The sequence below is a fragment of the Bemisia tabaci genome, chromosome 9, assembly GCF_918797505.1.
Source record: "Bemisia tabaci chromosome 9, PGI_BMITA_v3".
In the NCBI taxonomy this organism is placed as follows: domain Eukaryota; kingdom Metazoa; phylum Arthropoda; class Insecta; order Hemiptera; family Aleyrodidae; genus Bemisia; species Bemisia tabaci.
Window position 1 is genome coordinate 13,726,387 of NC_092801.1, and position 136,088 is coordinate 13,862,474.

Consider the following 136,088-nt stretch of genomic DNA (forward strand, 5'->3'; position numbering starts at 1 on the left):
GAAATGAATCTTTTTTAAGCCCACTAAGGTATCTCTATTTCATGGTTAATTCAACATTTTTCTTTCTAATTTTGCCCGACTAATGGTGAGAATTTTACCTTAGAGCTGAAAATATTTGAAGTTTTCATAAACAATCACTGCACACCAACAAAGAATGATGACCCATACCAGAGGTGAAAAGTATTAATTCAGTTCATAGTTAACGCAAGTTATGACGCTGAATCCCCTTTGAAGCTGTTTGCCCCTCCTGCCCTCAGCAGCGCGCACCCAACACAGTTGCCCGCTAATTTAAATTTTCGGTAATTTGGCGCCTTCATTTTCTTAACATCGGAATTTGACAATGAACTAGTCCTTCAATGAATTCCGAACAGGGAATAACCTATAAATTTGTAGCTTGTTATTGTTTTGGTTTCGCTTTGCTCAAATATCGGCATTTGCATTTTGCGATCTGGAACTGTTTTCTCTTCTCTTTCGTGTTGTGTTTTATTCGCATTCGAACGTCATATATTCCAGGAGGTTAAATTTTTAAGGCCTATCCTCCTTTCAATATCTACATGCTGATCGTTTCTCCGCCGAATCTGAGTGGATGAGTTCTATGATGGCATTGCGGTATCCTCTCTGACACAATGCAAGAGGCTGTGAATTTACCCTCTATCTCTCAGTAAAAAAGTGCCCCATGACTCTAACTAATTTCATCGAGGAAGATCGTTTCACTATGTAATATCAAACCCTCATCTGTAGCGTCCACCAGAGAAGGTAATCGCCGAGCGGAATCAACGTTTCTGCAGTGCTGTGTGTGTTATTGGTAAGTTTGCCAAATATTGGTCTCGGTCGTATAGCACGATTTTTAAAATGCCAACGAGCATTTGAGGGATCACTTTGAGTGATTTATTCCAGCTTACTTGAAGCTTAGTTAGTTGACAGCTTAGTTGAAAGAAGTGAAGGGAAAAAGTATAGTTAATCAAATCGATCAAATTCAGGTATGTTGCTAAGCAGAAGGGGTATACCAAGATCTAACTATTAATTCCTGAAGTCTTAGATCCCTGAGCCTACACTTTTATCAGATTCGTGGTCAAAGTTGAAACTCATCATTTTGGTTCTCTTTTATCACGTTACCCAGAACTGGGGAAAGAAAAGAAGAGACAATCGACGGTGTAAGTCGGCAATCACATAACTCGGTTTGCAACGTTGCAGACTTCCTGTCATACTTTATTTTTTAGACGGACAACTACTCAATGGCAATTCTTTAATATTGCCATGATTTTTCTTCTCTGTGCGGAGAAAATTCTGCAAAAACTTCATGGAATGATGTCAATTTGTTCTCCTTTAAAAAAATACCACAGAGGCGGAGATTTTCAGACGCCGCTAACGAGTTATGTGATTGCCGACTTACACTGGCGAAATGTCACATCCAAAAATTGCACCATTCAAGAGATATTTTCATGCTAACCAATTGGCCAACAGATGATTGATGCATCCAGACTGATGTGACTTCTGTCTCTTCTTTTTCTTTTCCCAGTTCTAGTGAAAGAATCCGCTCTAATCTGTGAAGCTTTTAAGCATTCAAAAAAAATCCTTATTTGCTGTACTGATAAAAGTCTGTAGTTTTACCTCTTTTTAGGTATATAAGTTGAAAGATAACTCTAGCTGTTCAGTTGCTAATGTTGTTAATGTCATTCTATGATTTCAGTGATTTCCCAGTGGAACTTCAACAAAGTTTGCTTACTTACCAGGCATTCTGCATTGTATATTTTTTATTCGTTCGGGCATTGTTTTATTTTCCCTCCAGATACTTTAATAATATTTTCTGATTTGATGGTATTCGTCAAATAAACTCCAATTCAAAATCATTTAGTGTTCTAAAATATGAGAATTTGAAAGTGGTCATTACAATCAGATGATTTTTTCATGAAATCATGCCACCTTGGTGGTGTCATATTTGCGGAAGCTTCACTTATGTAACTATTCGGAGACTCTAGAATTCTTGTGATAAACAATTGATTTTGGTTCCAGACAAGTCACAATGAGCACGGACGTTCGGGACATTTTGGAACTGGAGAAGGCTGCACCAGAAATCACAAAAGAATCAATATTAGGGCCGCAAGATGCAAAGAAGAAAAAATTCTCGCATGTCTTAACACCCAGGTCTTCTCGCAGGCCGGAGGGAATGGCCAGAGAAGTCTTCGCTCTTTTGTACAATGATAACAAAGATGCGCCTCCTCTATTACCCACTGACACAGGTCAGGGTTACAAGCAGACAAAAGCAAAGCTTGGAATGCGGAAAGTACGTCCCTGGGAATGGACGCCCTTCACAAATCCGGCTAGAACTGATGGAGCAGTTTTTCATCATTGGCGGCGAGTGGCTGATGAAGGCAAAGAATACCCGTTTGCAAAATTTAATAAGGTATTGAAAATAGTTGAACCTTCTATATTAGTTTGTCCATTGAATATCCAATTTACATTTGGATTGCATTTTGCAAAAAGGAACCAGAAGCATTGCAATGTTGCTGAGATTGTGCAACTTCATCCTTTGCAATAAAAATATTGAAATCTTGAAAAAGTATGAAATTTACACGGTAATTTTGTCTTCAATTTACAGTTTTTAGGGAGTAAAAAAGAAACTGTTTATAGATAATCCGATTGTTCTTTCAAGACAAAAGAGGTCGCACAATCTTAGCAACATTGCAATGCTCCTGGCTCCTTTTTGCAAAATGCAATCCATTTGTCCATGAGACCTGAAAGCTCCACTAAACTGGTTAGATTTGGGTGCCCAGTTGAACTGAAAACACAAAAGAATAGTTCCACTGCTCTCATTGAAATCAATATGGGCTAGTGGTACATACAATGATAATTGCAACTGGAAAGGTAAAGTAAATAAATGTTGCCTTTCTCAAGACCTTTCTGTATCTCTTTTATCCCATTTAATTTTGTCGATCATACCACTTTATTTAAGTTCAGGAAAAATTTGATTCGTAAATAGGTTAAAGTCAGACAGAAAATTAAATCCATGAATAAATGTATGCTTTTTTATCCTCACAAGGTATAGCTTTAGAATTGCCTGGTTTGGCCTTTTTGAAAGCTGATTAAAAAAAGATTGACCTGGAAAAGTCATTAACTAATCCCCCCTCCTAGAACCGTCTGTAATGACAGTTTGCCATTCCATGAATAACACTATTAACATTATTTATTTAATAACTTATGTGGAAAATAAAGTGGCTGAGTTCAAGTATGATTCTTGAGAACTCCTCCCTAACTCTTCATTTGATATTCATCTCATCATTATCTCAATTAAACATTTTCAAGAGTCAGTTCACCCCTCTTTTTTACTTCTGCGCTCCCCTTGTTTTTGTTTAGTGGCAAAGAGCTTCATTTGTCAACTGAAAAATTATGATGGATTTTATCTGTTTTTTTCTTTTTTTGTTTTTTTTTTTTTTTAGAAAGTTCCAATTCCTACATACACTGATGCTGAGTATGCACAGCATCTTCAGTCAGACTGGTGGACGAAAGCAGAAACAGATCACCTATTCAGTCTATGCCGACAGTTTGATCTCAGATTTATAGTAATACAAGATAGATACGACGAGAAAAAGTTCCAAAAACGTTCAGTCGAAGATTTAAAGGAACGTTATTATTCTATTTGCTCAATTTTACACAAGGTAAGTTCGTATTAGTACGCATAAAACAGTTATTCTCTTCTTGGTAAGGATCTCGAAGCACACTCTAATATAGTTGTAAACTTTCGCTGCAATGGTAACATCATCCTTTTGTAGTATTAGTGTCACAGTTTTATCAACAATACTGCTCCAATCATATTGCTACAATTATCTAAACTATTGTGGTAGTTTGGTGTTCGGATAATGGAAAATGAAAAATATTCATGATTTAAATCAATATCCAGCTCCAGCATTTAGCTTCAAGACGCATGAATTTTGCGAGGCTCAGTTATATGTGCTCTTAGTCTATGATCCGTCAATAATACTCCTGCTGAAATGTGACATTTGCGGGAACATACAAGTTGGATATGAAGGGGCGCATATGAGGATCTGTTCATAAAATATGTAATGGTGGGGGGGGGGGGGATGACGCCAGTGACCCATAGATGCACAAAAGAATCAAATTCATGTTGTAAAGGAAAGGCCAAGAATCTTTTAAATAATTTCAACCCCTTGTGTTTGTTTTCTGCTGTTAGATAAAAAAAATTCCATGTGAGCTACAGCAAGTATCTAAAACCTCCGAATTCTCAGTTCAGGGTCCAAAGCTAGAAAAAAGATAATGATATATGTATACCTTACTAAAATATTTTCTCCCTTTTGAAAAGTTTGCCGAATTAGAATTTCAGAGCAAGTCTTGTTTCATAGTTTCAGTCTTTTTTTTAAAACAAATTTTATTTAAAAATAACGTAATTACTACAAAAAGATGTCTTGCATCTATCTACATGAATTAAATTACAGTAAATGAAATTAAATAATGACAAAAAGTAAGGTTAGAATAATAATACTATTATTTTTTAAAAGAACTGAAATTACAATTTAAATTCTTTGTTTTTTTTTTTTTAAAAAGTTAAATAAATAAATTTATTAGTCCAATAAATTTCAGTCTGATTTTAGATTTTATTTTTGGAATGTTCATTTTTTAGGTGAGAAAACTTCCAGGTGCAGAACCTAAAGCTTTCGACGCCGACCATGAAAAGAGACGCAAAGAACAATTAGCACGATTATACAACCGCACACCTGAGCAGGTACTTTATTTGAAGTCTTGTTAGCTCTCCTCCTTCTGTTTCTGCTCTTTATGTACCTTTAATCGTAAGATCTTTGTCAGATAGACTTACATACTTGGTATTTTATGGATTCTTTCGACAAAAACGCAGATTTATAGCCAGAATGAAGCAAGGTCCTAGATTCACAATTGATTTTTTAATCCAAATCCGAAAATGAAGTCCTTATTTTCCCACCTTACAATAATTTTCTGTAAAATCCAAGATTCTCAGAACGACCTAAGTTTTCTTTCTATCAGCCCTTGATTTTTCTTAAAATCAAATTTTCCAAAAAACACCTTTTCAGCTTACAAAACGTATGTTTTTTTTTAATCGATTTTCAAAGACCTTGGAAGGTGATTTTTAAAAAATCGAAGCCATTTTTAGACTCAGCACTAATATCTGTTGAAATGCGCCTTTAAGATCGCACCCTTGTTTTGAAACGAAATTTTTTTATGTTCATTGAAAATTTTTCAAAACGACCTCCTGAAAATTCTTTTGACACTTATTATTTCTCGCCTATATTATTTGTATCTGGTCATTTTGCCCATGTTAAGTTCGTCTTATGTGTGTCTTCAAAGTAAATGACAATTCCTTCTTTTGTTAGGTGGAGGAAGAAATGACATTGATGACCGAATATCGTAAAATTGAAGCTCGTAAACGCGAGAGAGATAAGAAGACACAGGACTTGCAGAAGCTTATCACCGCAGCGGACAACCAGAGTGATGGCACAAAGTCAGAGAAGAAAACGGTGGCCAGGAAGAAATTTACGCAAGTACGTCCCAAAATTGATACGAGCGTCATCGAAACGGCAGGCATCAAATTCCCTGATTGCAAGAGCAGTGGGGTTTCTGTCAGGTCGCAGCGCATGAAACTTCCAGCCAGTGTGGGTCAAAAGAAGATGAAGGCCATTGAACAGATGTTGCAGGAACTCGGCATAGGTAATGTATTCTTCACAGTTTATTTTTTCATTCATATTCTCAGGGTTGCCGGCAGCATAGGCGGTTCTAGACCTCAGTTCTTGCGGGTGCCAAGAGACTTACGACCATTTTGTTGGCACGTGAATGGAGTGCCTGGGGGGGGGGGGATTTTGGAAATTGAATCTCTCATGGACGCTATTTTGACATATTTTTAACTCAAATATCGTATTGTAAATATTGAGGAGAAAAATTTCATGGTTTTTATCGGGGTTTTCGATGTTTTCCCTCTATTATTTCGATTGTTAGGAAATGAATCAAAACTGTTTTTAAGTTAATTTCTCGTGCAGCATAAAATTTTTTTACAACAAGTGGAAATAGTCAACAATTTAATTCAATTAAATTTAATTTTGACTTTAAAATTGCAACAAAAAAATAACTAATTTCATGAACACTTCCTTTACTTTTAGCTCTCTGTTATTGCCTAATGGCATTTGTTAAATAAAAATGCATTTTTGCACTTTTGGCGTCACCTCCAATGCTGCTTGTGGGCTCACGTAAACCCACATAGAACTGCTCATGGCCGGCAGTCTGGAAAACTGGGGAAATCAGGGATTTTTCAATGACAAGAGAAGTCGAGGAATTTTTAACCTATCTACTGACCACTAAAACATGTTGCTGATTCTCCAATTTTTTACCCCCTCTGGTCATTTTTAAGGCTTGTCATCTTTAAAACAGCTTTTGAATGCCTTTTTCCATGATCTGATTTTTAAATAAGGAAATTTTAACCAACGTACAGCAAAATTCAGCGTATTCAAAAGAAAAATCTGAGTGGAAATTTTTTTTGAAAGTTAGGGAAAGTCAGAAAAAAGCAAAATTATAGGAATTTGAAGATGAAGACATTATGACAATTCTGTATCCTATTTCTTGCCAGCAACAGCGGAAATTATGCAAATTTGAGACTATAACATTTAAGTCTCTAGTCAGGGACAGCCACCATTCAGATTCCATTGATAGATCAGTCTGTCACAAAAGAAATGAAGAGTTTTTTTGCACTTTTTTTTTCACTTGATTAGAGGTGCCCAATATCAAAAGAAAAGAAAAATGGGCAAGTAACCAAGGTCAAATTACTCGCCGAACAGTTTAGTCGTTTTCCATGGCTGATTTGACCTAAATTGACAATGGTTTTTTTTTTTTTTTTTTGGTAAGCGGGAATAGAATTACGTTTTTGTAAGGTAAACTAGAAATACTCAATTTTGGAAGTTTTTAATACGTTCCATGTTTTCAGCATGAAATTTTGACATGAATAATAGTCGTTCAGAGGTCTAACCCTTGCTCTGTTTTTTGGTCCATCGTTTATAAGTGGATGGGAGGCTGAAATCAAAATTTTTTCTTATTTCAAGTATTGTCAGAGTTTTCTTTTCTATACTCTACTCAATTTCTTCTTCCTTTTTTTTTGATCTCGCAGAAGAAAACCCAATGCCTACAGAAGAGATTTGCCAACACTTCAATGAACTTCGCAGTGATATGGTTCTCCTTTACGAATTGAAAATGGTCCTCCAAACGTGCGAGTACGAATTACAAAGTTTGCGTCATCAGTATGAGTCTATGTCTGGAGGTGAGTTGTTTTTTTAAATTTTAAATTTCTGTTGTTAGTAATTTCTAATTTCTTTGGACGAGGATCACTGAATTTCTGTTCAGATGTACCTATCCACTTGTTCAATTCTGAGGAGTTAACAGTGCAAGTTTAGCTCCAATTAATATTTTGGTGTCTCTGAGTCTTCTGTCTTAGCCGATAGTCAAATGACAACTCAGTGTCTTTTTGTTAAAACTTTCATGTCTTTCCTTATCAATTAATAAGCAGATATGCTCCAATTATTTGACAGTTTGTGGTGAGGGCTGCATCAGATATCGAAAAAGTCAGACAATCGAAACCACCAAAAAAAAAAAAAAAACAAAAAATGCCATCAGGCCCTGTTCATAACCATAAAGTACAAGTGTGGCCAAATTTTCAAATCTATGTTAAACATAACCATTTGATCGAAAAAAAAACCACTTATCAATTCAGTCTTTGCCCAGAAAACCGAATTTAGCGCTGTCTGTCAACTTATTTTGACCGCAACTCAATTTCGACTGTGTTGGAGAGCTGAGACTTCATATAATCGGTTGGATAATTAAGACATCACTGTACTATAGGGATTCACCAAAATTCTAACTTCTATGGTGCACACACTATGGATACAAGTTGAGTAGTAATTCGAGTTTTTGATGGAAAACTCTCCAGTATCTCAAAAAATAGGTTAGGAGCAGTCTACTAGGTTTCAAGGGTTTAGTAAATGCTCAGTCGATCTCTTGATCTCAGGATTGCGGGAAATGTAGGGAAAATCTTGGGTTGTGAGGCAATTTTAAAGAATGATTTTTTATTTCTACTTGCTTAATATGTTTAAAGAAAGATACAAATCGCTCATTTTATGATGGAATCAGGAGATAAAACTCGCCGGTTCAAAATTCTCGCTAATACGAATTTTTCTCCAGTCCTCGGAATTTCAAACTATGGAGAGTCGGAGTACATTTTGCAATCAGAAGCTACAATTTCTGGCTCAGTCTAGAAACAACGTATGTACCATTAGTTACCCTATGCACGTCAAAGTTTAATGGATGAGACAGAAATCGTAGTTCTTACTTGAAAACTGCAGTCCCAATTTATACTCATTTCAATGGAAAATTCCTTTTGTGAAAGGAAAACTGAATCAGTCCATAAGGAGCTGATGTATGTTCTCCCAGGACTCTTCGCAATGGGTTTGCCCAATGGAATTTCACTATCAAGCTGTAACACTCTGAAAATTTGTGCTATCAAAACAAAATCGATTTTAAGATTTTATTTTTTGTTTTGTTACAGATTCCAAAGAGCCAAAACCAGCAGCATCAACTCAATAAACTATCTAAAGTCCAATTAAATATTGTTCGTAATCTAGGTCTTAACTTGCATGTAAAGTGTAATTATGTTGCATTAAATATTTTAGTACGATTTGTATATACTCTTGATTTTTTCCTCATTCTTTTGAGATGGATGAGCTAATAATTTCTTAATCGAATACAAATCTACTGTGTTCTTTTCAAGAAATACACTCCTCATCAATTTTGAAAACATTAGCACCTCAAATTTATTATAAAATGTTTAGAATATTTCCTTGATAAGTAATGAAGATAGTCTTTCACTCATGAATGCGTATGAAATCGGTTGATGAATGTTTAGATCACAATCTAGAGGTCCAATCATTGAAAAAGGTCTTTACTGATGATTCATTCTCAAAAAATGAGACAAGGACAAAAGAAATGGCTGACTTTTTACATTTTTTCGCTTTAAACGTTCGTTTTTTTTGGAAAGAGCAAATTTTAAGGCTGAGATCACGACTGCTGCGTAGAACTTTCTGCACTCCTGGTGCCTTATCAGAATTAAATAAATAAAAGCCGTCTCAAATCATAACATCACTTTATTTACAAGAATATAAAACAAATTACTGTTATATAAAATAAAATATATCACCACAAAAAGAACTAAAGCCTACACCATAATGCAATGGTCAGGAGAAGCCAATGATGATCAATGAAATTAAAAAAAGAGAATAAAGTACTGAAAACGAATGGCTTTCGGTGAAAATTTTCTGCTCATTGATGCCAAGTCTCAAAATTTCTATGGTGGTGGGAAATAACCTTTCCCTCAGTCATGGTCTCATGGTTAGACAAGTCCTCCAGCTATGAAGCCAAAGAGTATGAAGCTTTTGTTTTTATTATAAAATTGATAATGCTTCCGTTTCTCGGTTCCTGCAAAAAAATGTGGACTGAAGAACAAAAGGTGGGAATCCTTTCATAATTGCTGTACTTGAAATCGCTATCTTTCAGCCTATGTACCACCAGCGCCATCTATGCTTTGACGCTGTTGCTACACATCTCAATATTGTCTCAATTCTTCGGTTGAAAATTTTTTCTATACTTTCATGCAAATTCCAAGGATTAACCTTGATGAAGAAAGGAAAATTGAGTTGAATTTCAAGTGATTCTGTTAATTACATAGGCTGTCCCAAAACAACTGGCACTAAGGCTGTCATTCGGGAACTACAATAGATATCGACATGCGGTTTGCGGGAGGTGATAGCTCATACTCTTAGCTCTTAAACGAGCCTAAGTTGAGCTAGTTTGGTTAAAAACTCAACGAGTTACATCAATTTTCCCGAGACGTGTAAGAAATACCCCTACGAGATTTTTCGGTAATTTTTCATTCCTTAACTTTGCCTCCGCAAGCTGTGCAATTGGTTCAGACGTTATGAATCAAGTTTCCACTTCTCTGGATGAAAGTTTGAACTTGTCAGCAAGTGTTTCCATCACAGCCGAGAAGTTTTTTTCTGTTTGCAAAGTCAGTTTAGTGAAATTGTCCGGCCTGATAACGCGTTTTTTTGTGTTTCGTCATGAGTTCACCCGCGGAGTTGAAGCAAGAGCAACGATACGCAATTCGATATTGCGTTCGTCGTGAATTATCTGCTTCTGAAACTGTGAATGAAATGACAGTGGCTCAGAAGTGTTTCAGAAGCAGATAATTCACGACGAACGCAATATCGAATTGCGTATCGTTGCTCTTGCTTCAACTCCGCGGGTGAACTCATGACGAAACACAAAAAAACGCGTTATCAGGCCGGACAATTTCACTAAACTGACTTTGCAAACAGAAAAAAACTTCTCGGCTGTGATGGAAACACTTGCTGACAAGTTCAAACTTTCATCCAGAGAAGTGGAAACTTGATTCATAACGTCTGAACCAATTGCACAGCTTGCGGAGGCAAAGTTAAGGAATGAAAAATTACCGAAAAATTCCGTAGGGGTATTTCTTACACGTCTCGGGAAAATTGATGTAACTCGTTGAGTTTTTAACCAAACTAGCTCAACTTAGGCTCGTTTAAGAGCTAAGAGTATGAGCTATCACCTCCCGCAAACCGCATGTCGATATCTATTGTAATTCCTGAATGACAGCCTTAGTGCCAGTTGTTTTGGGACAGCCTATGTAGTTTTTCTGTAAAAATTGGACGAGTTTGGCAACACAGTTCCTCAGCACAAACAGTGTTTGTGATGCATTGGCCGGAAGGTAACAACAATAATGTTTATGAAAAATAAGCCCTGATTGGAAGTTCAACTGATCAATCAGATTCTGTTGTAGACAGACAGATCGATTATTTTCATTATCATAGTAATGGTATTTATTTGTCTACTTTGTATTATTTTAAAAAATCCTGACATTTTTTTCAATATTTCACTGCTTTTTCCTCATATTATTTGTCCAATTGTTCGCAAAAAATTGGTAATGAAAAACATTTAAAAAAAACATTTTAATATGTACTTTAAAAAACCAAAAAAAATTCAGTTGAAGAAATCTGTAAGACCACACATGGAAGTGAGCTTCGCTCGTTTTATTGTTTTATTTTTCTGCAGACCAGTTGTCCTCTTTCAAATATACGGGGTAAACACTCCTAGCAATCTTATAAGAGCTGTGAAAGCCTGTGAAACCATAAATTCAGCTGCCATCTGACCAAAATTTGACTAAATCCACCTCTATGTCTACAGAATCTTTTTTATGGAACTTGTATGAAGCTGGTAGGTCAAAACGTAACTCTGCCACAGCTTTCACTTTGACACCCCATTCCTCTGCCTTCTTCACTATGAACTTCCGCGTTGAGCGCTTGTGCAGTGAAAAGACATTGTTTGCTAAACTTAGGCCTACTTGTACGAATTTCATGTCGATACCTTTGTTGCGAGTTCCAAACGGAGGATTCATAACAACGGTATCAAATACTTTCTCCCACCTATCTACGTTAAGCTTTGAAACATCACAGTGCACTAGATCGTAATTTGTTATTTCAAAGTCTTTAAAGTTCGCCTGGCATATTTCTAAAGCGTCATTATCGATGTCAAATCCAACAGTGTATTGAGCGCCGAGTAAATGTGCTCCAATACTTAAGCTGCCACACCCGCAACCCAGATCTGCAACGATCTTATTCTCGATTTGCCCAAAGTAAGATTGGATTGCGTGTAATGTGCATGCTGCTAAGTGCGGAGTGGTTAGGTACTGTTCAAGCTCAATTTTAGGTGCATTAAAGCCCTCGACGTCTTCCAAATACTCCTCAAGTTTTTTTAACTTCAAAGAGGCCATAGTTTTGTTAAAATGTGCTGGATCTGACTAAGGTGTTAAAATTGGATCTCGAATACGAGGAGAGAAATGTCCGATTGTTATTTATTTTCAAATCGAGGGATGACAGGCAGAATGAGATTTCCAAAAGAAGAGTCTTGCTTGATGTAGTAACCAAAAGATGTTTGAAGTGCTAAATTGTGAGCTAACGTTGCTGCGTTTGGAACATGGGCTTCAGAGGATCCAAATACCTGGAACATCAAGAGAAAAACTCAAATCAGTCTTGGTACGAACTTATTTAATTTGATTAAAAAAAAAGGTAAAAATTGATTCTTAAAAATCTGGACAGAGTCAAAAATCATCATTAGCTTAATTTTTCATTCCATTTGATGAGTTCACCGAAGAAATTGGCAGAGAAATAACTGTAATACTCAAGAGCTCTGTCACACATCAAAAGATGTCTGTATTGGGCATAGATATGATGGTGTAATTTATTTTCCTGACTTCAAAAAATCCATACACTTTTTTAAAGGAAAAAAAAATCACATTCAAATTTTAGTTTATTTTGAGATGAGAATAACCTAGTGGAGATTTTATGAGGAGACATGCAAGAATAAGAAGGACAATCTCTGCAACGCTTTGTAATATTGATGAACAAGATGTTACGGAAAAATTCTTCAGCAAACTTCCAGGAAAGCTCAATGCAGGACTAAGATTGATTATGTTGAAAAATGATTATGGGAAAATTTTACCCCCATTCTCAATGCAAAAATGGCGGGAATAGGAGGGTAAAAAATTCAAGATTCAGCGTATCTCTTTGAGGGAAAATTGTGCTTGTGTGTGAGCTTTTCCCCTCAGTAATGAGATATCAGCTTTAAGCTAAAATTTTTACGCACGTTGGCTAAAAAACTCCAATATCCAGTCCGCGTTTACCGCGATCAGATTGTGTAAAACTGCCTTGCCAGGCATACATGGAGCTGTGTGGACAATCGCTCACTAGATGGCGCAAGTTTACTTGCTGCCAGGGTACGCTTGCCCAAGTCTTGGGCTGGTTTTCATGATCTCTCGAGCTTGGTAGCAGAAAATTCAGGAGGCTGCACTGTACTGAGGATTGGCCCAACAAGGTGCGTCTGCAGTTGCCTTCCTGAATGGACGTAACTAGTGTTGCTCCGATCAGTGTATCTCTTTGAGGAGAAATTGTGCTTGTGTGTGAGCTTTTTCCCTCTGTAAAGAGATATCAGCTTTAGGCTGAGCTTTTTACACACATTGGCTAAAAGATTCCGACATTCCGTCCTACGACCCATGCGTTTACCGCAATCAGTTTGTGTGAAAAATTCATGAGGAAAAATCTAAAAGATTTTGGTCTCATGCAAAAGAAGATGTAAAAAGTAGTTCATTGATCCCAAGATTGACCAGAATTCAGGTGAAAATCGGCGAAGTTATGGTAGTTTGAACATTGCTTAAATGACAATTACCTAACGTTTTTAATAATGTTTTATTCTCCTCAAATTGTGCTACCAGAAATTTTCTAATACCCTTTTTCTAACAAACATCACTCGGCAACATCAAATGCATCTTGACAAAGCTGTCCGCTCTACGTATGACTTGAGACATAACCATAATGAGAATGCAAAGATCTCTGAATGAATAGGTAAGGCAGGAATGCCTGGTGAATTTTCTACTGGGAATGTTGTTATTGGTGTGTGCAGGTGCAGGTGTCTTGTTAAAAAATCCCTGACTAGTTTCCTGGAAATTCTGATGTAACTTACACAATTATTTTGAGATCCAATTGTATTAAGGCCAGGATTAACGCCCTGTTTCAGCAGCATTTGCTTTTTGACTTGCAAGTCCTCTATCAGCTTACGATTCGCGATCTCTGAAAAAATGTAAAGCAAATTTAATATGCTTAAATCAATGGAGAGCTGGAATTCTCGAAAAGATTTGTCATAGTTAACACAGTAGTATGGAATAGAATGACTGAGGTATTTGAATCTGAAATATTACTTCATAGAGGTGTCGCCAGCTAAGTTGACAGTTGTTTACTTTCGGCTTGCAAGCGCAAACGACAAATTTCCGCCTCTGCACAAAGCGGCGTTTGCTATTAGCCACCTTGAGGACATCTGTCTCATAATCGTATCATAAAAAACTACTAATCAGTTGTGATTCGCGACTTTCATGTAGTTGTGATTCCTGTGTGGCTAAAAATTAAAGTGTCACAAGGTTTGCAAGTATTAGGTAAAAAACTTATCTAAGCTTTTTTTCTTGCTTCAACGAGAGTTTGATGTTTTCATGCTTACCTCTGGCATTTTGAGAGGAAAATGCCATTTTCTTAGTCATGCATTCAAATTTCATGAAGCTGTCATAAGAGAAAAGAAACCAATGAGGTATGCAATGTCGCGACAGTGATCAGGAATCAACTTCGAGGCAATTCTACCTGTGCGCACCACAACAAATTCTTAGGAAAGAAAGTATAAAACAGCAAGATCACATTCGAATGAGGATAAAAATAATCTAAATTATCTTCTAAATTCTCAACGACGGAGCCTTTACTTATGCTCAATCAAATGTATGTTTTTCCTGTTTGATTATTTGTTGACACTTTTTAAAAGCTAACCTCAAAACAATCTCAAAAACATTCTGAAGAGCCTGCGTGGCCTGCGCCCCTGCGCTCTGGCGGTCTAATTGTCTAGTTCTAAAAACAACCTGTAACAACACTATAACAACAGCCTCTCTTTGCTTGCAAGTTGCAACTTGCTTGGTGTAATCAACAACTTTTGAACTTATTTCCGTGTAACACGACATGTGCGTATTGTGCGTGAAGAAACAAGTGCTTCAAATAATCAAGAGGAGAATTTTTTTTTCAGGATCCCAACATCATACGGTTGATTCCTCTTATTCTACTCTTGCTCCCTCACTACTTGGAGTTGTCTTGCCTCGTCTTGTTTATGAAGATTTGCAATAGGTAGCCGAGCTTCTGATATTCATCATTCTTCCGCTGAACCCTGAGCAACTCCTCGTGAAATGGTAACTGCCACTCATATCATTTTTGTAACAGTTTTTAGCGCTAGGATCATTGCAGAGTGACCATTCACTCACTTGTGCAGTATCAGCTGCCTATTTTAATAAGATGCGCAATTGAAAGAAACGGCCTCGCTGAAAGTTAATCGTCTAGGCTCTACTCCACTAGTTGGCTTAGCTATTACTGTGAGGTATGAAGGTCTATGATCTCTCCAGTCTCATACCCAGATCACCCAGTTGCTTCTCTAACGGACAGCTATGTGCGAAGTGTGAAAGATGACGACGGGAAGCATGACCCAAGTAGCATTTTGCAACGAAAAAATTGCAATTTAAATGAAATAAAATTTCCAGATGATTTCAACTTTCTTGCAAGAAAATTGCAATTATTTTACAACATCTGACCCCCTCATTGTAAAAAAGTTGCAATTTTTTTTTTGCAAAGAAATTTCAATATTGACGACCTTTAAATTTCAACCCCTAAATTTTCCGGGGAAATTATAATAATTCGAACCCATGCTTACCTAATGTCCTACGACGTTTAGCAGCATAAAATACCGGACGCCCTTGAGTGGGCTTGAACCCGACCCGCGAATGCCATAGCGGAGCACTCTTCCACTGAGCTACAGGGAGCTGATGATGAGCAGGGTTGAAATCACGCCTGTTAAGGCTGTTATCGCATGCATTGCGTCAGTGCGTGGCTCAACATTCATCATAGATTTGATTAACGCCGTTTTTCTCAGGCTTCTTTCTTTTGCCTATTATTTATTTTTTTTCGTGTTATTTATTTTTTTCATATTTTTTTTGTCTGATTTTTTTTTCGATATCACGTAATAGGTACTCACACTAAATTTACACCGGTGTAAATTACACCACATACTAACTTGAGAACTTAAAAATATTTTCAAAAAATATTTTTAAAATATTTTCAAAACTTTCTTAAGGAATATTTTTAATATGCATGTTTACAGGCAATATTTTTGAATTATTTTAAAAATATTTTTTGTAAACATTTTCAAAATATTCCTTTAAAATGTTTTAAAAATATTTTGAAAATATCTTAATTACAATATTGCCATGAAAATATTTTGATAAAGGTGACAATATTTTCAAAATATGTTGGGCTATATGGGTTAGGTGAGACATTTAAGTCGAAAAAACTTTAAAACAACTAGAGAATTGGATGCCAGGCACATGGCGTGAATTTGTTACAACATGATTGCACCGAAATTGCAGTCTTTATAGTGCCTTGAAAAAGAAGGTTAGGCAACAAGCATAATCTACATTTCTTGCAAACTTATTGCAATAAAATTGCAACTTTTTAAGCGCCTTCAAATGAACGTATAGGCAACAAGCAAAAATTGCAATCAACTCACAATCCATTGCAATGAAATTGCAATCCATGCTACTTGGGGAGAAACGGAAATAATTATGACTAATAATTTAGCTAAATTTCAGGAATTCTACTCGATTTACTACGAAGTAAGAAGGTGGAGATATGGTGCTGGGTCCACACCATTTCTCGGGGAAACCAAAGCCAAGAAGTTTCAAAAATTATAATTAGAGTCAAAAATAAAACTTTTTAACTCTAATGAGTACCAGTTCAAAACTGAAAGGGGGGGGGAGAGAATGTTCAGCTCAGGCAGTTTGCATTGGAATATCAAGTCGGAGTCATGGCGAGAGATCTATACCGGTTTGGGTCTTTTTAGACCTCATCAGCAGAACACACACTCGTCAGTGAACCCAACTTAACATGCCTCAAAATCCAAGACGGCATCAAAACACTGTCATGGATATGACCTTGATGCGGGCTGTCCTTGTGGTGCAGGCCCCCAGGTGCATGCTGCATGCGCCTATATTATAAATCCAGCTCTGAATATAGGATGGCCGGGGCGTCCCACTTTGAGGGTCACTTCCGAATTTTGATGATGATACCCTCTAAATAGGTGACCCCACTTATAAAAATAAGATTTCACTGAAGAAAAAAATTCCAACAATTTTTTTCAGGGTTGCGCACGGCCAGCCCCGCCCCCCACCCTCAGCCTTGGGCTAAATTCTACATTTTGTCCATTTTGACGATTTTTTTTTACAACATTAGTATCGAGCTTGAGCTTCAAAAATCTATCAGTAAGAGCATATGTTAGGGTACTTTAAAGAAAAATTATTGTACACGTCATGCATTTCCGTTTTTTTACATAAACCCTTAAAATCGGCTAGAAACGCAAGACTTTCAAGATTTTGTATATTTGTCTTATGACGATTTTTTCAGCTGACAAAGTTAAATTAAACAAGAAACGTACCATTAATTGCATCCTGATACTCATTTTGACCAAAATTCATACTTCCTTTAATGTTTTTCAGTGAAATCTTATTTTTATAAGTGGGGTCAAGTATTTAGAGGGTACCATCATCAAAATTCGGATGTGACCATCAAAGTGGGATACCCTAATTTGCCGCCTCTGTAAATGATTGTCAGTTACATACTTCCTGTTGAATAAGTGCCACTCTGAAAGACTGGTAGTTGTAGTACCATCCAGTTTCGCAACTATTTTGCTTTAATCTCCGTATAGTTAGGATATCAGAATGTGCCAAAGTGCTTTTACTTAGAATTATGATTTCTGAACGGCGCACTTCAAAGTAAAACAATTCCAGTTGTGTTTAATATTTTTCTGGCATTTTTGAGACAAAACGTTTGAATTTTTTTTACAGTGTCAGGTTATCACAGATGGTCACATTAGCATACCAACTCAACACTGAATCAGCATCCCTTTTATTTGTGATCTATACCAGTCCAGTCACTCTCTAGGTCTCCTGCAAATTTCTCTTCTTCATTCATCTCTGCCACAGCATTGATGTTGGGAGTCTTAATAACAGGTAAATTCCGCCTGTCTTTTTCAATTGAATCCTTTTGGAAAAGTCTTAATTGATTAAGATTTAATTAATTAATAAAAATTGGACACAGCACAAAATGAAGCCCCACAGCGCATGTTTTCACATCAAAATGTAATGCAGAACATGTTGGATGTATTGAAAACTTCCAAAATTAACTCCTAAAGTAAGAATTAACATTCATAGTTTACATAATAAATGATAAATTCAAACTTTCCATCCCCCAAAAAAACGATAATCAATGTAGGTCGAATCAATCATTAAAAATTACCTTTGCAGTAAGTAAATAACTAGAGCTTGAAATCATAATCATTTTCTTCCTCTTCAGATACGAGACATCTTTAATTTTGTCAAACGAAAGTCAGTTCACAGGGAATTCTTCCGTAAAACATATGGAAGTTAGTGTAGTACTCACTTTAACTTGAGCCAACTCTGGTTGTTTTTGTGAATGACAAGTGTGAATTATTGTGTGTACCTACACTGAAAAAAATGGATTGCTGATTTAACAATTCAGTTGTTAAAAAAATGACTGCAATGTTTTAAATGTACATTTTACAATATTGGAGAGCTACTTTAACCACGGGGATGGTTAAAAGTAGCATATTTTGTTGCTATAGTAGCATTTTTTTGTTGTAAAATCTACATCGAAACATTGCAGTCACTTCCTTTAAGAACAAAATTGTTAAATCCGCAATTTAATTTTTTCAGTGTAGGAACAGTTATGGTTTATGAGTTTGCTTTTGTAAGTCTTAGTGTATTCATTTTATTCTACGTACAGTTTGGATAAAGAAACAAATATTGTGTTGCATATTTTGTACCCTGTTTAATGGTTTCTTATATAGGCCTATCAGTCATTTTCAGTTTAATGAATTGCTGAAATTAAGATAAAAAACTATGCCTTAGTAGCTGTTCATTTTAGAGATTCAATGACAGAGAGAAAACCACGGAGGATTATCTGATTTTTATTTCAGATTTCCTACAAATACATGGATCCATTGTCATTCAACTGCATCCAGTAGAATGAAAGTAAGCAAAATTCTCCCTGCTCACAACAAAAACAAACAAAGGAACGGAAAAACAACGACAAAATTTAACTGACACAACTCTGAATGTCAACATTCGAAAACTCAAATTTAACAAGTAAACGAAAAGCCTGAGTTTTTTATTGTCAATTTAGAAGTTTTGTTAGTTTCTGTAAATGTTGTCTTTCTTTTGGTGAGGAGGTGTGTCAGTAGTCAGTTTTGTATGATGCTCTTGTAACAATTTCCCTAAGTTTATACACTATTTGGACTACATTTTGCAATTTGGAACTATAGATTCTGGCCTAGTTTAAAAACAATGTATGTGCCATTAGTTTCCCCATGCACATAAGTGTTTTTTTCAGACGAGCCAGAATTTATAGGTCCAAATTGCAAAATGCAGTCCATTTCTCCTTTTTAGTTGGCACATCATTGAGGTTGTTATATTTGGACGTAGTACAACAGTAACGCGCTAAGTCTCATTTCGGAAGAAAAAATGGGTTAAGAGTAGTTTTGAATTCAATTAGTCATCAATTATCTCCCATTAAAAATTCAAAGCTCAGAAGAAATATTTTGAAGATGAAAATAGTCATCCTTTGTCTTTCAAATTCAGTTTAATGAAGGGATAAAACTAGGTACAAACTCATTCTTATGGCACATTATTCCTTTTTGTTTATTTTAGATTTCAGATTTTGTTGTTTCAATTTCCTGAGCTTTGCGCAGCATAACCATGTTCTTATCGGTTTCTATTATGCAGAGAAGAACGTAGTAACAGTTTTCTGATCATCACTGCTGCTGTAGGACTCATGGTTTTCAGCCTATAAGAGTGAGTATCTCTAGCCATAAAACTCTCAACGCCAAAATTCAAAGATTGTAGAATTGAATACCTAATGCATGAACTCTAATCCACCTCCTGAAGTCAGAACCAGTTTTTTTTTTGTTTCCATTTTTACTTTTTATATTTTTTTTGTGTACAGAAGACTTTTTTCCCCCTAAAGTCAAGAATTTTGAAATTTTAACTCTATAGTGAACATAATTCAATTCAGTGCTATTTGAAATCATGAAGAATATTTCTGTAACCAAGACGGTATGTTCAAAAATTTTCATCTCATGGAGGTTATTCACAGAAGTCAAACCGCCAAATTTTGACAAAGCCCCATTTTAAACCCAAAAATAGGTAATTATTCTAATGATTGTAACAAACTTAGTTATCGATGAAATATTTTCAAAGAGATTTCGTCAGCTTAGAATATCGTTTGATGTTAAAGCTATGTTTTACAAGCCAAATTTTCTTATTTGAACTTATTTCCTTGATATCTTTAGGGTCTTGAGCATACGCACAGTAACAAGGTGCTTCAAATCTTTGTTAAAGTGATAACCCGGATAAGTACTTTCAGGAACTGCCAATCACAGTAATCAGTAGTGCTTGCAATGAATCATTTGCAGAAATTAAAATGAGATTTCTGGATATGTCGTTGGAGTGTCTCCTAAATTATAGTTTTTCAGCTGCAGACTCACTAAAATTTGCCAAGTACGTACTTGTATTAGGAAGCTGATAGTTTTTGAAACAACTTTAGGTGATTTAAATCAGGTGAAAGGATCATGGATGCCCGAAACGAGAAACTCCTAGCACTTTTTCATACTCGCAAAAAAAAATTTGTTGCTCAGTACAAACAATTTTTTAGATCTTTTTCAAAAGCGAAAAGTTTTTACTTTTATGTTTTAACAGAATTAATAAGCGCAGTCTCTGTAAATAAAACAGATGCTTTTGAAAGGCTCTGTGATGTAATAGAATTTGTGAGCATCAACAATGATGCAACGCAAGCATATCTTAAAGACCCAGAAAATCCCTTAAGTGGCACTAATTTAGTAATTCTAGCTTGTAAATATAACAAACCAGAAATTTTGAAACTCTTGTTTGGACAGTGCCTGAAAGTTCTGAATATATTGGATGGGATGGAAGTTCCTCAACTAGATTACGCAGAGAAAGAGGGTCACAGTGCCTTGTATTATGCTATTAGTTCAAATAACATTATTCTCCTGACTGTTCTTTTTGAGCAATCTTCGAGCACAGTTCCCAGTTTCAACTCTAGAAAGTTTGATGAGGTTTTCTCCAGAGCTTACAGAGAATTAAAATTAAAGAGGGTCCCTCTATCTCGTGAAATGGAATCATATGTTGAAAATAAGTTGTTGGATCTGCGGTTTTTTTCTGAAAATTCAGTGCAAGTTGAGCATACTGAAAATTACTTGAGTAATATCATAAAGCGAATTGAATTAGTGGTTGAAAATATTTTTTCATTGAATGAGGAATATTCTGAAGCAAATGTGGATGATAAATTTATACTTATCGCAAAATTTATTGCACGTAACATTTATGTACTGAAGCGGCAACTGAAATCAACTTATAGGAAATTACCGTGGGAGGAAATTGAATTTTGCTTGATCTGTTTTGTATCCTGTCAAGAGAAAAAACAAGAACTCAACATTCTTTATAGTCTCACCTTAAATAAAAGCAAAATATTAAAATACCTCAAAAGTTTTGCTCTAAAATTAAAAGATGAAAAATTTACTGAGGATCATATCGACATCTGCAAACTTGCCGTTCTTCCTAACTTAAAGCGTTATCAAGTGATCCAAGAAATCATTCAAAACAGTCCTGAATTTGAAAGCTTATATGATGATTACAAGAAAGTGCGGAATATCACCTCTTTAAGGAAAATAAGTTTCTTTGTAACACTAGCAGTGTCTGCTAATCCTGAAGAGAGAGAAGCTGAGCTATTAATTGCTAGAGCTTTGCAAGTTATGGGCGAATATTTTAAAAATACTTTGGAATCCCCCAAGTTATCCGACACAGTGAGTGAGCTTTTGTTATCATCACTATCAAGGAACACAAGAAAAATTATCATAGATTTACGAAATGCATTGTCGCATTCATATTCTCTAGCAAAGCGAACTAAGATTGAAAAAAAAGGTGACAGAGATTTTTTTGCTGGAATCCAGAAGGATTTAAAAATTATATTACATCAAGTCAATGATTTTCTTATTCATAATCAGGCTGAATGTTTTGAGTTATTCTTAAGGAAAGTTTCTGTTGCTAAATGCAAAGATGATTTGCAAGAAGTTATAGAGACATTAAGTTGGGAAAATTTCAATCAAATGATTCCTCAAAATCCTGAAATCTTAAAACTCAAAAAACTTGAGGAACTGATGGAAGGATTACGCAGTTATGCAACGGATCTAACTAGTTTTGAAAAAGGATTGTTCAAAGAAATAGAAGAGTATTTGGCACCTTTAAGTACTCAATCAGAAGCTATATTCTCTGGTCATTTAATGAGATTCAATGCAGTAATTAGCACAATCATTATTCTAAAGCATGAGAAAGTTGATTCACAACTTTTCAACAAGTTAAAGTTGGGTGCCTTAACATTTTTAAACAACGTCGATTTAAGAATAAAACCAAACATTTTGAAAGCAGCCATCGATAGGTCATTGGCAATTTTCAGGAGTGTTAAACCAAGGGTGAAGATTGAAGAATTTGAAAAAATTCATATGTTAGAGTTGAAATTATTTCATCTTGCAGAGATTGCTATCGATGATGTTGAATGGATCAAAAAACTTAGAGAAGAACTGATCAAAAAAGATGTTTTGTATTCGACTGCTACTGAAAAAGTGACTGCAGATGCAATAAAATTTGAATACAGTGATAGACTTACGTCAAAGATCAAGGAACTACGAAGCATTTTAAAGAGAAGTGGTTTGGACGGGAAGATAGTTAAGAACTTTTCTCAGAAGCAACTACTGCTACTTCCTGTGATAGAGATGCTTGTCTTGGATATAATGTCAATTTTAGTCAGTGCGAAAAAGTGTTTGGAGAAGAACACCTTTCTCATGGATGAAAATGTCCCTCTACTGATTGGAAAATGCTTACGTGATCATTTAGCACATAATAATGCCACAGTTGATTTGATTTTGGATGACCCAGATCTGTCTGTTGTCCTCAATGCGAAGAAACTCGCTAGTATTGAAAATTTGATTAATTGTACAAGTAAAGTTGGTAAATTTATGGTAGAAAATCCCTTCACACTAAGAGACAAGCACAATCAAGAGCTGAATATCATTACGAATCAAGAAAAAATGTTCTCTGCTCTCGTCAAAGGAAATACAGAATTATTTGAAAATTGTCTCAAAGAAGGATCAGATATCCGTTCAAGGAGTAATAATCTTTCAACAGCAGTGCATTTTGCCTGTAAAGGCTCAAATCTTGAGGTTTTACAATCTCTTTTAAAACAGAACTTGAGCCCAAACACGAGAAATATTGATGGCCAAACTGCTCTTCACATGGCAGCACAGCACGGAAATCATAATGTCGTGCTTTTCTTGTTAAAAGAAGTCAAATTAAAAGTTGATGACATCGATAACTTTGGAAGAACGCCATTGCACCTAGCTGCCAAAAATGGTCACTTAGATTGTGTCAAAGTTTTATTGAGGAATAATGCCAGTACTTTAGTTGAAGATGGCCAGAGGTTCTCTCCATTACTTCAAGCAGTCAGAAATAAGCATTTAGCAGTAGTCAAAATTCTGATGGAAACAAAGAGAAACGTTAGTATCAACTCATCTTCTTCTGATGGTTATACCTTGTTACACTATGCTGCAGGAGGTGGATCTCTTGATTTGGTTAACTTTTTGCTGCTTAATAATGCCAATGTTAATGCTCAACATGATTATGGTGAGGCCCCATTGCACTTAGCGGCAAGTAATGGTCATTTGAATGTGACCAAGGCTTTGATTCAAAAAGGAGCTGATGTGAACTGTAGAACCATCCAAGGTTTTACTCCTTTACACAGTGCAGTAATATCCGGGCATGAGACAATAGTGAGGGTTTTGTTGCAACATGGTGCAAATCCAAACATATGTGTATTTGATGAAGCAAAGGCTTACACACCTCTACATTTTGCAGCGGAACAAAACTGTAATGGAATCCTTTGTGCATTACTAGAGTATAAAGCTAATGCTGATATTCCTACTTTGACCGGTGAAACTCCATTATCTATTGCCGCAAAATTTGCTTCCCTAAAAATCGTTTCAACTCTCCTCAAACACGGCGTTGACATCCAAGCTTCAACTAAAGTTAATCCCTTGCATTATGCATCTGCTAGAAGCCATATTAAAGTCACTGAATTGTTAATAAAAAGTGGAATTGATGTAAATTCCAAAGATGCCAGTGGAAGAACACCATTACATACTGCTGCACATTTCGGTGATGTAGACATAGTCAGACTTTTAATAAAACACAAAGCTATGGTAAATACTCAGTGTGTCAGTGGTTTTACCCCATTACATCTAGCTGTGGTGTCTGGAAATATTGCTATCATTGATGTTTTAATAAGAAATGGAGCTGACGTTAACATTAAGAATAGCGATGGAACCACAGCAATTCATTTTGCAGCGTTGAATGGATGCCAGGAAGCAGGCAGTATTCTAATTAGTAATAATGCTGACATAAACATAAAAACAAACAATAATACTGCACCTTTGCAGACTGCTATTAAGGTAGGGCACCTAAACATAGTAAAGCTTTTTTTTAATGTGAGCAATGCCAATAAGGCGGAATATTTTAATGAATTAGGAGCCTTACACCTTGCCGCTGAAGTGGGCAACAAAGAAATAACAGAATTTTTAATAGCAATCGGGGCAAGTGTTAATTTGAAATTTCGCAGCCATGGACCATTAATCCATGCCGTGAAATGTAATTGTGTGGAAATTGTGGAGTTACTTCTTGACCATGGGGCCAATGTCAATGAAAATAATGGTGAACCCTTGTACCTTGCAATCGACTATGGTTTCAAAGATGTCTTTGAGATTCTTTTGAAAAATGGGGCCCAACCTGATAGGAAAATAAGTGGGGATGCCACCTTGCTACATTTTGCTGCAAATAAAGGAGATGCAAGAATGGTGATTGCGTTAATTAATAGAGGAGCTAAAATTAATGCTTTAGATGCAAGAGGTGAAACGCCATTATTAATAGCATCCATGAGAGGTCACGTAGAAGTTGTTAAGGCTTTAATCATAGAAAAGGCCGATACAAATATTTCTAGTGATGTTGGTACTCCATTACATGTAGCTATAACTTGTGGCCACCTAAAAGTCGTCGAAATTCTGTTGAAGAATGGGGCTAAAACTAACCTCAAAGATCCTAGGAATAGAACTCCATTAGAACTAGCTATTATTGGATGTAATTCACAGATAGCTCAAATGCTACTCAAACTACCGGAAGGAAATGAAATAGATGTTAATGTTAGAGTTGACCATGGGAGAACATTATTGCATCATGCTGCTTTGCAAGGTAATTTAGAACTAGTGAAGCTCCTGACGGATCATGGATTTGATGTGAATGCTGTGGATGACTCAGGTGCAAAACCTATTCACTGTGGAGCAACTGCAAATAAAAAAGAAACCGTTGAGTTTTTTTTGAACAAGGGACTAAGCATGCATGAAATTGATGCCTTTCGACGGACTCCATTACACTATGCTGCTGCAAAAGGTAGCATAGAAGTCACGAATCATCTCATTACTCGAGGAGCAAACATTAATTCTGAAGATGTTGATGATTTAAAACCTATACATGTTGCAGCTGCTAACAATCATAAAGAAATTATAAAAATCCTTTTAAGGAATGGATCATCTTATTGTGCTATGGATAAGTTTAAAAAGAAACCTCTTGAGTACTCTTTAAATGAAGAAGTCAAAGGTTTGCTGTTATCTACCGAGAAATTATTTGATTGCTTAAAACAAAATAATCTTTCAGAACTTGCAACTTTGGTTAAGGCAGGGGCTTGCGTCGATTTGATACATCCCCAATTTGGAACTCCTTTACACTATGCTGTTTGGAAAGGTTATGACAAAATTGTCGAGTGTCTTTTGGAAAATCATGCCAATCCAAATACAGTCACGGAAAAAGGTTTTACCCCCCTGCACTATGCTGCTAAGTACTCTCGCTCACAGTCGGTTATCAGTTTACTGCACAAGGGTGCAATGTATAACTTTGCTTCCAATAGTGAAAAATTGCCTCTGCATTTTGCCAAAGATGTTAAAATTATGTGGCTTTTAAAAATGATCGACCACGCCTTCAGAAGCGTGAAAAATGGTAATGTTCAATTTTTGTGTGATATCAAGAAAGTAACCGATAAGGAAATTGTGAAAGCGATAATGCAAGCATGTAATGAAGAAAACCGCACTCTAATAGTGGTTGCCATTCACCATAAATTTCCTTTGGTAAAACAGTTGAAAGAGGTATTTCAATTTTCTGGGTCCATCGAAGCTGTCAGGCAGTTGATTCATTCCAAAAATGAGAGCGCTCGCAGTGAAAGTATGTTAGAAAACCTTTATGAAAATAGGAGAGATATTTTAGGAGAGGACAGCCCAGGCACTTGGGATGTGCAGGTACTGATGGCTGAACTGAAGTGCACACAAGGGCACTATCAAGAGGCTATGAACATTCTGAATAATGTCAACAAAAAGCAAATAGAAATGCTAGGCAACAATAGTGATGATACTCTGCTGTCAAGGAGAATGATAGCATTAGTATTGTCTAAATCAGGAGATTTCGAAAAATCATACACAATTTTTCAGGAAATTTATCTCGCTAGGAAAAGAATCTCAGGACCGAATCATTTTGACACCTTAGATGCTTTATTCGATGTGACTGCAACTTTGGGTAATTTAGGGAAGTGTGAGGAAGCTTTCAGAAATTTTCAGACAATATTTGAATTTAGAAAAAAACTTGTGGGCGAAAACCACGAGGCTACTTTATTCGCAAGAAGTAATATGGCAGCTACTTTAGCAAACCTAAAAAAATTCGAAGAGGCATTAGAAATTTTTAAAGAAGTTCATGCGAAAAGAAAAATCGTTCTTGGCATTCATCATCGTGAGACTGTGAGTACCCTGCAAAACATTGCACAAATGTACCTTTCTCTAAAGAAATATCGCAACGCCTTAAATGCTCTCGAAGAGGTCTTCAATATTCAAAAAGATAAGTTAGGGCCTAATCATTATGATACCTTATATTCTCAAGCTGCTATCGCTGAAACTTTATCTTTACAAAACAAGTTCCATTCCTCTCTGAAAATCTCAAAAGAGGTACTAGAGCGGAGTAAGGCTCTTTATGGACTCGATCACCCGCTTGTAATCAAAGTATCAACAAAAATTAAGGAAACCAATCTGCGGTTGAGGATGGAAGGCATAAATATTACAGAGCAGAAAAATATATACATTGCAGCCTCTGAAGGAGACTTGAGGACTGTCGAGAGACTTCTGTACACCGGAGTAGGTGTCAACGATAAAGATGCTGAAGGCAGATCACCTTTACATTATGCAATTAATAATGGACATTTTACCGTTGTAAAATTTCTACTAGAAAACGAAGCTGATCCGACTCTTACTACTAACAAAGGCAATTCTCCGTTGCACACTGCTGTAGCAAAAGGTGATAAAACAGTCGTTGAAATTTTATTTCAGTATGTCCCCGAAAATAAATTAAATCATTTCATCAATCTCAAAACAACCGCTAGTGGTAATTCAGCTTTACATATTGCGACCAGAAATGGTAATTTGGATGTTGTTAAATCTTTATTGAATCATGGTGCAAAGTACAGCATTAAAAATCAAGAAAATAAAACACCCCTTGATGTATCTACAAATCGGACTATTTCCGCACTTTTAGAAGAAATCGAGGGTTTGTTTGAGGATGCCGTGAAAGGCACCACCGAAATCGTCGGAAAATTGAAAGCAATGAATGCAGATGACTTTAAGGTAGTGACAAATGCTCGTAATCATTCAGGGCATACACTCTTTCAATTAGCGTTCCAGGCAGCAAAAAAACATGAATATATTGTGAGTCAATTTTTGGGGATGTATTGTTCCAATGCGTCATCTAAGTAGTCTTATCTAGTACAGAATTTCAACATTCTCAAGGACAAATGTGTTTTTAGCTCTTATTTTTTTTTAAAAAAAAAGTCAAGAAACAAAAACATTCCTATTAGCCATTACAAATTAAAAAATTTCTATTTGCCGTGACATCTCGTATTTTGAAGGTGGTAGTCATAATTTTTTTATTGTTGCAAAAATGAATAAGCTCAGTTGTGCTGTTCATCATGTTTCCCCTTTTTTATCAATTATTTTTAAGTACCTGCCTTTTACATGTCTATGTGTGTATTGAATGTTATTGCATGGAAAGACATGAATTATATTTTTGTTATCCTATCATTTATGTCACTATCTTGTTACGTTTATGTGTTGCGGGATGAATCAAAGGACACAACTAGTACCTGAAAAAATGGGGCAGGAGAAGGGTGGCACAAAAGAAATGAAAAACATAAAGGATTGAAAATTTCAATGAAATATTTCTTGAAATTTCACCAAGCCACGAAAAATATGAAAACTATTAATGACCAAAGTGCAAAACCTCATATCTTCATCACTGTTTCAAAATTTTTGCTACTCTTTTATATATATATAAAGTCGCTTTACAACGCACTCTGGCGTTCTACGACACCCAAACGCCACATATGCCTGTCTTCCCAGAGGTTATCGGGCAACTGACACCGCAACATCTCTTCGTCAACGCCCTGCCGCCAACCCTTTACGGGACGTCCCCGTCGCCTCTTCCCAGGTGGTACCCAATCCAAAACTTGTCTGGGCAACCTCTCCTCCGACATTCTTTGCACATGTCCATACCAGCATAACTGCCTGGACATGACGTCGTGCACGATATCTTTATCAACCTTCATCACCTGGCGAATTCTCTCATTACGGACACGGTCCCGTCTCGAAATGCCGGCAGATCGCCGCCAAAAATCCATTTCAGTTGCCCTCAACATTTCTTGCGTTCTTTTCGTCAAAGGCCACAATTCACTACCATACCATAGAGCACGATACTTTTAACGATGGCGTCATATATCCGGTGCTTGTTTGCCTTTGAGATGCTCTGATCCCAGAGCACCCCGTTCAGCATCGCGATGGCTCTCTTATTACTACTCTTTTATTTTTTCCAAAAGAAACAAGAAAAATCAAGGAAGTTTTTGAGAACTTACGTTAATTAGTTTTCTGAAGAAGACATAAAGTATGACAGGAAGTCTACAACATCGCAAACAGAGATATCTGGTTTCGCTATGGACATGGATATGAAATATATTTTCAGTGGCTCGGTATGTAACTTGCCTTAAAAATCACCAACAAGCTAACACCATAATTTTTTGCATTATTAATTTCATAAAGTATTTTTCATTATCTTTCCAAAATTTCTGAAATTTCATAAAATATTACACATGAAATTTAAAAATCTCATTTCTCTTAAAAAATTGCAACTCTGGAGGAATGCTCCTTCAGTAACTTCCAAGCTATGAAAAGTTGCTGATCATACCAAAATAGAACATCCACAAACCATGGATCCTCATTCTCAGATCAGTTTTTCGGTTAAGTATTTTTAAGAAGTGTCCCCCCCCCCCCCAAAAAAAAAACCAGCATATGTGTTTCTCTGATTTTTCTATCAATTTCCTCTGATATCTTTTTACCTCATTAATCGTTTGATAGAAAAAAAACCAAGATCACAAATGATATTGAACTGAGAATGACTGATGTAATATCTTAAACTAATTAAGGGGAATGTAAACTAATTTTCTCATCAAGTATTTTTCATTTATTATCTTCAGTTTTCGGTCCATATATGTACCATCTCATTGTGCCTAATAAACGAATTTAAATTGTGGCAAGTTTGTTTTATTTTAGTTTCCCACGCAGATTTTTCTGTGTCTCTGCCTTTTACCGTAAATCCTGTTAGAATCCAACTGAGATTGTCCTAGCAGGATGGAAGCGCTTGGTTACTTAACATCAAAAATTCATTACTAGCAATTAGATGAGGGATTGCACTGATAACTGAGTTAAATCGTACGATTTTTAAAACTCTTAAATTCCTCTACCTGTTATTTTCAGACATATCAGTGGCTAAAGTGCGATACCCTCATATCGCCATCTGCAAAATTGCAAATTTCCCGGGCATATTTTACTTTATTTTCTTTATTTTTTTTATTTGTTTTGCGTGTGTGTGAGGGTGAGGGAGGGTGTGTGTGTGGAAAATTGGTCATTTTAATCTCTTGAAAACTTCTTTGATTTTAACTCTCTATCAGGAGGATATTCCTTCAAAATTTTTAATCTTTATAGTTGACTAGTTTCTCTTCAGAAAAATAAAATAGCGGAGATTTTGAAACTCCGCTATGAAGAGACGTGGTTTTGCCTTTTAGCCATTGATAGGTTTCATACGACCGAAAATATGGATGTATGTTATAGGATTGTAATTAATTATCTGAATTGTCAGTTATGAATGAGAACAATAAAAATGCGAGGTGTCTTTGAATATGAGATCCACAACAAGTGGAACCATAGACATGAAAAGTTCTCAACAGTGCCTAATTTTTTCAATTACTCACACTGAATTGCCCCAAAAAATCGACATTTTTTAAAATAGGAGGGGAAAAAGTGCTGGTCCAGCACTAACATAGGATGTTTCTGTCCGTTTGGAAAATGAAGAAAGCCAGGGAAAGTCCGGGACTTTACGGCAACCCAGAAAAATCCGGAATTTAATAGGAAAAGTAAGAGAATTTAGCAGCAAGCACCACGTCAGCTTAGCGGTATAATTAAAAGAAAAAAAATCTTTGTGAAAGTTTAGTTCAAAGGTCAGGGAATTCGGAAATTTTGAAATCAGGGGAAAATCAAGAAAGTCTGTGAATTACAATATTACAAAATTAAGGAAACCTTGTCAAAGCTGTTCCAAAGAAATTTGTGGAGAAAGGAAAGGGGTTGTCCGGCAACATCCATTTGAAACAGCAAGAAAAAGTTTGCTTCTCTTGAATTGCTTCCTGACTCAGATCACAGGATCAAATTGAGCGCAGAGTGTCGTGAAACTCCCCCCCCCCCCCCCCCAAAAATGAGTTAAATTCTTCATTTTGAGAAATTTCCAGATTTTCATCAGTTACCATCTGTTTTTATTCATTATAGTAATTTAAAAAATTACATGAGAAAATTCTCAGAAAAGTGTGGGGGTAGAATATTTCGGATCTTTTAAATGTTGCAATATTTCTGTTACATGGAACTCTCAAATACGAAATTCAAGACAAGATAAAAATTAAAGGAAGATTTAAAAAAATCAGCTTTTAGATTGCTCAAGTTCTTTACATGACTAAATATTGAGTTCGAAAAAAGTAAATCGATGTAAATATATTTGCATTGGGAATGAAAAGGAAAAACCACGTCTGACCAGGGACCAAACTCACCATCGCCTTATTGTCAAGTAAGTGTTGTTTCATCGTCTGCGTTGCAGTCAACACGGCATTTCTAATGTAGGTATACTCAATGTTCATAGCATGGAATTGCATGATTAACGATCCAAGGGGACTTTCAGACAAATTTTTTTCGGTGGGGGAGGAGGGGGGTGGTTGGGAGGCCCAATAACGGAAACTGAAAAGCACGTGTCAATCAGCTACTTTTGAACTATTTTTCGTCACTAACAGCATCGAAATTGAAGGCAATCACTCCTGAGCCTAGCCATATGAGTGATTGTTCAGCACTTTTTGAGGAATGGAGAAGGAAATAAATTAGATCAGCACAAAATATGCTCCCAGGTTTTTCTTTCCTCTTTTCTTTTTTATTTTGCTTCAATAGCAGGTATAAAATGCTATCAAGACAACTTCGATCCTCAACTTTACTAAGGACACTGATTAGAAATAACCAATTAGGGTTACAAGCAAAGATAATGACCAACTTTTGAAAAGAGTCGCAAGCGACTAGCTCTGTGGCTGAGGTTGAAATTAGAATTTTCCTTGTGTGCATGTTCTGCTTATCTAGTTTCTTCTATTGCTCTCAACATTTTCCTCTCATATTAGGTTGATATTGCCTCTAGGACTCTTTGAAAGTTTGAAAATGTCTAAAGCAAAAGTTTTTTTTTTTTTTTTGCTCATCGTAAAAACCCTTTTCATTTAGTCAATTTTATCCGTTGGGAAAATGTTCAGCTCTTGAGTACAACAAAGTCAAGCTGTATCTATCTAGCTTTTCAAAATTATAACAAAAAACATATGAATGGAGAATTTGCACATACAAATTTTATTGCCTCATCTGAGAGTGCTTAATGAGTTGATTTCGTAGTATTTTTCATAATTTTTTTTCGAACACGGGGAATTGTAGAAAAATTGATTATAAAAGAGATAATTTGCCGCCTGGTGACGTCATCTGGCGGAATTTTCCATTTAAACACATGTATTTCAGCAGATTAGGTTATTTTGTCATATTTTTTCCAATAATTGTCCAATTTAGAAATCAAAGATTTCCTCGTTTTCAGTTTTCCCAGAAGTATCATTTTAAACATGAAATTCAGAAAATTTCAGACACCTGCAAATTTTCTATTGTTCATTTATCTCAATTATCACACAGTTCTTACCTAAACAAATTTTTTGGAGTTCAATTTTAGACGCTCTTATCTTCAACAATCTCTGTTTCTTATGTTTCAGGATCCAAAAATCAGAAAACATGGACCCAACACCGTCACATATTGATGAAAATCCTGCAATGGGTCCTACATGCGCAGAAGCCATAGCAAACTTGGAGGCAATCATGAACTCAGCTCAAGACTGCTTACGAAAACTTCAATCCGTCTCCTCTGAAACCCCAACAACTGAAGAATCTCCATCAAAGAAGCAGACATCCTCCAATGAAAGTGTTTCAACTGAATGTGACTCCGGTTTTGGAAGCACTGTTTCAACTTCGAATCTGGGAGAAAATCTCCCAGATTCAAATCAGGAAATGGAAATTTGCGATCAGGAAGCCTTTCTCAAACCTGAAAGAAACACAAATTCTTCCGAGGCCACTGATAATCTTGAACCCTCCTCCACTTCTTTTCCTCATGATGTACCCATGCACTCAACAAATATTCAATGGAATAAAAGTGCTGGAAAGCTAGATGATCCAACCCAACTTATTGCATCTTCAACTCAGACTCCTATAGAGGAAGCTATCTCAAACTACGTAGAAAGACGTTTTGTCCTTGTGGGTTCACCAATGGATAGAAGTTATGAGGTTCGACCGTACCTCAAACTGAGGAAAAACTTAGCCCATCCACGAAAAACATATCTACTCTCTCAATGTTCTCCTGGTAAATTTTCCCCTCAAAAAAACAGTCCTTCAAGACGCACAAGTATTTTGCAGCCGTTATCGGCATCACCCTCCACAGCTGATTATTTTGATCGAAAACACTCTGATTGTTCCTCGTCTCCGCGGAGGTTTGCAAGTGATCTTCCCACTTTATTGAAAACGCCGTTTTCAAGTGATCTGTTCAGTAAAAAGTCTGGGCTTGTTGACAATCTCAAGGAAAAGCAGATAGAAGACAGCAGAGATGCAAGTGCATCTAAGAAAGTTAACCCGGGACCTGTTCCATTTGATAAACGAAAACGGAAACGAAAAACTCCGTTTATCTATTTGAAGAAGTTCACCAAGCCCAAAAAAAACAGCTCAGTCGGAGATATGCTAAGCCCTCCTGAAGAGTACGAGGTAGAATATATTGAGTCCCACAAAATTCTCGAGAATAACGAGTGCATGTTTTTTGTCAAGTGGATCGGATGGGACGCAAGCGATAATACCTGGGAGCCAATCACTAATCTACTCAATTGCCAAGAAAAGCTAGTCGGCTATTTCGAACAACTGCTCAGATCTAATGAGCACAAACAAATATCGCTTCTCCGAAAAAACGCCAACCTAAGAGAATTGAGACAAACCTTATCCCGAACATCCGAAGAAGAACTCAACCAATTGCTATCAACTTACCGCTCTTCACAGGGCATCAAATTGCCTGTCCCAAACAGAGATTTCATAGATAAGGCACTCCTTCTTTTTACCAAACAGCTACCAAAAGAAATGCTAGAACCAATGAAGAAGCGACTTCGCCACGAATTGCTTCTGGAGAAACTCTGTGCCCACCGCAAAGCTCAGCTAGTTTCCCTGCAAGAGTGGGAACTTGAAATCAATTTTCTTGCTCAGAACTCGGCCTTGATCACAGTAGAGAATAATGTAGACTTGGAAGGGCCCCCTCCCAACTTCAACTACATCAACCATTATTTACCCGGTGCTGGGGTTATTATACCCAATGATCCTCCCTTTGGCTGTGATTGTCCTGGCGGATGCACAGTGAGTTCGCAGCTGTGTTGTGGAAAAGAATCCGGCTTTGCTTATGACCAACACGGAAGAATCAAGGTGCCAAGAGGTACTCCTATCTATGAGTGCAATAACCGCTGTACGTGCCCTGTCAAGTGCCGAAACCGTGTTATCCAGCGTGGCCAGCACTACCGTTTGTGCATCTTCAAAACCTCCAACGGTTGTGGCTGGGGCGTTAAAGCCTTAGACGACATCAAAAAGGGTTCTTTCATCACAAAATACGTAGGTGAAGTTGTTACTGCAGAAGAGGCGGCTGTCCGCTCGAACACTGATTCGAAATTCTATCTATTCGATTTAGATTTCAATTGCCCTGATAACTCTCCCTGTCCTTTCACAGTAGATGCCTCAGTCTATGGGAATATTTCCCATTTCATCAATCACTCTTGTGATCCAAATTTAGCAATTTATGCCTCGTGGATCAATTGTTTGGATCCTAATCTTCCGTTGCTAGTATTGTTTGCCATCAAAGATATTCGGAAAGGCGAAGAGCTGTGCTTTTCATATTCCCAGACTGACACATCCAGGAGGAGGAAAGGAGAAGTTAAATGTAGGTGCAATACTGCCAATTGTCGGAAGTACGTATTTTAAATGTTAGCAAAATCTCAGAAGAAATCTTTTTGGGTCTTATTTATAATTTTGCAGAAGAGTGTCATTGAAGAGGCGCTGAAGTTTTTTTAATTTTATATTTTGTCTGCTCATTCAATGTTTTCCTATGTTCTAGAATTCATTCGTAATTTTTACTGCAGGTTTTTTTTATTTTTATTTTAAACGGATCCGTACAAAATTTTATTCCAGTTGCAATACTGCCAACTATGGTTACATATTTTAAATGTCAGGAAAATTTCAGAATGACTCTTTTCGAGTCTTATTTGTAAACTGGTCTTGGAGAAAAGGTACATTAGAGAGGAGCTAAAATTCTCATTGTATATTTTTTCTCTTGGCTGCTCATGTTTTCGACCTACTAAAATTTATGTGTAACTTTTACTGCAGGTTTTAATATTTTTAAATCTACCTTTTAAACAAATCCACACTAAATTACACAGAAAAATTAGTTTGAAAAACTCCAACTCCTCAAAATGCGAAGGAGGTATGATTAAAAATCATACAAGTTGTTCGGAATTTATGAAAATTCGTGAGTTGCCAGCTTACTTGTTAGATATTTTCTCACTCCGGAAGTGCCTTTTCAAACATTTTCAGTGCTTTTGCTGATAATGTGTTCATCATGACGACTCCACCAAGTTCTGACCCGGATATTCAAAATTGCTTGTTCCATAGAACTAATCTTTAAGGTGTTTGCCAGTAAGCAAAACGATGACCAAAGTGCGAAACCACATATCCCTTTGTGACGTTACAGACTTCTCGTGATACTTTATTTTCTGTGAGAAAAAAAAAAAAAAAAAAAAAAAAAAAAAGACAAGAAGGCAACATAATTTCTTAAAAACTTCATCAATTTTTCTCTACTATTGGCAGAATATTATGTATAGATTTCAATCTATATAGTTAGCTTGTTTCTCTTCAAAAAAATAAAATCTTAGAGAAAATTTTGAAACACCGTAATGGAGATACGTCGTTTTGCATTTCGGCCATTGAAACGTAATGGACCATCAGACTTGGAACAAAATTAAGTACCAAAATTGTTAAAATTTTACGCAAAATACAGTGGATGCATTAGTGCTTTACAAAATCTCATTGTAGTGCTTTTTGTGCATTTAACTCACACTGCTCATAAAAAAAAAACCTAAGTATACTCAAGTCAAATCGAAGAATAAACTGATCTCGGTATTGTTAACAGTGGAAGAATATTTTATTGTGCCAATTTTTTTTTTAAACGAGATTAGAGATGCCTTCCATTAGAGGTAAAAGAAAATGTCTGGGAAAGCAAGCTCCTGTCATTAGCCCAATATGTATAGGTTGTTTTCAATGGCTGATCTGACAAAAGTTTAGCTACCATAGTTTTTTCCAAAAGGCAAGTTTGAATATTCATCCGTTCATGATGTAAACCGCAAATGTTATTTCCTCTATTTTAAGGTTCTTTTGGAAGTTTTTGATTTAGTTAACTTGTTTTAGAGGAACTTTTGATAAGGCAATATGTTTTTAAGAGGTTAAATTCTTACCCCATCTTGTAGTTAAATGGTGCGATAATTGTCAGCCAAGTTAAAAAGTATCAAGATCTAGGGGAAAAAATTAGTAAAAGATCCAACTTTTGAGAATTTTTCGTCTTTATTGTTATGCGTATCAAAATAACTGGTAAATATTTAACCAATAACCGGTTAATTGTGTAGCACCAAGATTTTTATTTCGTGCTTTTTTATTTTTTTTCCTAATGTTAGGGTCACATTACCACACGACATTCTTTTAGAACAAGTTTCTATTTTAGTTTTTTACTCCCTTGCCGAAATGATTGAATTAATTTCAATAAATTCATTTAATCTGACCTAGAGCCAGTATTCACTGATGTAGATTATTTAGACCATCGTTTGGGGAAATTATTTGAAATTCTCATCTGTCTTGTTCAAAGCACAAAATTGCCAATTGTAAAAAAGATTGTGAAAGTTAAGTAGTGACAAAATTCTGAATTGAAGAGCACATAACTCAACCTTCGTTAGCTTTTTTGTGAAAATGTTTGCTCCCATCAATCGCCCAAGCGATTCATCTCTTGTTTTGAAACGTTACGAAGGTAAGGGAACGTAAGGATCTTCTTAATGATCTGTATTTTACTTGTTCTAAATATGTGCTCACATTGAAATTAACTGTTGTACGATGTACTTAAAAATGGTCCTGTTAATCAGTTTGACAAAAAGCAAGATCTGTTGATTAGAAGTCTCAGTGGTCAGTTCCTTTTAGTCATTCCATGTAAAAATTTATCATAAATTGTGTATATCTTGTTTAAAATACTAAATGTGTTTTAAATTTTTAATGAAATAAATTGTTTTCTAGTAAAATATAGTTAGTATGAAGTATTATTTTACTGTAAATAACAAATCAATTGAAAATCAAGTGTCTATAAACACAAGTCAGTGAATTGAACACTGAATCAGATAATCTGAAACCTATGTAAGGGGCTTGGAGGACTAGACGCATCAGTGCAGTTTTTTCTACTTCGAGAAATACGTGTTTTAAGTGTCATAATTACATGGATCCCTCTGGCAGGAAGAAGGTTCAAACTGACTTTTTGATGCTTAAAAATTGGAGTTCGGGAGCGAATTTTTCACAGAATATGCATTAAGACTAGTTTTATTTGAAGTCATTAATACCTTAATTTTTTCAAAAACTGCACTTATGCACCTTGTCCTCCAAGCCCCTTATGTGGATTACATTTTTCAAATTACTATTTCTGGCCCATTTAGAAACAACACACATGCTATTGGTTTCTGCATAGAAACATCTGCATTGCAGATATGTGCTTTTATGGAAGAGCCAGAGAAAGTGGTTCCTTATTGCAAAATGTAATCCATAAGTAGTTCATAAACTATTTTATATTAATCAGTGAAACTGATACTTGAAGAAAAATGATTATAATAATAAAAAAAACAACAGAGAAACGATTAGTACTTGGCGAGTGATTCCCAAAACAGCTATTTGACTTTACAGTGGTTATTCCTGGCGGCGAACATGATGAAATTATAAAATGTATGCAATTAAAGGAAAAAAATTCCTAAGTCTTTAATTGAAAAAATGGTTCTGAACATTTTGCCCTCGCCATATTTGGATCGCGTTTAGCAAAAAGGAACCAGCGCGATTACAGTGTTGTAAAAATGTTGCTTCTCCATAATCATCTAAAAAATTTCCCAGAACAGTAAATTTTTTTTGGTTCCCACCAAATTCTTGGCAATTTTAAAGAAAAATAACTGTGTACATTTTAATACTGTACATATATTGAGTATTTGTAAGAGAAAAGAAGAAGTTGCACAATTTTAAAAACACTGTAATCGCGCTGGTTCCTTTTTGCTGTATGCGATCCATCTAATGATTGAGAAAACTCAATGCCATGAACGGACACCATAGACAGGAGGTGAGGACAGTGAAATGAGAGCAAGGAGGCGGTATTCGAAATGGAAAGATTTAAATAATATATAATGATAAATAAAAAAACAAAATTAAATTTGAAACAAATTAATTTAATTTAAAATCAGCAAAAAAGGTACCAAACCAACATTACCTTGGAATAATTCTGAGATAAAGTGAATTACTCAAGTGAATAAATAAAATAAAGTCACAAGAACTACCTTAGGAGGGTTCAAAGAGGCTAAATTGATACCTATACTCAAATGGTGGGTTGGGTCAGGAAACTTAGTGATTGAATGACAGTGTAAAAAGTAGAACTTGAGCATTAAAAATTGGCTTAGTATGAAAAAAAGAAACAAAAACTTATTCCACCTTAAAGTAAGGAAGAAATAGTTGTTCTCCATACACGAGAGATGATGTGATGGAAGTTGACCTTCGGCAATTTAACCTACAGTCATGTGGAGTAGCATCTGTAAAGAATAAAAACAGAGAACACTTAGGGTATAAAAAGGACTACAAATGAGTTTTGTAAAAAGGACTGGAAGTAAACCTTATGAAAAGGACTGTAAACATTACTAAAATGGGTCAGATGTGCTGGTTACAGAATCATGTTTTGACGCTCGCTTTTTGTAGATTAGCTAAAGATAGTAAGATCTGTCCAAACAGCAACTTTCTACGTTCAATATTAACCGAGATATTGGAAAATTCCGTTTAAGACGTCATCCACCGCAGCAGTGACACCCTTGGCTGGTTTCTTCTACCTTGCTTTCATCAGATAGTGATACACACATTTACACTTGTTAATCAATGTGAAACTCCGACAGCAAGGTGGAAGAAACCTAGGGTGTCACCACTGCGGCGGATGACGGCAAGAACCAAACTTTTCGAAGTGCGATGTCTCAGGTAATATTGAGCGTAGAAAGTTGCTGTTAGGACAGATCTTACTATTTTCAGCAAAAAATAAGCATTAAAACACGATTCTGAGACCAGCATGACTGACCCATTCATATCTTGTCTGGTGGCCCATTTCAATCTGAGTTTCTCGTTTAGTCAGGGTGTCTACAAGTCCAGAATTTCCAGAAAGTCCGGAAATAGCACTGATTTTTTAAGGGCGGTCCGGAAGTACTGAAAAAGTGCGGAAATTCCGCAAGAAGGTCCGGAATATTCGTCATTTTTGTCGCAATTTAAGAGAGAAATTCAAATTTTTGAAATTTTTCTTTTTTCTTCAAATGCAGGTACTGAAAAATTACTGCATTGTTCGGTTAATGAGGAACTGAATTTCTTGGGAATGTATTGAAAAAGTACCGTAAAAGTACTGATTTTTGGCCGGTCTGTTTTGGTAGACACCCTAGTAGAGTAGATAAGTACTTAGTAGACTAGGATGCAAGAAAAATTTAATGGCATTATTTCAAATTTTAATGGTCTCCAGACTATCTTTGTTGATGGATCATTCACTTTTTCATGCAATATCTTTTCCTGACCGCACAGTTGATATGAAACTAAGTATTTGTGACTGGCATTTACCCATTCTTTAAGTTTCTTCTTTTCGGTGGACTGCAATATCAGGTAATGGTTCCAATCTATCTCCATACTTTTGTTTTAGTTCATTTTCCAAGGAGGCCCAGGGGTTCCCAAACATGGATCGATAAGATTCTGAGTCTTCCCAATCTTCGGAGTCATAGTTCTGTAAGAGAGTAAGAAAAATATTCACACTTATCGCCTTGGATTTCAAAAATTTGCTGAAGATAAAGAACTAGAAGAGAAGAGGATTGCACAGATGAAGAGGGTAAGAACCTGGTGTTACACTTTATTGTTTTCATTAGGAACACAAAGAAATTGTTTCTTGGACGAAGGAAGATAGCTCCATTCCAAAGTTGTAAGATTGACTCAAAGAGAGCAATATTTTGCAGGAGTATACCTGTTCGATTTTTGTCCAAAATTTGTCAGCTCTTTCCATGAGATCACAAGGAAAATCAATGAAGTTTTCAGTTCGAATTGCCTAAGATTCTCTGGGTAAAAATGCTATTTGGGAGAGGAAATCTAGAAACACTGATTGGCGGTTACATTCCACTGGGTGGAAACGACAAATACAGCATTTCCTAGGTTAATGTTCTTCCGTCTTTGTCGACAAAAATATTTTCCTCTTCGGGAAAAAGCAGTTTCAGTTACTTGAAGTCGGCCTGCCCATTGAATGATTTTTAGTCTCGATGGTCAAAGAGTTCTTAGAGTGCGCTTATTTTAACTCAAAAAGTTCAAAGGGAAGATTGCGCTATGGTCAAAAGGGAAGTTCCCAAACATTTGATTGGGGTATTTACTGAATATTATGGTTCTTTCTCAATCATGAGTTTGCCTTGATTCTGATTTTTTCACAAGTGGGATGTTGGACTTGATTTGGACGAATACAGTACTTATTTTTTGGTCAATTATTCTATTTATTAGTTTATATTTTGCATCAGCACCCTGGTCTAAAAAATAGGTGCACTGACCAAGATATGTGCAGCTATGATATTTCTAAACAGAGGACTAAGACATAAAAAAATTGCGTGGACACAATGGTAATGAAACCCATCTTCAGTAAAATAATTAGGAGATAGGAGTTATTAAGTGTTGATACATGGTGCATTCCTGCACATCTGAGGAGTTATTGTAAAAATTGATGCCAGGGACATGTTTTGGTAGCATTTGTTAAATTAAGGAGGTCGTAACTTGTAAATTGACAAATCTATCCTCATCAAGTCTGATGATTAACTACCACTTGACACCATCATCAACTTGTTGAGAGGAAATAAGTTATCTCACAGTCATTTACAAAAAGAGATGGACAACATTTTCTAGGAGGGAATACCTGGCGATTTTGTCTCTGACGTAACTCTTACCTGTGAAGATGGGGTGTAGTTCTGGGAGCTGTTGAAACTGCTATTCATGCTACTAAAACTGCTATTACGACTAGAGTTGAAACTAGTGTTAGGAGAACTAAAACTGTTTCGGCTTCGATTCGATCTGAACTTCCCCCGGTTCATATATGGAGTTTTGTTAAAGTGCCTGAAGGAATGATTTCGGTTATCAGCTGGACTAGAGCTACTGAACGATATGAAATCTGAACTATCAGCATTTGTTTTACGAGGTGTGTAAGGTGATAAATTATTTCCAGGTGATCTCATTCGTGGATTAAAATGAAAAGATTGAGGTAGGTTCCTTAAGCTAGAGGTATCGTTGGGTTTGGGCGAGTTATTGTCACTCATGATGCTGCTGTGAACAAAGAGAATTAAGGATGACTTATGAACTGTCACAGTCACTGATACATGTTGCTCAAAATTCACAAACTTCCACAAAAATACACTTTTTTTAATAATTAGAAGGCGTAAAGGAGAGAGAGAACTGGGGCTGTAAATAAATGGTTAAAAAATGAGGTTATGAGAACATAAACAAATCAAGGAACAAAACAAAAAGCGCAAAAACATGAGGACAACCACTGATAATTGCACCAAAAAATTTTAATAAGTTCATTCAATTTTTTCGGGTAATTATGTAGAATTTTTCTGAAATAATATAATTTTTCGAATAACACCTGTGAAAATACTGATCACCAATCATGAAAAAATCATAAATTTGATACTAATTAGAATCTGCCACGAGCGAAGCAGGGAAGTTTTGTTTTGAAACGCTACACAACATGCAAAGGTTCCTTGAAGAACTCTCATTGGCTATTATAATTCTTTGCAGCCAATCAGAGACTTCATCTCGATCCTTTTGCCTTGATAAAAAATGTAAACAAAAAAGTACAGTGCAATCTACATTTTTTATCGTTGAAATTTAAGTTTCCGTTCATTAATTTGGGCTCATATCGTTTAAAATTGTCGAAAGCTCCCGTAAGAATCCCACCTCCATAATTTGTGAATATCTGTGGTTGTTCCAGTCATCTTGATGCCGGGCGCGCCTGTCAAATTCTGAGAACCCCTTGCGCCATTCAGCTCGGTCTCCGTGCATTCCACCATCGGCCTGTGATCGCGGCATGTTTACGGGAGAAGTTAGTTACATAACCAGCGAAGCTCCGAGTGCATCTCCTGCAGTGGTTTCGAGGACGGTGATTCGAAGGAACGGCGAATTATATCGTGAATGATAGTTAAAATGTGTTAGCTTAATGTGTTATTCTTGTGGTTTCCGTGTGATACGTGTTTTTTAATTGTTAATCGCAACGTCCGAAATGGGTTTAAAAGAAGAACAGAAACCGCTCCTGGTGAACCAAGGCACCAAAAATTCTCAAACCTACAGCAGCACCAATTACTCTGTAAGTAGCGATATTTATCTTATTAGAATAAAGTCAGTCTTGCGGAAGAGTGACCATATAATCCTTCAGGACATCCTCATGATATCACCTGCTGGATATCCACACTATTCGCCTCATTTCCAGGAACCTTATCCCTTGGTCCTGCTGAGGCTGTTATGTAACCATTTCGTGGAGCTTTATCATTTTGGTCTCGATTTCTTTCTGCCCAAGTGATAAAACGATAATGCAGTGAATGCTCGTTTCACCTTAATTATTAAGTTTCAGCAGTCGATGCTGAATGAATTTAATTATTTTGTGCTGTCCTAATTTAGGGCATTATGCTTGCATGCTATCCACCTCTTTTACCACATGGCACACTGCATTTGCTGGTTCACACCTTGACCTCATGTCTTCATTGTCAAGAGATTCATCCTCTCATCGTGCCCTCCTAATTTTACTACTTTAATCTTTTGTCTCCTCTTCAATGTATATTCAATGAGATTTTGATGCATTTCTCTGACTGAATTCCTTGGGAATATGGTATGCCAATTATGCCATGGGTACAATGGCAGTTTCTTCCAGTGATGTGTGGATATATTATGTAATGAGATAATTTCTAAAAATATTGATTTTTTCTCCAAATTTGTATACCTGTCCATATGTGTAAGAATTTTTGGTACTGAAGTTCTGAAGAGATGTACTACTCTCATAAATCAGTGAGTTGACTTCAACAACAATGATAGTGAACTCTTTGGTTTAACTTCATGGAGCACCCACCTTGCTAAGTTAATCAAGTTTTTGATAACTTAAGAAAATTGTCTATGGCTTTTAGAATGATACTTAATAAGCACCTAAATACAGAGTGACTCGGGTTGAGTGCCCAGATTTCTAGAGTCAATTTTGGAAATAAGACTTTTTGTAGTGCAACATTTTTTTTTGTGCTTCCCAAGAGTGGCACAATCTGGAGAGTTTGAAGGAATAAATCAGCAGCTCGAAGTATTTTATGATCTCTAACAGTTTTGATTTTTGAAGAAGATTACATTTTTTTGAGGGGTGGGGGGGGAGCAGTAGGTAGTCAATGATTGTTCATCATAAGCATGCCCTCCTAAAGTCCATCCCTCTTTTTTACTCAAAAAAGCATCCTGACAAATTGTATCATGTAATTTAAGCCCTCAACAAGCCAAAAGCCACAAAACTTCGTTTTTTAAGTTTTGAGGGCTGTAGCTGCCAAGGGAAGGAGGATTAGAATCTTCAGAAAAATATAAATTTTAAAGACACCCCCCCCCCCCCCCCCTCCAAGAATAGACTTCTGTTATCTTAGCTCTTACTCCTGAGTTCTGTTCTTACATTTTATCCCTTCTCAGATTTTAAAGGGCTGTATCTTGGCTGTGAGGAAATTAGTTAGAAGTTCTCTTTTATATGTAACATCGATCATTTTTGGCTACTAGGCTGTGACTTCTTATCAAATCCAGTTGAGGACAGTACTTCATTAAGGTTGCACAATACAGGATGATCCAAGAGCTCCGCACCATTAGCAACAACCAACCCAATGAATCAAGATAAAGACTAGAATTTTGAGAGTGCTCCTAGGTTAAAAGAAACGACCTTTCGAGCCCCCCAAAATTTCAAGGGCATCATCCTGAAATGGAGCAAAAACCACACGGGTTATTGTGATGTTGCAGAACTTTTGGATCACCCTGCATGGTCGCTGGCATAGCTCAAATTTTATTATGGTTTTGAAATGATGTTACCCAGCAGCATTGCCAAAACATTCCTAGGTTCCTACTAGAAAATGCTGTTTTCCCATGTGGTCGTCATTTTAAGGAAGAAATTTTTTTTAGTACAATATCACCAATACCTTTTCAAAGGAAAAAGTTCTCCGGGGACCACCCTCAATTTTCAGACTCGACCTGAACGAACGACTGATTGTCTGGATTGGAAAAATCCAGCGTTAAGCCGAAAGGAACCAAGCCACATCAGCCATTGCCAAATTTATCTGGGCAATTTAATTTTTTACACGAGAGTGCTTGTGCGATATTTTGGGCAAATTTCAGTAAATTTTCTTCATTGTACGAAGTAAATTCCACAAAATTTTCAAAAAAAGTCCGCAGGAACGTTCTCTTTTAAAAAATTAAATTGCGCCCAATTAAATTTGGCAATGGCTGATGTGGCTTGGTTCCCTTCTGGTGGCCGCGGTTCAAGTAGCCCTCTTCCTTTCGTCACCAAAATTTTTGATTTCTCGAACTCAGATCGTTTCGCAAATTTTTTTCCTCAACTGCTCATGCGGAAAAATTCGAGAGATTTCCTCGCATGGTCCCGGAAAGACTCCGCGCGGACAGCCCCCCCCCCCCGGTTTATCAATTCGGTTTCCGTCTATTTGGTGCATTCACTCACAATCAGAGTCATTAAACCTCAATATTTATGGACTACCGATTCGGTCTCGTAGTCGCATCCATCGGCGGACGCACAGTGGATCGAGTTAATGGGAGAGGTCGGACATAGATTTTTTGACTAAAACTGCAATTTTAGTTTTTTAATTCGTGAGATTTTGAAGTTGGAGGGGTGCTTCCTCACCCAAGTAGCAGGGGGTTCTATTTTCTGTCTAGCATTAATGTAGAAATTGTCTACTTTCAAGACAGAAAAATGAAATAGAAAGAAAATGGAAAGAAAATAGATGTATCAAATAGTAGTAAGAAAATTATTAAAATCTTCGATTTTCTGTCTATGTTCCGGACACTGAATGCAAGGAAAACAGTTGTCGTCTACATTCTATCTGTTTTCTGAATTTTAAATTTCTAAGAAATATATAAAGAAAATTTAAATATCCAATTTTTCTCTATTTTCCATCAGGTTTTTGGATATGTTTTCTTAAGGAAATAACCCCATCAATTTTCTTGACGGAAAATAGATCCATTTTGTAGACAGGAAATAGACCTATTTTCTTTGGTAAATAGTGGCACTCCCTTTCTGTCTACTTTACATAAGGCTAGCTACTTTTTCTTTATTTTCTAAATTTTTTTCATGAATATTTTTTTTTTCATAAAATATTTTCATTTTGCTACTCGGGCAAGTAAAGACGAACGAACCTATGCACAGTGGGAAAAACAGCCGATCTAGCGCCGAAAAAGTCGGAAAATCAGCATCAATGAAAATGGCAAAAATTGGTATGTATGTGTTCCCTAGGATCTACTGATCAAGAATCAGCCAAGTTATACTTCAGAAGATCGATCTTATCTGCGATAATAATAAGAAATGCACCGGTTAGCGCGGAGCTGGTTGAGGACCGCCTCAGAGTGGTTACATTCAGTAGCCTCGTGTGTTCGTCTAAGTGTGTCATTAGTGACTTTTAAATTTTATTCAACAAAGGCTTGCTCACCTAAACGTAAGGATACCAATTTTTTCGTAAACGTAAGATAGGACCAACTAAGTGTGAAAAACCAATGGGAAAGTGAACACTCCGAGCGTCAAGACTTTTTCTGCGCTAGATTGGCTGTTTTTCCCACTGTGCTATGGTGCCTGCTTTTAAAACCTTTACGTTTTGTAATAATAGAGTTTTGAGCTTTTAAATTTTCAAAATTTCTTCTGACTTGTCCCATTGACTCGACTCGACTCGTTCCACTGTGAGCCGTGTCAACGACCGCTGTTCGCAGGCAGGCCCGCCACATCCCATCTCGGGCCCTGGTACCAATTTTCTGGCCCGGGCCCCTAGCACAAGGGGGGGGGGGTCCGGGGGGCCTCCCCCGGGAAGTTTTTTAAATTTTAAATCTATTTGGACGCATCATGAAGCTCTTATGATGGAGATTTTCCATCAATTTCTGCAGAATAATTACGCCTTTTTGTTTACTTTCAGCACCAAAAACTTTCGAATTGTTGCGTTCAAAACATCTATAAATTTTTTTTTGAGGGGGCAGATGATAATTTTCAATTCTATGGGAAGCCGGGCCCCCCTGGACTCTCCTTTCGTACGTCTATGGCAAGGGAGTTAAGCCATTGAAGTCGAGGATGCCCAGAAAGGAGCCTCTTAGCATCCGACAACGGAAGAAAATGAAACACAGTTACTAAAAATATCATTCTACATATACTCAAAATCTTGAAAATCTCTAAAAAAGTAAGAAAAATTTTTAGTGCCCTAGCGTGTTTTTGAAACTTTATTCACCTTTTGCGGAATTTTTAGGGTAATTTTTTCACTTTTCCCTACGAGACAAGGGTTACACATGAATTCGTAGTGGTTTGTCACCTGCGTCACGGGCCCCTCCAGGGCCCGGGCCCCGGTACCAAGGACCCAGTATCCCCCCCCTTGTGGCGGGCCTGTTCGCAGGAGGATTTACATCCTTAATCGCGTCGCGTCGTCGTGCAGTGGGAGAAAGCTCGAGACTTCGACCGAAATTCGAAACGCTCAAAGGAATTCGAGTAAAAAAATTGAACTTGTTGGTTTTGTTCTGAGCTTCAGTTGATAGCGCACTGGTCCACGCTGCTGTGCTAGAGTCCGCGCCAACTAAGTTTACGCACTTTTAGACTGCGACAGAATAGAAGATCCGCCATCTTGCGTCTTGCATTTACTTTCCATGCGAAAATGACGTCAGCCGAGCTTCTGTCGTAGTCTAAGAAAGCGTGAACTTATTTAGCGCAGACATTCAGGAATAAAGTTGTGTGAATGTGCCGGAGTTGCCAAATTTCCCAAGTTAAAACATGAATTTTTGGAGAAAGTTATGCATATTTTTTTTTTAGATAAATATTTTTGATCAAATTTCGAACTAAACTGTCTAAAAAATTCGAAGAAGTTGAGTTGAGTCAGAATCAAATTACTTTGCTCGGTAAAAATCATCGCTAAGGTACGGATTCATCGATCATGGTCATTCGCGCGATGACGATTCAAAAATCGACCCGCAGTCTGCAGTTTCAATCATCAGCCCACCCACGTGGCGCCTTCATTTATTTGCGTATGCAACGCGGATAGCCGTTGAGTTCGAATAGTTGTATTCTGCGCCTGGATCGTTGAATCGGTATCGAATGACCTTGCTCGATAATAAGTATTGCTGAGATAGAGATTCTTCGATCAGGATCATTCGACAATCGACCCAAAGTCTGCAGTTGGGTAGCGTAATGGACATACTTAACTGCCCTGACGATGAAATGGTCGCACGCGCAATCCTCAAGAGATCCCTTCATCTCTTAAGCAGATGGTCAGTGGCTCCTGAAAGCGTTGATTGTGAATCTCTCCCGCTATCGGTTTTCAGGATTGTCTCAGGGAATCAACGAGTGCGAGAATTTACACATAGAGACCTTCCTGTTGGGTCAATAAAATTTCCAATTGATGATTCACGGACGAGCATTCTTGTTCAGTCATCAGGAAATCTCCTTGTTTCGAATGGTATTCCTTTTATTTCGAAGAGTCCTGCCACGTTAAAGAGAATTCCGGTTGAATGAACGAGAATTCTTGTCAAACTGGAAAATGGTTCCTAGTGAATTGATTTCAACTGATGTCAGTCCAATTTTCTCTCAGTGTCAGTTGAGGTCAGTAAAAGAAAGCTGGCATTTTGACTCTGTTCCATCGATTATTATTATCAGGGAAAAAGAACCTGATTTCAAGCGTTATGAATTTTATGAACAGATCCTTAAGGCCTTTCTTTTTTCTTTTTTCGGGGCACAGAATGATCGTATTCCTCCATATGTATACTCGTTGAAAGATTTCTTGCTCTGCTGTCTCGAAAAGAGGAATATTGTATGACGAGAGTTAGAATTATAAGTACAATCAATATAATATTGGACGTTCTTTTATGAAACTGCGTAATTGGACCACATTTTGCAATTAGGAACTATAAATTCCGGCCCGGTTTAAAAACAACGTATGTGCCATTAGTTTCCCTATGCACATAAGTGTTTTTTCAGATGAGCCAGAATTTATAGGTCCAAATTGCAAAATTCAGTCCAATTTACACCCACTGTCCGTCGAGTTGAGGTCTTCCTCAAACGAGAACGCATTATCCAAATCGACATATGCCGAAATTTTAACTCCCATCTGAATGAGGTTTAATTGAGTAGATACTGCACTGCGTCAAGGTGCAGAGAAGAACGGTGTCCGTCTTCTGCAAGTGTAATAAAATCTCCAAACCGTTGAGGGACTCCGACAGTATTTTTCGGAAAGACGAAAACGTCTCAGGCCGAACGAATTTAATTAAATATCTTCTTCAAATAGATTCGCTGAGTTAGCGCTGGAAATGGCTTTTGAAAAGCTTTTTCATGACAAATCATGCCAAGAAAACATGGGAAAGTCAGGGAACTTTATGTTCAAACGCCCGCAAGGTCAGGGAATTTTGAAATCCAAGAAAATGTGTTACCTTGTGAGTTGTGAGGTTTAATTTTAACCACATCTCGACGGAATCCTTCCGTTCTAGAAGAAACACTGTGGAAAGTTGAGGACTTTTCCGGTTAAAGGGCGTATGAGGCTTGCAATGCTGCTATGATTGTGCAATTTTCCATGGCGTTTGCGGCAGATAAAATTCATTCACTGTCAGCTTACTTTCTTAGAATAGTAAGGAAACACTCGGAGCAGATGCAGGGAAAAATTCCTCGCAGAATTGTCGGATAAGTCTCTTGTCGCACAATCTTAACAATACCTAGGAAGTCTCATACATCCTTTTACCGAAAATTGCTTAAATTTTGGAGCGAACCTCTGTGTCGGAGTCTACATAGCGCCCAAAAACCCCGAGTGATATGAGTGCGAAGCAAAATTTTTCTCCTCACCGTGTGGTTTACATTATTATGAGCGGAATCTGCTCTTTTCGCGAGGTATGTCATACGCTTTTATGGTGTTAATTTCGCTCCGCATTCATATCGCTCCGGGTTTTTGGGCGCTATGAAGAGTCCGGCAACGAATTTCACTCCTCGATTTTTAAGAGTTAATAACACCGAAAAAAAAGTTACGGGCTTTTTAAACATACTGTCCGTTCCGGGATCAGAGGCCGAAAGTTACGGGTACTAGAGCCGTAGCTTCGAATACTCCGGGTGTTACGCCCGGAACTTCCGGTCTCTGAGCCCGAAACGCGGACGGTATGTCTATATAGCCCGTAATTGCAGCTTCCAGGGCCGGGTTTTTTTTTCAATGAATACTTATTCTGCCATGTTAAGGAAAAACGCCGTATGAACATCTGAATGTTGCCAAATTTCTGTTAATAAAACATTCATTTCTGAGGAAATTGACTAATTTTTTTCATCGAAATTTTCAGAGACAGTAGATGAAATTGAAAGATAAATTTTCTGAAAAATTGGGAGAAAAATATCCTCAAGCTTCCTTGAAAATTTGTTTTTCATCAGGAGAAGTTTGGCAACATCTCAATGCTCATACGGCGTTTTTCCTTAGCACCGCAGCAACCCTATGAGGTTTCATTTTAGCCACATCCCCACAAAGTCTCCCAGCTCTAGCAAGAAAAAAGACGACCTCTCAAAAGACTTTCTCGACACCTGGTTCTCGAGAACCAGGAATTTTCCAATCGCAATATGGAGATGAAAATTAGAGTACCTGTATAGGGAGAGTACCGACAGATCGGTTCATGGAGGGCTTAGGGCCCAAAAGTGCAGCCACCCTTCTAACTTAGTTCTAACGCACAAAATTTCACTGCCAGTCTGCAGATTCCAATTCTAACCAAGATGGCCAAGAATGTACAGAAATGAGCGTTCTTCCGCGAAATTGAGTAAATTTATGCAAAAACTGAGTCAAACACGTGCTTAATAAACGACGGTTCGTAACAATAGTATTAGTAAATCGTTCTGGATACTTGAAATTCATAGGTTGGCTGCATTTCTGGGCCCTAACTTTATTCGCAGAAGCATCGGTGAAGGCCTGATGTATTTTCGGAGTTTCACAACTGTCCATACTCTCGCTATACAGGTACTCTAGTTCTAGCAAGAAAAAAGACGACCTCTCAAAAGACTCTCTCGACTCCCGGTTTTCGAGAACCAGGAATTTTCCAATCGCAATACGGAGGTGAAAATCGGCGAAATCCGGCCGACGACCACATTCGAGCCGCCGTTACGTAAGCCGACCTATTCCAATCGCTTACGTAAGGATCCGCGGCACGACGCGCGAAGAAGAAGAAAGCAATGTCAACCGTGGCCCGGAGCTCGGCCGACCGAATTTTTCGGCGGTGCATCGCGGTCGAGGGATTAGGATGCACTTCTGCATCGCGATGCACTTCCGTCGAGCGGTCGGTCGTCTCGTCCTGGGATATCTCTGACCTACTCAACGCGCGATTGTTTACGCCGCTCGCCGCAGCGACGACGGTCGACGCTTTTGCTCTTACTACGTCGGAGGAGGCGCGGCTGGGTCCGTAGTGCCGTAGGTGACGCCTCGTGGCGCTGTCAAGGTCGCCTCGCAGTCAATGTGCAATGTGCATTTGCATTTGTCCTGGTTGTTCACCGAGTCAAGTGCTCAACTGCCTCGTTACCCAAGAGAGCATGGGTGCAGATATCGTCGTTTCTAGAGGACCTGTATACGGGAGAGTATTGCCATCTCTGTGCCGCTCTCTGATTGGTTCATCAGTTTTAGCCCATCATAGAGTCCCTTTATATTGAGAGTCAAGACATCACCCCCCTCATGGAGTCACAAACCTGCCGTGATAGCGAAGAAAGCCGTAAGTGCAAAATTTTCGAAATCGAGCTTTCTTCAAAATTCGTCTAAACTCTTTTGGATGAAATTACTGAGACAGCTAAAACAGCAAAATTAATCCTAATTTAATGAAAACGAGACGTATGTAAACGCCGTAAGTGCACAAAAAATGACACAGTTTTTTTTCAAGACAGCCGTAGATGCATGAGAGCCAATGAAAACAGTGCTCTCCAGTAAAGCGCGCCCTCTTTCGTCGATTTCTAACCTGCAAATGTGTTTGTTGTGCGTCCAAAACGCAATGACGAAAGCATGCAGAAGATAGCACTTACGGCTGTCTTGCCTAACAATAACCTAGCATGAAAATGAAAAATACCCTTTTTATGTTTAATGGAAATAAAATCAGTCTATTTTGAATCATCCATACGATTTCTAGGAGTCTTCCGGACGATTAGTGGCAGTTTGACAAAGAACGGAGGCTTCTTTCAATAAAATGATCTTGTCAGAAGCTTCTGAGCCCGTTTTCTCAAAACTTCATCTTTGCACTTACGGCTCTCTTCGCTATCACGGCAGCGCAGTGGCGTACGCGCAATGCGTGAAGTATCCAAGCAATCTTGCAGGCACTAACAATGCGCACCGTGGAGTACGCGCAATGCGTTAAGTATTCACGTAGTCTTGCAGGGGCTAACATTGCCGTGATTGTAATTGATATAATAAAAACGGTCGATTTTTAATCATCCAAACGATTTCTAAGAGTCTTTTGGAAGATCAGTGGGAATTTGACAGAGAACGGAGGCTGCTTTCAATGGAATTTACCGGTCAGAAGCTTTTGAGCCCGTTTTCTCAAAACTTCATTTTTGCACTTACGGCTCTCTTCGCTATCACGGCAGCGATGCGGATGGAAAAATCCGGACCCGGCAAACGCACTAATAAACCCTCGGTTCGGTGTGCGGTCAGTGACGCGGTGTCGCGTGGCGTCGCTCATTCATTACCGCGGAGGAAGAGCGGTGGAAAACACCCGTAAAAGGGAAGGAGCGGCCGGTGCGCGGTGGCGTCTCGACTCTCGAAGCCGTACACAATTCAGCAGCCAGCAGCTCATTCTTCCAGCTTTTTTTGTCCCCTGTTTACGTCCGTCGATCTTTCTTTTACCCCCCCCCCCCCCCCCCCCCGATGGCTTCGCGGGTCAAGCCACTTCGGCCACCGTCGGACTGGACCCTAATAAATCGTTGCCAAATCGGATGTCCTCCCTTACCCCCCCCCCCCCCCCCCCCCCCCTCGGGGCTTTACGGTGTATCGAGTCCATAGGTCGGTCATGAAATTCTCGACTATTACTGCCAATTTTGATGTTCATTTCGACACATTTTAAATGGAGATGTTGCCTGTGTGAGGGATTTGCGATTTGACCGTTGAATCTTATGTAAAAGTTCGCGAGGAACACGATGGTGCCACTGGTTTTCTCTGAAATTAACTCCCAAGCTCAAAAAAAGCTCTCAGAGTGAGGCCAAAATGAAGGGGATATCCCACTCTACCCTGAGAGTCCACCTCTACATCAAGACAAACTCTCCATGCAAAGATAGGGAACAAATACATTGACAGGGCTGCCATTCTATTTGGGGACTCCAAAACTGAAAACACGGCAACCCTGCTAATGTATTTGCTCCCTATCGTTGCAGGGAGAGTTTGTCTTGATGTAGAGTAGAGGTGGACTCTCAGGGTAGGGTGGGATATCCCCTCCATTTTGGTCTCACTTTTAGAGCTTTTTTTGAGCTGGGGAGATGATTTCAGAGAAAACCAGTGGCACCATCGTGTATCTCGCGAACTTTTACATAAGAATCAATGGTCAAATCGCAAATCCCTCACACATGCAACATCCCCATTCTCAGGGGTGTCTCCGTAAAAAAATTTCACGAGGAAACCAACGAAACCACTTGACCTTAAAGTTTTGTATGAACGCAGTTGTAAGCTTTTAAAGTTTCCGAATTTTGTCCGACCTCTCCTATTGACTCGATCCACTCTGCGACCCCTCTACCCTTGGAAAGGGAGACCTCACTACGCAGATCACCGAGGCTTTACGATGTGGGGTTGATTGTTTCGTCGTGAAAGTTTACAGAAAAGTACACGGAGAAAAAAAACTTGTGCGTGGGACCCGAAGTTTAGGTCATATGGATCTCTGAAGTTTTCGGATCGAGCATCTGAACACTTTAGGTCTAGCTGTCGAGGTTCGGATCACACATCTGAAACTTCAGTTCTTACATCTGAAGTACTTCAGATGTAAGAACCGAAGTTTTCGGATGTGAGAACCGAAGTCTTTCGGATGTGAGAACCGAAGTACTTCAGGTGTAAGAACTGAAGTTTCAGATGTGTGATCCGAACCTCGGCAGCTAGACCTAAAGAGTTCAGGTGCTCAATCCGAAAACTTCAGAGATCCATATGACCTAAACTTCGGGTCCCACGCACTAAGTTTTTTTTCTCCGTGTAGATTTTCCTCGGGAACTTTCCGAGGCAAGTTCCGACCCGGCGGAGTGTTACCCTTTTCGAGGCGGAGCGGCAACCCTCGACGAGATGTCCCCCGGATATTGCCTTACACTTGAACTCGGAAAGTCGGAATTCCGACACGGGCCGCGGCGGCACGCCGCTAGGTGGCGCTGCGGGCGGCGCTCTGAGGTCGGGACTCGGGCACTTGGGACACCCGATCCTGCCGACCGGAGACCGGATTCTTTCGGGTTACGTAACCGGCAACCGCCCCATTTTAACGGCTCGCCTCTCTCGCGGTCACCCGCATCGATCCCGATGCCCGGGATGGGGCAGCGGTCAGCGCGTGACCCCCGCGCCCCCGGCGGGAGGGGGGGCACCGGAACAATCAGAGGATACTGAATCATAATTGGACTGCGTTTTGTAATCGGGAACTACAATTTCGGACCCGGTTCAGAAATAACGCCAATACCATTAGTTTTCCTATGCGCATAAGTGTTTCTACCGATTAGTCGGACTGTGTAGTTCCTCATTGCAAAATGCCGTCTAATTGTTCACGGGAGGGATGATTGATGACTAATTAGACTGCATTTTGTAATTAGGAACCATGATTTCTTGCTCGTGCGTAAAAATACTCATGTGCGTAGGGAAATTAATAGTGTGCGCGCTGTACGTTGTCTCTAAATTGAGCCAGAAATTGTAGCTGAGAAACTAGCGCGAAACTTTAGCCTTAACTTTTAGCGGGAAAATTTAGATATGATCCTCAAAATGTGAAGGGCGGGAAATCAAAGGGGACAAGAACTGAAAGGCCCTCTATTTTGAAACCCGAAAGAAATCTTTTGGATAGCCGGCAGGCCGGCGCATGAAAACGAGTAAACTTGAAAGCTTTTGTACCCTTGAATCCTCCCGCGGTGAAAAAAGCTTGGCCCCGTTTGACCGTCTTACCGGGTACCGGGTCAGTATTCTTCCATGTGGAGGAAGAACGCCGTAGTAACATTCGACCATGTATTTTTAAAGAAATGTATAACTATTATCCTTTGAAATTTCCAGATATTTTAGATCAAATTGTGACAAAATTTATGAAAAGCTCGAAGAAAAATATTCACAATTTTCCCAGTATGTAAATTTGGTTTTTTTATTGAAGGAAATATGACAACGTCTGAAGGCTCACACGACGTTTTTCCTTAGCTCGGCAGTATTGAAGACATCAAAAAATTCGAATCGAAAATTTTTTACTGTGTAGTCAGCATTTCTTGGAAAGTCTTACGTCATTAGTGATCATACTGTGAGTAATAATGAAGCTCATGCCGGCTTTTACCAGATAAAAGGTCCCCCATCTACGAAATATTAGCATTTCCAAGGAAGTTTTGCTGTTTTAACAATCGCAGTGAGTAATAATCAAGCGCTTGTTGTTCTTACCAGATAAAGATAAAAAGTACTCGTACGGACAAATGGACGTATTTCTATCAAACGGAACTATGTGCATTATGACGTGAGCCCTGGTATGCATGTATTCTTATGGGTCTCAGGGCTCATGTCTTAATGCACATAGTTCCGTTTGATAGAAATGCGTCCAAATGATCCTCGAATGACTCGAACCTGCCCGAGGACATGATCTTTCGTCCAATAACGGTTGCGTGTCTTAACGGCGCCTCTTTTAATCTCGCCGTAAACTCATCGCCGCTCGTCGCTAAATTTATTTAATTGACTGTCGCTTGGCGGTGCAATTTGTTTTCCTCCACTCTTTGAATACTCTCCCAGGCGATTGGGCTGAAAGGCTAAACAACTTCTCACATCCAGTCTGAAGGAAAGTTGGCAAAGGTCAGATAGAGCTTTTTGAATCCAGCTAGTCATATTCTGCCGTGCTTAGGAAGAACGCCGTAAGAGCCTTCAGCCGTTGCCGTATTTCCTTCAATGAAGAACGAATAAACTTGGGAAAATTTCATTTTTTTAAAATTTTCAGACACTTTTGCTCTCAATTTTATTTAAAATATCTGAACATTTCAAGGAGCAATGGACCACTAGACAAGGTACGAATTTAAGCATTCTGATACATGTTTCTTAACCAGAATTTCACGTAGAGCACGATTCGCGCAACGAAAATTACTGAAACCAACTCCTATAACGGAGATGTTAACATTTTTATTTCACATTGGTTACGAGGAATTTGAACTGCCCGTTCACAAGAAACTCAAAGCTCTACGTGAGTCAAATCGCGCACTACAACAGTTTCAACAAGTCTCAATCGAGTAATTATTTCATTTCCCACCGTCCGTCGTTCAAACTAATAGCAATTTGCTACAGCTGAGCCAAAGCGTCAAGATTGAGGTTGCCAGATTTTTATATCGCAGAGACTGTCATGATAACGTTAAGCGCACGATGTGAATCACGCAGAGCATTGAGTTTTCATGAGCGGGTGGGTTGAATTCACGCGCCAAGAATCATTAAATATCTTTGAAAGGAGTTGATTTTAGTAATTTTAGCTGCGCACGTCGTATTTTTCGTGAAAGTTTGTTCAAGAATCATGTATCAGAACGCAGAAATTCGTACCTGGTCTAGTGGTCCATTAGCATAACTTTCCTGAAAAATACATGTTTTATCCAGAGACATTTGGCAACTCTCGAATGTTCGTACGGCGTTTTTCCTTAGCGTGGCAGTATCTCGCACGTTTGGCGTTGTTCGTCATTTGTCGGACATGAGGACGGATTTGCTTGAAAGTCAGGAAACTTTGACTTTTTAATTTAGTCTTTACCATTGTTGCCGGATTGTGTTTAACATTCAGCACATTCCTCCATTTGGCTCAACGTAAAATATCCCGATTTTTTTATGCAACCTGGCAACCGTGGTTCTCACCCTGAGGATCAAGCGATAGAATTGTCCACCCTCTGATTTAAAGCGCGAACACCCGTTAGTAGCGAAGCGTTGAAGTATATCCCCGAGGGCTGATTTTTGTAATTATGGTATTCAAAGCTATAGACAAAGAAGACATAAGAAGTATAGTATAGTAATATAATAAGGAGTTATAAGGCAAATTGGATTACACTTTGCAATAAGGAACCACTGTTTCTGGCTCACTTTAGAAACAACATGTATGCCATTGATTTCCCTTTGCAGATACGTGGTTTTATGGAAGAGCCAGAGATAGTGGTTCCTTATTGCAAAATGTAATCTAATTGTGAGGTAAACTTTGATATCGAATTTAGAGTGTTTTTAACCACACCATCAGTTTTCTCGTGAAAAATTACTCAGCGAACACTCATGAGTCACCAAATCCCTTCTGAGTGCAACATCCCTACACACGTGATTTTGAAAGACAAAGACTGGCAAATAGTCAATTTTTGACCGTGCTAGCCCCAATGTTCGTTAGGTATAGGTTATCCTAATATAAACTCTGCCTTTTTCCGCAAAATATTTTTGTGAATGGAGCCCAGGCAAGCCCAGCCTTCTTTACAATCGGCCCTTTTCAAGGCACGCGGAACGGTGCAACCTCATCTTCTCCTCTTTTCACCTGTCATCGCTACAAAAGAACCGTAGTAAAAGATGTCACCGTGGTTGTCAGATTTGTCTGAAGTATATACATTTAAAATGCCGCTCTTATTCCGCTCTATACTGCCGTGCCAAGGAAGAACGCCGTATGAACATTCGAGAGTTGCCAAATTTCCTTCAATAAAATGTTTATTTTGTCGGAAAAAATCGGAATATTTCTCCTCGAAATTTTCGGACACTTCACATCAAATTACACACGAAATTATCTGAGAAATTGGCAGAAAAATATTCTCAAATTTTCCTGAAAATCAGTGATTTGCTAGGGGAAATTTGGCAACATCTGAAGGCTCATACGGCGTTTTTCCTCAGCACGACAAAACTGGTCCAAAGATGCGCATCCTATACTGCCCTGCTTCAATCGGCGTTTTTCCTCAGCACGACAAAACTGGTCAAAGATGCGCATCCTATACTGCCCTGCTAAGGAAAAACGCCGTTTGAACATTCGAATATTGCGTTTTTTCTGACAAAAAAAAAAAAAAAAAAAAAAAAAAAAATTTATGGTAGCTCTAACATTTTTTGCGAACTTTTGAGATTATCAAAATTAAAATGCGAACAAAATTCGAAGAAAACAATCTTTTGTTTTTCATAAAATACGTACTCCGTAGGTGAAAATCCAGCAGTGTTGGATCTCAAGGTAGCCACAACCAAGAAAATAAAAAAGAGAACCCATAAAACTCATATAAGGAAAATTAACCGAATGACTCAAAAGTCAGCTGCTTACAAGGAAGACATTCTGAGCTTTCGCATTGGCGCTCAGTAGATCGAGTCAATCAGAGGCGTCGGACTTACAATTTTTGACTGAAACTGCAAATTTTGATGTTTATTTCGTTATTTCTTAAATTTCACGGGGTGGTTTCGGAAGAAAGTTTCATGAGAAAACTAATGGAACCACTTTTAGAACCTCAAAGTCTTAAACATCAGAGTTACGAGCGTTTAAAGTTTTGACCACTCCTATTGACTCGATCCAGTATGTGGCGGAAGTGCCGAGACTCCTTTGATCGCGTTGATTTTTTTCATTTTGATCATTTATTGATTGGAATTTGGAGTATAAAATATTCCAAATGGAAAAAAGACATTTTTTACGCTGGAGTGGCAACGTATCTTGACCACTGCCTCTAGTCGTCTAATCTAACCATCTGGATCCCCCGAATCTCGTCCGATTATGTGAGTGCTGGTGCAGTGTCATCAGTGATGCATCGCATCGCCTTGCTGCCGTGTTGAGGAAAAACGCCGTATGAACCTCCAGGCGTCGCCAAATTTCCTTTGATAAAAACCGAATTTCCTTGTTAACTTATGAATATTTTCTTTCCAATTTTTCAGATAATTTTGTTCGCAATGTCACCTAAAGTCCCTATAAATATCAAGGAATAATATTCATATCTTTCTTCAAAAATAAAAATTTTATTGAAGGAAATTTGGCAACTCTCGAATGTTCATACGGCGTTCTTCCTAAGCACGACAGCATGGATGGGTTTTCTGCTTGGGAACTATTTTTGCTTGAATCCCACCTGACATTTTGCCGTGCTAAGAAAGAAACGTATGAGCATTTAGACGTTGACAAATTTCTCTCGATGAAATATAGATTTCCTGGAAAAATTGTGAGTTTTGAATTTTTTCCGAGAATTTTTAACGACTGGCTCTAGTGAGTTTGAAAATTTTCAGGAAAAATCCTCCCAACGTTCTTCAGAAATACATGTTTTATCGAGGGACATCCGGCAACATTTCAATACTCATACGGCGTTCTTCCTTAGCACGGACGGATTATAGCCTCTGTATATGTATGGCTCCCTTAGTAAAGTCACCCAATTCAAATCATACGCTGAAATAAATTATCATTACGAAATCATTCATCCGATTTGATAGATTTGACTACATTTTGCAACTCCGAACTGCAATTTCTGGCTCATTCGTATAAACACTTATGTGCATAGGGAAACTAATGGTATACTTAGTTTCTAAACTCAGTCAGAAATTGTAGTTCATAATTGCAAAATGCAGCCCGAATAACGTTTTTGGAGCCATAGAATAGCATAGCAACCAGACTGCATTTTTCAATTAGGAATTGTAATTTCTTGCTCATGTTAGAAACATCATATGTGCTATAAGTTTCCCGCGTGGAGATAGGTGCTTTTAGGAATGGGTGTGGAATTGGACCGCGTTTTACAGAAAGGAACCAAGCTGCATCAGCTATTGCCAAATTCAACTGGGCAATTCAAATTTGTACGAGAAATGTTGTAAGGATTCCTTTGGAAATTTTAAGGAATTTGCCTCTTACTATGGAGAAAATTCACTAAAGGCACGAAAATCCGCACAACCGTTTTCATGTAAAAAATTAAATAGCCCAATTATATTTGGCAATAGCTGCGGATGTGGCTTGGTTCCTTTCTGTTCTACGCGGTCCAATGGAGATGTCGCTATGTGAGGAATTTGCAATTTGACTATTGTTTCTTACGTAAAAGTTCGGTGCAAAGATAGGGAGTAAATACATTAGCAGGGTTGCCGTGTTTTCAGTTTTAGAGTCCCCAAGTAAAGTGACAGCCCTGTCATTGTATTATTTGCTCCCTATCTTTGCATGGAGAGTTTGTCTTGGTAGACGTGGACTTTCAGGATAGCGTGGGATATCCCCTCTATTTTGGCCTCAACTGGAGAGCTTTTTTTTGAACTTGGGAGTTGATTTCAGAGAAAACCAGTGGCACCATCGTGTCTCCCGCGAAATTTTACGTAAGAACCAGCAGTCAAATCGCAAATTCCTCACACATACAACACCTCCATTGTAGTTCTTCATTGCAAAATATATATTCCAATTGCATCTTCTGGTGTCACTAAATCCAGCTTCAGCCGCGGCCAAATCTTCTCGTTTTGTCTCTGCACAGTTCAAACACGTTCAGTGACAGGAGCTAATCACGTTTCACCCTTATCATTGTCGTAAAGTTCGGTAATATCTGACCGAAAGGGAGAATGAACGTATTTTTACCCGATTCCGATTGCTTGTCTCGGTCACCAGTGCATACAGTTTTATCCGTTACACACAAAGTTACTTTTTAATCGCCTTTATCAGCCTACCCGGTGAGAAATTTTACCTCGATCTCAAATAAACGTTATCAGGAAGGTACATTGCATATGAGCGCACAATCCTGTGCTGCAATCGAGGTGAATGCGGTTGTCAGATTAAGCGGGAAAAAAAAAATGCGCATTTCAAAATACGACCCGTGACCTCTAGATCCAGTGTGTTTTTTTTTCCAGAGCACTCTGAAAAGTTCAAATGAAAACTTTTCCGGAAAATTCAGGCTTCATCAGGCCCTTTTTCTTGTCAATGTTTTCAAGAGTCTGGACTCTAGATCCAATGTGGTTTTTTTTTCCAGTGCGGGCAATTTAATTTTTTTACAAGAAAGCGGTTTTTCGGATTTTTCTTTTTGCAAATTTCAGTGAATTTCCCAAGTACAGTCCAAGGCATAAGCTGATTTCCCTCGGAAAATCAGGGAATTTTTCCAAAGTAAAAATGACAGGAAATATGCAACGTCTCAATCTAAGATACGTGGTTTCTCACCTTACTCATCCATATACCTTTAGCGAGGCGTGAATGCTCGATTACCGATTTTTCCCCATTTGAAGCCATGGTAAAAAATCGATTATTAAGGTGTTCGTTGCGAACACCCTGTATATTGATCCTTTTTTGCAGGTGTAAATGGCAGATCAATCGATATATCGCAAAACCGCTGCGATATAAGTAGATTAGCATCTAGCGTTCTTTGAGAAGAAATTGAAAGTTTTCAACATGAATGGATGCTATTCAATACACAATGTTTTTATTCGTGTTTTTTGTGTTTATTTCTGATTAATTTCCTTTTGCGTCGCGACTTGATTTTGGAAACTTCCATTCGCCGCAGCTTCTTTCGACCTCCCGGGAAATAGCATCTAACAAAATGCATTTCACTTACTGTGCTAATGACCAACATACTGTCGTGCTAAGGAAGAACGCCGTATGAACATTCGAGAGTTGCCAAAGTTCCGTGGATAAAACATGAGTTTTTGGGGAAAGTCGTGCATATCTTTCCTTGAAATTTTCGAATATTTTAGATCGTACCTCGAAAAAAATATTCTGAGAAATTTCAAGAAAAATATTCCGAATTTCCCGGTAAATTCCTTTTGTATCGAAGGAAATATGGCAACGTCTGATGGCTTATACGGCGTTCTTCCTTAGCACGGTAGCATAGGACTCACCCAATTAGCGACTCGGTATCCATTTCGACGCAGTTCAATGAATTCATCGCTCCTCTGACGTTAGGCCTCAATTTCTGCGTGAGCCCTGTTTCACATATAAATCCATGCTTTCCAAGGCTCATCTAAAATTCAAGTTACGTCCTTCCGTCAGAGGAGCGACGAATTGTCATCTCAAAGTTTACAAGTCCACACTGAAAAAAAAATCTCGGTGTATTTACTGAGAAAAGGGTAAAATTACCAAGAATTCAGGGTTCTATTTGATCCCAGTTTTTTCTTGGTAAAATTACCATGTACGGAATAGGTAATTTTACCGAGAAATCTCGGTAAAATTATTGACTTTCTCGGTAATTTTACTGGACCCCGGTAAAAACGCCAATATTTTTTATCGACTGTGGTAGAATCACCGAGATAAAATGGCAAAGTTACCGGGAATTGATTACCAATAAAAGTGGTATTCTTACCAGAGAAAAACAGTAAAAATACCGGTTTTTAGGTAAGCTTACCAGTCTGTCTTGGTAAAATTACCAATGATTGGCAAAAAAAGTGAGATGGTAAAGGTACCAACGGACCTTGGTAAAAACACCGAGAATTTTTTTTCAGTGCACCTTACTCCATTTTAGTTGAACTTGTGACGTCTGAAACTTTATAATGAAGAACCACTTTTTTTCCCGATCTACATTTTTAGTTTCGCCCCTATTTAATCGATCATTCTTCGAGGCATTCGACCATTCTAATGAAGAACGCCGTAAGAGCATTCAAATGTTGTCAAATTATTTTCAATAAAATGCGTATCCTCCAGAAAAAATACATACATTTTTCCTCGAATTTTTCAGGAACTATGGTTTTGATCGCGACCAAAATTCTCCAAAATTTTCATCGAAAAAAATCGTCGAGTTTTCCAAGAACTTCGTATTTTGTACGCGGAAATTTGGCAACATCAAAACGTTCATACGTCGTTCTTTCTTAGGCAGCATTCGATTGTACTCGTTCTCCCGGGCCAGCCAGGTTTTCAGAGTTGCCAGATTGTGTCGAAAAATCAGCGTTTCCCCCAACTTAAACCCATGTAAAATATGCGCATTACATTGCACAATTTGGCAGCATTGGGTTTGATCCACCCTTTTGAGCGAGAACCGCGTATGTCCACTGGAAACCAAATGTATAAACGCTCTTGTTTCCGAGTACCGTGGTAATTTATGCACGTCGGAATTTCGGAGATTCATTCACGTGCATTCTGGGGCGATTTCATAATCCTAGGCAAGTCGGCCGCGGTTTGATAGCTGTCAGAGCTAAGCCAATAAAGTGGACAAATTTATTGTCATTATCAAAGAGTAAACGGAAAAAAAGGAAGTTTGTCTCGCCTATCACTTGCGATCTCTCTATTTATACGATTGCCCCGTGGCACATCCTGATAGGGTGAGTCACGCGGTTCCTCGCGGCCCATTCAGCCTTTTTTGTCGAGGTTTTAGTAATATATATATATATATATATATATATATATATATATATATATATATATATATATATATATATATATATTTATAGTTTTAGTTTTAGTCAACGACGATCAGCATCTAGGCTATTTACGTCGGGGACTAGGCAATTTTAAATTTTTAAATTTAATTTCTTATATATATATATATATAAACTCGATTTTGGATCGTAGAAGTAAAATGAAATTTTCTGTCGAGCGAATCTCGTGTTGTGCCTTGATGGAAGAAACACGCTATATGCAGACTCATATATCGCCTTTTGGTCGGTTGAAGCCTGAATTTTCCGGAGAAGTTTTCATTTGAACTTTTCAGAGTGCACTGGAAAAAAAAATACATCGGATCTAGAGTCCAGACTCTTGAAAACGTCGACAAGAAAAAATACTCTTGATTGAATCAGATTTTTGCTTAAATCAAAAGGAAATCCGCTCATATTAAGAGGCTTGATGTAAGCAAAAATCCAATTGAATCAAAAGTATTTTTTCTTGTCAATGTTTTTACGAGTCTTGGACTCTAGATCCAATGTGTTTTTTTTCCAGTGTGTTTTACTCGTCACGGAGAATTCGTACACAAAAATTGTATTGTCTCATCTGATAGTGCTTAATGAACTGAGTTAGTATTTTTCATGATTTCTTTCACAAATAGGAAATCATAGAAAAATGTAGGTATTTACAAGTGAGAAAATGCACTGCCTTTTTTTTTGAGGGGGGGGGGGGCATTGGATCCCCATTTAATAAAATAAACAGGTGTTCCTACAGTCCGTGCAGCAACATCTGATTGAGCTTACCAGGTTTTGAATGGACCACCAGACAAGGTACGAATTTAAGCAATCTGATACATGTTTCTTAACCAGAACTTCACGTAGAACACGATTCATACAACGAAAATTACTGAAAACAACTCCCAACGAAGATATTAACGTTTTTATTTCACATTGGTTACGAGGAATTTGAACTGCCCGCTCACAAGAAACTCAAAGCTCTACGTGAGTCAAATCGCGCACTACGACGGTTTCAGCAAGCTTCTCAATCGAGCAATGTTCATTTCCCACCATGTGTTGTTCAAAATATCAGGAATTTGCTATAGCTGAGCCAAAGCGTCAAGATAGAGGTTGCCAGATTTTTAAATCGCAGAAACTGTCATGCTAACGTTTAGCACACGATGTGAATCACGCAGAGCATTGAGTTTTCATGAGCGGGTGGTTTGAATTCACGCATCAAGAATCATTAAATATCTTCGTGAGGAGTTGATTTCGGTAATTTTCGTTGTGCGCATCGTGTTCTACGTGAAATTTTAGTCACGTAACATGTATCAGAATGCTGAAATTCGTACCTTGTCTAGTGGTCCATTCTCATTCTTTTGTACAGAGTCTCCTTAAGAAAAGGAGTGTTGATTAAGGAGCAATCCGTGAATCCAGAGCTGTGTGCTTTTACTGAAACAAATGTATTCTTGGATATCAACTTTCACGTCGTGCCCTTCAGGCCCTGGTTTAGAGTGCCTCGCAGATCCTCTCACCGCCTTACATTTATCGATTGAGTCATAATTGAGACATTCTTCGCAAAACGACTCGTATGCTATGCAAAGCTGCGCAGAACGTGCAACTTTGTACTTAATTTGCAACTAAACGATACACACCTCCCAATAGAATTTTCAGCCCTTCATTTCACCACATTTTCCCTCGTTTTTCCCTAAAATTACCAGTATGTATGTTCGTTTGGTTTGATACGAACTATTTATGAAGCTGCACCATTTGAACAGCAGTGTGAAGCTCAAGCGTCGTTTCTGCAATGACGGTCTCAATTTTTGTCTGACTTTTCCTCGTTCCAAGTACCTCTCCCAACTCCGTTCTTGGCTACTCTGTCCGCATCCAGAACAATAAATTTTGACCTTTATCTCGGCTGGAGATTTTGGTGATTATTTAAGGAAAATTAACTTTCTGAAAGTCAATCTAATGGGTGACTAGACAAGGTCTGAAGTAGATGAAAATGTCGAACGTCTCCTCTTCAAAATATCAGGCAGAAAACTTTTTACACAACGGGAAGTTCGAAAACTAACTCGTGCGAGCTGATTGTTGAAATTGATAGACAAAGCGATCGACAAAGAAGACATAAAGAGTATGGAGCAATCCTATCGGTTGAAATGGGAAGATCAAGTTTCCAAAGGGAGGGTATTCCGATTTTTCCGGCGAAATTCGTGCTGAACTATAAAAACGTAAGCCATTTTTGAAATCAGCGCTAAAAATCTGTCCGGAGTCACTTGACACATTTCAAGCTATCGGAAAAGAGAGACAAAAATTGTTGACCAGTGAAACAGGGATGCCGCACTCAGGGAATACCGGGAAATGTCAGACAATTTTAAAAAGTCAGGGAAAACCTGGAAATGTCAGGGAATGTGGCGAACATTTCAGGGTAAAATTGTTAAGTTACCTTTATTTGCTTCCTTGAACGAGTTTGACGTTTCGACCAACAAATTTTGCCCGATAAATATTTCTAATTAGATCTTTTTAACCATCTGGCATACCTTCAATTGTTAGGGAATTTAACCAAAGTTTGTCAGGGAGGTCAGAAAAATGTCAGGGAATTTCATATACTAAATTCTGTGGCAACCCTGAATTCCGATTTTTCCGGAGAAAATCGAGCTGACCCAGGAAAACGGAATGAGCCATTTTCGGAATCAGCGCCAAAAATCTACTTTGGAATCAATTGTCACATTTCAAGCAAATTTAAGAAAAGAATTGTTCTGCCGCGCTTAGGGAAAACGCCGCACGAGCATTCAGGCATTGCCATATTTCCTTCAATAACAAACAAATTTACTGGGAAAATTCTGAAACAATTTTCTCCAATTTTTCAGATTGTTGTGTATCCAATTTAATCTAAATTATCTGAATATTCCAAGAAAAAAATATGCATGAATGTCTTCAAGTATGAATGCAAAATTTAATGTATTCTTTCCTTGCCCTATCTTTTAATTTTGTGTACTACCCTTTCGTGACCCCTACTTTTTTGTAAATGTTTTTAAATTCTGTACTACACTATTTTGATCTCTCCTCTGAGGTGTTACCTAATGGCTCAGATGTTAAAAGCATCAGAAGAACGTATCTACACGGAGAAAAAAAGCTCGTGCGTGGGACCCGAAGTTTAGGTCATATGGATCTCTGAAGTTTTCGGATTGAGCATATGAACACTTAAGGTCTTGCTGCCGAAGTTCAGGTCTGACAACTGAAACTTCAGTTCTTACATCTGTACTTCAGATGCGAGAGCCGAAGTTTTTTTGGATATGAAAACCGAAGTACTTCAGATGTAAGAACTGAAGTTTCAGATGTCAGACCTGAACTTCGGCAGCTAGACCTTAAGTGTTTAGATACTCAATCCGAAAACTTCAGAGATCCATATGACCTAAACTTCGGGTCCCACGCACGAAGTTTTTTTCTCAGTGTACCAACCAACCAACCATACTTTATTCGGGGAAATTTGGCAACTTTCGAATGTTTTTACAGCGTGTCTCCTTAGCACGGCAGTGTTGACCAGTAAATTCAGTATTTTTATCGCTAAATTTGGCAGCTGGGTTATTTCGCATCGCGTCGAGCTGCTCAACATTGTAAGTGCTCGAGGGCGCCTCGATGGAGCTCGTTTTATTTGTCCGGGCGATCAGCCAACATGAGCGCTGTGTGTGACCACTGAGCAAGCGCGATAACTAACTTACAAAGTTTCTGGAAATCCGTTCGGTCTTCACTGATTCCAGTTCGATTACGCTCCGAGCGAAATCGGCGTTTGTTTTCGCTCGTACTGTAGATCAGTGTTCTATATTCTCGCGTCCCGAGGCAAGTAAGCTTTTGAAATTGTCCATCACTGCCGTGCTGAGGAAAAACGCCGTATGAACCTTCAGGCGTTGCCAAATTTCCTGTGGTAAAACGCGAATTTCCCGGTAAACTTATGAATAATTTCCTCCCAATTTTTCTATTCTCTCGCGTTCCGAGGCAAGTGAGCCTTTGAAATGGTACATTACTGTCGTGCTAGGGAAAAACGCCGTATGAACCTTCAGGCGTTGCCAAATTCGGCCGCCTATGCTGCCGTGCTAAGGAAGAACGCCGTATGAACATTCGAGAGTTGCCAAATTTCCCTCGACAAAACACCTATTTTTGACAACATTTATGCATAATCGTCCTCGAAATTTTCAGATATTTTAGATTAAATTGCGTACAAAATTGTCTGAAAATTTCGGAAAATAATATTCGCAATTATCGCAGTAAATTCGGTTTTTATCGGAGGAAACTTGGCAACGTCTGAAGGCTCATACGGCGTTCTTCCTTAGCACGGCAGTATGATGTAGTGGTTGTAACGCTAGCTCCATGATCGGGAGGTCCCGGGTTCGATTCCCGGCCAGGCGACCCGAGTTTGATGGTCTCAAACAATGGTTGCCTGGGACTGGTTGTAGGGACGAAGGGGGAATGGGACTAAAGCGCAAGGATTAGCCTTTGTAGGCTGCTTGAAGTAGTAGAAAAAAAAAAAAAAAAAAAAGAAAAAGAAATTCTTTAGATAAAACGCGAATTTCCTAGTAAACTTATGACTTTTTTCCTCCCAATTTTTCAGATAATTTTGTTCTCAATTTAACCTAAAGATTCTGAAAATGTAAAGGAAGAATATTCAATACTTTCCTCAAAAATAAACATTTTATTGTAGGAAATTTGGCAACTCTCGAATGTTCATACGGCGTTTTCCCTTTGCACGCGGCAGATTACGTCGATTCCCTCACGAAAGAACGTAACTACACTTCAATGTTGCCAGATTTCCCCGCATAATTTGCATTATTACACTGAAAGAAAAACTCCAGCCATGGAAGCCGTACTTACGGGCTATCCGGCTATATAGACATACCGTCCGCGTTCCGGGCTCAGAGGCCGAAAGTTCCGGGCGTAGCATCCGGAGCAATCGAAGCTACGGCTCGAGCACCCGGAACTTTCGGCCTCTGAGCCCGGAACGGACGGCATGTCTATATAGCCCGTAACTTTTATTTTCAGTGTACCCGGAGTATCTTGGCATTTCTAAACTGAAAATTTTACCGATTTTTTTCTGACCTCATGCAAAAATCAGGAAAATTCTGGATGAAAATTGCACGGATACATTCTTGTAAAACGTTAACTTTTTTGAGTCAATTTTGCAACCTTGGAATGGAGTTACGTTATTTCGTCCAAGAGACGAAGATTTGTGACGCACTCCGCTGTTTTGTGTTAGAGGAGAAACGACGTATAAACATTCGAGTGTTGCCAAATTTACTTTGATAAAGTAGGTATCTATTTTTGAGAGAAGTTATGAATATATTCCATTGGAATTCTCGGATACCTCAGATTAAATTGCGTTCAAAACTGACGGGAAAATAAAAGGGAAATTATTCTCAGTCAATCAGAAAATTTATATTTTATGAATGGAAATTTGGCAACGTTCGGAGGCTCATGAGACGTTCTTCCCTAGCTCAGCAGTGACTATCAGGGCAAGAACATATCGATCGTGAAAACAGATAACGTCAAGAGTCGAAATTTCGTTCGAAGGATAGAGGCAAAAAAATAAAATTACAAATTCGATGGGAAGAACGGGGCAGACCTAAAGTTAATTGAATTTAAATTACAGCTAATCCGAAACAGTTCATTTTTTCCCCACTAAACTCTTTCGATATGACCCTGCAATTTAGGCGTTGGGTGCAAAAAGGGCATATCTTGGTTGGAGTGTTTCAGAATCCCCACTGCTAATTTATATTTTAGAGAGGAAACCCTCGGATGAATTTTCTGAAATTTTTGGTTTTCAGCATTGTAAAATTGTAAAGAAAATTCAGTAAAAGTTTCAGCGAATTCCACACATTTGCTTTAATTATGATGGGACTACATTTTGCAATTTAGAACTATAAATTCTAGCCCGGTTTAAAAACAACGTATGTGCCATTAGTTTCCCTATGCACATAAGTGTTTTTCTAGAAGAGCCAGAATTTATAGGTCCAAATTGCAAAATGCAGTCCAATGGACGACACTTCAGCAAAGATTTTGAGACACCGTAATCAAGAAATGCCCTTTTTGCACCCAGTGTTTCAATTTTTATGGGTCACAATACAGAAAATTTGGTCCTTATTCACAACGGAAAAGAGAGACAACCTCTGGAAGTAAGCATCAATTATTTTTGTATGGTAAATAAATCAGGTTTACCGTCAATCGAAGAGAAGAAATTCAAAACTTGGCAAGAGCCATGAGATGTTTGCCATGATTTTTCATGACACTCCCCTCTGTTAAAGGACCCACATCATAGTAAGAAAGCTTGGGAGTGAAATCAGCACGGACACGTTCGTCGCTGTTAGAGAATCCACATTGTCAGGAATATGCTGCTCCACAGCTTATTCTCCCCCAAAATATAAAATAGTCGATTGATGTAAATGAAGAGCTCTTAGAGTGAAGTTCACTCCGTGAAGATTCCACCTCGTATTCTTCTCACTCCGGTTCTATGGGACCTGTGTAGACCCTGGAGAGAAGTGCTTTGCAGATCTCACATCGAAATATTAAAGGGTGGAAATGCCCTCGCTTCCATTGGCGAATCCAGAAAATTGGCATTATCGTTTTTTCTCCATTTAAACCTACGGAAATGTATCGATTCTTGGAGGGGCCTGGTGCTCTGACCAGAATCGGTCATTGATATAAGTTTAAATGGAAGAAATCAGGCATTGCCAAATTGCTGGATCCGCTTTTGCTCGCTTCTTGGACTTATTACCGGCAAATGTTGCTCTAATTTTCATGACGAGATTCGTTATTCTCAGGCCACTGAACTTCTGTTATAATTGAACCGATTATTTTCCAAATCACTTATGCGCCAATCTCTATTTTGGTGGTAGAGGAGCTCTTTTTTCTTCATTTTGTCTGGTATAATCAATCATATCTGATTCCGAAATAGCCCTTTAAAAGAACATACATTTATTGGAATTCTAAGATTGTCAACGAAGTGAATAAAACGGTCCTTTCTGTTTTTCGCATTTGCAAAATAATCGGCTTAATTGATAGAGTCATGTAATCTTAGCGCACTCTGATGGCGCTTTTTAGGTTTTGAATTTTTAGTCCCGCGACTAGTAGTGGAAATCAGAAAAATCCCAGGGGTTTTATTTAAAAAAAAAAAAAAAAAAACTGATCAATAAACCCATCCTCACGAACACATGGTCTATTGACACACCTGCCAATCGTTCATCCAGCTTGTTGTTGAGTACAAAAATAGGAGGAAAATCGTCTCAACATCTGACATTACTATTGGAATGATGCAAATGAAGAGAAACTGCGTGTTATTTCAGTCGCGCAGTTGAGACGAGATTACATCGGATTAAGAGCCAAATTCATTCGTTTACTTTGTAAAGGCAACTGTCATGGCGTTTACTGAGGTTTAGTAATTTTTACTTACCTTGTTTTCTCACTGAACTTTTAAACCGTAGACTCTGCAGACTTGCGATTTTTAGTTCGTGCGCGCTTGACAAATGGTGAAAAAAAATCGAGTATGACTAGTATGTTACTGCGCTAAGGAATAACGCCGTATGAGCCTTCAAACGTTGCCATATTTCCTTCGACAAGAAATCAATTTGTTTAGGAAATTGTGAATATTCCTCATTACATTTTTCTGACAATCTATCTTTGTACGCATGACTTTCCATAAAAATGAATATTTTATCCGAGGAAATCAGGCAACTCTTAAATGTTCATACAGCGTGTTTCCTCAGCACGGCTCTATTTAGCAGTATGTTTCGTTTTATTCCGTCGAACGATTGAGATATTAAGAAAAAAAAAAAAAGAAAAAAAAAAAAAAAGTATCGAAAATCCTCAACGTTTCACACGTTAACTGCAGTCAGGAAGAATCCTAAAACCCGGTAAAAGTCAGGGAATTGCGCCGACGAGAGTAGCGAATTTTCACCAAAAAAAAAAAGAGAAAGGGGGGGGGGAGACTCACAAGCGAATCCATCACGCTGAATTCGGGAGCTGAATATGGAAGTCAACAGTCATCGCTCAACAGCTGAAATTTCGCAAATTCGAGTTATTTTCATCCAGGTGTTTATCAAATCTATCCGAATAGTTCTGACAAATCCGACACTATCCGATTGTCGTTGAAAATCGTTGCTGAATTTTGCATGTGTCGCGCAAAATTCAGGCATCGGGCCGACAACTCCCACATTCAGCGTGTGATTGCGGCATTAGTTGGATTTGGTTCGGATATGCAAATTAACTAACTTCCCGACAAAGCAAAGAGTATCACCGGGATATGAAGGCGCTTCACGCCGAGGTCATGTTTTTTAAGTTCTTTGTCGTAGAAACTTTCACAATGTCGGTGAGAATTATTGCAGTTCAATGAGCTAATACGCCCGCCACTTGAAAATTGCCTGCGATGTACACAAAGTGCACCAAAGGTCTCCCACCCTTTTCCCTTTCGAAAGGTCTTATGAAATTTTAACAATGTTCATAGCTTAAAGGAAGCTATTTGTTTCGAAAGTCAAAATTTTTAGGCCTCTTTCAGGGGCGCACAAGTTCGAAATGGCGCCCATATAAGGCTGTAAGTCACAATACTTCGACAGCTCAAAAAAGGTTAAATTAAGACTGCTTGTGAACCGGGAAACTTCCGACTTTCCGACTTTTGGCACACCCTGTATGAAGAGTTAACATGGGAAAATCAGTGATATTGAAACATGGCAACTGGAAATAATTGTTTGTTTAGCAGGCCGTTTGCCGGAGGGCGTCGGTAGATGTCACAACAGGTTGTTGAAACGAATAATCCCATTGTTTTATGGGAGTCTTGTCGCCTTCTAATTGATTTATGAGGCTTAATATTCTGTGACCGCACCGAAATTTGAATCAAAACCAGTTAAATGACTGTACTCTGCCGAACAGATCTGCGTGATTGGAGCTGATTTTATTCAAGCGCCTCAAAAATGGAGCAAGATTAGTCATTTTGTCAATCCTCGACCGCCTTGCTGCCAAATCTTACAATAATCAACAAGAAAAAAACACTAAAAATGTGTCCCGAACTTAAATCAGGATTTAATCCCGATTTCATCAGGATTTCAGGAAAAATCCGTCGTAAAATCAGGATTTGAGAAAAGTCGGCCGTCCGATCGGATTTTTTATGCTTTCGCATACGCTTATGCAGAAATTTTGATTTTTCTCCGCAAAAACAGGATTTTGAAAAATTATGGAATCCAGATTTAGCAGTCAAAAATCAGGATTTCATAGGGATTTCCCAAATGAAAAAAAACAAGTTTGTTTTAACAGGGTGGTGAAATGGGTCCACAATATTTTGTGGGATGAACAAGGCCAAAAGATTAAAAAATTTGAGCCCTTTTGAGCACCGAGTATAATTATTTTTATAACGAGTATTCCAATGCATCTGCCTCAGTTTTGCTTTAACACTATAAACTTATACACTTAACACTTATAACTAGAGCTTGAATTTTTAACTCTGATTAAAATTTTTATCGAAACGATCGACAACCCCGTGAATCGATCGAAAAAACAGTGAGTTGATCGATAAAATTGTGAATCGAACAATTGATCGACAAACCCTTGAATCAGTCGATAAAACCTTGAATCAATCAACAAAACCGGTGAATCGATCGACAAACCCTTGAATTAATCGACAAACCCGTTAATCAGTCGAATTTAGTCGATTGCTTCACGTCAATCGATACTTTTTTATTTTTCGATCGATTCATGTCGATCGGATCCATACCCTCCGTCGAAAGGTAGGATCCCATTTTGGTTTTGGTGGAAAAGGCCCCTTTTTTCCCCGGGCGGTCACATTTTCACCGAAGCATTTTTATAATATTGTAAAAGAAATGGAAATGGTGAAAAAAATAAATGTTATAAAATAAAATATGCGCTAAAACAACTTCTCTGCATTGTCACAAAATTTTCTTTTTTTTCCAAGCAGGGTAGTTTTCTGAACAGCTATTCACTCTGCGGTATCGCGTTCCTGCCCCAGTAACTTGAACGCCTGAGTATGACAATAGGAGCTGCTTTGATGGCAACTAGGATCGCCCATTTCATCGATCCTTATGAGCTTTCAACCGCATAGATTTAGCTGTAAGGGCTCGTGGGGTGAATACGATCATACTTATTTCATACAAAATGGTTTTTTGAATTTGATAGACTTAATCGTGAAATTACGCAACTCTTGCGAAAATATTACGCATTTTAGCTGATATCAATCGCTCAACTGTCACTGTTTTCACCACTGTCTTCGATGAAATATGAGTATCAGCAACGTAGCAGGAAAGTAGTGATCAATAGCTAAAAAAAGCATGTACCTCGCTTTACATCGCTGTCGATTTTTATACCGCTTTTTAGCGCTTTTCGACTAATGTTTTTAAAACTAAAGTTTTACAGGACAAAATAATTATATCGGACAAGGGCTTTTTTTCTTTCGCTTTAATTGGAACAATTTTCTTTAAGTTTTCTTTTTGAAACTAGTTTTGGCTTGTCGGTTGGTTCGGATTTTTTTTCCTTTTTCTTTTTTTTCTTAAACAATAATCGTTACCACAAGCGCAGTTCTGCTATAATCTGCCGTGCGTTAGCGGTCATGGGCAATCTTTTACCTTGTTTGCAATTTCACCATTTTTTGTTATTTTATTTTTTTCTTTTTTTTTAAAAAATGTTTCCATTTTTTTAAAAATTTCATTTTTTTATTTTTTTAATTTTATTTTTTTTATTAAATTTACGTTTTATTATTTTTTTAAGTCCCTGCTCGATACTACCTTATCAACGCACTCACATAGATTTCTAGCCGAGAGCATGAAAAATGAATAAAGCGAATAGCAAAAGCCGTCAAAGTTGCAATTTACCGAGATCAAAATTCCAAACCAGATGAGCTTGTCTAAGTTTATGCTGGATTTCCAGATTCCTGAAACGCAAATAGTGCCGCCGATAAAAATAGATCAGTAAGTCTATACGATTGACAGGATTATTAGCCTCACGTGAGAAGGTAATTAGAGCGCCGCTACCAACACCTTTACGATCGTAATGATGTTTGTGTGAGTGCGAATGCTCAGACATGTCTCAGTCTCACAGAAACGTGTTTCGCATCTCCGTTTAAGACCAGTTCCAAATTCAGAATACAAAGCGAGTCGACCAGCCATTAATTCTGAGCTTTTGTGTGCGCATCATAAACTGTAGCGTAAATGAGAGACTGCACAGGGTGTTCATAAGTAATAGACGAATTTCAAATGAATCCTTCAATTAGAAAATATCTTAACTCTGAGAGCAGGGGAAGAATTTTATTTAAGTCCATCAGCGGATCCAGCGAATTGGCAACATCGTTTTTGCTCCTCTTAAACCCATGGAAATGTATCGATTCTTGGAGGGGTTTGGTGCTCTGACGAGAATCGATTATTTAATATAGGTTTAAATGGAAGTTTGGTTTTGCCAAATTGCTGAATCCGCTTTTGTTGAAGTCGATGGTTTTCAATGGCTTAAAAATGTTTTTGATAAGTACATTCTGCCAATGGTTTGTGGCAAGATCAATAGTATAGGAATTTTTGCCGTCAAACCTTAAATGCTGCTTACTGTAGCTATGATTTTAGCGGCTCTGGTGCTTGCACTAGAGCTGCTATTCCGGACGGTCCCAGCTGGGGAGTATCAATGCAGCATGTTACATTGTAGAGACCGCGCGTTGGTTGATGGGAATCGGCGCCATTTTCGGCTATGTTCCTTGTCATGACTTTATTTTATTGCATACTGTTTTATTGTTAGTCAATGCTATGTTGTGTATTGTATTTTTGGAATCATGGTGATACAGTCAACAATTCAAAACTTGTTTGTGCTTTTATCTCGTGATGGAAAAAATGTACTTTACGTTCAAAATTTGAAAATTTGAATTTTAAAGTTTTCGCGGTTAAGGAAGCTTTAACCACTGGGTTGGAGCTTCCTAGTCATATTACTTGATATCAGCTGATAGCAAACAAAGGTTACCAGGGAAACCGTAAACGTCTAACAACTATCGTGGCCATTGGGGCGATTCGACAGTTTGAATCGTTTTCGTTGATTGAATCGACAGTTGTCGGATTGTACATCAATGACAAAATGTGTCTAGGCCCTCATTCTTGACTACAACTACTGCCCCCAGAGCCGCTCTCCGACGCCAATGCGTTGGAGCTTCCTGCTTGTTTTTTTTTTCAAACCGTGTAATCAACATTTAAATGGATTCCTGTTTGCGATTTTATGACTGAAACATGTAAGTCTTAGAATTACATGAAGAACTAGAAAATTCTCTCTTTACGGTACTTTTTGTTGTACATCTTGAGATTTTTCACATGAAGCAGCTTCTACGCTTTAAACGCTCGAACGCTGCAGTCGCTGCAGTTATTCAATATCAAAGGATTTAGTTTGAAAAATTCCTTTCTAAAATCTGTTAATACATCACTTTCTTAAAGAGCCATCAGGGAGATTGCAATTCTGACTTATGAATTTTTTAGAATATTTTTTCTAAAATCCATGTAAAACTTTTTACGACGGAATTCGATGAACTTTTGAACACTCTGTACTCACCAGGTGTAAATAAACCATCAGTCAGTATACATATTTGCCTCTGGAATTAATTAATAGCGCGAAAAACAACAGGTTTTTTTTGATGCCAAGCTACACAGGGCGAATTATATTATTGTTTCAATATTAACTCCCAGGGGGCTGATTATTGAAATTTTTAGACAAAACTATAGAAAAAGAGTACAAATAGCACATGGAGCGATCCTATTGGTTGAAACAGGTGAGGGGGAAAGAGATGGACCAATACTGTAGGATCTCTTGTCGGTTGCCTTTAGTTAGTCTATTACTTACCTCCTTTGCCCATTGCAACCACCCACTTCCACCAATAGGATCACTTCATTTGCCCTAAGTCTTCTCTGTCTATCGCTTTGTTTATCAGTTTCAATAATCAACCCGCTGGCCCAGTGGCGTAACGGACTTCCGCTGGGCCCCCCTGCAAAATGTTTTCTAGCCCCCCCCCCCCATGTCGATAAAATTCCAAAATCATCCCCCCTCCCGCCCCTCTACTTCCCTCACCCCTTCCCGTTTTTTGGCCCGAGAAATTTCAAATCACGGACTTGGACTTGGAATGCCTCTCCCCTCACTGTCCCGGATCCCGTACCCGATTAAATGGGGCCCCTGAAGGATCAAGGATCTAAAGGGTGGCGGGGGCCCAACCCAGGCCCAAGGATCTACAAAAGGGCCCATGCAGGCCCAAGAATCGAAGGGCCTAGTGGGCCCTTTAGATTCATGGGTCACCCAAAGCCCGAAATACCTACGAAAAGTGACAAAATAGAGAAAAATTTTAGTAATCAATGAGTGGACATTGGAAGGCAGGGGCCCTTCAGCAAAAAAAAAGTTAGGAACAGTCCAAAAGAAGTATGTAAAACCCTGAGCTAACAATAAAAATCAGCGGAAGAAGCCCCATCTCGGTAAGTAAAGGCCCAAAGTTTGAAACCAAAGCTAAGCGTCAAAGAGACAGAGAAAAACAAAATTTCGGCGGCCGAGGGCCTGGAGGGCCCCCTAGGCGCTTGGGCCCCCCTGCATAGCAGGGTCTGCGGGGGCGCCCGTTACGCCACTGCGCTGGCCCTCTTAAACTCTCCAGCTTTTACGTACGCGCTTTTAACCATAAAAAATCAGAGATATTATTCGGAGAGAATATACGCATAGTCTTATTTTTCCTCTGAAGATATATTCTTTAACATTTTTGCTCATTTTTCTGAGCAATAATGGTTTCGGATATGCGTGTCGTTGTCCTGCTATAAAAACGTATGCAAAGATAAACAATCGAAGCCGCGCTAGGTACATACCAGAGACGCCCTTTCGCGAATAAAACCCCTGAGATGCAGATCTTAACGGCTTTAATTTTTTCCGAGAGGAGGAAATGGTGCTAAAAATATATGTTCCATGTTATTTACGCATTCATTATTATTATTTTGGTATTGTTTTTATATGCTTGAGCTGAACTGTATCGCCGCATAAAGGGAAACGCCGTATGAACTCTCAAGTATTGCCAAATTTCTCGCCAATAAGTATTTATTTTTAAGAAAAGTTTGTGAATTTTTTCCTCGAAAGAGCTTGATAGAAAAACGGCTTTTTCCGCCCCCCGCCTCTGGAATTTCTTCAAACTTCGACGACTTTTCGTCCAAACCGAACCTCGATATTTTTCTTCCTTCGAGAGATATCGAGGCTCACAGGTTTTGACTTCTCCCCCCTCCCATAATATTTTGGGGGTCTGAAAATTTGGGAATTGAAGCGATCAAGTATGAGTAATCAATAAACAAAGTTTGAAGAAATTCTAGAGGGGGGGGGGGGCGAAAAAAGTCGTTCTTGCATCAAGCTCTTTTCATATACACTAAATTACGTTGTGAATAAAATTCTCTGAAAATTTTAGAGGATAAAACTCGGAAATTTTAAAGAAAGTCTCCAAGTCACAGGAAGAGATTCGACGACTTCCTATTATTCTTACGACGTTTTTCCCTAGCACCGCATGACTGTGGTGAAGAGTCGAACCAAACTCGTTATTCACTTTCGCGGTTCTGTGCCGATAGGTCCCAAGAATAACCTATAGTTTCATTGCAGAACCAGCGAATCCTCTGTAAATCTGGCATCCTGAAATTCATCTCAAGCCTTTCCGTAATCATTTACGTTCGAAACAAGGTCTTGGTCTGGGCTGGAATGTTAGCGATTTTAATTGACCGTAATGCCATGTCGATTCTAATATTTTACTGCCATCGCCTAATCTCGCTTCCAAGATAATGTTAAATCCCAGACCTCCGTTATTCGTCATTGAGCTATTTTTTGTTTGTTTGTTCATAAATAGTGAATGTTAAAGAAATGAATAAATTAATTAAAATTAAATAAAATAATATAGTAATTAAATAAAATAAAAAAGAATACTTCTTAGCAGCCTCGGTTTTTGTTTTGTAAAAGGAAAGGTAGTTCCATATGGACGTTGCTATAGCAAATCATCGGTGGCTGGTACCTGGGTCTGACACCCAGTGGGTCTCTCCAGTACAAAAGAGGATTACGGGGGAAGGTCAGTCAGATCTCCCCTTGAAAATTTTGAGGAGTTGCCCTCTGTTCGATACATTTTGAAGTTATTTAAACGAATTTATCCGTACACTAACTTGCTAACTTTAGCTTCAACGTCATCAATAATTTATTATCGAAAAACATCTCTTAACATTTTTACAGGAAGTGCCAAAAGAAAGTATCCACCTTGCATATCCTTTGAACGAATTCGAATATCGAAAAATCACAAAACTTGTGTTCAATATTTTTTAGGGAGACATCTTCTCCACACGTTTGTATTTTTTGGCTCCGCTGGGTGTTGCGGCGTTTTTCGATTTTCGAATTCCTTCAAAAGATAGTCCGGGTGTATGCTCTCTTTTAGCACACCCTGTATACCGTACTATGCGAATAAGTGACAAGTTTTTCCACTATTTTCGTTTGTCGAGTGCTTCTGGGGGTGAGGGAAGATGACAATATTTCAAATTCTAGAGTGTCAAGTGGTGCATTTCTTTTATTTTAATTTTTTAAATTGTTAATTGGACCGCGTTTAGCAGAAATAGAAATCAAGCAACAGTAATCGCCAGATTTAATCGGGCAATTTAATTTTTTACATGAAAACGGTTGTGCGGATTCTTGTGCAAATTTCAGTGAATTTTCTTCACAGTGCAAAGCAAATTCCTTAACATTTTCAAAGAAATCCGTACAAACTAAAAATTAAATCGCCCTGTTAAATTTGGCAGTAGATGATGTGGCTCAGTTCCTCTCTGCTGAACGCGGTCCAATTTTAGAACATTGTCATGTAAGGGTTTTGGTCTTGTTTACACAGTATTCTATTTGAGGGGCTTGGAGGTCAAGGCGCATAAGTATAGTTTTTGAAAAAAATTGAAATATTAATGATTTCAAGTAAAACTATTATTAACGCAAATTTCGTGAAAAATTTGCTCCCAAATTCCAATTTTTAAGCATCCAAAAGTAGGTTTAAACTTTCTTTCGGCTATAAGGATCCATGTAATTTCGAAACTTCAAAAACGTATTTCTCGAAAAAGCAAAAACTAGAGTACCTGTATAGCGAGAGTATAGACGGATGTGAAACTCCGAAAATCCATCAGGCCTTCACCGATGCCTCTGCGAATAAAGTTGGGGCCCAGAAATGCAGCCAACCTATGAATTTCAATCATCCAGAGCGATTTATTAATACAACTGTTACGAACCATCGTTTATAAAGCACGTATTTGACTTAGTTTTTGCATAAATTTACTCATTTTTGTGGAAGAACGCTCATTTATGAACTTTCTTAGCCATCTTCGTTAGAATTGGAATCCACAGACTGGCAGTGAAATTTTGTGCGTTAGAAGTTGGTTAGAAGGGTGGCTGCACTTCTGGGCCCTAAGCCCTCCATGAAACCATAGAGTACATATGTAGAGTCGTAATGTAAATGGGAGAGCTGGCGCCATGTTCTGCTCGACGAATTCCGAGCCCGGTGTGCGCCGAGTTCGGGTCGCTTTTTCGATACATTTTCGATCCAAAATGGCGGTGTGGAATACGTGGTAATTCCTATCTCCTTTGTTGTTGTTGTTGTTGTTGTTGTTGTTGTTGTTGTTGTCATCGGATATGCGGCCGGGTACCCGTGTATCGCAAACAATCGATTATGTATCGAAAAAGTGACCCGGCGTCACACAGGAGTCTCGGAATTCGGGACATGGAAAATGCTTAAAAGTGGCGCCAGCTCTCCCACTTACATTACGACTCTATGTACTCTATGCATGAAACGATCAGTCCATACTCTCGCTATACAGGTACTCTAGCAAAAACTACACTTATGCGCCTTGTCCTCCAAGTCCCACATCTAATGCCGAATTAATAATTTTCCTAATATTCCTTTTTCTGTTTGATTGACAGGACAACATTGCACCCACAGACCAATGCGTCCTCACGTTGGACCCCGTGAAACAGGGCGGTGGGGCGGGGGGAGGGGGCGGTCCGCCCAAAAAACCCCCCTCGAACGGCGTCCGCGCCAAATTCCCGGAGGAAAACATAACCTACACGTGGTCCGGCATCAACGTCTTCGCCTCCGGACAGGACCAAAGGCACACCAAAATCTGGGGCGGAATCAAGTCCCTGTTCTGTAAAAAGAATCCTAGCGCTAGAAGTCATCAGCGTAAACATATTCTCAAAAACGGTGAGTGATCTAAAACTTTAGAGGTGTCGTCAGCTAAGTTGACGGTTGTTTACTTTGGGTTTGCAAGCGCCAACGACGAATTTGGCCTCTGATCAAAGCGGCGTTTGCTACTATCCACATTAAAAACATCAGTCTCATGTTCGTATCGTAAAAAAACTACTTATCAGTTATGATTTGCGACTTTCTTGTGGTTGTGATTTCTGTTTGGCTAAAAATTAAAGTGTTACAAGGTTTGAAAGTATTTAAAAACTTATCTAAGCTTGTTTTCCTGCTTCTGAGAGAGCCAGATGTTTTCATGTGGGTAGATTGTAGTGACGCGAAAACGGCTGCAAACCGAAAGTAAAGTATATAGTGTTTTATATCAAACTAAATAATATTTAGATGTTGCACGTGTGAGGAATTTGCGATTTGACCATACTATTGATTCATATGTAAAAATTTGCGAGAAACACGATGGTACCACTGGTTTTCTCTGAAATTGACTCCCAAGCTCAAAAAAAGCTCTCAAGTTAAGGCCAAAATGGAGGGAATATCTGACGCTATCCTGAGAGTCCACTTCTACATCAAGACAAACTCACCATGCGAAGATAGGGAGCAATAACATTAGCAGGGTTGCCGTGTTTTCAGTTTTGGAGTCCCCAAATGAAGTGGCAGCCCTGTCAATGTATTTGCTCCCTATCTTTGCATGGAGAGTTCGTCTTGATGTAGAGGTGGACTCTCAGGATAGCGTGGGATATCCCCTCCATTTTGGCCTCAACTTGAGAGCTTTTTTTTAACTTGGGAGTTGATTTCAGAGAAAACCAGTGGCACCATCGTGTTTTTCGCGAACTTTTACATAAGAATCATCAGTCAAATCGCTAAGTCCTCACACATGCAACATCTCCATTTAACCGTCCCCGTGGTTAGGTAAAGTCATAACGGTATAAAGGTATCCCCTCTTCAGCTCGATTGCTTACAGAAGTATCGCTAGGACCAAATCCCTACAAGTAAACATCATGTAGAACGACCCCCTGCGGTTTAGCAGTTTGCGTAACTGACCAACGAGCCACTATAGCCAGAGATCCTGCGTTTCTTTCGCGGCCTCGTTGACTTGCGGATGGTTTTAAATTTCGTTATCTCTGATAAACATTGGCTTCTCTCCCTTCTTTTTTTTGTATCTTTGTTTCGCTTTCTTAGCTATTTTATTTAAGGACCCTGGAGCGCAGAAAGCTCAAAAACGCCGGCTGCAAGCTGCAGGCGTTTTTGCTTATCTGCCAGATTTCCGATTTGCCACATCGAATAATGTCAGGTTTTATGACAAAATGTCGGGATTTGTGACAAAATGTCCAATTTCATGGCAAAATGTCCAATTTCTGGGCAAAATGTTTGATTTGAGCCTCTATTCCAAAGTGTTAACCTGTGATATATTTTTTTATTTACTTTTTTTTAAACGACGTACTCTTTTTTAAATTGCCTTACGGCCCAAGATTTACCTGTCGTTTGCTGATATCCATTGGTTCATATGTGAAAAAAAAGTTATGAGTTAAATAGAATTGTAGACATATCGTCCGTTCCGGGCTCAGAGACCTTAAGTTCCGGGTGCTGGAGCTGTAGCTTTGATTGCTCCGGGTGCTACGAGCTATACGCCCCGAACTTTCAGCCTCTGAGCCCGGAACGCAGACGGTATGTCTATACATATAACCCGTAAGCACAGCTTTCACGGCCGGAGTTTTTTTTTCAGTGTATACCCCTGTCCAGGCCTAAAGATAAACACTAATGTAGTTTCATTCAGTGCTTTCAAAAAATGATACCGATTGAGATTGCAGTCCCACCTGATAAGCTCGTTCAGTCTTTTTTTAATTCTGGAATTTTCGAAAAGTAGAGACGAAGTCAACAGGAATTTTCCAGAATCTCTCTGAACGACATTGACCCCTGAAAAACAAGTTCAACTTTGCGCATATCAAGCCTCCATTTACATGCGCATCACATCCTCGAGAAAGCCGATTGAAATAACGTCCAAAAATATCCGTTCCGTCGCGGGTACACTTTTTTGGAACTTTTTCAGAAAAAAAAACAGGTCTCTGTGCTTCTCGCTAAATACGGTACCGAAAGTTTTGAAAGCACAAATCCCTGTTGTATACAAAACTCTATTCGTTAAATTCTGATGGCGGCGTCTGAGTTTGCTTTTGTCTGATTGGAACTTAGAGCTCTCAGCGTTCAAGAATTATATATGTGTACGCACTCGCACTGTATCATGAGTCGTTCCAAGACATATAGTACGGTGGGTACGATCAAAATCGACGATTTTTTGATTGGAAATTGCCACTTCGGGAGGTCATACTAGATGAAAAAATAAAAGTTTTTGTCCGTAGAACCACTTTCAAATCCGTGCAGGATCCAAGATGGCGGCCGTTAAAGATGGCGGCCAAGCGCTTTTTTGAAGTGCTATATCTCTGTTGCTAATTGTCCGATTTTGATTTTCTTTTTTTTAAAGGAGAGTTAAAAGGGCCTAGAATATGAATAAATTATAACAAAGTCAATTTGGCCAACAATTTGTCCAAAATGTTACAAAAAATTTTTTCCTTGAAAATTCCTAAAATTTCAAAGCAAAATAACTTCTAACTGAGCAGGAAAATTGATATTTTCTCTTCAGTAAAAGAGATGGGTCTTGATCTCGCGTTTAATTTGATACCAAAACCATTTTTGTGCTACGAGTAGTTAGCCCGCGAGAGCCATTTAAGTATCGCGCGATCGGCCGCGGCGGGCGATTTCCACCCCGCGTTCATGGCCACGGGCGCGCTTCACACGTGTAAAAGGCGCTGTATCTCTCCAACCGTTCGTTCGATTTTCAAACTTTTGGTCTCGTTTGAAAGCTACTATAAAGACCTGTTCAAATAATGTGCATTTTTACATTTACCTTTAAATAATTTGCCATATTATGAAAAAATACGTGAATTTTTCAATTTCGATCATCTTAACAGCCATTGATTTTTTGTTTCTGGGCGCAATTAGAGCCCTTTATTTTCTTGAGGTGGATAGAAGATTTTCTGACCTTCAAAACGATACCAAAACCTTTTTTGTGTGACGAATAGAAAACGCGTGAGGACGGTTTTGGTCGCGCGCTCGGGTAGAGGTTCGCCACTTATGCGCCGTGCAACCTCGCGTCGGCCCACGTTCATACGCTACAGAACTGGAATATTCGCTGTTTTTTGATCATTCATCGCAAAATTTTCATGAAAATTGTTAATTTTGGAAAATCCTTTCATACCCTCTTGAGACGAAGTGAATACCTATAATGAAAAAATAAATACTCTGGTTAACATGATAAATATGAAAAAATGTATAACGAACTGATTCCTTAAGTTTTTATGAGATGGAGATGGATGAAACCGCAACAAATTTGATTCATTACACTTTTAAACGACGATATATTGCCGATAATCAGCATTCTCATGGAATTTTAGGAACGATTTCTACAATTTTCTCGCTTAGAGGTGAACTCTACTATTTAATTAAAATTGATCGCAAAATGATCAGCGGGCTTAGAATCCTTCCCTACAACCAAGTGCATAGTGCACGCGGAAAACTTTTCCGATGCAACAGCGGCGTTTTTCCCTCTTTCGTCCTCAAAGGCACTTCCAGATGCCTGTTTTCAAACCCTGGAAAAATATACCTGCATGTCGCCTCTATTTTTGGCGGTAAATAGAGGTTTTCTTAGCAGGCGCAGGGGCGGATATCGGTTTTCTTAAATTACGCTGGTAGATATGATATGAATGATAAACCGCAACAAACTTGATTCATTATGTAATTTATCTCGATTTTAAATGGGGATAAAACGGCGATTATCGGCATTCTCGTGGAATATTAGCTATGGTTTAGGTATACAAATTTCTTGCTTGTCACATTGTCAAAGACGGGGGGGGGGGGGGGGGGGGGTTATCGTGGCTGATATGATGCTCGGATATGGAGAGTTTCCTAAAAATTAAAAGTCCGAAGAAACTCTACTACGTGAACTTTTTGGAGTTCCCAGATTCGTTGTTGGGAAGGATTCTAAACACATTGACCTTCTAGCGATCAATTTCAATGAGTCAGTTGCGATGGTTACAGAATCGTGTTTTGACATTTGATCCTTGTGGATCAGCTAAATACAAAACGATTTGTACGAACAAAAGCTTTCTTCGTTCAATATTAACCAAGATATCCAACTTTGAAAAATCCGGTTGATGACGTCATCCAAAGCGGAACCGCTTTGGATACCGCTTGGGTGTCACTACCATAGTGACACCCTTGGTTTCTTCCACCTTGCTCTCATTTTTCAGGCTGACACACAATTTCACTGGTTACTCAACGTGAAACAAAATTGAAACATGCGTGAAACTCGGATAAAAGCAAATTGGAGGGTCTCACTTCCTCGGCGGGTAACGGCATGAATCGAATTTTTCAAAGCACGATATCTCGGTTAACATTGAACTTTCAGAGTTGCTGTTGGAACAGATCCTACTATTTTTAGCTGCTTTACAAGATTCAAGCATCAGAACACGTTTCTGTCACCAGCTCTACTGATCTAAGCAAGAAATTTGTATACCTAAACCATAGCTAATATTCCACGAGAATGCCGATAATCGCCGTTTTATCCCCATTTAAAATCGAGATAAATTACATAATGAATCAAGTTTGTTGCGGTTTATCATTCATATCATATCTACCAGCGTAATTTAAGAAAACCGATATCCGCCCCTGCGCCTGCTAAGAAAACCTCTATTTACCGCCAAAAATAGAGGCGACATGCAGGTATATTTTTCCAGGGTTTGAAAACAGGCATCTGGAAGTGCCTTTGAGGACGAAAGAGGGAAAAACGCCGCTGTTGCATCGGAAAAGTTTTCCGCGTGCACTATGCACTTGGTTGTAGGGAAGGATTCTAAGCCCGCTGATCATTTTGCGATCAATTTTAATTAAATAGTAGAGTTCACCTCTAAGCGAGAAAATTGTAGATATCGTTCCTAAAATTCCATGAGAATGCTGATTATCGGCAATATATCGTCGTTTAAAAGTGTAATGAATCAAATTTGTTGCGGTTTCATCCATCTCCATCTCATAAAAACTTAAGGAATCAGTTCGTTATACATTTTTTCATATTTATCATGTTAACCAGAGTATTTATTTTTTCATTATAGGTATTCACTTCGTCTCAAGAGGGTATGAAAGGATTTTCCAAAATTAACAATTTTCATGAAAATTTTGCGATGAATGATCAAAAAACAGCGAATATTCCAGTTCTGTAGCGTATGAACGTGGGCCGACGCGAGGTTGCACGGCGCATAAGTGGCGAACCTCTACCCGAGCGCGCGACCAAAACCGTCCTCACGCGTTTTCTATTCGTCACACAAAAAAGGTTTTGGTATCGTTTTGAAGGTCAGAAAATCTTCTATCCACCTCAAGAAAATAAAGGGCTCTAATTGCGCCCAGAAACAAAAAATCAATGGCTGTTAAGATGATCGAAATTGAAAAATTCACGTATTTTTTCATAATATGGCAAATTATTTAAAGGTAAATGTAAAAATGCACATTATTTGAACAGGTCTTTATAGTAGCTTTCAAACGAGACCAAAAGTTTGAAAATCGAACGAACGGTTGGAGAGATACAGCGCCTTTTACACGTGTGAAGCGCGCCCGTGGCCATGAACGCGGGGTGGAAATCGCCCGCCGCGGCCGATCGCGCGATACTTAAATGGCTCTCGCGGGCTAACTACTCGTAGCACAAAAATGGTTTTGGTATCAAATTAAACGCGAGATCAAGACCCATCTCTTTTACTGAAGAGAAAATATCAATTTTCCTGCTCAGTTAGAAGTTATTTTGCTTTGAAATTTTAGGAATTTTCAAGGAAAAAATTTTTTGTAACATTTTGGACAAATTGTTGGCCAAATTGACTTTGTTATAATTTATTCATATTCTAGGCCCTTTTAACTCTCCTTTAAAAAAAAGAAAATCAAAATCGGACAATTAGCAACAGAGATATAGCACTTCAAAAAAGCGCTTGGCCGCCATCTTGGATCCTGCACGGATTTGAAAGTGGTTCTACGGACAAAAACTTTTATTTTTTCATCTAGTATGACCTCCCGAAGTGGCAATTTCCAATCAAAAAATCGTCGATTTTGATCGTACCCACCGTACTAATAGAGTACATAGAGTCGTAATGTAAGTGGGAGAGCTGGCGCCACTTTTAAGCATTTTCCATGTCCCGAATTCCGAGACTCCTTGTGACGCCGGGTCACTTTTTCGATACATAATCGATTGTTTGCGATACACGGGTACCCGGCCATCCGATGACAACAACAACAACAAAGGAGATAGGAGTTACCACGTATTCCACACCACCATTTTGGATCGAAAATGTACCTATCGAAAAAGCGACCCGAACTCGGCGCACACCGGGCTCGGAATTTGTCGAGCAGAACATGGCGCCAGCTCTCCCATTTGCATTACGACTCTATGTACTCTATGTTCTAAAAGAACGAATAGCATATTTGAGAATGAAAGAGACTGTTTTATTGAAACTATTACGGTCCTATTTTCTCACCTGTATGGTATCCATGTCTGGGGGTCAGGTGAGGGTCCTAAGGCAACGGCGATGACATACCTTGTTATTGGAGGACGGCCGTTTACCAATTAGAACCGGTTATCCAGCAACTTTTCTAATCGTTAATTAAGTTATTTCCAGCTAGTTTAATTCACCACCCAGCCGAGAGAGTCTGTCTACCTCGCAAGTCGCACCTGATCTAAGTCTTTGGTCTCATCGTTATTATTATCTATATTTTTATTTTATAATGCTACAAAATCATAATTTTTGTACCAACACTCAAAAATCGCATTTCCAACGTAAATAAAAAAAATATAAAAATTGTGTACCTCGACGGAACGTTGCAACAGGAGTTTAGAAAATGCACCCGGGCGGGTACGTGAAAATTCGGAAAAGCCCCCAAAAAGGAGGGAAAATTTGAAAGGGTAATAAGTCGAAAGTAAAAGGAAACAGGAGGAGATGGTCATCTTTTTCGATAGGTGGGACATTTTGTGGAAAACCGGCTGGCGAGTGTGTGAGAATGTGGGAGCTTGGAAGATTCTGCACCCCTGCGTTGCAAAACATCCGATTTTTTTTTTTTTTTAGGGCTAAACCATTGTCACCAACCCACAACTTCCCAAGATGAGTGATGGGTGTAAGAATTCGTGAAGATTTTTCTGTAGTTATCAGTTTTCTTGCTTCAAGGTCCTTAGGAGCCATCCTGGCTAACAAGCTTAAGTTTAAGGGATTTTCCTTGATGTTGGCGGATCCAGTAATTTGATAACATGTTTTCTCTTCATTTAAACCTGTGTTGAATAATTGATTGTTGTCGGAGCAACTGGCCACTCCGAGAATCGATTCATTCCTATACCATTTTGGCTAACCCCAGTGCCAATCCAACGAAATGTTGAGCCATTCTTTGATACATAGGTAATTGAATCGACGTATGCGCAAACGTCCGTTGTCCAACAGTGGCGTGGCGTGAATAATCGATTATCGATATCTTGCCATTTGAAGCTATGGTAAAAAATCGATTACTAAGGTGTTCGCTGCGAACACCCTGATAATCGATCTTTTTTCATAGGTTTTGAGTGGCGTTTCAATCGATATATCGCAAAGCACGCCACGCCACTGTTGTCCAATACATGGTTTCATAATGGACCACTAGACAAGATACGAATTTCAGCATTCTGACACATGTTTCTTCATCAAAATTTCACGGAAGCACAGCGATGAGCACAGCGAAAATTATCGAAATCAACTCCTTCCGAAGATATTTAATGATTCTTGGTGCGTGAATTCAAACCACCCACTCATGAAAACGCAATGCTCTACGTGATTCACATATCGCGCGCTAAACGTTATCATGAACGTCTCGGCGGTAAAAAAAATCTGGCAACCTCAATCTTGACGCTTTGGCTCAGCTATAGCAAATTACTTATAGTTTGAAAAACATATGGTGGGAAATGAACATTGCTCGATTGAGAAGCTTGCTGAAACCGCTGTTGTGCGCGATTTGACTCACGTAGAGCTCTGAGTATCTTGTGAGCGGGCAGTTCAAATTCCTCGTAACCAATGTGAAATAAAAATGTTAATATCTCCATTAGGAGTTGGCTCCAGTAATTTTCGTCGCACGAATCATGTTCTACATGAAATTTTGGTTAAGAAACATGAATCAGAATGCTTAAATTCGTACCTTGTCTAGTGGTCCATTGCGGTGGGTTTCTTTTGTCCTACTCCCACGACACTGATGAATAGGATCGATTTCTTTTGTAAAAGTTTAATTACACTTACGGGATTATTTATATAAAATTGTTCTACATTCCTAACGTCTTAAACCATCTTGTGTCAGTAAGTTACAACGAAATTGTCCACTCAAATTCTGAAACACTGTCTCAGACATCGGACGTTTTCGCATACGTCGATTCCATTAACATCGTGCACGATTGCTTTACCGTTTGCCTGTGCAGATCTAAGGAAATACTCTGCAGTAAAAGTGGCGCCTTGCTAACAGAATCAGATGGGATTCGACTATTTTCACCATCCGGTAACTTAAATTGCATAACTGACGGATTGAAGGAGCACTTAGTCCTCCGTTTATACTTCCGCCAGTCAACAGGAGTTTCGTTCCTCGAGCCAGACTGTGTCACCTCTTGGCATAATTGACAAGCAAAACTTATAATGCCGTTTTTGGAACGTTATGTCGTGATTTTTGGGTTTGATTTTAGGTAAATTCAGTGACACTGTAGGTACTGTGTTCCTCGGAACTTTTCGGAATATTTTTTTATAAATCCAACGACCCAATCAACCCAACCCCAGGACCTACCCAATGAATTTTCTGCCGTGTTAAGGAAGAACGTCGTGTGAACGTACGAGAGTTGCCAATTTTCCCCGAATAAATCATGTATTTTTGAAAAAAAAGGCATGCATATTTTTTCCTGAAATTTTCAGGTATAGTAGATTAAATTGCGTACATAGTTGTCTGAAAAATATGTCGAATTTTCAAAGTAAACTCGTCTTTTATGGAAAGAAATATGGCAACGATTGAATGCTCATACGGCCTACAGTGGATCGAGTCAATTAGAGAAGTCGGAATTGAAATTTTTGACTAAAACTGCTTTCCATGTTTATTCTTTCGTCACATGCTAAACTTTAAGAGGTGGTTCGTGAAGAAAATTTCACGGAAAAACGAATGGAATCACTTTTAGAACCTCACAGTCTTGTTTAAACGGTGTTATGAGCGTTTAAAGTGTCCACATTTTGTCCGACCTCTCCTATCGACTCGATCCACTGTGCGGCATTCTTCCTTGGCACGGCAGTTTTGTCATCAGTTTTTTTGTTTTTTGTATTGTTCTGTTGCTAATGGCTTGTGTTTGTTTTTCCAGTAACTGGGATAGCATACCCAGGTGAGCTGTTAGCGATAATGGGCTCCAGTGGTGCAGGAAAGACAACACTGCTCAACACTCTAACATTTAGGAATAATGGAAACATTGTCAGCGGCCAGCGAGCAGTCAATGGAATCCCAATAAACTCTACAACCTTGTCTTCTCTCTCTGCCTATGTACAGCAAGATGATCTATTTATAGGAACCTTAACCGTTAGGGAGCATTTAGTATTTCAGGTAAGTTTTATTCATTTGCACTCAAATACTGCCGTGCCAAGGAGAAACGTCGTATGAACATTCGAAAGTTGCCAAATTTCCTTGAGAAAAACCAAATTCACCGAAAAAATTGTGAATTTGTTTTCCCTCAAAATTTTCAGACAATTTCGCACGCAGTTTAATCTAAAATATCTGAAAAGAGCCATGCACAAAAAGGGCCAAAAACGGCCCATTTTTGGGCCCTCGAAATTGGGGTCGAAGTGAGGTTTTTTTTCATCCATAGGGTGACCCTTTACACATACTAAAATTTCAGATTGAGTATACGCACCGTTTTCGAGTTATGGGGGGGCAAAGTCCCCGATTTTCACCCATTTTTGCAGGTGTTTTAATGTCGAACTCCGGCTGTTACGAGGTACCAGATCTAGATATTGAAGCGCGGTTTGCGGTGATTTGTTCTGCTATTCCTGTAGTATTTTTCCACATCTTTCACAAAGCCCCAAATGGTTTTTCGGGGGGGCGGGGAGGGGGGCTTTATTCATACTATCATGACAGTTAGCGCAACTTACTGACTTTACTTTGTTCTCTTCTCTCCACGCCGAGGTCACGATAATATTTTCCGTTGGGGATTTTTCTTCTTCTTCACATTTTACCATTTTTCATGTCCTCCCCCTCTTTTCCCTTTTTTACTTCCTCCCCCGCAATCCAAACACTTCCTCTCAAGTGCTTCTTCCTGTAAGGCAGATACGACGGGGTCATAAATGGGGGATTCTTTTCCTTTCATTACGATTGATAAACTTTGACCCAACTTACTTCTCCCTTACAGGGCCCTCCTTACCCCTGTATTATCCCCTCCCCCCTGCCTGCTCCACGCCGCGCTCCGCTCCGAAGTATATTGCTCCCTCCGCAGCAGAAATGACGATGTTTCTCGCAAATAATGTTTTACTTATGTTTAGATACTGAAATACTGAATACATGGGAGCCACCCTCCTACTCTTCTCCATTATTCCCCCTCTTCTTCCTCTTCCCCTTCCCCTCTTGTTTGTCCCTCTTTTGCCTTGTTCTCTTTACTTTTCACTTTTCTTCTACTTTTTACTCCTTTTTTGTGGGAGTAATATGGTCATGCGAAGAGAAAGTGGAAGAGAATGCACCTTGGAAAGAATAAATCAAACATAGAAGTGGAAAGAGAAACGTGAAAAATATGAATAAGAAACAATTCTTCACAGGAAAAATCGTCATTTCTGCTGCGGAGGGAGGATAATACTTCAAGTAAAGTGGAGCGGGCAGGGGGGGGGGGGGGATAATACAGGGGTAAGGAGGGCCCTGTAAGGGAGAAGTAAGTTGGGTCAAAGTTTATCAATCGTAATGAAAGGAAAAGAATCCCCCATTTATGACCCCGTCGTATCTGCCTTACAGGAAGAAGCACTTGAGAGGAAGTGTTTGGATTGCGGGGGAGGAAGTAAAAAAGGGAAAAGAGGGGGAGGACATGAAAAATGGTAAAATGTGAAGAAGAAGAAAAATCCCCAACATAAAATACCATTGTGACCGCGGCGTGGAGAGAAGAGAACAAAGTAAAGTCAGTAAGATGCGCTAACTGTCATGATAGTATGAATAAAGCCCCCCTCCCCGCCCCTCGAAAAACCATTTGGGGCTTTGTGAAAGATGTGGAAAAATACTACAGGAATAGCAGAACAAATCACCGCAAACCGCGCTTCAATATCTAGATCTGGTACCTCGTAACAGCCGGAGTTCGACATTAAAACACCTGCAAAAATGGGTGAAAATCGGGGACTTTGCCCTCCCATAACTCGAAAACGGTGCGTATACTCAATCTGAAATTTTAGAATGTGTGAAGAGTCACCCTAAGGATGAAAAAAAACCTCACTTCGACCCCAATTTCGAGGGCCCAAAAATGGGCCACTTTGTGCATGGCTCTTTCAAGGGAAAATATGCATGAACGTCGTCAAAAATACTTGTTTTATCAAGGGAAATCCGGCAACTCTCGACTGCTCACAAGGCGTTTTTCCGTTGCACGGCAGAGTAGCTTAGCACACTACCTTTAAAGTTTTCGATACTTCCAATGTGTTCTGTGCTAAATGTTGATGAGAAAACATGTGCTGTAGTGCCTGTGGCGATTTTGCGAGTTGGCAACACTCTTTCCCCAGTATGTTTCTAGTATCTTTAAATTTTTCGAATCTACTATTCGGAAAAGTCTAATATTCCTAGATAGATAGTCCTTTTTGGATGAACAGCATCATTAGATCAGAATGTTAAGATAAAAATAGTTTGTTCCCTTCAACAAAAATTTCTCACTGTCAATCATGGAAAAAATGAAATTGCCTGTTGAACAATTTTTTAGTTGAAAAAAATTGTCCGACATGTTTCAATGTAGATTTTACAATAAAAAAATGAAATATAATTAAATAAAAAAATAACCACTGGGGTGGTCATGGCCGGATTTACCTACGTGCCGCCCATGGGTCGCCTGTGTTTTGCCGCCCTTCTCTAATTCATTCTGAAATATTTATAAAAACCATCAAGTGAACGTGCCGGAGGAAGAAGGGTGCATAAGACGCGTTCACTCGTGTTGGACACATTTTTTACGTAAGCCCTGTCAACACTACTAGCAAAAGTTCATGGAACTTCGCGCGAAAGTTCAGTTCCGTAAACCTATCTCTGTGTAGACAAGGCCTTTCATTTGTAGGAAATGAACTAAAAAATTAAGAAAGAACAAACATAAATGTGGTTTAATAATTTTATCTTCCGCCGCGCGCCGTGCCGCGCTGATCAAGTGATCACACTGTGTTTGGCGCAATGCGTGAAGTATTCATGTAGTCTTGTAGGCACTGTGCGTTTCACGCCGCGCCGACCGCTCTTGACCGTACTGTGTTTGACGCAATGCGTGAAGTATTCATGCAGTCTCGTAGACGCTAATATGTGTTACATGCCGATCGCCGCGCTGAGGGCTTCTCCTTTTCATCTCAAGTCCTCGTCATCATTTCACTCTGCGCCGCGCCGCTCCAGGCCAAATAATTAGGTGTTTGGTTTCTCTCTTAAACTCGACTAATTAAAGGTGCGTAGTCTTTTGTATCACCGAGATACGACAAAATTAAAAATTAATGAGCTCTCAAAAATGAGAGATTTTGTCACCTTTTCTTGTTTGTAATTTTATTCTGAATCCGATTTTTTTTTGTACCTGCATTTAAAAAAATTGCAAAATTTGCCGCCCCCTAATTTTGCCGCCATGGGCCGCGGCCCATGTGGCCACCCCTTAATCCGGCCCTGGGGGTGGTTAAATTAGCTTTCTACTATTGTAAAATGTACGTTTGAAACATGTCGGACACCTATTTTTCAACAATTTAATTGTTAAATCAGCAATCTATTTTTTTCCGTGAACTATTTACACACATTCTAATGTGACAATGCGCAATTTACATTGAAGAGCATGAGAAAACATTTGTTGAAAAGATGGTCCGATCTATAAGTTTATAGTTCCTTTATCGTAAAGTTTGCTCAGTCCACTCAGGGCAAAATCAGGAAAAACAAGAAATTTGAAACTTGCGAAAGAGAAACAACCATAAGGTGATTCGACAGATGCCATTTTTTTCCGAGCAACTTGCGATACATCGCATCGATTCGTTCTATAATTTCAGCTCCTTGTCATTTTTTTCGAATTTTGAGATCATGTTTCTGTTGTCTTGAGACTAAAGAATTCATGTACCAAATTTGACCAAGAAATTCAACGTACTGAAAGCAGAGTTTTTTTTTAGAGAAAAAATATCATTCGTTACGGATATCGAAAGCGCACTCGAATGCGATATTTTTCTTCTAAAAAAACCCTGCTTTTATTACGTTGAATTTCTTGGTTAAATATAGTATTTGAATTCTTTAGTCTCAAGACAACAGAAGTGAAATCTCAAAATTCGAAAAAAATGACAAGTAGCTGAAATTATAGAACGAATCGATGCGATATATCGCACGTTGCTCTGACACAAAAAATGGCGTCCGTCGAATCACCTTAAATGCGGAAATCGAGCGCGCGACTATTCGGACTCTGGAGTAGGCATTTCATGTGGTATCTTGCGAAAATGAAGGAAAATCTTAGCTTTTCACCCGTCTCAAATTGCGGACTTGTTTGAATGTAGGGCCTAAATTTAACACGCATTTAACGATCGAGCATCATGTCCAAATGCACAAACGCCCGTATTTATCTATGACAAGTGAAAAGCTAAGACTCTCCTTCCTTTCCGCGTGATACCACATCACATACCAACTCTGAGGTCCGAATATTTGCGCGCATTTGATCGGATTGTTGTGCGAACGTTTTGGCCACATTAATTGAGTGCCCATACGTTATCGTAAAAAAGTTAGGGAATTCCATTAGAAGGAGTCAGGGAAAAGTCAGGAAATGATAAAATGAAATTCTGCTTGCTACCCTGATTTGGGCCTAATTGCGAGTACAATTCTGTGAGAAAGTCGACGATAAATATTCACAGGTTTTTCCGAAAGTTCATGTTACATCGAGAAAAACTTGGCAGCTTCCAAAGGCTCATACGGCTTCCTTCCTTAGCGCAGAAGTATTGCAGATAATATTTTGCTTTTAAGTACCTAATGTTGTTTCCAATAAAATGAACCATTTTATGTTCTAGGCTTTAGTACGAATGGATCCTCAAATTCCTTATTCTCAAAGAATGATCCGTGTGGAAGAGGTCATAAAAGAGGTGAGCTAGTTTTTCGAACGTTTTCTTATTTTTCTTGTTTTCTAGTAAAGTGCTGTGATTATAATTTTGAGGTGCTCAGCATTTCAACAAATTTTGATTCCTAAATATTAGCTGTCTAGATCAACCAGTTTTGGGATGAGATCTACTGAAATCCATCGATTTTTTTTTTTTTTTTTGTGTCTCAAAACTATTATTTTGGCTTATTCTCAATCAGTGGCACAAAAGCTACCAAAGCAGGCACTTCATGCACTTACACTGACATTGAATGGGAATACATTTTGCAATACAAAATCACCATTTAAGGCTCATTTCAGAAACAACATATGTCCCATTAGTTTCCCCAAGCAGATAGGTGTTTTTATAGAGCCATATAGTAGTTCCTAATTGCAAGTATACTCCAATTCAAGGCATACCTCTATTTTTTTGTTAGTAAATTTTGTTCTTATAAAGAATCTGAGTGGAGTTTTTGAATTATTGTGCTGGAAAGGTAGAATTTGAACGTTTTAATACCTGAGTTCATCGAGTTTCATTCTCATTTCTTGGTTAACTATCTTTGCTTTGTTTTTTTTCCAGTTAACATTAAGTAAATGTCAGCACACTGTGATAGGAACTCCTGGTAGAATAAAGGGTATATCAGGAGGAGAAATGAAAAGGCTGTCCTTTGCATCTGAGGTAAGAATGTTTTCACTGTTTCAAAAATTCAATCCCGTTAAAAGGTAAAGAAGATTAAATGATATTGAGAGATTCGCGTAAAAAACTAAAAGAATGTTGTTGGGCATCCATTTTTTATCTGCTTCTGACTGCAGTAAGTACCTTAAAAGTGACTTACTCATGGGAGAAATTTGTAATGTAAAATTCTTGTTTATCCAGTTCAACTTGCGGACTTGTTCAGAATGCAAAAGCTTGTGAACTGCTTTCTTGTCGTTGGGCAGAAAAACATAGAGAGCAACTGTAGTATGAACATAATATGAAGAACTTATGACCGCAGTTCTAGGAAAAGAGAATTTTGTGTCTGATGGTCTGATCTTGCGATGAGCAGGTTTAAATTAACCTAATTGTTTTTGAAGCTGATCGTAGATTTATGAAAATGAAATTTCAGTCCCCGACTTTGTACCTAACCGAAACAAATGTAGAAATTTTCAATCACTTTTGGGGACATTAAGAAGGAACCTACATTTCTGGTAAACTCACGTCAAGTCGGTATAGTGTAATTTCCTTACAGTAAATGTTTATCAGAGAGGATGAAGAAGAAAGCATGTGTTTTGCTTTTCAATTTGACCTTTTGGTGGCTGTAAAGCAAACCCTCATCAAGGCCAAGCAAATATGTAGTTATTATCTTTTTGTATAATGTATTCAGAAAATTTTTTGCTAGAGATTCAAAGCTCAGCTGAAAAATTGCTTTGTAATTCTGTTAAGTTGTTTCTAAACACTTCTTTTGAGGACACACTTTTTTTTTTATAATTGAAAATTGTTGGCTACTTAATTACTTTACCAGTTAGCAATCTCATCATCACATTCAAATTTCTCAATCGTTTTTCAATTTTGAAGCAATGAAATTTTATTTTCAGGTATTAACAAATCCTCCTGTCATGTTCTGTGATGAACCAACTTCCGGCTTGGATTCTTTCATGGCTCAAAACGTAGTAACCGTACTGAAATCAATGGCTTTGAAAGGGAAAACAATCATCTGTACAATTCATCAGCCCTCCTCAGAAGTTTACGCCATGTTCGACAAAATCTTGTTGATGGCTGAGGGACGAGTCGCATTTTTAGGATCTCCTGATGACGCTTTCAACTTTTTCAAAGGGTGAGGCGCTGAATTTTTATCGAGCTCTTCACTTGTTCTGAATTTTTGCCTCTCTTGCAAGTGAACCAGAGGAGCTATGCTTCTATCTTCTTTCCACACTAAGTCGACCAATACGAGTGAAAGGACCCTTTTTGTAAACAACCCACTATGTTATAATTTCATTTAGTGTTCCTTACAACCTCCCATGCACATTCAGTTCGAAAAATTGATTATTCTTTGTACATTTTTGAGAAAACCAAGATTAGAAAGTAAATTTTATAGCGTTTTTTTTACAGAAGACAGTAATGCCCAATTTCAGACAAAATAATAATGTGCTGAATGCTGTTATTACTCAAAAAAATGTGGGTTATTTTTTTTTTGGTGAAGAAGTTTCGGAACAAAAGAGTTTGTGACATCCCTGGCAAGGGAGGGAAAGCGCTTTTCACTATAACTAATGTGGTTTTGTGTAAATTCTGAAAAATCCATTTTTTAAACCTTGTTTTTCCTGAAATTGGCTCACAGTAAGTTCAATATCTAAAGCTGATTGTTCTTAAAGATTGTAAAGAGCATAGTCTTAAACGATAAAGAAATTCGGCCTGCACAAATTCCCATGATTTTATGAGCAGGAGAAGAGAGCAGAAGAGAAGAATGGATCAAATACCGGACACTATTCAATCCTAACAATATTTTACTTTGTGTTGTCTTTGTCCAGCTTGGGCATTGAGCAGTCAGGAAAAAGTCTAATTTTGGAAAAACCTGAGAAAATGTTTTCTCTTTTCAATTCAACTTTATTTTTGCTGTTGTGAAAGTATGCTCCTTTTCAGATGAATTTGAACTTTTTTTGTTTTCTGGAAAGTATTTTCTTGCACAGAAATCGTAACATTGTTTGAAGCTGCTAAAATTCGTTTTTCTCATTTGTTGAGCAAAGCTCGCTTTTGAGTGAAAGATCAAAATGGGTGGTTGACAAAGGGGGCTGAAAAAGTTATCATCCCGCAGTATTTTCCAGTTTTTCCTCATGGTTACAAGAAAATAAATTTTTGAGTAGGATTTTCCTTTTATTGACAAATGGGGAAATCCCTGTGTCTGCTCATCCAGTGATGGATTGAAATCACTTTGAAAATGAAGCGGGAGAAGATAGAACTATTTTTTTTTTTATTAATTTCCCAAGAATATCCATTTTTAATCATCTTTGCTCCGTCTCATGTTACAGGCTAGGTGCATCTTGTCCAAGTAACTATAACCCTGCAGATTACTATATTCAACTCTTAGCAATCGTTCCAACTCAGGAAGAAGCATGTAGAGATCACGTTGACATGGTCTGTGATTCTTTTGAAAGATCCGAGCAAGGTATAAAGTTAACTGCTGTCACTGAGCTCAGCGGGGACCTTCAGGTAAGATTTTCTGTCATGATGAAAAAAGATGAGACTGACTGAAATTTAAATACGAAGAATTTAATAATCTATAGAAAATAGTAAAATAAATAAGAGGGACAAATACAATAGAAGTTCTCGGTCCGTACATTTTAAGAACATTAACTCCCATCTCAAGGCATGGTTTTTGCCTGAAGCCTACGCTGGTTTCATGAAATAGCTGAAACATTGAAGGGAATCACTTTAAAAACCTCAATCTTCACCGGCTCTGACGCAATGAGACAGGGAGTACTTGTCCATCTAAGGCACATCCAATCGTCAGGGTTAGTTTCAAGTATTGAAATAAAATAAAGGCAATAAAAGTTAAAATTTGGTGTACAAATGAATTAGAAATGCTGAGATTGATTCTTTGCCCTCTTATTATAAACCACATTGGAATCTGAGATGCCATTGCCCTCCCAGAGGTGTTATGTATTTTATGGATGGATAACTCTGTCACTTGAGAAACTTGAAATGAGTTCTACACGTAAATTGGCTTGATAAAATGACCTATATTCAATTTCTGAATCTCTTTATCTGAAACTGAGCCTTTGAAGACACCAAAATATAATTCTGTGTCTTTTAAGTTCGCTACATATTTACTCATTTGTGGCCAGGGCGATTTGGTTAGTTTTAATCCATTACTATCTATCAATACTGTTTTTTTACTTACAATTAAAGTTGATGTCACGCACAATTAATCATTGTTTCGCCTTTTTTTTTTTTTTAGGCTAAAGCAATGCTTAGTAGTTGGGGTGAGACATGGCAAGGAGGAGTTGCAAACCGATCACCGTACAAAGCATCTTGGTGGGCGCAGTTCGAGGCTGTGCTTTGGCGCTCATGGCTTAGTATTAAGAAAGAACCTGTTTTGATCAAAGTTAGACTGTTACAGACTCTCGTAAGTATGATGGAAACTCTTTTTTCGTTCGCACAGTACTAGCTCACAGAGGAAATTCCCTATCCTTAAGTGAACTTGTCACAGAGGTAGAATTTTCCAGTAAAATTTAATATGCGCAACAAGTTTTGCCCATTTCTTGTCAAATTTTAGATTGAGTTTTGTGATGGATGTTATTTTTCTTGCTTTTATCCTCAACTTGTTTATGGCCATTATTTTTAGAGCATTTTCCGCCAACATTATCGGTTAACAGTTATTCCGACTTTTAGCTGTGGTAAAAATGAAATATCCTGGAAAAAGTCATTCGCTCAAAATCTTAATATCTTATTGTTAACCAGAAGCTATGATAATGGGCCAGTTGCGCTGGTCACAGAATCGTGTTTTGATGCTTTATTCTTGCAGATCGATCAAAAGTTATAAGATCTGTCCCGACAGCAATTTTCTACATTGAATATTAACCGAGACATCGCGCCTTTAAAAACTCGATATGATGTCATCCACCGCTGTAGTGCATACCATGTTATGCACTACCGTGGTGGATGACGTCAAAAACCCGACTTTTAAGAGACGATATCTCAGTTAATATTCAATGTAGAAAGTTACTATTTGGACAAATCTTCTTCTTTTTAACTAATCTATCAGAATCAAGCATCAAAACATGACTCTGTTACCAGCGCAACTGGCCCATTTTAGGTCTTTTCATTGACTTCACTGCTGAGTGGTGCCATGAGAAAATTTAGAATCAAGTGTTTTTTCCTTTGCCAATTAACCAGCGTAACATCAGCTAAATCACTTTTGTGAGATTAATGTTTAAAAATGTTTTCTTTCAATACTCAATTTAATTGAGCCCTTAATAAAAAAGTCACTAGTGCTCATTTGTAGACTGTGTGCATAATGAGTCTGCAGTCTCCTTTAGAATCTGTTGTCCCAATCTGGATGACTGTGTTACAACATGTCATGTGCCAATGTATCTTAAGCTCTTCCAACAATGGGCCAGCAGATGAGGTCTAATTTAAATGAAAACTTCGAAGCTTTTCTTACCTTAATGATGTGTTTCAAATGCTAAATTCATGCATTTGTTACCTAGTTTACTTCTACGTACACTGAAGTTCTTAAATTAGTGCTCTATCGTCCTCTGTACCAGTTATCCTCCTAGAGATCATCTGGTAAACCACACTCTCTGCTTTTACTGTATGTCTACAATACCTTCTATGGGGAGGAACCCAATTGTACTCTTGTTCTGGCAGTCGTTCATTCAGCATTTTCTGCACGTGTCCATACCAAACCAGTTATTTGATCTTGATACCGCACATGATGAAAGCTTACGCTCCCAGCGTTTCACAAATCCTTTTGGTTATTGATGTGCGCCCTCCTTGAAATCGCTGTAAATCTCTATCAGACATCAACTTCAGCTGCACCTCGAACTTTCTCAGCCCTCTTTTGAAGCTGCTGAATGGAGTTAAAATCGATGGCCAAAGTGCGAAACCACGTATCTCTATCGCAGTGTTTCAACATTTCCCCTCTTACTTAATTTTTTCTGAGAGGAACAAGCCAACTTTACAGCTTCAAATGTGTACAGAATATTCTGCTAACATAGAGGATAAATCAAGGAAGTTTTCAAGAAGTTTCTTTGTCCAGTTTTCCAAAGAGAACCTAAAGTATGACAAGAAGTCTGCAACGTTGCAAATGGAGGTACGTAGTTTTGCACTTCGGTCATGAAAATGCTCCTCTTAATGATGCTGTAAATCCTTCTCCAATGGCACAGAACCTCACAAATTCTCATTAGTTGAAATTTTGTCTAATTTACTTGTGAATATTGTTTCTAGATGGTTGCGATCATGATCGGGCTCATTTATTTTGACCAAAATCTAGACCAAGACGGAGTAATGAATATTAACGGTGCTTTATTCATTTGCATCACCAACATGACTTTCCAGAATGTTTTTGCTGTAATTAGTGTAAGCATCATTTCTTCTTTTTTTTGCATGTATGTAGTCTTACGAGTTATTTTCAAGACTGTCTAGCCCTTGAATTCCTATACTTTTCATTCCAAGTATGGTAATTTTTCTAATGTTCCGACGATTTTTAGGGAGTGCTGCGTCTAGTATCAAAAAAGTTGGATAGTCAAAACCACCAAAATAAGACCGAAAAAAGGACATTCTAGGCTCTGCTTGTGATAGGAAGGCACAAGCATGGCCAATTTTCCATCATATTCGCAAAGCATAGTCATTTAATTGGAACAACAATCACAAAAAACCACATACATAATCAATTCTTGTCCAAAAAACTGATTTTCATCGTGTTGGCTAACTTATTATAGACCAACATCTCAATGTTGACCATATCGGACAACTGCATAATGTAGTTCGTGTGGTTCGATAATCACAGCATCACTGTAAGGAAGATGTCCTAATATTCGCTAATGGTTCTTGTGTGCCTCATAATTGGGTTGTATTTTGCAATTAGGAACCATACATTTTTGCTCAGTTTAGAAATTACATATGTACTATTAGTCTCCCTATGCCTGTAAGTCTTTTAACGGATCAGCCAGAAATTGTAGTTCAAATTTGCAAAATGTAGTCCAACTATAACTGATCAGCATGATTGAGATATTTTGATTGAGTGCTCGCTGCTCCTTTGTTTTTTGGTCAATTCGTACCTAAGTTTTCAAAGTTAAAAAATCAATTCAGTTTACTTTTTTAACTCTGAAAAAATTCTTAAAAGATCAACCTCACAGGACGGCTTAGTTAGGTTAGTTACAGTAAGATTTTAGAGTTGGTCCTATCGGGCGCTGGGTTTTTGTTGAAAGATTCTTTCAATTAGCCAATCAGTTTTTTTTTTAAAATTTTGGATAATTCTCGGATGTGTGCTTAAGTCTCATTATTCCACAAGAGTTGGAAAACTGACAACCGTTCGAACAAACAATTCCTCTCAGCCTCTTCAATTTTTAGGGCACTCTTATAATGTGGTCGCGAATGCGCGGTCGAGAACAATGTGCACCCCCGTAATCATCGAATAGTTCAGTTCTCTTTTTCAAATTTTTCATTTTTTCCACAGGTATTTTGTTCCGAACTGCCAGTATTCATGAGGGAGCATTTCAATGGGATGTATCGCACAGACGTGTATTTTCTGTGTAAAACTATGGCAGAAGTCCCAATATTCTTAGCCATTCCCTGTATTTTTACCTGTGTCATGTATTACATGGTTGGATTAAATCCAAAATTCTCCCACTTTCTTGCGGCTGGTGCCATCATCACTCTTGTCAGTAACGTCGCCACATCATTCGGTGAGCCAAATCAAATTATTAAAGTCCAAAAATCTTTTCAAAGTTATTTGCTTCTAGAGCAAAATAGAATGATTTTTCATCTGAATTCTGCCATGCACAGCAAAAACGCCTTAACTCCACTCCAAAGTTTATCAATTTGTTTCCAACAAAATGCATTTTAAAACATCCAACAAACACTCATCCCTCACATTTTTAGAATGACCATGGCATATCATTGGAAATTCAAGTTGAAAATATGATGCATGATCAAGTTTTTGTGTGGTAGAACAGTATGTGGGGAGAATAAATGCAATTTTGGAATGTAGTTACGCCCTTTTTGCTTTATATGGTAGAACCCTCATAATTTTTTGTGGTTTCTTCTTCATTTGTGACCATCCACAGGAGAAGGGACCTCAAGATGCCAACAAATACAAAATTAAAATGTTACTATGGTTGCCACAATGAAAGTACACAGTTTTGAAAAATCACTGTCAAAAGTTTAACTTTCCTTATATAGGGCTCAAAACTTGGAAACTAAAATAACTTGACATGCTAAGTATAAACAAAATTGAAATAAGCCTCTAAGCTGCTAATCTTTGGTGTATTCTATGAAAAGCTCAAATTTACTTCGGAGCACTGAGCCCTCCCCCTTGGAATTTTTTCCTCACTTTGAAGAGAACCATTCCAAAACAACCAAGATTACAACTGTAATTCAGAAAAACGGTGATCATTATTAAAATACAGTTAAAAGTAGGCTGGAAAGTATCCCCTCAACCTTTCAAAAAGCCTAAATTTAGCTCTTACCATTGAAAAGTCTGAGTTGCAGGAATTTTCCGTTATATCATGTGCAAAAAGATCCTGGGAATTCTGCAATATATTTTTCTTGTTGTGGATCGTGTTTCCAAGATCTGCACAACAGAATTCCAAGTTGAGAATTAAGTTTGGTTCAAATCTAGACATAAGCTTTAACTTTTTAGCAAGTTTTTTGTTTAAAGCAGAGAAACTTTGTACCTTTGTTGGCCCAATTACGCCAAAATTTCCTTGTGTCAGGACTCAGGTCTTGAAATTGTACCATGATCTGGCTCTGTTCTTTGAAAATACACAGTAAAATAACAAATATTCGTAATGGGTAAAACAACAGTGGAAAATGGGCTGTCACCAATCACTCTAATAATGACAGAACACCTGTAGTGATGCGGTCAGAGTTATTGGTTCGCTGCTCCATTTGTTTCATTTGATTATGTTCAGGAAAAGCTATCTTGCCAACTTTCTCTTATCGAATTCTTCACACCTCTAATCAGAACGGAATTTTCAATGTCGACCCCATTTGCGATTCTTGTCTGAAATTTCTGCATTTTAATCTAATCTTTTTTATCATTGTTGACAGGTTACTTCATTTCATGTGCTAGCTCAAACGTGTCTGTAGCTCTATCTATTGGGCCTCCTGTCATTATTCCGTTCCTCTTGTTTGGAGGTTTCTTCTTAAATGTTGGGTATGTTCATTTTGGAGCTTTAATTTTAAAGTTCTTTTACTTCTTCCAAATGAAAATTCACATATGTATTGCATTGCAATCTATATAAAATACCTCATTGGCCAATTGATTTTTTGGAAGGTGCTTGAATTTTACCTTTTACTAGTCGTCAGCGGTGAATGAATAAGGAATAAGGAAGTGTTTGATGTGAAATAGGTCGTTTTGAAAGCTTGCAATTTTTGAAGGAAATACCTTCAAAGAGTACCAAAAATAGATACATCTGAGTCATAGTCCTTGCACTTTCCTAATTTGTAACCGCTTAAAGCTTACCGTGTCTGGAAGCTTGTAAAAGAAAGAGAGAGAAGGAAAAAACAAAAACCTTAAAAAAATTCTCAGTTTTGTAAAAAGTTAGAAAAAGGTCCTGAGGAGTATTTAATCGAAGCTTCTTTGAAAAGTGCTTGATATTTTATTTCTTGGGCCTGTAAGTAGTGTCAACCAATTCTTAAGCCCAGAGTTTGCAGTCACCTCCAGTTTTTTGTCAGTTGGCTGACATGAGTCAGCCAGTGCTTCAGTTGATGCCAGCGTCTCACAATCAGTCAGTTTGTCAATGTCAATATCAATCAGATGCAATGAATAAACGTGTTTTTTTAAAAAAACTGTTTTTGGGAAAAAATGTCTCAATCCAACTTAACATCCATTTTTCCATCAAAAGTTTCCTATGTTAAATTCAACACATTGAATTTTTTTAACTTTCTCTTTAATTTTACTGTGTTTAGATCCGTTCCATCATACTTCAAGTGGCTGAGTTATTTATCTTGGTTCAAGTATGGAAACGAAGCATTACTGATCAACCAGTGGGCAGATATTGACACTATCGCTTGTACTCGAGCTAACACGACTTGTCCAAAGAACGGCCATATTGTCCTTGAGACGTACAACTTCAGTGAGGTAAGTTCATCCCTCAAAAATTTTTAATCTCAGGCTTGGAAAATGGATCAAGCAACTTCGAGTGAGGAAAAGTCGTTGCGTAATAAAATTGACCTGTTTTTATGAATTGTTAAAGAGTCTGTACTACTAGGAACTGCTTCCTTGCCTGCTTTGGTTTGACAGTCAACGTGTTGATGGTTCTTGCTCTGCGAAATGGAATTTCTTTCAGCAGTTAAAGCCATTCTGCCGTGCTAAGGAAAAACGCCGTATGAACATTCGAGAGTAGCCAAATTTCTCCGGGTAAAACATGTATTTCTTATTTAGGAAAGTTATGTTTATTTTTCCTCCAAATTTTTAGATATTTTAGATTAAACTGCGGGCAAAATTGTCTGAAAGATATAAAGAGAAATGTTATAACAATGTTCTCGGTAAATGCGTTATTTATTGAAGGAGATATGGTAACATCTGAAGGCTCATACTGCGTTTTTCCTTAGCATGGCAGCATTGCTCTCTGCATTCCAGCTATTACACTTATTAAGTTATGTAAGCGAAAACTGTATTAAATTTTCAGCCTTTACAATAGGATCTCCATATCTCATTTTTTGTTTCATACATCCCAGATGTACTTATCCTATTAACTTGTATCAGCTTCAGAATTCAGTATACTCAATTCGCACCATCTTATTATTAATTAATCATTGATGTCAAGGTCAGATTTTAATTACACTACAAAGTGTTTTTTCTAGAGTTAATGCCGAGGTTTCATCATACATGTTTACCAATAAAACAGTGATAATTTAAACTTACCCTATTCTTACCTTTTTTCAGAATGATTATCTGATGGATTATGTGAGCCTTATTTTACTCATGATCGTCTTCCGGCTTCTTGGGTTCTTCTCTCTCTTGTACCGGACGTTGCGAAAATAATTTGCTGTTAAAAATTCGCTTTTTGTGAACAAAATCCCTGTAAAATACTATTCCTCTAATAGACCCTTCTTATTTGTTTTGTTGTTGTTGTTAATTTAGTTACTTTGGTAATCATTCCTTGGTACCTACTTTGATTTACCAAGTTGATCTTGGTCTTTTGTTTTGCAAGATCGAATTCGCTTCTGTAGTCAGTTAAAACCTTTCTATCTCTCCTATGGTTAAGTTAGACTCCTTTTCATTTTCTTTTTTTTTAAAAAAAAGAAAGAAAAAAAAAACTGCCTCTCAAAGAATGGAAGTAGTGATATTGTATATAGTGTTAAAATTTGGGAGAAACTGACAAATAATAGCTCTTAAATTTTCTCAAAGAATCAACAGAGTTTACATCAAGGAGCTTCCAGAAAGAGAGAACCATTTTGATTTGTCTTTGAAATATTAATGCCAGGAAAAACCGAAATTAACCGTTCAATTCTGTGCATGCTCAGCTTTAGTTAGACTTTATTTTGCAAGTAGGGACTACAATTTCTGGCTCAGTTTAGAAAAAACGTAAGCACCATTAGTTTTCCTATGCACACAAGAGTTTTTCAGATGAGCCAGGAATTATAGTTCCGAATCATGAAATGTAGTCCAATTTAAGCTCCTACCACCTTAGAATTAGAATAGAAATGTGCTGAGGAGTCCAAATTATTCCGATTTTGCTAGTTACCTCACTATCGAGTCTTTCTGCAGGAAAATGCCAAGTACATAAGTAGTTAGCGAATGTCAAGTCACGCATGAAAGAGAATATCCATCGTTAGTAAGCTGATTAATTGATTGGATTTCTTCTGGCATTTGTGATTTCCAAGAGATTCCATAACAGTACTTATTTTCTGGATGCTCCTCATCAAACACAGAATAATAAAATTAAATGCAAGTCAGATTAATTCCTTCTCAGACCTCTCTCAATCCGTTTTAATTCTTTGAAGTGTTTTGTTGATGTGGAACGTCGTAATTGAATGGCACGGCCTTTCAAAATTAAGTAGTCTAACGATGAAAATTTCGAGTCTTTTATTTCTCAAATCTTTTTGCGAAAAATCCGGAGATGAACTTATCTTTACAAATCCAGGAATATTCCTTTCTGGCTTTTGCAAGGAATTTTCCTGAAATTTTGAAGCAAAACCGTATTTTAGGAGGAAAGAAGGGGCCATCTAGCGTTTTTGAACTGTTTCAGAAAGTAACATTGCTACGTCTAAAATCGTTTAGCAAACTCAGCTCAATTGTATACATCTCACATAGCTGCTCTTTTGTGTCAATGTTTCTATGATACTGAAATGTTGTATTTTTTATCAACAATTCCAGGAGCAATGTTTTTTAAGTACAAGCATCAATTATGATTGTAAAATTATTAGTATTACAAGTATTTTTTTAAAATTATTTTTCTAAAACCTTTCAAGCCCCATATTTTCATGCACTATCTTGACATATTTATAGAGTCTTGAGCATTCTTTTCTTTATGAGAATGAATTAGGTTTTTTCCCTAAACCGATAGATATACTTAATTTTTTAAGAAGCCCAGGTGCCAAAATCCAAGTTAAGAAAAACAGTGCCAATCAGCATGCAGTCAATCTTTTAATCCCAAAAACAGTATATGTCCAAAAAATACCTACAATAGGGTTCAAAAGCTTGTATGCATGCCAAATGACTCTTTTTCTATTTTTCTTGAAACTTGGATTTTGGCGATTAGGCCCGCAAGAAAAATATGGGTTAAATTATTAAATATTGTCTCACAATGGTTTTACTTTCAGTTTTGTCGGCTCTTAATTGCGATCCAAACTTACCACCGACAAAAAAACAATAAGAATGACTGGATAAGCACTAATCACTTTTCGAAAATCAGTTTTTTTTTAAAGGAAAAACAAAAATACAACATACTAAAAAACAAATGTAGAAAAATCATATTTGTTTAAAATCTGTGAATCAAATCTATCTTATCAAAAGTTTTAAAAGTTAAGTTCAAGGTGGAGAAATGGTGCTGGGTCCACACCATTTCGAAGGGAAATCAAAGCTGATGTTTCGCCATTTCCCTGTAAAATGGTGTGGACCCAGCACCATTTCTCCACCTTGTTACATACAGTATTTGGGCCACTTCTTAGTGTTTTTTTCTTGTTTAGTTCAAGTAAATCATGATTTCCAATTTGTTTGAATGAATTTTGAGCAGTATTGACAAAATGAAATTGCCAGAATCTAGTCTTTTTACCCACTTTGGAATTCTGCTGTTTCAAGGATGTTCTTATCGTATACAATCGACTTTTATCTAAGAACATAGCATGGAATACGAAGATACTTGCAGGCACTAAATTTTGTTACTTCTTAATATGATGTTCTTCATGACTGCTCAGCACAGTAGACTCTAAAACCCAAATTCTCAAGCAGGGCAGAAAGAAGAATTTCTATTTATTTTTCAAAGTTTTTTCTTTTTTTTTTTTTGGTAGAAATTTGGCACATTGGTAGTTAGGTTGCCCAGCAACGCAGAATGCACAACTTTATTTTATGCCTTGGCTCACAAGAAAAGACAGCTCTCTTGATCATTGATAAAAAATTGCCACCAAAAAGGGCTTGAAAAATCACGTTACGGCACAAATTCTCTTGGGGTTGGCTTATGACAAGTTTGTGCGTATGAAGCTCTAAGGACTTTCAGCGAACATCTGATAAAAAAATATAAAAATTCAGCCAGCATTGAATCACTTTATTTTCCGTATCATGTCTTTTCCCGATTGAACTGTCACTGCATGTTGTACAAACTGCATTGTGCGGTACCTAGTCAGAATGTGGCTTCTTAGTCAATTTTTAATCTGAATCAAATACTGTGTCACTTCTTCTCTTACTTTTTAAGTCTAGTTATTGGAAGATCTGAAATAAAAGAGCTCAATTTAGTCTATTAGACTGTAGACACTTTGTTAGGATTGGATAGTTTTTATTCACATTTTATCTGTTATCAAATTTGTTACATTATCTCCACCTATTTACACTCACACTTCACTGTGAGCTGAGTCGATGCTTGTGCAATCAAAGGTCTGTTCTCTTCATAGAAATCTGTTGCCTTGTTTATTCAATCATACGTAATTGCTTGACCCTTTTTATATTTTGTTTACTTTTGTGTTTGTAAATTTATAGAAGTCTTACTTACCTGAGGTGCAAGTGTTCAAACAAATTCTTATCAGTAAGCCATCGAAACTGTTCATTCCGAAATACCATCACACTCCGATAAAGCTGGTTTTGTTTAAAAGAGCTGGCACTATCAGAAATAGGTGAACTCTGCGGAAAAGCAGTGTGGCCCTAAAAGTCTATTTGTTGAGAACCGTACCGTATTTGGGTCCGCTGTAAACCTGACGAACATGGCAACAGCTTATTTTTGTCAGCTTCAAAAACTCCAATAGCTCTTGGTAAGGGTCTTCTTATTGCTCCTTCTTTTCGACTGAACTGATTCAATAGCTTACCATAAACCGATAGGACACACCCCTAACCTAAGGAGTCCTTTTACATATTCTGTCTTGTGAGAGCTAAAAATGACTGACAAACGTCATCTATACAGGTAGAACCTATCCACAAAAACAGATCTAGATGTTGACTTTTGAATGTTTTATGATCATAAGCTGGGTCTTTCATGGAGACTGGATGCTTTTATCGCTAGATTTGATGCAATTGAATGCTTTGAAAAAGTGTGCATTAATGACAAGAATTAAGTTAAAGAGACATTAGTATGTATTGATACTGTAAATTTTGTACATTTTCCAAGACTGAGAAAGTTATTCCCTCCCCAGAGAATCAAAAACTCATTGTATTTCATTTTGCAATTCCAACTAAGTTTTTACCTCTGGTAATATTTGACTGGTTTTTTCTTTTTTTTCATTTTGAATACTTGTCGTAATGTTAAAAAAAAAGCACAATTTAATGCATTTTTGTTCTAAGTAATGAAAAAGTTGCTCCCAGAACGGTGCTCTGCTTCTCGAATTTAAATTCTTTAAAAAGTTGGTAAGGTTTTAATTCATGAACCAAGTGCCTTCTTTATCCAGAGTGAAACTTCTCTTTGACTGATACATCGAGTGACACGCCAGTAATCTTCTCGATAAGTTTGAAGAAATCATATATGATGTTGAATTGTACATTGAAATCTCTCATATATTCTCAAGTTTTTTTTGTAAGTATTTATGAATAGATGTGTAAGTGCTCACTTTTGAAATTCTTTTCATAGCGACTTGTTTTTCCCTTAATTTTTATACTGCTTCATAATGCAAATGCATTTTCATTATTTTTTCCTCCAAGACAAAAAAAATAAAAAATACATATATATATAAGTAAAAGTAAATTTTACAGCTTTTTGTTTATTTAACGTCACACATCTTCTAGAACTTGCGTCAGATAAGCCGCCAGTTGTCTTTTTCTTTGCAAGACTGCGCTGATGCGTTTTGTGTGTTCCATTTGTTATGAACGTGTTCCATGTGCGTGGTGTGTTTGGTTTGTTCGCTGCGTTTGGTATGTTTGATGTGTTTCATTTGCTCGGCGTGATTCAATAAATAATGTAATGTAAATATGTAATGTATAAAACAAAAATTAATGATGTCCTCATCATAAAATGACAGAATATGAGGGTGCTTCGCTGCCCTAGATTTTTCAAAAAGTCACCACAGAGAAGTCTTTATATTGGGTTTGGTCTTTGGTGGTTTTGCACTGTGGTTTATTATATGTTTTTTAAATTAACAGCTTTTAGGTTTAAGCTTAAAGTATACGTGAAACATGTTATTAATGTAGACATTACAAAAAGTAAAAAAAAACCTGACTTTTGAGTAACTTTTCGATTTTAAAAAAATTTGGACTAGGAAATTCCTGAGATCGAAAAAAATTTTTTGGTGGCTGTATTAGGTTGCGCTGCAGGAAATTTTCGAACGTTTCTTAAAATACTAATTTAGCACCTTCTAAAATTGAGTTAAAGTAACCAAGGAAAACATGGCATAGGAATTTTGGAACACATTTGGTACCTAACAGTTAAAAAATAAAAAAAAAAACCAGTTAACATTTTGTGAAAATCAACACGCTATGGGTTCAAAATAAAAACAAAATCAAAATATTTGGAAAAATTCAAATCCTTTGTTTGAGCAAGTTGCACTTCAGAACATAAGAATAGTAATAAGTACAATGGTCTATCATTGATAGAATTATTAAAGTTCCTCTGAGAGGAAAGAACAAAACAGTTATAATCTTCTTTCTTAAAATCGTACAATTAAATGGAGGAATTTGCATAGAATCAGGACAATTGTATTAGACTTTGCAAAATGGCTTCTCATCGTGTTATATCTTTCTATTAGAAAGCTAAGGAATATTCGGATTTGACATTTTGTGAATATCTTCTTTAGAGGTTATAGTGGATAGTTGTGGAAAGTTTTAATACGATTTGTTTCCTACCTTTCTGTGGTGAAAATAAAACATGAGAGCAAATTAAGCAAGTTGAAAGGCAGTTGGCCTGATTCTGGTTAAATTGGTCCACATAGGAAATATTAGATATACAGTATTAATGGACAATATTAAATGCTTAAAATCAAAATTTAAAAAAAAAAAACAAAAATCAGGATTAAAATTGTGTTAACTTCAATGGGAAAAGATTATTCCATGGATAATAGAAGCAATGTGTGGAAAAAGAAGTGCGATAATTTTAATTACATAAGTTTCTAGCTAATTATGGCGGCAGCGGGAGGTGGGGTTGCTACAGCCAGATTATGGTTGATGGCCTATATCATTTTAGTGTCCTATAGAAGTTTTGGATAAATCAGTGCTACAGTTTTTCTGTAATAAGATAAAACGTTTGCTAAAACTTCAAGATATCGCATGAAGACATGTTTTTTTTGTCAGGTTGACGATCAATCATTACCAGGAGAATTAATACACAATGATTTTCCTAATTTTGTTAATTGGTTTCTTCCCTAAATTTTTGTATACTTTTACTATACATTGAAAAGGCTGTTCAAGTCTGGTAGTCTGTTAAAAGTAGACCGATAGGAAGTTAAGAGGGAATGCGCTTCTCATATTGCATTTTCATTATTGTACTTACCATAAAGTAAGCAGTCAGGAGAAGAGGGGTAACCTGGGGCAACGTCTCTTCGGGTAAGAGCTTGATCATCATTTCTCAGGATAATTGTGTTGCCAAATGAAAGAAAGTGGATTCGAGGAAAAAGGAAAATCAAATGCAATTTTCATTACTATGACTTGATTTAGTTGCGCAATTTCAGATCTTAGTAAGTCTTGGCATGACCAAAAGGTTCCAATTGCACATTAAATAAAAAAGCTCCTGAAGCCCCTAAACAGTTCTTTTGTCCTTCAAATTTTATTTTGTTTTTTTTTTTCTCACTCAGATTCTTTATAATCATATTCCACAGACGGAAATATGACACCTCTTCCCTTTTATTAAAATTTTTCTGTGAATGACCACTTCCGAACTACAGCCCCCGAAGTTCACAAGGAAAAATTAGAGTTTTTTTTTTCAATGAGCGAAATGCAAATTTTTGCTACAGGCAAAACATGCATCAATTCTTATGTAATACCACTCAAAAATAGCATTGAGCACACGTGCAAGGTCTGACATTAATTTACTGTAATACACACAATACATATTAAACTTTTGTATTTGTTCATACTGAATTACATCTCTCAGCATTTTTCGTCTTGGGCGCACTTTTGACAACAATTGCAGCCGAAAGATCTTGCAAGGTGGAGGGGGGCGGGTGTTGTAATGTCAGAAAGCATCATATAGATATGGCAACCATGGATCATGTGACCAGGTCAAACCCCACTCCAAACACACACACACACACACAAGATGTCCGACCATGAAAGTTCTTGAATAAACAGGTGTATTCTCGTAAAAGTCTTTATTTATGTTTCATCAAAAGTCCTTCAAAAGTAAAGACAAAACATGGCGCAGTCGAATGTATCAACATGCCGAAAGTGTTTTGAAAGCCAACAGTGAAAGCCAAAGTCATTGAAAGTGAAATATCGTATCTCTAATGAAAGTGCAAACGTGACTGAGAACAGTGAAAGCCTATTTTGAAGCCTAAGGTGAAGCACATGCAAATTTGAAAACTGTAAGTTTTGGATATCTTACAATTATGGAAGTTTGTTCTAAACCAAAACCGTTGAGCGTCAAAGGTAACCTCAAAGAAAACTGGAAGAGGTTCAAGCAAGAATTTGAAGACTTGCTAGTCTCAATGGAATGGGACTCAAAATCAGATAAAGTCAAAGCGGCCAAATTAAGAAATTTAATTGGTCCTGAAGGCCGAGAAAGAATTGAAGCTCTAGGTCTACAAACGTCTGAAGACTATAGTGAACTGATATCGAAACTAGATGCTTGGGCGGAACCTCAGAAATATATCACAATGGAAAGAGCTAAGTTCAGCTCTCGAAACCAAAATCCGAATGAAAGTTTCGACGAATACGTGTCTGATCTAAAACGTCTGATCTCCACGTGTGAATATGGTACTCTCAAAGATGAGATTTTAAAAGACCGAATTGTCTTGGGAGTAGCAGATGTTAAGTTAAAAGAACATCTTCTTCGAATCTCTGATCTCACCCTAGATAAAGCAGAGAAGTTAGCACACGCGGTTGAAACTGCTAAAGCAAGCATAGCGGTGATGTCATCATCCGAGCAACATGAAGTAAATCATGAAGTGAATCCAGTCCAAAAATTCAGAGGTCGTGGTCGCGGGCGAGGAAATTTTCAGAGGTCATCCAACTCGCAGCGTGGTCAAAGCAGAAGCAACCAGCCAAATGGACAGTATCAGCAACAAAGATCTCAATACTCTCAATCACGTGGTGGAAACCGAGGTGACTATAACGGAAATTTCAGAGGTAAACAGTCTAATTATTGTGATAGCAATGATAACTATTATTGTAAAAAGTGCGCAACAAAGCATGGGCCGAGACAATGTCCAGCCCATAATAAAGAATGTGGAAGATGCCTCAATCTACATCATTTTGCAAGGTGTTGTAGGGCTAATAATGTAAAAGAAGTTAACGTAGAAGAAAAGAAAAACGATGTTGTTAAGCGAGCAGTCGAATCCGTTGTTTACAGAGAATGTCATGAGCTAGTAGCGTACAGCCCAAAAGCAAGTTTTTATGAAACCAGGGTAATAAATTGTGACAAAGCAGATAAATGTCTTGAAACTGCCACTAAGAATTTAGAAATTGGAAAGCCAGCTGAAAATGCTAATGAGAGTCAGGTAAATGTCCTTGATGTCCAAGATCACCCAAATGTCAGTAGCGTTGGTGAACAGAAAAAGCCAAGAAAGGAATGGAGAGAAACAATATTCCTTGAAAACGTTCCGGTTAGTATGAAACTGGACCCGGGGAGTGAAGTAAACACTCTACCAGAGAGCATTTTTAAAGCTATTATAAAGAAAACTAAAATTCCACTGGAAAAGACAAACGAAATATTAGGTGGAATAGGTCACGGTGTAGCTAGACCTCTAGGTATTGTAAGAAAGATGGATTGTAAAACAAGTTTTGATGTGCGAGGATATCTTGATTTCTATGTCACAAAAGACAGTGACACTAAAGCATTATTAGGTATTGAAGCGTGTGAACGAACGCCTTGAATTAGTAATAAGAAGGGTGCACTCTGTTAGCACTAATGCAGAACAAGCAGCTTTTGTTGAGAAAAATAGAGATGTTTTTACTGGTAGCGGCAAAGTTCCAGGTGTAGTTAGTTTTCAGGTAAAACCGAATCCTGACTTTAAAATTTTACCGCCGAGGCGGTATCCAATTAAAACAAGTGAAAAACTGTTGAATAAATTAAATAAATTGGAGAAGCAAGAAATAGTTTTAAAAATTCCAATAAATGAAAAACTGTTATGTGTCAGTAATATATTAGTCCGTGAAAAACCGGATGGTGATTTACGGTTATGTCTTGATCCAAAAAATTTAAATGAGTGCCTCATAACAAGAAAATGTGCTATCCCTACTGTTGATGAAATCAGTGCAAAGCTGTCAGGTAAAAAATGGTTCACAGTGTTTGATGAAAAAGAAGCGTTTTATCATTTTGAACTGGATGAATACTCAAGTCGTTTGAGTGCATTTAACACGCCTTTTGGAGTCTATAGATTTTTACGTATGCCTTTTGGGATAATCTGTGCAGCAGAGTGTTGCCATGAAAGAAATGTAACTATTTTTGGAGGAATCAAAGGTGTGACAGTGTACATCAATTACATTATGTAACTGGGTATTATCGTTTAATTTTGCCTCCAGAAAATCATAGTTGTCATTTTGTTGCAAAAGTGGATTAAAACGTTCAGTTTGAGATTTTTTTTAATGAAAAGTATTTCTACGCAAATTACCATGAGCTGTTTGGTGAGAGAGGCTCTTTGGTGTTAAGAGGTGTTTTTAAAACATAGAAGGAAAAAGCCTTATTTTTGCCTAGGTAAAATATGGGGTTAAAGTTTGTGTGTGAAGTTTAGAGACACCCTCAAGAACGCATTTATGCTACCTGATCTTTAGAAGTTTTTGCCAAATTTCCTTCATTTCAAATTTTCAGGGTCTTTGATCTTACTACCCTACTAGCACAGCTCGGATCGGCAATGTTTCAGAAACATTCCAATTGTATCAAGACTGATTCATTTCGTTGAAGTATCTACGAAACATTTAACCGGAGATCTGACCTAATGACCTCCCATCATACATATAGGGCGAGTGTCTTAACCACTTCGTAGGAGACCGGCGGTCCGAAGGGGGGGGGGGGGGGGTAATTTGGGCTTTCCATTCTCCAATCCCAGTAGTTCTGGAGGGAGAGGGGATTCAATTAAGGTACATTAATTTGAGGTAGGAAAACCTCACTGACTGCATCGTTGCATTATGCATTTCTCACTAAAATTTCTGATGACAGATCGATTGTTAAACATCACTTTTCAATTGCATGTAAGTATACATGAAACATTTCAATAAAAATTGATAAACTTTTGTTATCAAAATATATGGGAGAAGAGTGCTGGGTCCACACTGTTCTGCGGGAAATCAAGGCCATAGGAAAATTTCAAAAAGTGTGGCTCAGTTCGGGCCAAGTTATAATATTGTCTTTTTTGTTATTGTTCTGAAGAAGGGGCCGCACTCAGCCTCCTTCGACGTCTATCCACAAAAAAATTGATCCCGCACTTGGTAGACCTCAAAACTATATTTTCAAATTGCGCGCCAGTCGGCTGATCCTCCCCTCCCTGGTCCTCCGTCAACCCTCGCCCTCCATAGTCCTCCGTTTTTGCCGCCATGAACGACGGTTTGATCAGTTTGCCGTGAATCTGTGAATCTCGATTTGAGTTCCAGCTTTGAGCTTTGTATTTTGCCATCCTCTTCGGGTCCGCCTCTCGTTTTCGCGTTTGTGTTTGGAGGATCTCTGATCTATGTGTGTGAGTGATTTTAATCAATCATGATTCGTTGGATTGTGTGACGGATTTATAGGTGATTATTACAAGCCTATCTTCAATCTCGTGTCCAAGTGGAACGGTTGTTCGGTCTTTCGCGGCATTCTCTTTGATCGCCTCGTGGGATCTTTTTTTGTCCGTTCTTGTGCGTTTAGGACGCAAACTTTCGCAATCGTTACCGCTAATCGCTCATTTTCAAAGTTTTGAACTACCTATCGCTAAGTTTTCGCGGAAGTTGAACCCTAACCTCACTGCGTCATCATCGTGTCAGATATTTTATGTTATTAAGTACGTACCTTTTAGTTATTATGTATCTTTAGATTTGTATTATTATTTCACTCTCTTAACGTATAGCCATCATTATGGAACCTAGAAAGAGACCGGGTCGGCCTAAAAAGGTAGGTGGTAGTCTCTCTCGGGCTACCAAGTACCGTCGATCTCTACCGGACCCAGTTCCACAGCCACAGCCTGTTCCTCGTCATGAGAGTTCATTATCCTCGGATGAAGAGATTCCTATTTCAGGAAGTGTAGAAAATGAGGAGGATTTTCTCGCTGTCAGTGAGCCAGTTTGTTTGGATTTTGAATGGGAGAGATCGCTTGATTTCCAGCCACTATCTGCCGATGTTCATCTTGATGCAACAGATCAGTCTCTTCTGTTCAGTCTTCTTGTTCCATGAAAACAAGTGCAGTCAATGATTCTGTATACTTTGACTGCGAAGAACTTGGTTTCCAAACTCTTGATGGGTTAATGACTGATGGTAAAACTTTACAGGAGCTACTGGAGGAGCGCCCATTATTTGATGATGATGGTGGCTCCGACGATGAATTTTGTGACCCTTCACAATTTAAGGAAGAACAACGATTGAAAACAGATTTGAGGAACTGGCATAAAAAGTATGGGGTGACAAATGTTGCCTTACGTGCTCTGCTTTTAATTCTCCGGAGTCATGCTTGTTTCTCCTTCCTTCCAAAATCTGACAAAACTTTTCTTCACACGCCGAAAAAACTTGACTATGATACAGTAGGGCCAGGTAAATACCATCATATTGGATTAAGTACCTTAAAACGAGTCGAAGCTGTTATCAAAGAATCATTGACAAAGTTTAGACTACTTGTAGGAATCAATCTTCCTTTCAGAATATTGTAGTATTTTAATTATGAGATCACTAACTATTTTTATATTTACAAATCTAGAATCCAATAGTGCAAGATTTTATGTTAGATATTTGATTATATGCTGAATTTTACGGGGATATATTTATCTCTTTATTTTTATTTATCCTGATTATTAACATTTTAGGTTTGGTTCCTTATATTTTCTCTTGTTCTGCACATTTCGTGTTTTCTGTTAGTTTTGGATTTCCTTTTTGGTTGGCGTTTTTAATTTGTGGTTAGAAATTGCAATAAAGATATATATAAACAGACAATAAAAGAGTTTAAACACCAAAACTCGGAAATTCTTAATAATAAAATCAAGAAAATAGGAAATCAGTTAAGATTTAAATTAAAGAAAAATCTATGGGGATCATCTATGGGGATCTATGTGACCCATCTTTAAGTCCGCGCCCAGTGGCATGATACCAATAATGGTTGCATTTTTAGGTGTCCGATCACTGAAGAAAGTAGTTCTACCCATCGGTATTTACTATGGGCCTAAGAAAGGGTCAGTGTTAGAGTTCCTCAAGAAGTTTGTCGAAGAAGCGACTAGGCTGATTAAGAACGGTATAGATCTCGAGGGTACAAAAGTGAAAGTCGTGATTGAAGGTTTTATCTGCGACACTCCTGGCAAGGCGTACATTTTGAACACGAAAGGTCATAGAGGTTATAGTTCATTTACGAAATGTAAGGCCGAGGGTGAAGATTACATGAACCGAATGACATTTCCGTCAAATAAAAAGATGGAACTGCGCACCCATGAAGACTTTTTGAATATGGCGGATGACGATTACCATATGGGTGAAACCCCTCTTGCCAAGTTGCCTGGAATCGATTTTCTGCATTCCTTTCCCCTCGACACGATGCATATAGTATTTCTCGGGGTTGTTCGGTCGATATTGTACCTTTGGATTTTTGCAAAACCACCGAAAAAAATTCCTTTGCATTTCATTGATTGCTTCTCTAAGAGCCTGCTAGTTTTAAAATATTATATACCGTGTGAATTCAACCGCAAAGGCCGATCCATGAATGAAATCCACCGTTGGAAGGCTACTGAATTCCGAACTTTTCTGTTGTATCAAAGTATTATTGTCCTGAAAGATTTACAGGCGGATTATCCACAACTTTACATAAATTTTTTAACGCTTCATGTTCTCATGCGAATCTTTTTAAATGTGAAACACGCAAAACTTTATGGAAAGTATGCTGAGTCTCTAATAGATGCCTTTTATAAAGATAGTGAAAAATTACATGGTCAGGAGTTTTTGACCTCCAATATGCATGCACTACGGCACCTACCCATGAACTTGGAGCGTTTTGAATCATTAGGTGAATGCGATGCTTTTAAAATTGAGGATTACTGATGCAGTCCCTCGTAAAATAATTTTGATTTGTATTTACTTCTCTACTTCCTTTATTTATTTTTTTTTACATTCCTTTATTGTTTGTGGGTTGTTTCAGAAAAATGGACGCCAACAGTTATGATTTTGCTATACGCAGTTCTTCGAAAACATCAGCTGATGAACTCATTCACAAACTGAAGAAACTGAAAGAAAAACCGTTTGAGAGACTTCCCTCCGTTGTAGTGCCCAAATATTTTTTGGAACAAAAACAAGAAAATAAATCTGGAAAAAGGCAGCAAAACTCAAAAGAGAAGCAGTCGTTTAAAGGGAAAAACATCACTGCGGAGAATGCCACTGAAAACGTAACGAAACTGAACACGGAGAATAACAAACGTCGTCCAGTGCTGAAGAAAATAGATAGCTCCAAACACATGGAAGTGTCCGCAAAACGTGTGGTTGGAAGTGGAGCTAACGAGAATTCGAAGCCACAGCGAGAAGAAAAAGTATCCACTGAAGGAGACTTCGAGATAGGAAGAAACGCCCATTGACACTTTTAATCAGTAGGTTAAGACCTACAACATATCAAAACATCAGCCGATTTAACCGGACCCTTTTTTCCCATAAGACCGGTCCGTCGTCCTTTACCTCAAAATCTCCTGGCATTTTGTCAATATGATAAGGGTTATGATAATTTTTTTCCACCAAAGAAAATAAGAGGCCTTGCGGTTCTTGCGGTTTTTACTGGAACTATTGCAGACGATACGGCATATCTTTCTTCTCATAACAGTCCTGAAGCAGTATTTGACGAGCTACAGAATACGTAAACTCCTCGAATTACAAATCTGGAGCACTATCTGGAGAACTTCCTTCAATGCTACCAAGTCATCCATGCTTAACTTCACGCTCCGCAATTACCGACATTGCTGCACTGAACTATTGGTAATTGCATCACGTTGATGTCGTAGGGGCTTATCTTAACAGTAATTTTGAAGAAGGGATTTACTCAGAACCACCCGAGGGTTCTGGTATTGATAAAGAAGCATTTTTGTCTGCCTCTTAAAAAAAAAGCCTTTATGGCCTTAAACAAGCAGATAAACTGGTAAACTTTCTTGAAAGCAAGTTTCCCCCCCCCCCCCACCCAACCCACCCAACAATCAAGAAGACACGCGGAAGAAAATAATATGTTTCTTCCCTAGAACAGTAGGTACAGGAAGTCCAAGTAATGCGCGAAGGGAAGAATCGCACTCCCCGCCCCAGGCGCATAACTCAAAGCCGGAGTACACTTGTGCGCATTGCTCCAAAAGTTTTAAACAAAAAAATCAAGTAAGAAAACATATGATATCGCACATGAATTGGAGGCCTTTCAAATGCACATTATGCCCGGCGCGATTTAAAGAAAACAGCGGTCTGCGCAGACACATAAGGGATGTCCATGATAACGGGAGAGTAACCTTCTCATGTGAGGTATGTTCGGCATCATTCAGCGGGCACGCTAAATTGCGTTCTCATGTTGAAAACGCACATAATATAAGACGAGAATATACTTGCGCACATTGCTCCAAAAGTTTTAAACAAAAAAATCAACTAAGAAAACATGTGATATCGCACATGGATTGGAGGCCTTTCTAATGCACATTATGCGCGGCGCGATTTAAAGAGAACAGCGGTCTGCGCAGACACATCCGAAATGTTCATGAAAAGAAGAACTAGGCTTCCCGTCTGTCCAATAATGCTAATCCTTTTCCTTTATTGTAAGTAATTTTGTATTGAGTTTCTGCTACAGAGTTATCGTTTTGCAAGAGTGTCGTAGATTGCTGGGTATTTTTATACTGCTGGGTTTGGTCTTGCGTATCTTGAGTTAGAAAAGTATGTATTTTAGTTGTGAGCAGTGTTGGATGATACATTAAAAAAAAGCCTTTATGGCCTTAAACAAGCAGATAAACTGGTAAACTTTCTTGAAAGCAAGTTTTCAACGCTGCATCAGTGACCCTTGTGTTTTTGTAGGTAATAAACTTATCATAGGAGTCTATGTTGATGACTTCTTGCTAGCAGGCACCTATACGGAAATTAAAATTTACAAAGGCGAGTTACAAAACATTGTAAAAATTAAGGATCTTGGTCCAGTAAGCTCTTTCTTGTCCATTCAGTTCTCCCGAAATAAAAATGAGATCTGTTGATTATGATGCCAAACATTAGTCTTTATCCAGCAAGTTGGTATTATGTCAAACTTTTAGTTTTCTTTTGCTGCAGCCCTGTCATGCTAGCAATACAACCCTATGATTGGTCGCCTACCTTTTTCCTCCTATTCTTTGTCTAAATGTTTTAGGTTATATTTTTGATATCATTTCTGTGAGAATGTCGGTATTTAAATAATGTTTACTCATTTATTTAAAGACTCTGACCAACAGGTTATTAAGGCCCAGTAGAAGTTTCGTTTGTCTGGTTCGTCGTGTTAGTTTTGTTAAAGAAGTGTCCGGTTCTTCTCTTTCGTGGTGAACCGCAGAAGAAGTATTTCGAATCATCATGGCAGAAATAGAAAACAGCCTTACGAAGAACCTAAAACTAACCGATGACAACTACTTTCCCTTGTCAGTAAAGTTGAAACCCTTACTTAATCATCGTGACTGCGTAGAAGCGATTGACCCAGGTTATGAAGAAGGAGACTTGGCAAACCTCACGACAGCTCAGAAGAAGAAGAATAACAGCGCTCTCTCAACTATAATACTGACAGTGAGTGATAAGTTCATTGATTATATTGGTGGCTGTGTAACAGCCAAGAAAGCATGGACTACCCTGGAAAACCTCCATCAAGATTATGGGATCATGCACCAACTTGAATTCCTTTAAGATCTCACCACGTTACGAAAAGATGACCTAACAATCAGTATTACTTGAGTAATTTTGGAGGCTGTAAAAAAATGAGTTTCCCTGTAATTATTTTCCCCTACAATTGATAAGAAAAAAAAGAAAAATTATTAAACTCTATTGAAAAACTTTTAAGTGTTTTTTGCTCTTCTGCAGTGAAAACTAATAACAGTGACATTTACAAGAATAAAGTTTCCATTGAACAAAACATGGTTTTCTTCTTGTTAAGCCCACATAATATAAGGATTCAATTTTCTCTTTACTTCGAGGATCCCGAAGAACAATGGTATACCGAGTTGTCATATTCGTTAGCGACGACACAGTTGGAATCGTAAGGACTTCATGGATTTGTGATACAATTCGCGATACTGATGAAGAGATATGCAGATATCCACATGTCAAAGGAGAAAAATTAAAAGGGCTTCTATTAAAGTGCCCAGTGAGCGACCTAAATTGGCCCGAATACAATGTTATCACCAAGCAAAAAAATATTGGTAAGGATTAATTTTTATTCACCTTTTCTAGTTAACCATAATTCAAATTTTCCACTTTTACATTTTTTATCACCCATGTTAACCTTTCAAGCTGTCTGCTTAACCTTTTCTTACTATGCATCATGATTAAAATTCTTAAAGGAGAGTAAGAAAGCAGTTTTGACACCCAGTCGTCGTTGATATCTCATACGAGGCGGACACGATTCGGTGCGCGCTCCGTGAGAAAAAGTTTCGTCAGCTAGTATTGAGAAAAATCAAAACATGTGAACTCGCGAGTGTCTATTCAGTACGCGGCGCGAATCTCGCGACTAAGTGCAAGTGCGAGTGGGCAAAGTCCACCTATAAACAATACACATTCATGCAGTCCGTACAAGCGGAGGTATGTAAACACGGGATACAGTGCTATTACGTGAACAATGTTTTTCTCGGATGCCACAAGTGTCTTAATAAAGGAAAACTTCTAAATTTGACCGCCAGAAACGCAGCTTTCTCTGGAAATAAGCTGCTGCCAAGTAGCTCAAAAATGAGTTCAGAAAACTCTGATCCTTTTCAGAGGAAATCAAGAATGGCCAGATCTCCTCCACCACCCACAAATACGGCGCCGGTAATTAACGACGATTGCAGTTCGATTACGAAGGAGGAAGAAATAAAGAAAGTAGCGGAAGCAATTATAACCACAGATCCGGAAAAAGTTAAGGAGGACCCTTCACTACCTGAAACGACAAAATCATTTATTCTACAGTCGATTGCTGTTGTTAAATCACTTCAAGATGAGAATATCCTCTCAAAAATTTTTATTCAAGAGCAACAGGCTCTCATGAATAAGCTACAAAGTGATAGCAAAGCTATGCAGGCCGAAATAAATGAACTCAAATCAACCAAGACCAAACCTCAGCGTAATGCACAGGGACAGCTTAAAATTACGCAGTTCCAAGGTCCCCAGAGAAAGAACTCCCCGACCCCCACAGGCCGACAACCCCCCGACAACCTAACCTAACCAAATATGAAATTGTTTGACCAGGGGTGCATAAAGAATTTCCTTTGAAAGTCGATCCTAGAATCTGCTCTTCAGAGAAGCTCTCATTTTCATGAAGTTTTGCAAAAAGCTGAAAAGTATGTGCCGAATGAAACTAAACAAATATTGAGACACTTGGGAAATTTGTTTAACAATCCTGTAGTCACCCACTTATGTTGGATTCTGATTCAATGGTGCAAATAAAATATTGCTTTTCTTTGTTTGAATTTATTTAACAGTCAGCTAAAATATTTTCCTCTTGTGCAATTACAGCCACTTAAGCAGAAGCGATAAGAATTCAAAAAATGCTAGAAGACAATGAAGATGCAGTTACAACAGATCCTGAAAATTTGGGGCGTAGCTGCAGGGCTCATAAGCCCAACTCGAAACTGCTTTCTTCAGATGACGATGATGATATTCCTCCGATCATGAAAGTTCGGAAAAGTAGCAAAATTAGTGCGAGAGCAAAAACTAAAGAGCGGAAAGTAAAGGCACAGGAGCATTCTGTTTCTGGAGGTCGGTGATTATAACCAACTAACGCAGTGTTTCAACTGCCAGCTCTACGGCCACCTCTCGAGAGACTGCAAGTCTCCCAAGAGATGCAGGTGGTGTGCCGAGGCGGGGCATGACGGAGACCAATGTCCGGGGTGGATAAGCCCGGATCACTTCGTCCCCTCCTGTTATGGGTGCAAGAAGCACCAGATGAGAGGCCCGCCCCACGATGCTGGGGACCGGGACAGATGCGCGTATTACCGCGCAAAGCTCGAATCGCACAAGGAGTGCATCGGGCTAGGGGACGGCCACCGGACTGGCCGTTAACCGACCCCATGGCATCGTGCCGCACCGTCAGGGACGAGGCTGCGATCGACCGCGGGGTTCCTGGACATAACTTAAAGATTGTTTAGGTGAACGTAGGGCATTGCAAGGAGGCAATGCCCGAATTGCGAGAGTGGCTAGCGACCACGAGAGTCGACCTAGCCCTCATCCAGGAACCCTATTGCTTTAGGGGGAAAGTTAGAGGGTTGGGTCTAAATGCGGTCATCGTTGAAGGCTTAGGCGATGAAGAGAAGCTCGCCGCCATCGCGGTGCTGAACAAGAAGCTGAGGGTGATAGCGGTATCATCCCTCACGGATAGGGACACAGCAACCGCGGTGGTTACCTGCCCCGACGGCTATGAATTAGTGGTCTCCTCTATGTACTGGAAAGGTGAAGGAGACATAGAGGAGCAAATTGCAAGAATAAGGGCTCTGAGAGAGAAGTTCCCGGACAAGGAACTCTTGATCGGAGCTGACGTTAACGCGCACAGCCCCCACTGGTTCAGCGGGGAGTTGAACGACCGCGGAGAAACTCTAGATGAATACATATCTGAAGGGGGGCTGTACGTAGTTAACAGACCCAGTACGTACAAGACTTTCAGGGGTTACCTAGGCAAAGATGAGAACGTTGACCTCACCTTAGCAACCCTGGGGACCCTGCAGAGAATTGAAGAGAACTTGGAGGTCTACGACGGGCTTGTGTTCACGGACCACCGGCCGGTTGTTATTCATTGTCGGCTAGGTAGGCGTCTGAAACAGTTCGAAGCCAAAGGTTGGTTCAAGACCCGCGGCCAAGACTGGGACGCCTACCGGGCGGAGCTCGGCGGGCGGTACGCAGGATACAGGCCCGAAGTGGACCTTGCCAGTAGAGTCGACAAGTTGGAGGGAGCGCTCGCGGAGGCCGCGGAAGTCTCGCTGGGTCGTACGCGACCGTGCGGGATAACCAAGGTCACGTGGTGGACCCAAGAACTTCGAAGAAAAGCAAGGTCAACAAGTTGCGTAAAGCCTGGCAAAAAGTCCGAGGCAATAGACAAGCAACAGCAGAGAGTGAGAGTAGAAAAGCCGCCTGGAGAAGAGCCCAGGCGAAGTTTAAAGGTGCCGTGAAGTTTGCCAAAAGGCAGTCCTGGAAGGACTACACGAGCACCGTGGGAGCTAGTGACCCCTGGAGCCTTGTTTATAAGCTGCAAAGCGGCAAGGTTTCACAAATCAGCAATGGTCCAAACCGGAACCTTTTATTTCTTTTAGTTCAAAAGATATAGTCACTTTTCAGGTACGTAGGCCTAACCTGTATGCGATAGTAATTCACAAAAGAGTAAAATATGTGACCCAGCACCAATTTACCACCTCTTTATATCGCCCCCCCCCCTCCTGTTTTCTTAGGGGCCGATTTATTTGCGGAGCCCTTAAATCATTTATTAAAGTAATTCTTTTTATCCCTCTAGCTAGTAGTGAATGCATTATTATTAGTTAGTTAGGTTTTTATTAGAGACATTTTTAGACAATTTTATCAGAGACAAGCAGTATCTCAGGTTACTAATGTCTTTATAGAAAATATAAAGGATGAGTGCAAATATAAAAACTTAGATTCTTAACTTAATGGAGAGAAAAAATTTCAAAATTTTCTTTGCGACATTGCGGGATCATGACAGATTAGTAGGTTTGTATTCTTGAGACTGTTGGATAGTAAATCTGTGAGCGGAGGTCCTTGAGGGTAAAGCAGTCCATAATCACGCGTTTGACGGTGAGCGGTGATAAATTGCAGATTGATAAATTAATCCTCCTATTCTCTTTATTCATATACATTCAAGTGATGATTATATGCTTGGCATTGTCGTTCGTAGCCGTGAGCTCGCTTGATATGAGCGATCATAGCTCCTAAGTATGTAAGGGTCGCTTTCACAGCGCTGTCTGGCGCTCTGCGACACCTAACCGCCACACTCCCTCATTTCATCTAAAACCTCCTGTCGCCACCCTTCTACTTTGCGTCCCCTTCGTCTCCTTCCAGGAGGATGTCGATCAGGCATCTTTTTCGGCAGCCTCTCTTCCGTCATCCTATTAACATGACGGTACGAAAGCTGTTTGGTCATGACGTTGAACCAAAGACATTGAATCACGTAGACCGTGCATCCTGTGTGACGGAAGGCGAAGCAACTTTTAAAAATTCGCATGTGATGAGTGGTGGCACCGACCCGCATCGATGAGTTCGTGTGTCCCAGTTGCGCACATCTGCGCATGCGCAGTAGCGGCTCCAGTGAATTTTTGTCGGATTGTGAGGCTTTTTTCTTCGGTTAATAATTAGTTCGGAAAAATGAAACAATGCTATTCGGGTGTAAAATTATGTATTCTAAAACTTTTCTTTTTAGGAATTTTGTCTGAAAATGGACTCTAAATGAGGTATTCGTGAAAAACCGTGCGCGGGCATGAATTCTTAATTGCCTCTCTGCAGTCTCTTCGAGTGCTTCGGACACACGCTCTCTCCCCTTCCCTGCCCGCCCATCATGGGGCTCCGAGAGACTTGCTTCGCTCCGCCAGTACTAAATCGAGCCGGACGCACGGTCTACGTGATTCAATGTCTTTGCGTCGAACACGATGTCATTTTCGACTTCCATGATCTGACACACTCTATCATAACGGACCCGAGCTCTTTTAGAAATTCCTGCTGACCTCCTCCAGGGATCCATCTCCGTTGTTCTTAACATATCCTGTGTCCGCTTCTAAAGCTGCCAAACTTTATATCCGTGTGTTAACATAATTTTAACTACACCATTGTAAATTCTCCTCTTGTTTTCATTGGAAATCCGCTGCTCCTAGAGTATTTCATTTAAAATCGCTACAGCCTTGTTTCTATCCACGACAGGTTGATCCATCCTTCCATCCTGGGTCAACCGCACTTCCAAGTATTTAGAATCCGCGCAGCCCCTAATCTGCTGCCCGTCTTTCGCAACTCAACGCTTTGCTGATCCCTCCCAGAGTCAGTTTCTTAGGTTTGGATTTACTGAAACGATCACACGAGAAGAGCCGTTCTTCTCTGTGTATTACTAATATATGCCTCTTTAAATTACACTTCATATTGAATTTGCGGGAGCAATGAGCGCAGGAGAAGGGTTGATCGGCGCTGTGCACGCGTTTTAGATGGGTTTTAAGGGTTTCCTTTGATTTAAATGCTTTCGAGCACTGGCCACAGGAGAAGGGCCGGTTTTCATTATGCACTGTTAATACATGCTTATTTAAATTACACTTCATATTGAATTTGCGGGAGCAATGAGCGCAGGAGAAGGGTTGATCGGCGCTGTGCACGCGTTTTAGATGGGTTTTAAGGGTTTCCTTTAATTTAAATGCTTTCGAGCACTGGCCACAAGAGAAGGGCCGGTTTTCATTATGCACTGTTAATAAATGCTTATTTAAATAACTTTTCGAACTGAATGGGCGCAGGCACTGATCGCAGGAGAAGGTTCGATCGGCGCTACGTAAGCACTTTAGATGTGTTCTAAGTTGACGCTTTGTTTCAAATTTTAGCGAGCAATGATCACACGAGAAGAGCGAGGGGAAGGGTCGATCGGCACTGTGTACGCACTTTAGATGGGTTGTAAGTTCACCCTTTAATTTATATACTTTTGAGCACTGACCACACGAGAAGAGCCGTTCTTCACTGTGCACTGTTAGTACATGTTTTTTTAAATGCCATTTTAAAATGAATGTGCGTGAGCACTGATTGCAGGTGAAAGGTCGATCGGAGCTATGTGCGCTCCTTTGATGTGCTCTAAGATGACTCTTTGAGAACCATTTTCGTGAGCAATGATCACACGAAAAGGGGCGAGAACCATCGTGCACACCTTCTACATGTTTTTTTAAAGTACCTTTTGTTTTGAATGTTTTTGAGCATTGATCACATGAGAAGGGTCGAACTTCCCGGTGGACGCACTGAGCATGGAGCCGTAGAGTACAACTAAATTTAAATGTTTTTGAGCATTGAGCACACGAGAAGGGTCGTTCATCATCGTGTACGCACTGGGTATGGATCTGTAGTTTAGATCTATATTTAAACGTTTTTGAGCATTGAGGACACGAGAAGGGTCGTTCATTATTGTGGACGCTCTCTTTTGTGGACGATTTTGGGATGCTTACAGACATTCTGCCAATTCCTTCGTTTTCTGGGATATGATTGTGGACAGATCCATGATCCACACCTGATCTTCCCTGAAACAAAACAATGCGTGGCTGTTATACATTGCCTGGTAAACCTCAGCGGCACAAAATGCTGTGTAGGTGTCACTCTTGGAAAAAAAACAAAAAAAAAACAAACAAACGAACAAACAAACAAACCCAACCAAAATTAATAAGAAGGAGAGGTAGAATTGCTTTACGCTGCGATAGTTCATTATGCGGAAATTTCACATAGTCGAAGTTTTTCGACCACGCCCGGTCATCATCGGGGTACAGAATTACAAAAGAGCATGAAACTACATAATGCATAAAAATGCAGATACAAGCACTAACTATAAAGAAGCAACTGCATTTTTTAGTAGCAAAGGCGTGTGACATGCGGAAAAATAGAAAAGAATCTATTTTTTCTGCATGTCGCACGCCTTAGCTTGTAAAAAATGTAGTCGCTTGTTTGTAGTTAGTGCTTATATCTGTATTTTTATGCATTATGTAGTTTCATGCTATTTTGTAATTCTGTATACCCTCATGATGACCGGGTGTGGTTGAAAAGCTTCGGCTAAGCGAAATGTAATTTTCGCATAATAAATTATCACAGCATAAGGCAATTCTGCTTCTCCATTTTATTACTTTAATTGACGCTGCTATCCGCACGATGTTCATGAACCAAAATTAGCTTCAACCATCGATGTGCATATGCCCTTGTTTAAATTACCGATAAAGGGAATGGAAAAATCTAACTGGCGAAAGCTCTCATAAGAAGCAAGGATTTAAATTGGTTAAATGTTTTTTAAAGATAACCGACATTTTTCTTTTTCAATCAGTATCAGTTTCGGTTGAGCCTAGGTTGAGCAAGATTTTTCAGTTCCGAAAGCAAATATTTCATTGTTGATTTTTCTTTGATAGAAGACTGGAAGACAGAAATGAAACAATGAAAATATGTGAGTTGTATTTTAACGGTAAGTTTAAAGTGTGAATCATGGTTATATGCTGTGTATAATCTTAATGCACCAAGAAGACTGGAGTATTCAAATTTTCCTTTGGGAAGAAAACATATTTGTAACTTTTCTAGTTCTTTTACATTATTTCGTGTGCAGAGCGGGAGACTCAATAAGACAAAATCTTGATCGCGAGGAGTAACGAATGACTAATAACGCAAAATGACCCCCTTTCACTTTTCCTCTGCAGCTTATATGCTCTAGCGGCGAGGCGTGAATGGTCGATTATTGATACTTCCCCATTTGAAGCTATGGTAAAGGATCGATAATTAAGGCATTCCTTGCAAACACCCTATTTATCGATCCTTTTACATAGATAAAGGCAGATCAATTGATACATCGCAATGCACGCCACACCTTTGTTATGCGTTCCCCTCAATTTCATCCGAAAAAATATCTCCTCACTCGCCTATTTCCTTACGTGTTTCTCCGTCTCAACGATGTAAGTCGGCAATCACATAACTCGGAAAACGCGATTTTTCAAAAAAAATCTCTCTACATTCCTCATCTTTAAAGGTAGAGGGGATATAATTCTTGACGACAGCAAGTATAAGATGCTTTAGAAGACTCTATCATCATTTTGAATAATGTTCTCGTCTGTCAGGAGAAATGACCGAAAAACCGAGTTATGTGTTTGTGGAACTAAGGTCCAACACTGAATGGGCCTGTTGCATGCAAGAGATACAGCCGCGCGAATAGACTTTTTAGAGGTTAAATGACACGAAAATTACGATGGTCACATGAAAAAAGTCTGAAATACACTCCTTACTGCGCAATTTGCGTTGTTAGGAACGCGCTTTTTCAAATTTCCCGCGTCTGGGGGCAATTTTCTAATCACCGGAAACGAGCGAACGGCGGGCTTGGTGATTTCCGGAAAATGCCGAGTCGTTGTTGTTGTTGTTATTTTTTCCTTCTGTTTGTTTACAAACTCAACGTGATCTCATAAGCGTGTTCATATAAGCTGTATGCGGTAACCAAATCGATCAACTTTTAAATATCCAACGCAATCCTTCTACATTTCATTTCACGATATCACGAGCTCCGATTTTTATTTTCGGTTGTCAGTTTTGGTTGACCGGAAATAGCCGCGAGTTGCCGTCAATTGTTTCCGTTAGAAAACTGCCCCCAGACGCGGGAAATTTGAAAAAGCGCGTTCCTAACAACGCAAATTGCGCAGTAAGGAGTGTATTTCAGACTTTTTTAATGTGACCATCGTAATTTTCGTGTCATTTCACCTCTAAAAAGTCTATTCGCACGGCTGTATCTCTTGCATGCAACAGACCCATTCCGAGATACGTGGCTGTCGAATTACTGTTTCAAACCTATTCTTTACCGATGTTGACTGAAGAAGGACTCAATAGACGTATTTTATTTGTGGATGCAGGTGGATGCGCATCCAAAATTGGCGATGGATGCGGCATTTTACGTATTTTATTTCTCGCACCCAGTTCCTATAAGTTCCTATAGTTGGGTAATGAGTTTGGCGAAACGGGTGGGAGTTTGGCAATTGGTTTGGCTGATGACGTAAAAGTGGATGCGCATCCAAAAAATGAAAGCGGGTCTCGCTGGCCCAAGACCCGCTTCCAGTAGCGCATCCCGCATCCATTAGAGGCGGGAATTCAAATTTTGGTTACGTTTCCGAGAATCTCGTGGTCTGTCAACAGGAAAGACGCCATTACACGCTCGGTTCTTGCCTATCGCTCAGCTCACCCAGTTTAATCTTCGGTTCTTCGCTTCGCTCAGAGTATTATTTCACGATACTCTTTAAACAACTGTATACATTTAGCACTGAGGGACAAGAAAATAATAAGAAAAAATTAGGAGATGAGTATCACGACACTTCACTTGCAACACGACACGGCACACTACAACAGGTCGCCCATATGCAATTTTTTGGAATTCCCGGTTCCCACGTATCACATGACTAGTCACGTGATATTTCGACGGAACGTTTTCCCGCGTCTGCCTTTGTCGGATGCGTTTGGCCCAAAATGAATGCGGACAAACTGGATGCGGCGTACCGGACCCACAAATAAAATACGCTTAGTATCCCGTGGACGGTCACGTATATCATTGTCTCTTAAACAAAAGAACGTAAATTTGTTTCAAAGTTGCCGAATTCACTCGAAAATTGAATAAATAAAAGAAAAATCTTGAGCACTTGGAACTGAAGACGTCACTGCGATTCAGCCTCTGGTAGCGTTTAGAGTCCCTTTATACTGAGAGTCAAGACAACACCCCTCATGGAGTCACAAACGGGAATAAAGATTACACAAATTGAACGTTTTTCGTAATCTTTGATCGCCTCATTCTTAAATTCCGTTCTCCGTTCCTTCTCTCATTCCGTTTGTTCCTTGTCGAACCCGAAATTCCTCGGTCCATTCCAGATTATAATCTTTGCAATCGGTGAAAATGTAATCTTTATTCCCGTTTGTGACACTGTGAAGGCCTAAAATCCGGTTAACCAATCAGAAATGGATTCGCATTGTCTTGACGCTCAGTATAAAGGGACTCTAGTAGCGTTCAAAAATCATCTGAACTTCATACAGAAAGTATCCGGCTCGTATTCTTTTGAAAGAGTGAGCTGTTAGAGTTACTTTTGTGACCTAAGAGTGAAGTTACATCCCTTTATCTATGAAACGACGAAAGAGGAAGGGAATTATGCGAGATCTTACCTTCGTTTTCACCTGGAACAAGGACGGGGCAGAACGACTCGAACTCGAGGCAGAATCCGACGTTTTCAAATGATAGCGCACGAACACTGGATCGAGTCTTTCCAACAGGACAACCGGATTTTTCTGTCCGTTCAAATTTCGACCGCTGATTATTTGATAAGTACCTGAGAAGGTGAAACAAAAAGAAATTGACAGGTTAATATGGCACAACGAAAGTATCATTGACTTTTCTAAACCGATAAAAATCAGTGGCGAGGCGTGCTTTGCAATAAGTCAATTGATCTGCTATTTAAAGCTACATGGAAAAAGATTAATAAACAGGGTTTTTTCAACGTGCACCTTAAGTGTCGCAGCGATTTTAGCGTTCGTCCCACCCGCCAGAGTTGGCAGGGCGGTCAAGACGTCTTCGCAATTCGACGCGCCTTCAATCCGGCGAGGCTGCAACATGCTTACAGCCGTGGTCAAATAGTTGTATGTCACGCCTGCCGTAAACGAACTCAAATATCCATGTTTCCACGCGAAAATGAGCTCATTTACCTCGATTGCAACGTTGCAAACCACAGTTAATGCTTCTATTTGAATCAATATTTTTTAAACGATACGCTCTGAATCTCTGAAAAATTTACAATAATTTTACAAACGATTTTAATTGAAATCACGGGAAATTTCGCCGCGATATCAAAGAGCTTGATGCAAAAACGGCTTTTTTCGCCCCCCTCTGGAAATTCTTCAGACTTTGTCTATTGATTACTCATACTTGAGCGCTTCTTTTCCCAAATTTTCAGACCCCCAAAAAATTTTGGGGGGGAGCTAGGGGGGGGGGGTGGAAGTCAAAACCTGAGAACCTCGATACCTCTCGAACGAAGAAAGATATCGAGGTCCGGTTTGGACGAAAAATCGTCTAAAATTGCATACTTTAAGATTCTAAAGGTCGAAATCCCGATATCACATTTTTAAGTCAACATATGTGCTTTTTTCCAGTTTTTAGTTCTAGAAAATTTCTTTTAAACGAAAAATTTACAAAGATCTCGATTTTTTATTTGAACCAAAACCAGTTTTTTAAATTGTTCGTCTTTTTCCGCATCCAACGAGTGGTCCATTAAGCTGGAGAACCTAACGGTTCCGGAGTTATGATCGATTGAAGTTTCCGCTCAACGCGCGCCGACCGATTTTCGGGCGCAAAAAAGTCGGATTTGACTGTTATTAGATCAGATTGAATGTTCAAACTGAACAAAATGCATTATTAGGGACTCTTGAGGGTCGCTGAGTTCAGACATTACAGATACTTCCAAATAATTCACGATTTTAAAATTACAGCTCCATACAGGACCACTGAGCGGCCGGTCGGCGCTCAGTGGGCCTTTGAAATAGCGCTACGGAGCAGAAATTTTAAAAACGTGAATTATTTGGAAGTATCTGTAATTTCTGAACTCAGCGACCCTCAAGAGTCCCTAATAATGCATTTTGCTCAGTTTGAACATTCAATCTGATCTAATAACAGTCAAATCCGACTTTTTTGCGCGCGAAAATCGGTCGGCGCGCGTTGAGCGGAAACTTCAATCGATCATAACTCCGGAACCGTTTGGTTCCCCAGCTTAATGGACCACTCGTTGGATGCGGAAAAAGACGAACAATTTAAAAAACTGGTTTTGGTTCAAATAAATAATCGAGATCTTTGTAAATTTTTCGTTTAAAAGAAATTTTCTAGACCTAAAAACTGGAAAAAAGCACATATGTTGACTTAAAAATGTGATATCAGGATTTCGACCTTTAGAATCTTAAAGTATGCAATTTTAGACGATTTTTCGTCCAAACCGGACCTCGATATCTTTCTTCGTTCGAGAGATATCGAGGTTCTCAGGTCATTAGAAGCAAAGAAAAAAAGCAAAGAAAAAAAGGACCAAAAACTGCCGGCTTTTTTCGGCAGGAATTTTTTTTTAACTTCATAGCATGCGTCAAAAATATTTTCGATCCACGGACAAATTTTAGCAGAATTCCCTTTTTTTCATTTTCTAGATTGTTTTTCTTTCACAATCGGACTTGGGTACTTTATGAAACAAACGGTTCGGTTACCTGTGAGCGGATTTTCATCTTCCTCTGCTTCCTCTACTTTTATACCCGACAGCAGTGCCGAAGTCGCGTATTTCCTTTTAAGAGGAGCACATTCTGCTCGGTTGTCCCTGAAATCGACGTCAGGTTCTTCCTGATAATCAAAATGAGGTTCTTGAAAAGGCACCGGTGAGTTCTGCTGGTCGCCAGTATAGCCAGTTCCATTGTTGAATGATGTGAGATCGAGTCTCTCTTGGAAAACAACTGGTTGAATTTCAAGAAATTCGGATTTGATATGGAGCTTGGTATCTTGTCCGAAATCTGCAACACCAGTCATGTGGTTCGTTTTAAAAGAATGCATTACTCGGCTTCAGACAGCTCGTCAGTTTACAATAAATGAAACTCGTAAAATAAATGCACTTCGGTTGTGCGAGTCAAAAAAATTTACGATTGCTTCGACTTCGATTGTTGCGATTCAAAAAGTTCGCCGTGGTTAAATCCTTTTTATTTGACACTCTTTTTCGAGGAAAACGAGTGAATGTTACATACTACTATCACAACGAAAATAAACATCGGAATTGCTTGTTAATAATTCGTGTAAACTGAACTTAGTGACTGCCATTATGTACAAACATAAGAGCCGCTTTACAGCGTTCCTTGTAAGCCTGGCCTGCAATTATGTCAAAATGTACAATGTATACAATTACGACATGCTATTTCATTGTCAAAACTATCTTACTTCATTTTACTTTATTTTGTTTTAGTTTTTCAGATTGATATTCTTTAGTTCTTCAAGAAAAAAAAAATATCTCTTTTCATATACCGATGCCACATGGGCACAATCTATGTTGTTAATGAGTATGCGTTCTTTTTAATAGGCTCACTGACAATATATGAACGACCCAAAATGGTCGGATGTAAGCAACTATGAAACCGTTAAGTTTACACCAGGTGATCAGCATCCTTATGAAAAAAAACTAATTTGAGTAAAATTGAATGTGACTTGAGATCGCTTTTCCGAGGAAAATTTCCCTCTCATATCAATTTAAAAAAAAAAGAAAACTAAATTTTCATCTTATTATTGGAACTCGTATTTTTATTTTTTTTTATTACAGAAATTTTCGTTAAAATTGAGAATTTAGAAAAATATGCGGGAAGAAAAAAAACAAGGATGGAGAATGAAGTTCTACCTGTTCGATAATCTTCATATTCCGTGGATTCGTCAGACACGACCTCTTTTTTGAGCCCCACATCGGGCACCCATTCTAAAGGCCCGTCCATTGTTTCTTGCCCTGAGGGGTTAATCTCCGCCAAAGTTCAATCGATTCATATGGAGTCCCGAAAACTATCCAGTCTCTGAAACACCAAAAAATATTTATAAATATCATTACAAAACGTAACATACATTTCAGACACAGCCCCGTCAAAAATATACATGGACAACGAATTTTCATACTTGCCATTTTGCAGATTTTGAATAAAGTCGAAAGGAGCTGAGTGCAATCTGTAAATTTTACTTATTTCAATCATTAGCTGTAGGATTCAATCATCCTGATTAATTTTCCTGCAAGAAGGAACTGTAAAAACTGTCAACGTAATACTTAGTACATTGATGGCTAAGATAAAATACCGCCTAACCGACAATTTTGGCAAAAATGAGTAATGGTTAGAAAAATGGTTAGAATTCGGAATAAATCGATCGTACCCAGAATACATTGAGCCAAACCTGAGAACCCCCCTTAATTGGGCTTTCTTTCGCAAGTAGGAACTACAATTTCTGGCTCATCCGTAAAAACACTTATGTGCATAGGAATTCAAAGGCACATACGTTGCTTCTAAACTGGGCCAGAAATATTAGTTTCTAATAGCAAAACGTAGTCCAATTGGATGGCACAAACTTGAGTAGCCTAAAAATACTTGGATTGAGTGAGGCAAAATAATCAAATCTACAACGCGAAGTTTCATAATCTCATCTCCTACTTCATATACTTGGAGGAAGGCTATTTCCATTTAAATCTTCCGTCGCATTTCTAAGACTCCCCGGCATGCGTGAGGTATCACGCCGCATTTGAAGGCGTTTTCAAAACAGCCAAGTTCCGTTATCGGAATAATCGTTTTGCATAGTTCATATTATTTTGTTTCCATTTCTAACCATTTGTTTAATTATAATCCTCGTATAATAACCTCCCATTTGCTAAATACAGTTCTAGCTGAAGCGCACTTAAGCGCATTCATGACTGCAAAAATATTAACGGAAATCGAAAAGGCCAGCGTGCATGAAGGCTATTTCCATTTAAATCTTCCGTCGCATTTCTAAGGCGCAATGATACACATCTTTGAACTCTCCGGAATGCGTGAGGTATCACGTCGCATTTGAAAGCGTTTTCAAATCAGCCAAGTTCCGATACTCGGAGTATCGTTTTGCATAGTTCATATTCTTTTGTTATATTCCGTGCCACTCGTTTATGATTAATCCTCGTAGAAAAACCACCCATTTGTAAATACAATTCTAGCTGAAGCGCACTTCAGCTATGCATTCACCACTGCAAAAATTTCAAAGGAAATCGACAAGCCCAGCGTGCATGGAGGCTATCTCGGTGCAAGTTCCGATTTTTGAATTATCGTTTTGCATAGTTCATAATATTTTGTTTTCATTTATAACCACTTGTTTATTTATAATCCTCCTATAAAAATTACCCATTTGGTATTTACAATTCTAGCTGTAGCGCACTTCAGCTATGCATTCACCACTGCAGAAATGTCAAAGGAAATCGACAAGCCCAGCGTGCATGAAGGCAGGCCCGCCACAAGGGGGGGGGATACTGGGTCCCTGGTAACGGGGCCCGGGCCCCGGAGGGGACCCGTGTTACCCGTGAAAAACCACTACGAATTCACATGCAGCCCTTGTTTCGTAAGAAAAATTTACCCTAAAAATTTTGCAAAAGGTGAATAGATTTTCAGAAACACGCTGGGGCACTGTAGAATTCTTTTTAAAATTTCAAAGAAGTATACTTCTTGGAAAATTTCCATCTATTTTCAAGATTTTCAGCACAGAGGGATATTTTTAGTAACTGCATTTCATTTTCTACCGGCGTCAGATGCTAAGAGTCTCCAGTCTGGGCATCCTCGACTTCAATGGCTCATGGCTCAACTCCCTTGCCATAGACAAACGAAGGGGGAGTTCAGGGGGGCCTGGCCCTCTTAGAACTGAAAATAGTATCAT

General features: G+C 38.5%; 8 protein-coding genes across 9 annotated transcripts; 5 read left to right on the plus strand and 3 right to left on the minus strand.

Annotated features, from left to right (window-relative positions):
• Positions 1–399: 399 nt before the first annotated feature.
• Positions 400–8,704, plus strand: DMAP1 (DNA methyltransferase 1 associated protein 1). Its single transcript, XM_019053169.2, has 7 exons — positions 400–805; positions 2,014–2,404; positions 3,438–3,656; positions 4,637–4,738; positions 5,361–5,694; positions 7,139–7,288; positions 8,570–8,704. The coding sequence occupies exons 2-7, from the start codon at positions 2,024–2,026 to the stop codon at positions 8,605–8,607; spliced, it is 1,224 nt and encodes a 407-aa protein (XP_018908714.1). The 5' UTR covers positions 400–805; positions 2,014–2,023; the 3' UTR covers positions 8,608–8,704.
• A 442-nt stretch (positions 8,705–9,146) lies between these two features.
• Mettl5 (Methyltransferase like 5) lies at positions 9,147–14,469 on the minus strand. Its single transcript, XM_019053170.2, has 3 exons — positions 14,143–14,469; positions 13,615–13,721; positions 9,147–12,096 (listed from the first exon to the last, which is right to left on the minus strand). Exon 3 carries the CDS (start codon positions 11,867–11,869, stop codon positions 11,234–11,236), a length of 636 nt encoding a protein of 211 aa, XP_018908715.2. The 5' UTR covers positions 11,870–12,096; positions 13,615–13,721; positions 14,143–14,469; the 3' UTR covers positions 9,147–11,233.
• Positions 14,470–14,594: 125 nt separating this feature from the next.
• On the plus strand, positions 14,595–35,437 carry LOC109038184 (histone-lysine N-methyltransferase Su(var)3-9). 2 transcript variants are annotated; one of them, XM_019053159.2, is made up of 4 exons: positions 14,595–14,869; positions 17,570–17,734; positions 19,451–19,594; positions 32,322–35,437. In XM_019053159.2, the coding sequence occupies exon 4, from the start codon at positions 32,341–32,343 to the stop codon at positions 34,603–34,605; it is 2,265 nt and encodes a 754-aa protein (XP_018908704.2). In that variant the 5' UTR covers positions 14,595–14,869; positions 17,570–17,734; positions 19,451–19,594; positions 32,322–32,340; the 3' UTR covers positions 34,606–35,437. The 2 variants fall into 2 exon arrangements, with proteins under 2 accessions (XP_018908704.2, XP_018908705.2); XM_019053160.2 differs by having other exon boundaries at positions 14,595–14,807.
• LOC109038183 (uncharacterized) lies at positions 19,601–29,259 on the plus strand. The gene has a single exon (XM_019053157.2). The coding sequence runs from the start codon at positions 20,371–20,373 to the stop codon at positions 27,703–27,705; it is 7,335 nt and encodes a 2,444-aa protein (XP_018908702.2). The 5' UTR covers positions 19,601–20,370; the 3' UTR covers positions 27,706–29,259.
• A 2,677-nt stretch (positions 35,438–38,114) lies between the features above and the next one.
• Positions 38,115–41,438, minus strand: LOC109038208 (uncharacterized). Its single transcript, XM_019053195.2, has 3 exons — positions 40,899–41,438; positions 39,547–39,706; positions 38,115–38,492 (listed from the first exon to the last, which is right to left on the minus strand). Exons 1-2 carry the CDS (start codon positions 41,262–41,264, stop codon positions 39,554–39,556), a joined length of 519 nt encoding a protein of 172 aa, XP_018908740.1. The 5' UTR covers positions 41,265–41,438; the 3' UTR covers positions 38,115–38,492; positions 39,547–39,553.
• Positions 41,439–41,877: 439 nt separating this feature from the next.
• Positions 41,878–104,945, plus strand: w (eye pigment precursor family transporter white). Its single transcript, XM_019053144.2, has 13 exons — positions 41,878–42,310; positions 79,551–79,830; positions 89,252–89,487; positions 94,113–94,184; positions 94,758–94,856; positions 95,753–95,991; positions 97,181–97,361; positions 98,110–98,277; positions 100,101–100,232; positions 101,332–101,560; positions 102,927–103,032; positions 103,788–103,959; positions 104,767–104,945. Exons 1-13 carry the CDS (start codon positions 42,227–42,229, stop codon positions 104,863–104,865), a joined length of 2,097 nt encoding a protein of 698 aa, XP_018908689.2. The 5' UTR covers positions 41,878–42,226; the 3' UTR covers positions 104,866–104,945.
• Positions 104,946–105,087: 142 nt separating this feature from the next.
• On the plus strand, positions 105,088–118,919 carry LOC140225424 (uncharacterized). The gene is made up of 2 exons (XM_072304323.1): positions 105,088–112,737; positions 117,912–118,919. The coding sequence occupies exons 1-2, from the start codon at positions 111,999–112,001 to the stop codon at positions 117,989–117,991; spliced, it is 819 nt and encodes a 272-aa protein (XP_072160424.1). The 5' UTR covers positions 105,088–111,998; the 3' UTR covers positions 117,992–118,919.
• Positions 118,920–125,679: 6,760 nt separating this feature from the next.
• On the minus strand, positions 125,680–127,361 carry LOC140225423 (uncharacterized). Its single transcript, XM_072304322.1, has one exon. It carries the CDS (start codon positions 127,111–127,113, stop codon positions 125,902–125,904), a length of 1,212 nt encoding a protein of 403 aa, XP_072160423.1. The 5' UTR covers positions 127,114–127,361; the 3' UTR covers positions 125,680–125,901.
• Between the last annotated feature and the right edge of the window lie 8,727 nt (positions 127,362–136,088).

What these genes read in the sequence shown, in the direction of transcription:
- DMAP1 (XM_019053169.2), top strand. Translation starts at nt 2,024, where the DNA reads ATGAGCACGGACGTTCGGGACATTTTGGAACTGGAGAAGGCTGCACCA. An exon ending in TTTGCTCAATTTTACACAAG is followed by an intron (nt 3,657 to 4,636) that starts GTAAGTTCGTAT and finishes TTCATTTTTTAG; the next exon opens with GTGAGAAAACTTCCAGGTGC. An exon ending in ACAACCGCACACCTGAGCAG is followed by an intron (nt 4,739 to 5,360) that starts GTACTTTATTTG and finishes TTCTTTTGTTAG; the next exon opens with GTGGAGGAAGAAATGACATT.
- LOC109038184 (XM_019053159.2), top strand. Translation starts at nt 32,341, where the DNA reads ATGGACCCAACACCGTCACATATTGATGAAAATCCTGCAATGGGTCCT.
- w (XM_019053144.2), top strand. Translation starts at nt 42,227, where the DNA reads ATGGGTTTAAAAGAAGAACAGAAACCGCTCCTGGTGAACCAAGGCACC. An exon ending in TTAGACTGTTACAGACTCTC is followed by an intron (nt 98,278 to 100,100) that starts GTAAGTATGATG and finishes TATTGTTTCTAG; the next exon opens with ATGGTTGCGATCATGATCGG. An exon ending in AGACGTACAACTTCAGTGAG is followed by an intron (nt 103,960 to 104,766) that starts GTAAGTTCATCC and finishes ACCTTTTTTCAG; the next exon opens with AATGATTATCTGATGGATTA.
- LOC109038208 (XM_019053195.2), bottom strand. Translation starts at nt 41,264, where the DNA reads ATGAGTGACAATAACTCGCCCAAACCCAACGATACCTCTAGCTTAAGG. An exon ending in ACTACACCCCATCTTCACAG is followed by an intron (nt 39,707 to 40,898) that starts GTAAGAGTTACG and finishes ACTCTCTTACAG; the next exon opens with AACTATGACTCCGAAGATTG.
- LOC140225424 (XM_072304323.1), top strand. Translation starts at nt 111,999, where the DNA reads ATGGAAGTTTGTTCTAAACCAAAACCGTTGAGCGTCAAAGGTAACCTC. An exon ending in CTATAACGGAAATTTCAGAG is followed by an intron (nt 112,738 to 117,911) that starts GTAAACAGTCTA and finishes GGGTTGTTTCAG; the next exon opens with AAAAATGGACGCCAACAGTT.
- LOC140225423 (XM_072304322.1), bottom strand. Translation starts at nt 127,113, where the DNA reads ATGTCTGTAAGCATCCCAAAATCGTCCACAAAAGAGAGCGTCCACAAT.
- LOC109038183 (XM_019053157.2), top strand. Translation starts at nt 20,371, where the DNA reads ATGGATGCCCGAAACGAGAAACTCCTAGCACTTTTTCATACTCGCAAA.
- Mettl5 (XM_019053170.2), bottom strand. Translation starts at nt 11,869, where the DNA reads ATGGCCTCTTTGAAGTTAAAAAAACTTGAGGAGTATTTGGAAGACGTC.